Genomic DNA, 144,179 nt, shown 5'->3' with positions numbered 1-144,179 from the left:
TGAGGATGGCCTGGTGAACTGCCATCAACTCTGAAACCTGACTACTACGGGGACCGATTTTGTACCCAGTGGAGGGCTTCGGAGCATAATTCACCCAGGCATTCCCAATGCCAGCCACCAGTTCCTTTTCCCTGTTGTCGACATGGTAGGAGCACCCACCCACATAAACTGTGGGCATTACCTCGCACTTGTCCTCTTCATAGACTTTGTGCAGGGAATTCAGGTATGCTTCCATGTTGTCCTGGGTTTTAAGACTTTCATCCTCAAGACAGATATCTCTGGCCCATCATGAAAGTCAGCCAGGCCTTGCAACCTTGCACGAGGGGACTCTTCTTGTTTTGGCCATATCTGACCTCCACAGGAAAACCTTGCAAGGACATAATCCAGGAAGCAATTCTCGAATTACTCACATTTCCTGCCCAGATTCTGTCACTTTGGAGATATTGCAAAGGCTGGTGTGGAGTCTCCACTATGATGTTTTCCCCCTGGATGAATGAGCGGTAATTTTTCAATGCACACACCGTTGCCAGTAGTGCCTTCTCACAATCGTTGAATTATTCCTTAACAGAGGATACAGTCTTGCTTGCATATGCAATGACTTTATTGACCTTGTCATGCTTTTGATATAATACTGCAGTCAAGCTGGTATTTGAGAACCCTGTCGGCAAGAAGAACTCCTTGTTTTTGACAGGGTAAGCTAGACAAGGTGCTTGTGAGAGCCTTCTTTTGCGTTGCTTTACTGCCTCGGCTTGTTCTGGACCCCACTCCCACTTGACCCCCACCTTCAACAGATGGATCAGGGGTCTGGTGATCTCTACGTAATCCTCAATGAACTTCCTACTGTAATTAGTCAGTCCAAGGAGGCTCCTTAGCTCACACAGAGTTGTGAGGTCTTTCAATTTTAGGAGTGCTTTCACTTTCTTCTCCTATACACAGAGGCTCTGAGGTGTTATTTCATGCCCCAGGAAAATTGACACGAGTTCTGCACCACTGTGCCTTTTGGAAGGATAGTTTTGCGCCGGCAGCCCTCAACTGTATCAGAACATAATGGATTTCCACTATATGTTCCTCCACAGTCAAGCTTTTTAGCAGGACATCATCCACATAGGCTAGGTACCCATTTCACCCAAGTCAGGCAGGCCTTATATAGCAAGATTTTGAATTTGTTGCCAGAGTTGATGTATCCAAAGGGAGTCCAGATCCAGGTGTGCTGCTGCCCCCGAAGGTAAAGGCCAGCTTGTATTGGTCCTCCCTACTGACGGGCATGGTCCATTACCCATTGGTCAGGTCAATGGCAGTGTATAATTTTGCCCCCTGGATATGGCCTAGCCGCTGGTCAAGGTAGGGGAGAGGCCATCGGAACATGTGGACACGTTTATTCAGCTCCTTCAGGTCAGCACAGAGTCTCCACTGGCCGTTTGGTTTCAAAATCCCAAGCACCGGATTATTGAAGGTACTGTGGACTGGACGAATTATACCACGGGACTCAAGGTTTTTGATGATTTCCGTCAGGGACTCTATGGATGCGAGAGGCAAGCGGTATTGCTTTCAAACACTGAAGTCATTCCAGGGTCCTTGGGAATTATTGTAGTGTGGATTCCAGTTTGACCACAGTCATACGAGTCCAAAGCAAAGAGATCTTGAAAATCTAAGAACACTTGTTTCAACTTTTGCTTTTTTTATTTTTATTGATTTATTTTTTATTTATTTATTGTGCGGTAGCCAGAAATGGACTTTTAACACATTTAGACAAGACAATGCAAAAAATAAAACAGATTTAAAAAAATCATCAATCACTATACAAGCTGAAAAACATAAAAAGCAAAACATATAATATTGAGAGTCAAACAATTCAGTCTATTATTAACTCTATAACCTTTAGAACTCTTCCTACCTCAACCGAAAGAGCCATCTCATTACCAGAAGACAATCTCGCCCAAAAATCATCAGAACTAAGACTAGACTCATTGTGAACAAATCTATTGAAGTATCTAGCCCTAATACTCCAAGTCCCAAGGCAATTGGATAATAGATGTTTAACAGTCTTGACTTTGTTGCTAAGACACTTGTCACAAATTGGAGGAGACCCCCTTCCTTGTCTCTAGTAGCTAGAATTTCTCGAGTAGGAAGTAGGCTTAAACGAAATCTCAGAAAAGAAGATCTAACCCAAGGGCTAGGAGACTTCTTTAGATAGGCCGGCACAAATGAAAGTTGTTTATCCAACATTGTCAGAGAGGTTGATCTTTTAGCTTTTCGCATACTATCAATCGTGCCTATCCAGTCACTCAAATTCAATTTTTCTTTCACCTTTAGTGGGTTCTGAAGAAGCAATTCAACATCACAGTCACAGCCAGACAATATTTCCAGACATTTCTGCCCAAATCTGTGCAGGAAACCATTATTCCCCAATTGCAATTCTATAACTGTTTCCTCAAAGAGGGAGTTCTTTGGAGGATCTAAGATTAATCTTTAAAGAGCCAACCACTTCCATTCCAGCATGATATGAGTGATAAAAGACCAAGTTCATATCGCAAGCAAACAATAGGTGCACAGTCTGGCAGAGCCAAGGTACGTTTCCATATCCTTGCTTCTATTATATCCCAGTCTATCTCCATAGCTACACAGTTGTGGTCCAAACCATATAGAATTATGGGAACTACCTTTCCTATGTAGAATATTAGGAGGGGAAGAATAGAGAATTTGCTAAAGTTGGGGTAGATTTTTTTCGTCTGTGCACCTAATTTCACTAGCTTTAGATCAATAGCTAACAGTAGGCTAGTCTTTGTTGGAAAAGATCTTAATGTGGCTCTCAGATAAGTTCATTCAGAAACAATCTCTACTGGAGACTGATCCAAATGCCAAGCAAAATTCTTCACTATTTTATTTGGTCTCTTGAATAATGGATCTTGGATTTTGTGGGGTTAATGTTTAAATTATTGATCCTTGCATAAGATTCTGATGCAGACAACAGACGTTGCAGCCCCACTTAGGAGTAGTACAGGAGGCTAACCAATTTACTTTTGCATTGCCAATAGTTGGAGATATTAAACCAATATCCTGCAGCCAATTAGCCAGATCTGCCATAAAAAGAATGAAGAGCAGTGGGGCTATTAAACAGCCTTGTCGTACCCCTCTAGCTATCCTGATTGGATTTGAGAGAAAGCCCGATCTACCAAGTCTGACACGCATATAGTTGTTGGAATGAAATTCTCTCAGAATGGAAAGTAAACCCGGGGGGATACCCCAGGCATCAAGTTTTTCCCACAGTAGGTTCCTACCAACTGTGTCAAACGGCTGGGAGAGGTCGATCCAGGCTCCAAACAAGGCAGGGCCTCCCTTAGTAAATGACTTTGCAGCAAGGCAATTCAAAGCAAGCCCATTCAATGAAGTAGATAGGCCCTTTCTAAAACCTGATTGCTGCTTTGGGATAATTCCCTTTCTTTGTACCCATGACTCTAATTCTCCTAGGATGATGCCCGATAAGATTTTACTATCGGCATCTAACAGGGAGATTGGGCGATAGTTTGGTGGTGGTAACCTATCGCCCTTCTTATAGATCGGAATAACTATAGATTGTTTCCAAGAGTCTGGGATTCTCTTCTGGGTAATGATATTATCAAAGAGTTGGTTTAAGACCTTAGCCCAGGTAGAAGGGTCCAATTTTAGAATTGAATTGCTCAAACCGTTGGGGCCAGACGCTCTTGATGCTGAGGATTTCTTGATTAACAATTCAAGATCTAAAGCGCTGAATTCAAGAGACCAGCTGGACAATAATTCCACAGCTGGGCAAAAAGGAACCTCTGAGTCATAGAACTTGGCAAAGTGGTCGATCCACACCCACTCCTGGATAACAGAATCCTGTTTCTGGTAATGAGTTACCTCATTCAATCCCACCAATGACCAGAAGTTTCGAGAATTCCTAAGAGATAGAGCATGGAGCATTCTCTCAGCATCATGCTGGAGCACCAGGTGCCTGTGGGCACGGAGCCAATTCCTATGGATGTTTTTTAGTTTTTTTACTTCATCCCCATAGGCTTTGGCGCCTAGACCAGATCTTTTTAACTTTGATCTCTGACGCCTCAAGTCATTCTTTTGGGCTATAATTTGAACGTTAAAAGAGTGTTTATTGATCTTATGGGATTTCTGCAAGGAATGCTCAAACGGGGCCAAGTCAGACAAGAAGTTCAAAAAGATACCGGGAGTACAGGACTCAGACAGTTGCTGGGCAGAAAATGGCTCACCCTATTTCTCAGCTCCTTATTTAATAGTTTTCCCCCATTGGTAAACTTTCTAATCGCACTACCTGCAGTATTAATAGAGAGCTCTTGAACATAGTGCGGGGCCACTAGGTCACAGTCATAGGACATAGCCACCTTCAGCATAGCATGGTTATCTATATTACCATCCTCCACAACCAAACTACAGCAACTCTCAAATATATTTCTTGAGGAAAAGAGGTAGTCAATCGTAGAGAAAGAAGTACCTCTGTGCCAGGATGGGGCATTCGGGATGTCCACCCGCATGTTCCCATTCAACATGTGGAGATTCCAATCCCGCATAAAATCTACCCACATTTTGCCATTGCTGGACTTCTGTTTGAAATTTCCCGACCTAGGGTCCAGAGTGGAAATGCATTGAGAATTAAAATCCTTGGCAATAAGAATATCATCTACCGGAAATCGCAAGGAGCATTCAACTAAACCATCAGATAGTTCATGCAAGAAATCACACAATGGGAGAACACCTGGGTTCCAGTACAAATTTACTACTATCCAACGTGAGAATTCTGTAGCACTTCTTCTTGACATTCTCACCATAAGGATGCCCTGAGTAACACTTGAAATAATAGAGGATGTTTTAAAGACTTCATTACTAGAAGCCACCAAGAGATCCCCCCCCCCCTTGGTCTACCTACCCCTGAACCCAAAGCCAACTGGTGATGAATAGAATAGCCATCTATGCCCACAACACAAGTTAACCAGGTTTCTTGGAAAAGAATTAGATCAAATGTTTTAAAAATGTCTGATTTTCTAGGTTCCTCAGAGAAGACGGCATAACCTCTCGTATTCTACGATAATACATTAACCCAAATGTTCAATAGAGCTTTGGTTGAGACATACCCATCGTAAGAAATACTTGTGAGATTACTTCGGGGAGCATATCCCACACATTCAATTTTTAACTGTGGCCCCAACCTTATTTGTTGCTCCGCAAACAGGCTCTTGATTAACTAACTGGCGAGAATAAACAGAAACTGGTGCTGGGCAAGTCAGGGAAATCTTCAAGCCCCTCTGGTCCCATGCCACAGCCTCTCCCATAATCAAATCTAGACCAAGTCTTGACTTTAATACTAATTCCGCCGTATTCGTGTCAAGACCAAGCGGGAAGCTCACTGCCTCAATATCTGCTGATGAAAAGTACTTCAAAGCTGGAATTGAGTTCATTTCCCGTAGAATTGCAGAACGATTTAATGGCGAGTCATTTCGTATGGATGTCGATTGTCTTGACAAGAAAACTCTCAGATCTAAAATCTGCTTCTGCGGATTAGCTTTCCTCTGATGACCCAATTGGATGTTTCCATTACCAATCGGGGCTCCTACACCATTAGTAGCTCCAATTCCAGTTTCTAGAAGTAATCCTTTCTGTTGCTCTTGTGGGAAACCATCAGACCTAAGCAGAGTGAATCCATCAGTCAGGCAATTGTTTACTGCAACAGTCTTTACTAGTGGATTGTCAATACTAGAAATCGTGCCCTTACTTTGGGGATCTAAAGCCGCTCTCTCTGATTTTTTCAAAAAAATAGGAGAAATTTTCACTGTTTTGTCAGTAAAAAAATAGGTGCAATCGTCTTTGGTTGCTCAATAGGTTCCGTTTGACTTCCCACAGTTAAGTTGCCTCCCGGCACTTCAATTTCAGCCATTACCGGGTCTTTTTGGATTTTCAATTTTGGGATTTTCTTCCCCTTTTTAAAGTCTAAGGGCTTCGCAACCTTTTCCTTTTGAGATTCTTCAAGGATCTTTAAACCATCCTTTAATTTTTAGCAGATGTTGGTTGGTTTCTGAAGCAATCTGCTTTTTTTCCGTTTGCGCTGTTTGTTCAGTGAAGAGGGGGATCTCAATTGCTACTATCGCCCTTCTTTTTCTTTTTCTTTTAGACTTTCCATTCAGTTTCGTTCTCCGGGGAGCTGCCATGTCTAAATCTGATGATGAGATGTCAATTGGGAGCCCCAAATCCGGGTCCTTAGGTAAGAGCTCATTATCCGCCATCAAGGCTAATCGCAAAAATTCCTCCATCACAGATTCTGAGAGAGGAGTATCATTTAGCGTAGCCACGGGTAGAGTATGAGCAGGAGATCCTAATGGACTGTCCTGAGACTGAAGTTCATGACAATCTACTTTTTCTAGTAGAATCACTGACACCTTTTTTAGGTCTCCACATAATTCAGTCAAGTGGTCCATTTTACTGGACTGCTCCTTGACTTCTTTGTGAGGTTCACTCAGGAGCCCTCCCATTGAGTCATTAATTACTGGTTTTAGCATCACCAAGGTTATTTCATTTAATTCCAAATCTTTCATGATCTCCAGTAGGATGCCCATATGCTGGTGAACCTCTGTTTTCAGATTTTCAAAGACCTTAACTCAAGAAGATAATACAAAATTCAGGGCCGTTATAGTTGGAGGCACAAGTTCCTGGGGAGTATACTGGGCTTGGTCAAGGGGCCTCTCTTGTTCAGACAATGAATTTTCTGGATCATATGAGTTCCCTTTGCCCCTCTCTTCGCCTGCTCTCAATGCAGTACTAGGATTGGGGGCTGAGACCACTGCTTCCAGCTCCAACAAATCATCGTCTCTGGGCTTGGAATGAGCCAAAGGATCCTCTGGTTGAGCTAAGCCCCCCCGGGAGCTGACACAGCAACTGTAATATCATTCACAGATAGCTCACTCGAGGCTACTAGATGGTTTGAAATCACATTCTTCATGGTTGTAGTCCTCAGGGTAAAATCGAGATTACCTTGAAACAGGCCACAAATAGGATGATTTAAAGGCGTGGACTAAGCCCCATTCTGCCTCATCTGTGGAGGAATATCTCAAAATCCCGACCCTGTTGGTGACTGATTATCTGATGGATAGACACTGGGGGGGAGATGCCCCCTCCTGATTTATAGGGTTTGAACAACGATGCTCTGTCCCTACCCTTCTCTTTACGTTGAGGCTTCTTGCCTAATTCCATTTAACATTGACCCATCGGCTTCAGAGGGTAAAACCGCACTGCGAAGGTCATACATTATTCACTTTTAAAATATTTTTGAATTAAACCACAGGTCACACCTCCTTTTGCTTAGGTCAAAGGGTCAAAGGCCCAGAGCCCAACAGTTCCCAAGTCAAACAGACACAGACAAAAAGGAGAAGGATAACCAGTGTGCTTTACACACTATCAGTTTCTTTCTGCATGGCAGTATCTCGGGTCATAGGCTCTATATGCCCACAGTCCCAGAGGCTGGCTCAAGGGCAATAGCAAAACAGCATCAGTGCCTTTTAAAACAGTGCCAGCACTGTGCCAAATCAGGAGCTAATAAGCTAATGAATTAAAAGAACAGGCGTGCGCAGTACAGAGGGCACATAGGGCAGTACACCGGGCGTCCAATGGGCCTCACCCCCACACACCCCCCACACAACTTATCAACCAAAACCCACTGTAGCTGACTTTGCCGTCAGAGTCAGGGGATCCACAGGGACCCAGAGACAGGGAACAGGAAGTACCAAACCAGCCCGTGGGTAGTGAATTAAAAGGAGCCTCTACCTCTGCTGTATACGCTCCACTGCTCCACTGCTCCTCTATAGGCACAGACACTGTAGTGCGTGGCACGGCACGGCCCGGCGCAGGCACAGGCTCTAAGGACCAAGCTCAGCACGGCACATAGCACTCTGACGACGGCGCCGGCACTGGCACTGGCTGTCTCCGACTCCGGAGTGCCAGCTAGTCTGCAGGAAGCCTTTCAACTTTTGCTCCGGAGTCTCACAGGCATCAGCTAGGTTGACTCGCTCTTCAACCATTTGCCTGAAGACTGGAAAGACTTCCAGGTTTGCTATCTCAGTGGCCTCCTCTAGCTGGGTGGAGAGGTCCCTGGTTAGAGTATTGACCGGGACAGAGGGTTTCAGGTAGTAGAGGCTGTCATTGTGGACCTGGAAGATCACCTCATCCTGCCTGATGTCACATGTCACCTCTTCCTCACCATAAGGACAGGAAGAATACACCAGGGAATTCCCCCCTTGCCGGGTGAAGATCATGTCCGGTGGTAAGTCATTGGGGTCATTACAAGGTTGGCGGTTAGGGGTTAACAGTGCCGGTAAAGGTGCCGGAGCCGTCAACCCCTTACCACCGCATTACAAGGTCCTTTAGCGGGTCCCGCTAAGGGCGCCTGATTTTACCAGGCGCCCTTAGCGGGACCCGCTAAAGGACCAGCATGCTAACAACGGGCCCATTATTAATGGGCCCGTTGTTAGCATGGTCCCCATACCCATTGAGCCCTATGCGGGCTCGAATCGGAATGGGGATGTGTTCCCTGAATTGGAAATACTGGGTCCTCCAAGGTTGGAATGGCCCAGTATTTCCCCATTCAGGGGACCCTGACCCAGTATGCGGTATAGGGGTAGCCATGACGCAAATAGCGGCACGGCTACCTCCAATCTTGTAATGACCCCCATTGTCACTATCATTGTCAAAACAGTCATTGGGGATTGGTCCTATCAGTTCATTTCCTAGATCCATGGAAAAATGCTGGTCATCAACCGCCATTCCAATAATGATGCCTGCGCCCAGAGAGATACTCCTAAGGTCGCTGTTATCCATCAATGTTGGAATGGTGTTGTGTTCTATATTGACTAATGGGGTTGGGTTTAACCCCAACCCCTGCTGTTGGAGATGGGCATTGAGGTGTACATTTGCATCAGGATTTAGCAGTTTCTGTCCTCTTTTAATTTTTAATTCAAGTGGGAATAGTCTGGTCCATCCTGGGATGGTGACCTCCTCTCCAATTTGAACTTCAACTGCATACAGCAGAAATTGGGCTGACCGAAATGCTTTTTCTGAATCATCAAAGCCCATGGGACTGCCCGCTAGTCGGGACCAGGCTTTGTAATTTATCAGGTCCAAATTAATGATAAAACGAATGAGAATGTCACTGCCTAAATAAAATTCATCAGGGACATCTCAAACAACCCAACAATTATTTTCTATGCTTTTGTTACCTGAAGAAATGTTGAGCATACAACTGCTAGGCAGGAGATGTTTGGAATTGGGAGTTTCCAGCTCCCATTTCCCACTTATCGATCAATTTAAATGTGGGAATGGTTGGATCTTTTGGGAGCTTTCGGGAACATGGCTTCACTGATGAAGCTCTTACCGTTGTTCACGCACACTCGGCCGAGAACAGATTCCGTCCCCCTCATTTAACTGAATAGGGAGGAACAACTGTTCCCTAATTTTCTGAATATCAGCTAAACTTTGAGCTGGTTTCTCATCACTTTTTACTATAGAATTGGGATTTTCAGATTGTGAATTGGTATAGAATTTCAAAGTATTTCCTTCCAGTGTGGGATACCGCTTAAAACTGGAAGGAAGGTTGATTTTCAAGAATGGAGGAGTTCCCATCACCATTGTGTTGTCCTACAGCAATTACTGTCACGTCAGGTATTCGATTGTTCTGGAAATGAAACTCAATATGATAAGGTTTTTGTTCAACCATGTGGCATGTGACATTTAAACTAACATGGTTGACACTCTGTATCAATTATCCTGTGTTGGAGTTTTGGAATCTGAAAGAAAAATTTGACATTCTGATATTTGGGGAGTTTTGGCTCCCCTTTTTCTGATTCTGGGCTGCCCTCCCTCCACCCTTTTTGGAGGCAGTCACCAGAATTGATTCGGGAAGTTTGGGAATCCTCTTTTAATGCTTTATTCCCTGAATGCTCATTCTGGGGTTCCAGGATGTGCGATTCTGAATCAGTCCCCACATCCACCCAGCCTTCATTTAGATCTCTTGGGACCAATTTTTCTTTGGGAGGAGTTCCTCTGAATCCTCTAAGGATTCTTCCCCTTCAAACTGGAGGACAATAAATTCCTCCCCAAAATGGGCCGTTTTGCTGGCTTTATGTCTCCTACCCATCCTCTGTTCCCTGGGTTGCAGATTTTCGGGGGCAAGAGATTTTTAATCTGGTTCCTGGGTGTCCAGGGGCTTTTCACGAGTGAGCAAGGAAGCTTCCTCTAGGGCTTTACACCCGCCTTACCACCGTGCCTCCTCCTCTGGAACCGGTTGGTTGTCAGGGTTCTCTCCCCGTTATTATTCTGGGATGCCAGACCCTTGGTTTGGGGTGTTCTGAGCTGCCATGTTCATCTGAGGGTTCTGTTGAGCCCTCAACATGCGATCCAGATCCTAGGTAAGGTTCTGGACCTGGCGCTCCAGTTGGGACACCAATTCTGGCTGGTACGGGGGTCTCTGTTCAAATCTAGGTAGATCACGGGAAGGATAACTATCCCTTCTCCCGTAGGACCCTGGATATTATGAATTTTGGTAACCATCCACCCTTGGCCTCTCCTCTCCCAGATAGGGTTGTCTGGGCTCCTGAAAGCGGGGAAAGAAAGAGGAGTTGTCCTGCAGGTTGGGGTTTTGTTGGTTCCAGGCATAGAAACTTAACGCAGCATTTGGGGGATTACTGCCCTCCTGGGGGGTGTTAGGATGGAAGTTTCCCGGGGCAGTACTTACCTGATTGGATCCCCTTATTGGGCTGGGGGAGTGCAGACATACCCCAACATTGATTGGTTGCCCTTGTATCTGGGATTTATATAATTGGGGGAATTAGGGGTCCCACTGGAGGGATTACCTCCCTGAGCGCCACCTGTTTATGATTGGCATGAAGGCCTTCTGGGTCTCTGATTTTGCTGATTTTGTGTAGGTACATTTTTAGGCTGCCCATCTCTAGGTCTAAAATGGGGGCAACCTTCACCTCCACTACTTTAGCAGCAGCAGAGGTGTTGGCTGGCTTGAGGTTTTTGGTCTGATTTTTGTTTTCTGAGTGGTTTTTGGACTTCATAAATGCGGGTCGCATGCTCTATGACCCAGTCCAGGGATCTTTTATCGTGGAAGTCCCTCACCAGCTGGGTCATAATACATTTTGGGAGTGCATGAAAGAAGGTAGTTATAAACTCCCTGCTATCCGTGCGCACCCTCCCAGTGGTTTGTGCAAAGGCACTTTTTAGCTCCTGCAGAAATTCTCGTGGGTCCTGATCTTCCCCACACTGCAGATTGAAGGCTGCTTTGCGAGCCTTTGGGGTTTTCTGTGGGCAGATTTTTTTTTCAAGATGGCAGCCTGTAGGTTGAACATCTTGAATGGTTCTGGTCCTCCAGTCCAGCAAAGAAGGTGGAGTACTCTGGAGAGAACGTCCATTTAACATACTCTATTCAGTTCTGGTTGTCTTTCAGGTGGAAAGTGTCCATCATCTGCTCATAGAGTTCCAAGAGTTCCCAGACAGAATATTTTGCGTTTTTGTGGTATGGTGTTATGAAACTCCTAATGGCCTTAATCTGCCCAATGGGGTCTTTTGTCATAACTCTCTTGAGTTTATTTGCCTTCTTTGGCTTAATCACCGAGTCCACTCACCCTCAGGCTCAGAGGCGCTGCTACTTGAGGTCCCCTCATGATCACCTAGTCGCTTCCTGATTCTTTGAGCTTGGGAGAGGCTTGCAGAACGGTGGGTCCTAGTTTCTACTCCCCTGTGGCACACAGGAGAGTAGTCTTCTGACTCCTTCCTGCTTCCAGGTTTGACAGAGGATCCCCTCCACTGCCCTGATTGGGTGGAGGTCTTCAGGATGCTCTTATGGGGCCTCTTTTCCTGCTGTTATTGAGCAAATTGAACCAATGGTCCCTTTGGAGGTAATGCTCCTGCAGGTCTGATTCCCTGACTCTCATAGGAGGTTTCCTGGTCAGAGACATCAGCCTTTATATTTATGTACCTGCATAGGAACGCCCTTCTATCAATTCCTGGGGGGGGCACTGACCTGTCAGCTCAATTATGCTTGGCCTATTAAATTCTGATGGCCTCATGGTTTGCAGCTCATGTGAACCAGTAGCCATGAAGTCAGCAGTGCGCAGAGGATTAAATGGGTGCAAGTCCCTTAGTATAGAGGTCATCATACTATGATCAGGGGTTGCCCTATCCCTCTCTACCTGTTCGGGGTCCCTCCAGTTTGTATTAGATTTAGAATACTCCTTCTCCTACCTCACTAGTTTTTCTTTCTCAGCCCCTATCTCTTGATATAGGCAAAGATCTGAGCCTTTTGTCCGGCTACGAGGGTTTTACTAGTCTTTATGACCCGCTCTTGCGCTGCCACTTGTTTGTGGAGCCCATCATTCTCTTCACAGAGGGCCTCGTTATCTCTTTGTGCTGCCTGTATATTTTGTACACCCTAAGACAAATTTTGTTGCAGGAGACTCACCTCCTGAGTTTGTGCATTTTTGGTTTGGGTATTCTCTTCCAGAGCACATTCTATCCATCTGGCGTGCTCCAGTAGATTCCCATATTCTGTTTGGAGTTCATTTTGATTCTGGAGGCCTAACTCACTTCCCTGTAACTCTGTTTTTAAATTGCTTACTTCCTGACATAGGGCAACTTTCTCCTGATTTAGGGTGCCTCTCTTTCAGCCCGGTCATCTCTTTGTTTTTTGATGGTATGTAATTTTTGGCGCTCTTGATCATATTCTGCTTGGGAGTGGAGTTCTTTAATAATGTTTTTGCAATTCTCCTCTTCCAATCTTTTGACCTGATTTTGTGCCATGGTTATTTGTCGTGAGCAGCTCCTGTTATACGTTAATTGTTGAGTCAGTTTCAGTTGACTCTCTTTTAGAGAGTCAACCTTTTTCTGACACTCTATTCGTACTGCTTCTAGTTGGGCCTCTATGTCTACATTATTCTGCTGTTGGAGAGCCAAGTCCTCTTTTCATTTTATGATGTAATTTCCAGATTCTACCTCCAATTCTTGTCTCTTTTGTAATTTTTGTTCTGCTAATTTCAGCTCTGTCTGTATCTGAGCTAAAGGTTTGGATTGATTTTGCGCAAGGGTTGTATTTTCCTCATGCTTTTCTCGCATCACTCCCATGTGGAGATACATGTAGGCCACAATTCTGGCAATTTTTATTTGCTCCTCTTTAATTTTTGGGGTCATATATAACTCACTCAAGGCTTGATGTAATCCAGGATCATGGCGGTGACCTGTTGTGTTATTTCTTCTAGCCAGACTTTTTCATCTTGATCTGTCATTCACCTCTGACAAGTAAGTTGTGCTCTACTGAAACAGTCATTTTGAAAATGTTCTTTCTTTATTGATTTATTTATTTATGTAAGGATAACCTGTGTTCTGCTGCTTTCAGTCTATTTTACGGTTGATTTAGTTTTACTTTTAGACACAGGCCTGGTACTTAGAGTATTTGTTTTGGGGAGGCAATTGTACAGTGTCACCCAGTATTCCAACCACACAAAGTATCACTACCTTGCAGGTTAGTCTGCTTTGCTAGACTGCCACAAGTGGCAACCAAACTCAAAATCCCGGCTACAAGCCCCCAAGTTTGTTAAGGATTTCAAACAGGCGACACACACCTTGGTCTCAGCCTATTATGTAGCGCACAACTGAGATGCCTTTCTCCTTATTTTATGCAAATTCAATTTGAGTTGGTATACAACTTGTATCGCACCCCCTTTTTCAAATACCCCCAGTCACCATGGACCAGGAACCAGGCCGGTTGGTGAAAATTCAATATTTTATTTATTTTTAAAATCAAATGAAATCATACAGTTTTTAATATAGGTCAGCAATCACCAATGGGGTGATAATTGCAATGAAATGTAAGCAATGCACTTAATTAACCTTCTCCTAGAACATGTACAAAGCACAAGAGAATAGGAGCACTTTTTGAATTCGGATAGATAGCATCCAAGTTAAGGTTTCCCCCTGCAATTTTCCCTCAACCCACAATTAATCAAATTCTAAGAGGTGATTTTAAACCCTTTTCAATAGCATGAAATGACACTCGGAAATGGCAAATAAATAATTAATATGTGGTTAAAACTTTGAAGTAAATCTGATTTCTCACTAAGGCAACAATGCACAAACACTAGCAATCACAAGGCAATGGATCAACAAGAAGCACACAATTCTAAAATGAGTGGAAGTTAAAACATGCTGCAGACAAATGACACGTTGGAAACTTTGCAATTTACCCAATTCCCGTTTAAAATGTCAAAATCGGTTTCTTTAAAAAACGGGTGAAATACTCTGATTTGGAGTGCGGTCTTTGGGCTGGGGAAAGATATATATCAAAGGGACGAAACAAAAGTGAAAGGAGGTCTCTAGCTCTAAAAAAAACTTGGTGAGATATGCAAGACAGAAAAAGGGTTCATTTGAGTAAAATGAAGACGTGAAATAGGAAAGAAAATCAATTGAGACAAGAACAGGTTTACTTTAAAGTAGACTATTCAGACTACACCGCCAAAGAGGGACACATTAAGACCCAAGGTTGATTTGCAACTTCAACCGTATCACCCCAGCATACAACCCTAAGCCGAAACAAGTCTGATCAATTAATGAACAATTAATTTTTATATTGCAAATGTTGAATTGTTTAAAGATGTTTATTTGGCTGTAGTAAATATTCATAATGTTGGTTTATATATAAGTTTTTGTTATTCGATGGGTACAACATGCTCTATTGTCCCCTGTGCTTCTGGGTTTTGGTGATGATACCTGCTGTCTGGAAACCTTTACAATGTCCATGGACTCAAGAGCTACTACATTGGAGGTGAGTGTGATTTTTAGGTGGTATCATTAAAAATAACTATAAGGAACTTGTAGGAAATTAGGGTGCACTGGTAGAAACCTATGAAATTCAGTGTCAAAACTTTGTTAAAGAGACATTATGGTTAAGGTGCACTAATAAAAACCCATGAAGTACAATGAAACAACTTAGTTAAAGGGATGTTATAGTTACAAGTAAAATCTAAAAACCCAAGCAATTCAGCAGTTATTGTAGGCTAGCCAACCATAACTTGTGCCGCCACCACTGTGCACTGTTAATACTAACACCTAGGATATCAAAGATGACATCACAAATGGCATCATTGATGACATCTCTGATGACATCACATATCTGGATCTAGTTTTTGTTTGGTGACAGTGCACATTTTTATATTCTAAAGGTGCTGTATATGTAGATGTTAACCTTGTCATATGATTTTAAGGTACTTGCTTAGGGTTTCGCCTGAGCTCATGTTACACACATATAGGACTTTGAGCAGGCCCCAAACAGACAATTCATTTATATACATGATCATGAACTGTAATATTATTGTCATCTTCTGGTCATGGTGTTTCTTTCCTCCTTACTAGAGTTTGTATGTCCCTCAGATGTGTATGCGTTGATGCTCTTCATATGTATTCTTTGTATTAACATGTGTGTAGTAATTCTTGTATTATTATTTGTTAATTTGAAGTTTAACATTGGTCAAGATTGTGATAGACTTGGATTTATGATTCTACTGTCCAATGTTAGTAGTTTAAAAATGCTGCACTTCAATGGTCCATACTGCAGCCGTTACCTAAGTGTATGTATTATTACACTGCTGTATTTGCAGCAAAGCTTCATACAAGCTGATACAAGGAGTAGTTTATGAGAGGTCTCCTGATCACCCTTGATATATTATTGGTAACTCTCTAAACAGACCCTACTTATAGGGACTTTTTATTAAAATTCACTTGATATGTAATGTCATCAGTGATGTCATCATTGATGTCATTTGTGATGTCATCTTTGATGTCCTCGTTGTTAGCAGTACACAGTGGTGGCACAAGTTATGGTCGCATAGCTTACCATAACTGGTGAATTTTTTGGGTTTTCTGCTTTTACTTGTAACCATAATGTCCGTTTAAAAATGTGTTTTCAATGAATTTCATATGTTTTTATTAGTGCAATTTAATCATAAAGTCCCTTTAACAACGTTTATACATATATATGCCTCCCTGATGACGTGTATTGGCACAGAAACCGGTCGGAGGAGTACACCAGTGGCCTGGAAGGTCATTCAGAGAATTGGAGTGCGCACCTTTCCTTGTTTTTCCATTTTTCGCAGGACCTTGAGGGGTGGAATCCTCAGGGCCTGACAGGGTGCCGCACCAGGGTTATATATGCCCGGCTTTGGAGTGCCTCACTTGAGGCTACACTCCCCCCCTTTCTCCACTGTGGGATTTGGCGTGAGCGTTTTCTCTGCTGACCAGATGACTACATCTACCAGTAGCCCTTGCAGCAGATTTTTATCACCTGCACCTGCGGTGAGCTGCAAGTCCACCCAGCCTCCCTGATGACGTGTATTGGCACAGAAACAGGTCGGAGGAGTACACCAGTGGCCTGGAAGGTCATGCAGAGAATTGGAGTGCGCACCTTTCCTTGTTTTTCCATATATATATATATATATATATATATATATATATATATATATATATATATATATATATATATATATATATATATATTACATGGCCACGGTAGTGGCCATGTAGTTATGGTTAAGTTGCTGTTTCCATAATAGCAAGAGCACTTTTTGGGCGGCTTATAACTTCACTCTCCCTGGACGGAAACTCACCAAACTTTGCAAAAAAAGTGATTGGGTCACTCTGAATTTTTTTGCAAAGTTTGGTGAGGATTCGTCCAGGGTGGGGGAAAGTTATAGGGGGGGGGTCCCAAAACTTTTTTTTTTCCCATAGACTGAATGGGAAAAAACTTTGCGCACGGCTACAGCCCGAACCGCTGGACGGATTTACACCAAATTTGCAGCAGGAGTGGCGGCCTGGTCCCAAAAGCGTGCTTTTGTAAATTTGGTGTAAATCTGTCCAGTAGTTTTTTTTAAAATTACCAAAATGTAAGGCAAAAAAATTAGTGATATCTGCGTTCGCTTCGCGGACTGACTTCCCTGTTCGCTCCGCGGACATCACCCCGATTGGCCCATGGGCTTGTGTAATGTCCGCGGACATGCGACGTGTTCGCTGATTGGACGGCGAGGGGCGTGGAGCGCGTCAGATTTTCTGTGGCGCCCGCCATCTTGTATTCGCAGTCTACCGCGTACAGCGCAGTGAAACATGGATAAAAAATTGTATTTATTGCCTTGTGTTGGTGTGTAAGAGTGTTTGGGGAGGGTGGGGGGAGTATGAGATAGGTTCAATGCTTTGTTTTTTTATGTGCTAGACCTTTTTGTTGCGTACGATTTGTCCGCGGCGAACACGGCTGTTCTGACATTTTGTAAATAAACTAAATGGTGGGGTGTTTAGAGGACGGAGTATGTGTCATTTTTGTTCGCAAGGAAGGTAAAAATGAGCTATGAACACTCGCAGTGTACTTAATTGTTCGTAAATACACAAACTGGGGGTGTCCTCTGGACGCTGTCCGTATTGTAATCTGTCTAGTTGAATGTGTTCTAAGAACACTCGCAGTGTCCCGAAATGGTTGGAATTACACAAAATGGGGGTGTTCTGAGAGCGTTGTTTGTATTGTTCGTTGTCAGGGTGGAAGTGTTTTAAGAGCACTCCTTTTGTTCGCTAATAGTACAATTTTCTAGGGGCGTCAACCGACTTTTTGTCCACTAAAGAAACGATAAATCCGGCTGGTGTGCGTCGACATTATGTGATAATCCTATGACTGGCGCTATTGACCTGGCTGACTTGCTTTTGCGACACTAAATCATATCTCCCGCCACCAAGCCTGATATTATCAAAGCATTCATATTCCCCGCCTTTCTCCGTGACATTACAGGGTGCGTAATGAAACGCGCCCAGTCGTCTCCAGTACTACGCGACTTTACACAGAACCCGGAAGACAACACACATTATGTCACAACACAGCGCGCCACAATTCAGAATATGAAACTGTGATTTAAAAGCAAAGAGCAAGATTGTAAATGTTGTAAAGTACATTTATTTGACATCAAATGTTTAGAGAATATTCAGCAATTTGCATTTGTCTTTGTTGTTGATCCGCAAAAGTTCATGTTGAGACACGCGATGTTCCTTTGCGGTACAGAGAGTGTTAGATCAGGTTACAACTCAGTGCGCCACAATTCGGAATATGAAACTGTGGTTTAAAAGTAAACAGCAGGATTGTACAGTTGGTAAAGTACATTTATTTCACATGAAATGTTTAGTGAATATTCAGCGATTTGCTATTGTCTCTGCTGTCAATCCGCAAAAGTTTCTTTGGAGCCACGCGTTGTTCCTTTGCGGTAGATAGGCTGTTGGTTTATGATAAAAGCAGTAAATGGTCTCTCTGATAATCGGAAGGTTGCTCCAACAACAAGCCATTAGACCACAGTATTGGTTGGTATGTTGTTTGTAGCCGCTAGTACTGCGTAAGGGCATATTGGTCCTTGGCGATTGTCCCATAAAATGGTGAGGGTCATGAAGTTGCATATTTGGACTTGCACCTGGCAGTTGAAGACCCCATCCGCTGGAGTCTGTAAATCGTGGCATAGACAAAACGGGGCCACGTACCTGTTTTAAAAAACATAAATTAGTCTCACCAGCCGATCTTCATTAAAAATCATCATTTTATTTATTAGGGCGTGAAACTATTTGCTATCGAAGATAGTGCAACAGAGTATGTTAATAATAAAATAATAATATTTTCCCATTCATATAGCGCTAAGAACTGTGAGGTATCTAAGCAGTGCTTATTATTAACCATGGTGTGTGGTGCTCATTTATCGATCTAGGAAGGATGAAAGGCTGAGTTTGGCCTTGCCGGGATTCGAACTTGTGTTAGCAAGCTGTGCACGGATGTCAAAGCGAGCGCTGTCCTGGCTGTGCCACTTGACAGGCTACAGTGAAGTGGCACAGCGAGTAGAGCGCATGACCGCCTACAGACCGGTTAAATTATTCATGTGAACCCACTCTGTGTCGTCTGCCTTTTTCAGAGCCCTCTAAACGACAGGGGATCAATTCGGCGGTGATAGTGCGCGGTAGAAAACATTATGCCACTTTCAACGAACAAGTTCAACTTCAGCGGTCTTTAATGCTACGCTATTGTAATTATATTTGGTATAAAGTAATGTAAAGGGTTACTTACAGTACAATTGCAATTTCCATTGTCTACGAGTGGTGCAGTCACAAAATACGACTCCGCGTGTGCCAACGATCTTTCGCATAGTGATATAATATGTAAAAGTGGTTTTGTTTCAGACATTTCATCTTTATCTTCTCTTACGTTTTAGCAACACTCCTTCAAGAGAAGTCTTTCATCACAATCTCTGTCTGTCAAGGTCAAAACACAATACAACCTTATAGTCCGCTTCGTGAGCCTCTCCGGGGCCCGAGAAAAAAATGGAAGCAGCTGACCTTCACTGTGAACGAGCATACATTCTTACTTTGCAACATTCTGTGTAAAGCCATCTGTAGAAGTTGGTTTTTGCACGCCATGTTTGTATATTGTTTGCGTGATATTAAAAAAAGTTTGTTTAAAGGACGTTATGGTTCTAAGTACAGCCGAAAGACCCCTGAAAATAGCAAGTTATGGTAAGCTATGAAAAATAACTCGCGCCAACACCATGCACTGCTAAGACTAACACCCAGGACATCAAAGATGACATCGCAAATGTCATTGATGAAATCACTGATGACATCACATGTGTATGTACTTTTCATGGAATTTGTGTACTAGGGATTTTCATTATAATGTTCCGAAAAAAGTGTCAAGGATATTGCAATAAATATCATACCGTTATTAGTGCTTTGAACGATGCATTTATATCAATAAATAGCATTGTATTATGGGATTCTATGTAGTATACTGAGCTGCTGATGGAGAAAGATAGCATTGTGTGCAGAGTACAAGATAAAAGTATAATATTTGTAATGTTAATATGTAGAATAATGAAATAATAATTGTCCTGAAATGTTCGAAAATTCACAAAATGGGGTGTTCTGAGGACGTTATTCGTATTGTGTGATTGCTTAGCTGTATGCAATGAGGGAATGGTACAGAGAGTAAAGTGGACGCCGTCCGCGGACACCGCGGCTGTTCGTGGACAGGGCGTGGTAAATACGGGTTTTTCCAGGAAATCCAACATGGAAAGAAGACTGTACGGATCAGCCAATCAGATGTCGAGGTTGTGGATTTGTGTTGAAAGAGACCCTGTGTGGTGAAGATGGCAGAAGTGGAGAAAGTCAGGGTGTTGGTGCTCGGAGATATGTTTGTGCATGGTTTACAGCAGTACGCTGAATGCAGGCATGTTGCAAAGAACTTTGATGTCAAAGGAGTGGAGGTGGTGTGGACCACTGTGCCTGATTGCAATGTACAGGGAATTGTACAAGTTTGTGCGGATATGGCCACGATGAACAGTCCGCATGTGGTATTTTTGCACTATGGTGCTTTCCATTTGGGCAACGTCAGTGCCCCTACTTTGTTGGCTGATTTGGAACGCTTGGTTCAAGCCGTAGTGAAGATCCTTCCAAATGCGAAAGTAATTTTTTCTGGATTACTACCTAGGGCAATATGGGACAATAGTTCAGTTTTTTGTCCTCAGCAAAACATTGCTAGGTGTGTCATCAACCGAGGCAGGTGTGCATTCATGCTTAGAGCTGGTATGTTCTTCTGTAACAATGAGAATATTGATGCCAGTAATGCTGTTAATTTTAAAGAAGATGGCATTTGTTTATCTTTTACCGGAAATGCCTTTTTATTTTGGAATGTAAGGGTTGCTTTGAAGAAGGTTATGTGAAGATTTTAGGAGTAAAGTAAGAAAAAAAACAAGAAAAAAAATATAAAATAGCAGGTGTCTGTCAAGCATCTGTAAAAAAAAAAAAAACGTCTATTTAAATTTACATTCACCACGCTCAGATTTTCGATGTGTCCGCGGACATGGCGGTAGTCCGCAGACATGAAAATCACTACGAGGGGGTTAGTATGTTCTATGTTACATGTCAGGGATATTATGGTTAAGTTGTCCTACTAAAAACCTATGAAATTCAGTGAAAAAACTTTGTTAAAGGGACGTTATGGTTCCAAGTAAAACCGAAAAACCCTTGAAATTCGCCAGTTATGGTAACATAAGCAACCATAACTCGCGCCACCGTGCACTGCTAACACTAACACCTAGGACATCAAAGATGACATCACAAATGTCATTGATGACATAACTGATGACATCACATGGCTGGCTCTCCCTTTTTATCCTTTACTGACATATCGAAGCCACATAGTTTTCTACAGTAACAGTCAGGAAGTAAAAATTGAAAAGGTACTATATTTGTAGACTTGGGGTCCTGTCACATCATATATGAAACATGTACATAGCGGAAGATACAGGCTTGAAAGAGAGCAATCCTTTCTGTGCATGAAGATATTATGGTTATCATCACTTTGTCATAATTTTATTTTTATTACTCTACCTTCCCTCTATATGCTCATATTTGTATACATTATACTCACTCGCCATAGAGTGAATGGGAAAAAAATGTTGCTCGCGTCTACAGCCCATACCGCTGGACGGATTTCCACCAAATTTGGACCAGGAGCAGCGGCTTGATCCCGAAAGCGTGCTTTTGCAAATTTGGTGAAAATTCGTCTAGTAGTTTTGTTTTAAAATGACCAAAAAGTAGGTAAAAAAAAATTAGTGATATCTGTGTTCGGTTTGCGGATACACTTCCCTGTTCGCTCCGCGGAAAGTGTCCTGATTGGCCAATCGTCTTGCGTGATGTTCGCGGACATGCAAAGTGTTCGCTGATTGGACGGCGTGGAGCGTGAAGCACGTCAGATTTTGCGGTAGCGCCCGCCATATTGGATTCGCGGACGTCCACGGACAGAGCGGTGAAACTTTGTTCAAAATGTGTATTTTGTAGAGTGTGTTGGTGTGTAGGAGTGCTTGGGGAGCGTGGGAGTGTGTGAGATAGGATGAAAGTTGTGTTTTTTATGTGTTAGACGTTCTTTTTGTGTTCGATTTGTTTGCGGACATCACGGGTGTTCTGAAATTTTCTAAATAAACTGACTAGGGGGTGTTCTAAGGAGTCAAAATGTTTCCGTTTTGTTCGCAAGCAAAGTGAAACTGTTCTAAGAACACTTGCGGTGTCCGGGGAGTGTTCGCAGGTGGTGTCCTGAGGACGCTGTCCGTATTGTTCTCTGTCAAGTTGAGTCTGTCCTAAGAACACTTGCGGTGTCCTGAAATGTTCGCAAATAAACAAAATGGGGGTGTTCTGAAGACGCTTCTAAGAACACTCGCGGTGTCTGGGGAGTGTTCGTAGGGGGTGTCCTGAGGACGCTGTCCGTATTGTTCTTTGTCAAGTTGAATGTGTCCTAAGAACACTCGCGGTGTCCTGAAATGTTCGCAAATAAACAAGATGGTGGTGTTCTGAAGACGCTTCTAAGAACACTCCCGGTGTCCGGGGAGTGTTCGTAGGGGGTGTCCAGAGGACGCTGTCCGTATTGTTCTTTGTCAAGTTGAATGTGTCCTAAGAACACTCGCGGTGTCCTGAAATGTTCGCAAATAAACAAGATGGGGGTGTTCTGAAGACGTTTTTGAGAACACTCCCGGTGTCCTGGAATGTTCGTAGGGGGTGTCCTGAGGACGCTGTCCATATTGTTCTCTGTCAAGTTGAATGTGTCCTAAGAACACTTGCAGTGTCCTGAATTGTTCGCAAATAAACAAGATGGGGGTGTTCTGAAGACGTTTTTGAGAACACTCCCGGTGTCCTGGAATGTTCATAGGGGGTGTCCTTAGGACGCTGTCCGCATTGTTCGTTGTTAAGTTGAAAGTGTTCTAAGAACTATCGCGTTGTTCTGAAATGTTTGTAGGAGGTGTCCTGAAAACGGTGTCCGTATTGTTCGCTGGCAAGTTCAAAGTGTTCTAAGAACACTCACATTGTTCGCGGACATTAAAAGTTTCCCATAGATCATAGTTGAAATGTTTGACTCTATGGATGTGATATGCTGCGGTGGTTGTTGCCAGGGCATAGAGTCTTGCACCCAAGACTCTATGCCCTGGCAACAACTACCGCAGCATATCACATTCATATTTGTTTATAACTTTGGGTGAAAAACAAATGTATAAGGAACAAAGGTATTAGATATTATGGATATGATGTGCTGCTATGGTTGTCCTTATTATTGTATACTTACTGTTTGGTCTAGTAATGGGAGTCCATGTTTTTCTTCTTCATTTCTGTGATAAAAGAAAATAGCATGTTAGTATTAGTATTTTGTAATGACTTATTACATTGTATAAGCAATATACTTTTATTTTTTTTCGACCCTCATATTTAGTAGAGTACAAATCAGAGTACTGCGCAATTTGCTCAGTTTCTGTATTTGTTGCTAAAATCATTGGGTCTGTGGGAGAAAAAAAAATCCATGTTGGATTTAAAAAAAAAACCCTTTTTCTGTTATGCTACAGCTTATTTGTTTGTTTGTTTTCAGTGTTCACTTGTTGTTTCTGGCTAATGCTTTATACTTTGCTTTGTTGTATTTTTTTTGGAACAGTAACAGATTCTTCATTTGTTTTGATATTATAAAATTTTGGAGCAGTTAGATACCAATTGGCGTATTCTAACTGTCTATTTTTTTAATATATTGTAGTGGTTTTCATTTACCTATTTGGATATTGTTAAATTTTGGGACGGTTAGATACCAATTGGCGTATTCTAACTGTGTATTTTTTGGCCTAATTTAGTGGTATTCATTTATCTGATTAGTTGTTGTAGAATCTTTGAGCTGTTAGATAGCTTTTGGAGTATTCTAACAGTTTATATTATTTTAACACACATTTATAATTTTGGGACAGTTAGATACCAATTGGCGTATTCTAACTGTGTATTTTTTGGTCTAATTTAGTGGTATTCATTTATCTGATTAGTTGTTGTAGAATCTTTGAGCAGTTATATAGCTTTTGGAATATTCTAACACTTTATATTTTTGTAACACAAATTTACTTAAAAGTTTAAATACAGTTTATTTGTCAAATTTTGGTTTTAAGAACATCAAATAAGCGTTTGTAAGATTTGCTGGTAATCTCTGCTTTAGAGTAATGGTACTATCATTACATTCAAACCATCCACATTTCTTTTTTATGTATGCAGTGTAGTGCCCTGAATTGGTTGTGGCTCCTGCGTGGTAGATTATACCTATTGTTGTGAAGGTTTTCTTACCAAGTGATATTTGACCATGTGTGAATCCAGTCAGCTTGCAGTTGTTTTTGGTACCATCTGCATTGTAACGTAGAAGTATTAGTATTACGTATTTAATATGTGTTTGTATTACTAACGTGGAGCGATTATCTGAATTGCAGGTAGAGCATAATCTACCATGGTTTGCATTTTGTACAAGTTGCTGAAATGGAATGGATTCACAATTTGGTATTGATATATGTATGAAGCGTTCATTGGGGATTTCTTCTTGTGTCACATTGTTGCAGAGAGTGCATGTATGTTTCCACATGTATGAAATCTGAAAGATTTCATTTATAGGTATGTTTTTGTTTTCCAGTACTTGTAGAAAGTACATTAGAAATTCTTGTGGATCTTCCTGTGAGTTTATAGTGAATTTCACCATTCCAGCACAGTAGTCCAATTGTCGTCTTATTCCAAAAACACTATATGTGTTGTCAGGATTGTTTGCTGCATTTCTGTGAAGTACTAACATTTGCAAACACAATGGGTTTGTACTGTGTGAGTAAATGTTGTCAACAATTGGTGGTAATTGAAATAGAATATTCATTGCTACATTTGCATAGCAACTTACACCAACTATATTTGAGAATTTAAATGGTCCAGGTAGTTCTGTATCTAACTGCTTTTTTTGGAGTTTGTCTTCCTTCTTTAAAGAAGTACCTGGTTTACTTTCTCTAATTGATTCTTTTTTGTTTGTGGTACTTAATGAAGTATTAGTTTCTTTTACTCTCTTTGGAGGATTTCCAGTGATGTCCTGTTGCATTTCAGTTTGATTTAGTTTTCTTTTACAACGTTTTAGTTTTTGTGGAACAGAATATGTGTTTAGATGGGGAGTGTATAGTGAGCAAAGTCTATTATATTCTAAAATGCAAGGAATATCAGCGTTTACTTTACTTGCATCAAAGCTGATTAGAAATAGACCGTCAAGTGTACGTAAGCGTGATAGTGCTACGTAGCTCATGCCTTCTTTAAAGACTGTGTTACCAATATCTATCATTGCTTTGTTTAGGGTAAGACCTTGTGATTTATGAATTGTGACTCCGTATGCAAGAGTTAGAGAAAATTGTTCTCTGCGTACATACATATCTTTGAAGAGAAGGAATCTAGCTGTTGAGCGTTCTATCCGTTTTACTTCTGAAAGTTTGTCAAAGAGTATATTGACAAACTGAATTTTGTTGTCACGTGGGTATGTTTGAAAGCCAACAACTGTACCCAGTGCTCCACTAACTAGTCCTTGGTCCACGTCAAGGTTACGTTTAAGCATTACTCTGCAATTTAAGGATAATTTTAACATCTTTTCTAAGCCTGCTGTGTTTGAGATTGATTTTTCTAAATTATTTAGTCTTGTTGTGGCTTGGTCACACATGGGTAGTGTCATACCATGTACATCTAGTTTGTCTGTGGCGCTAATTTCCATTATTGGTTGCATTTCTTTACTTAGCATGATTTCATTGAATTTGAAACAGCTTGCAAGAGTTGGCATTAAGGCCATACAATTGACATTTGTGTGGGCTAATTGTTCCATAACATCTGTAGCACATGCATTATCGCCATAAAGTGTATTAATGTGCCGGGTTTTCAATGTTGCTTCTGCTTCTTTAGAAAGTATACCAACTCTCAAACTTTTTAAAATGTTGGCATAAGTGAGATCTGCAGATTGGCGCATGTTTTCTGTTAATTCTCTGTATTGGAAATGTTGCTAAAGGTTGACATTTCCAATGCTGCCAACAGTTTTACGGCAGAGTTTGTGCCCTAATGTTTTAAAAATAGGTTCACCTTTTACTGGTGTTAATTGAAGCAGATCTCCAAAAACAATAATGTGTTTTCCTGCAAAGAGCTCTTCATAGTCTGTTTTGAGTACTTCTTGTAATCTGAGGTGAATCAAAGCTAACATCAGGTTGGAGACCATGCTCACTTCATCTATTAGTAGCATTTTCATTTGTTTCAATACTCTGCGTAATTCCATTGCAGCTTCTGCAGAAAGTTTGTAATAGTCTAATTTGTTCTGGTGTTCTACTGCTAATAGTAGTAATCGGTGTAATGTAACACCACCTATGTTGTAGGCAGCTAAACCTGTGGGGGCAGTGACAACAGCTGACAGTTTGTTGTTTGTCAATTGTTGAAGGAACTTACTAATGATTTTGATTAGGAATGTTTTGCCAGAACCAGCTTCACCACTGACGTACAGTAGTATAGGTTTATAATTATGGCAGGAACATTCTTTATTTTCATGTTTTACACCATGTGCAATTTGTTTTGTTACTTCTTGAAAAATGCTACTTTGCTCATTGTTTAGTTTTGATTGTAGTATAGTTAAGTCTTCCTTATCTTCATACTGACTCATGGTGTTTTCTACTTCTATCATAGCTAATTCTGCCTCATTTGTTATTAGTGGTTCTCCCAGTGGTTCTTGGCTTCCTGTTACAGAAGGTTGACTACTGTCAGGAGTATCCTTATCTAGTTGAGCTTGGAGTTCTTCTTCATGTTGCTGTTCATTGTGCAACATTGTTTTGTATTGTGTAAAGTTTACATCAGTTATAGTGCTTTCATTTTCTTTGAAAGCATCCTCATATGAGTCATAGTTATCTAGTAATTGTTCTTCTTTTCTCCATGGTTTGAAGAGTTGTAGCAGGGACATGTAATATACTTCTTTATGTTGAGGAGTCTTCAATGACAATTTGATATGATTAATTAAATTTGGTTTAGTGAGTTTAACTAAGCTGCCTTCACAGTCTGTCACTCTATATTTACCTTTTTTTTCATTGGGTTTCATATTATTTTTGTATGTGTAATTTTGGGCTATTTGGTATAGACACATGTTTTCCAAAGTATTACTTCTGTTTGGGTAGTATGTGTCCAATTAATTGTTTTTTAAAATGTCTTGGCTGTTGGGATCATGTTTGGCTATTGTTTCTATATCTTCATATGATTTTAGAACTCTTTTTCTAGATTTAGCTGGACCAAGACTTAGCCATACTATATTTTCAGATTTACCATACAATGAAGTACCAGTTAAACGATCAGCTGCTTCATAAGATCCACATTCTCTATGGGTGAGCATTTTTATGCCCAAGCTGTATAATTTCTGAGATACTGTTTTATCTGATGACAGGTCATTCCAGAGGTCTTGGAGCTCTGTCTTTTCTGCTTTAGTTAAGTATGCTGTGACATATCGTGCAACTGCAGTAGAATTGTCTGCAATGTACTGCACATCTATGTTTGCATTCCATAAGTGGGCAATGATTGCATTATAATCATTGATATATTTTTCTTCTTCTTTTCTTTTTATGTAATATATATTTTTAGGTGACTTTCCTTTAACAGTATGTCTAACTGAAGACATGAGGTTGTTTACTTGACCTGTATTTGTAACTGGTCTAGGGAAACCAAATCAGCATTTGGTGTAGTATTTGCCTTTGTTTTTGTATTTGCGACAACAATATTTTCCACCTTTGTGTCTTTGAAATTGTAAAATTTGTGCACAAAGATCACTATTTGTGGCTTCTGATGGAATTTGACAAGTGACATATTTTTCAATAAACTGTAAAACAGTGGCATCACTGTCTAGACCAAATTTAGGAGCATCTTTAATTCATAAAAGCATGTGGATATGTGGTGCTCCTCTGGCTTGGTATTCTTTTCTCCAAAAGAAGTGTTGCACTTCTCCAAGGGGAGGAACAGTTTTATTACAAATAAAATGTAGCATAGCAATGAAGCGATGGTGAACATATCTTGAAACATTAACAGGATCCAACGAACAAAGTTCTCCAGGTGTTAGAATATCTATGTTTGTTTTGTTTTTATTTGATATGCGTAGGAAATCATGTAAATCTTCCCATGCATATTCTGCACAACTTAATGTAACAAACCAAGTGAGTGGGCCAAGGTTTCTGATCATACAACGTACATCTCCATGACGTCGAAACCAGTACTCTTTAGTACCACGCATATTTGCTAATAGATTTGTAATATTTGACTGTAAAATCTCATCCTTTTGTTGCACTTTCTCTAATAATTGTGTAGCTGTCATATTTTGAAAGTGTGATCCTGATTTTAATATGTGTGCAACTCCTTAACATAAAGTTGCTAGTTCACTTTCAAAGAGTAGGTGGAATATGTATTCCACATTTTGTCTAAATCTGGGATCTTCAGAATACATCCGTAATGAGCGGTATTCTGAAGCTGATATTTGAATAGGTCTATCATCATATCTTCCTCCTTTGCCTGTTGGAAAGAGTAGAGGAAAAGCAAGTGCTTCTATACTTTTTTCCCATATACTGATTGGCGATCCTTTTATTTGACGCATTTGGTAAGTTTCCAGTACATCTTGTACGGTGTCATTACAGTGCAAGGGATGAATTGTATACTGGTCTAAAGTATTTGATATTGTAGCAGGATCTAGTAGCTCAAATTGACCAGCTTCTTGTGTTTCTTGAATTATTTCAGTTGTATCTTTCAAGTTTTCTTCAATATTAATTTCTTTGTAATATTCATTATTCTCTTTAAGATATTGGAAGGCTTGTCTAACTTTATATAAATCTACCAGCTGTTGCCATATTTTTTTGTCTTTTGTAGGTACTCCATTTACTAATATAATTAAAGATTGGTGCATTGGACGTTGTACTCCTAGAGTATGTACATTTTCTTTTAGATTTAATGGTAAATAAACTACTTTTCCACAAATGCCTTTTACCAATTCAGAGGGAGGTAATTTTGCTGTTTTTGGTTGAAGGCGTATTATTGCTTGAAATGGGTGTACTGTTTGAGTTATGATGCTCTCATATAAATTAAGTTGTTGTAGAGGTTTTGGTACTGGGTATAATTCCAAATTATTTGTGATAGAACATGAAGGAGTTTGGTTGTTGTCAAGTTTTGTAGTGCAATAACTGCAAAGTATTAAGGGCTCAGTTATTTCATATTTGTTTTCTGCTAGAAGGTAGAGAGCTAATTCAAACCATTTAGAATCTTCATTGTCTTCTATTTTGTATGATAGGTCCACAGTTTTTGTGTTACTTTTATAAAAAATTCTACGGCAACATACACATACATGGTTTGGTACTTCAGCTGATGTACTTTTAAATTTTAGTATTTCTTTTTTGTATGTGTTTAGCAAAAGGTTGCCATGTGTTGAATTGTTGCTTCATTGGTTCAAAGCTACTTCATTCTGTAAATGGATTTCACTTCCAAAATATTTTTTCGGGATATAGTGAATTTCTTCAAGTAGGTCTTTTGCTGTACCATGTAGACGGATGTTATTTAACTTTGCTAGTGTTAAAGCAGGACTTTTAGCATAGTACAGTTTATAGACTAGATTTCTTATAGTTGAATGATGTGTTGATATCCTTTTGATATCATGGAAAGTGGTTTTACAAGTAGGTCCTGTATTGCAGGCCAATGAATGTCCTTGTAGTCCTGTGTACTTGCGCACTGGACAGGTATCTATATTTTGCAGTAATTTAATATTGATTTTGTCTTTGCTTTTTACATATTTATTGAGGAATTGGTGTAAAGATTTAAAACATTGTTTGGGAATGTTACACATTGACGTGCATGGCCATTTGTACACTAGACGTTCTGGTTCAGTTGAATGGAGGGGTAATTCTAAGTTTTCAGGGCATATTTTTGTAAGGAGTACTTCTTGTTCCATTATGGTATTATTCACTTTTTCATAACCTCGACCACTGCTATTTATGGCAATTGTATTTGTTTGCTTTTGTTTGTACGCTTCTTCATTAAAATATGGTTCTATGCTCGTAGTGTGATTCCATTCACCTCCGCAGATACTTAAGAAGTTCTTTCTGTTGACATTTCGCTTATTGAGAAGTCTTTTTTGTAATTTAGTTATTAGTTTTGTTAGAGGTTTCATTTTGTTTAACAGTAAAATAAATACATTTCTTTTGAGAAGAATTGCACTGTCCATCAATGCTTCTAAGATTAATTTCCTACGATACGTTTTAAGCTTTGAACCTGATTTCTCTCCTGTTTTTATAAGATTTTGAAGGACTTTGTGACGGTATATTTTGGCTAAAATACTTTTCTTGGTATGCTTACTTTGCACAATATTAAAATTTGAAGAAGTAGTTTTATCTGTACTGATAGGTGATTTTCTGTTAATTGTTTTTTGGTTTGTTTTACATTTTGATAGAGGAAGCGAAGTTGTTGTACTTGAAACTTTTTGTGTTTCACTAAATGATTGTATTAGCTGTTTTGTGTCAACTTTTTTTACAAATTCTGCTAGAGATGGATGCTTATGTTGGACACCTTTATTTTCATTTGCTCTAATTTTGCGTTGCTTTCTACAGAGTTGTCTTTTGGTAGGCATTCTTTAGGGTCTGTTGAAAAAAATAAAGAAGATATGGGTTGGGGTGTTCTGGAATGTATGTGTGCTGTGTGCATGAGTGTTTGAGTAAGATGATAAAGATGTATGTAATGGTGTGTGATTGTGCATTGGGAACTAAAACTAGGGTAGGTATTCTTGAATTTATGTGTCACTAAAATGGGGTTCAGATGACAAAAAAAAAGTAAGCTAGTGGTGTGGAAAAGTACAAATAGTAAATGTAATGTATACAATTAAAACAGTTGTTTGTTCTATAAGATGAAAATTGTAGTGGTTGAGTCGGCTAATTTGTGTGTCCAAAAATAGAAATTTGTGGGCCATTCTGGTTGTAAATCGCTGTTTACGACATGGAAATCTTTGGACAAAATGGTACAAAATCTCTATTTTAAGAAACCAAAATAGCTGGTATTAATGTTATAGTACATGTGATTAATAATATAAATAATATGGTGATATTTTACTTACTTTTTTAAAAAAAGTAACAGGTAACTTCTTAGTTTTTCTTTCTTATTCGAATTCGGCTGCTTCTTTTCAGGAAACCGGTGTTCACTGCAACTGTGAAAGCTTCAAATTAGTAACTTTGTTTGTATATAGCACTGTTATTAATTTAGATATTGATTTTTTTAATTGAAATCCTCAGTGCCTTCTGTAAAACTATTAAACTAATTTATTTACATAAGATACATTGCATCAGTTCAGTGTATATGATATGTTCTTAATGAACAAATTGTATTGAATGACTAACTGTAGCAAAAATAAAATATCTTTACTATTTCTTGTGAAATTTATAATATATTAGTGAATACCACTATTTCTGTAAGTAAACTGTTCTAGGTAATAGCGCCTCAATGTCATGTCTAATTTAAAGTAATCAAGTAAATAAATCAATAAAAACAAAAAATATGAAATTGTATAAGTATTTTTATAAAGGTTTAAACATAGATTGTGTTTGCATGCAATTTTGTTTGAATATATGTAGTCTATATATTTAATTTAAAAAATGTTAGTTTAACATGATTTGAGTGTGTGTGTTTAAAGAAAGTAAAAAGTATAAAGGTGTATAAGTGGTAGTTGATTTTAGGAAATTGAAAAAAGTACAGTAAATTCATTTAACAGATTTTACAAGGTAAAAGTCTGTTTGAAAATGTGTTCATCTACCATAGCTCTGAAGTCACACGCTTTTGGCGGGTGTCACACGCCTTGTAAAGGGCAGACTCACCCGCCAAGCCTCCTGCACGCCCATTCATTCCAATGGGCGTCTCACCCGCTAAAAACAAAATCGGGTGATTTCACCCACCTGTAAAACAAAAATGGTTGAGAGCTATGTCATGTACTATACAGAAAATGTGCATACCTGAAGTTTGTGCTCATGCATATGGATATGCGTGGAGCTGCAAGTAGAAATCTTGAAGACTTGTACAGTATTTGTGGTAGATGCTGCTTGCCAATGATATGACACTTGTACTCAGAGAGATTCAGAGTACATTTGCAGTGCTGATCTATGATGATGCAGTTAGATGTAGAGGTCTTGAATGTGATTGGTGCATGGTCATGTGATTTTTGAGGTACATCCAATGAGGGAATGGCAGAGAGAGTGTAGTGAAAATGGTAGAAGGGCTGTTCATGTTACGATATGTCCGCGGACATGGCGGTAGTTCCAGGACATCGGGAGTTACATCCGGGGATTTTTGGGTTCAGAAGTCATGCAAATAAGAATAAGCACTGAAGGGGATTGGTCAGGAAAGTTTGGTGGGTGTGTTGTGCCAGGAGAGATTTTTTGAGATACTCTTTTTGCTGAGAGAACAAAAGATAGCTATGGCTGTGTGTTTCAGAAAACAGATTGTTTGGATTTTAGGAGATTCGTGTATACATTGGTTGAAGGTGCATGCAGAAAGCTGTGGAGTATCTGTAGATCTTGGATTCCCACATGTGGAAGTACACTGGCATGGAGTACGTGGAATGAAGTGGTTGGACTTGCTACCTCTCTGTGCTACTTTGGAGACAGAGCAACATCCAGACATAATTGTAATTCATTGTGGAGGGAACAGTTTAGGGCATGTGACTGGAATTTTTTTGCAATTTGCTATGAAAGAAGGACTGAGGAAGTTTATGGACATGTTTCCTAATTCGCAAGTGATATTTTCACGGATTGCGCAGAGACAAATGTGGCTTCGTTCTTCTTCATTTGGTCCACAAATGGAAAAAGCAAGGCGCAATGTTAATAAGGCTGTTTGTGGCTTTGTAAGAGATTTTGGCATGTCTTCTTTTCACAATGAAAATATTATGTTTTGTAGTGCATACATTTTTCGCAGAGATGGAGTCCATCTTACTTATGCTGGCAATCAGATTTTTCTGAGAAATGTACAAAATGCATTGCAACCTTTTTTGGAATTACAACAACGATTTTGAAGTAGATGTTAAGCATTTACAATTTTTGACTTACAAACACCACCCAAAGGCTCTTTTCAGAGCCACCACTTCTTTCCAGAGAAAATTACAATGTTTGTGATGGAGTAGTAACCCAATTTTTTAATGTTCGCGAACTGTTCGCGGACTTCTAAAAAATACAAAGAGCCCTGCTTCATTTATTTTCACTTCTATTTTTTAACTGGGAAAGGCGGCTCTGAAAAGAGCCTTATTTTTTTTGATTTTTGTAATTTTGTATTTTTTTTGGTTTTTCAGATACGACACAGTAGGAGAGGAGGGTAAAGGAGGGTAAAGGGGGGGTCACCAACCACAGGGATAAGAAAGGGCGAGCTGAGAGAGGAAGATGTAGAGTAGGTTTTATTTGGGTAGTGAGCACGTCTTCTCGTGCTCTGAGACGATAGTCTCAAAAGCACTCCGAAGTCGCTCCCCCTGCAGAGTACTGTGTCACAGTACATACATACAACTGTGACCCTCGAAAGGTAAGGGTCATCAACATTCTGTATGGCCTGTGAGACAGCTTGAGAAAGATGCTGTCCCACAGAGGTGGTCCTTGTGGTGACAGGATCAGAAACAGAGGATGAAGTAGAGGAAATCAACCTGCTACGTTCTTCGCAAGATACATCCCTGCAAATAGCCCCAGAGTGAAATGGCCTCAGGTGTCGCTTCATAGTAGTGGTCCCAAAGCTGTAGTTACCGTGCTTCCCGCAACTGAGTATCATTTTGCACTCATTGCAGGTAACATGGTTCGCACGAGCCTTAGGACCATTCCCATGAATGGTAAATAACCGCCACACCCAAGACTCACGCCTAGTGCGGGTAGTAGGGATATCCTCTACCCCATTCTCATCATCCTCTTCTTCCTCCTCCGCATCCTCACTCCTGTTCCCCTCTTCAGGCCCTTGGGGAGGTGGTGGTGGAGGGGTGGTGGTGGTGCTGAAGCAGGTGCAGCACCAAGTGGCAGTTCAGCAGCCAAGGATGCCATGTCGATGATGGTGTAGTCTGCAGGTGGCAGCAAAAATCACTGTGTTCTGAAGAATAGCCAGAAACACAATGGGAATAAGCTCTTGGGCGTGGTCTTTTATAGGGGTGCTTGTGCGCGGTCCGCGGACATGCGCACTGTGCTCAGACAGATCGAACACAAAAAAAGGATCGGAAAGTTTCAAAAGGTATATAGAAAGTCAAGATTGCTATGTGGGACTTGTGGCATGGTGAGATTTTATTGAAAAATATTATGGATTAACTGAAAATGTACTTTTAAATTGTTCGGGGACATGAACAGTGTCCGCATTTCAGGACACACGATGAGCGTGGGCGCGGTCATATGATCTGTTTGCGAACTAGTCTGCGAAGGAAGCGCCTGTCCGCAGGACACCAAGTGCACGGAGATTGGTTAGCTCATGCGCATTGATGTCCTACGGACACTGTTCGGGTTCTGAAGTAATTAAAAGTGCGTCACACGTGAAACAAATATTTCAGGACACCGCGTGTGTTCTTAGAACAGTTTAAACTTGGTAGCGAACAGTAAGGACAGATATAGTGTTCTTCAGGACACGTGTAATTTAGTTTATGTAGGAACATTTCAGGACACAAATTGTGTTCTTAGAACACTTTCAATTGGGTAGCGAACACTACGAACAGTTGTACTGTTGTTCAGGACACATCATTTTCGTGTATTTAGGAACATTTCAGGACAGCAATTGTGTTCTTAGGACAGTTTTAAGTTGATAGCGAACATTACGGACAGATATAGTGTTCTTTAGAACACTTTAATGTTTGTTTCTTTACGAACATTTCAGGACACTACGAGTGTTCTTAGAACATTTTCAACTTGCATGAGAACATTACGGACAGATGTAGTGTCCTCAGGACAGTTACATTTTCGTTTCTTTACGAACATTTCCGAACAACCGCGGTGTCCGTGGACACCTAAATTGGTTTTATTACAAGGAACTGAAAGTAATTACAACACAATATAAGAAAAGTAACTTTATTTCATATATATATACAATTATGACTGGGAAGGTGGGGCAGAAACGGAAACAAAAACAGGAGAATTAGGGATTTCTAGATAACTGGGATCAGGTGAAGAAGGGAAGGAAATGTCATTGAAACGCTTTGGTCCATATACAGGATTTGGGGTTAACTGCATGGGATAGGGTGAGGGGGGACAAGTGCAGGTTGGACAATGGTGTGCTGTTGGGGGCTTCACATAATTTTCCACAAAGTTTTTCAAATCCATAAAATTTTGCATAAGGTTGTCCATTTTTTGATGAATCTGCTGTAGAGTGATATCCTCTGATTGTTGTTGTGAGATGCTTGGAATTTTTGTAGGGTCTGTAATAAAAAAAAATGTATATGTTAAATGTATACAAAATAATATTTATTAATTGGTTTATATAGTAAAGTGTGTACCATTAAGTGGACTATTTTCTAACATTTCCTCTCGTGGGAAATGCTCCTCTAGCCAGTCGAGAGTAGTACACATTTCTGTGAGAAAACAAAAAAGTAATATGTTTTTTTTTTCTAATATAGAAAGTTTATAAATATATGAGTAAAAAGAAGTGCACTTACTATGTCTGGTGAGATATGTAATCAGTAGTGTATACGTCTGGTCTTGCTGTTGGTTGTGGAGCGTCTGTGAGGTAATTATGGTGGAAGCCACTTTAACTTCTTTTGGTATATTCCTTTTTAAAACATATTGTATTTACATGAATGGTTAGTGTGTTACATATATGGGTAACATTTTTTAAGTATTACTACCCATACTTTGTATGTGTGCTGCTTTGTGAATTTGTTAAATGTTCCTATGTTATGATATAAGTATTACACATACCTCCCCAGAGTTTTTAGGTGGTGGTACTGTTCTCCGAACATGTCCGCGAACATTAAATAAGTTCGCGGACATCAAGTTCATAAGAAGAGATCTAGTCAGTTCCATATGACATGTATATAAAGTCAAAGTCATTATTGTTAAGTTGTGCTACTAAAAAACTATGAAATTCAGTGAAAAAACTTTGTTAAAGGGACGTTATGGTTAAGTTGCGCTACTAAAAACCTATGAAATTCAGTGAAAAAACTTTGTTAAAGGGACGTTATGGTTAAGTTGCGCTACTAAAAACCTATGAAATTCAGTGAAAAAAACGTTGTTAAAGGGACGTTATGGTTAAGTTGCGCTACTAAAAACCTATGAAATTCAATGAAAAAACTTTGTTAAAGGGACGTTATGGTTCCAAGTAAAACCGAAAAACCCTTGAAATTCGCCAGTTATGGTAAGCTAAGCAACCATAACTCGTGCCACCACCGTGCACTGCTAAGACTAACACCCAGGACATCAAAGATGACATCACAAATGGTCCTAGATATGGATCTGGTTATGGTCCAGAACCTATGATTCATGGTCCCCCTCTCACTGAGACAACACTCTCCTGTGCCTAGAGGACCAATTCGAGCTGGCTGTCCTTTAGGCATCTCAATCTTCTGCCACATGCTCGTATTTGCTGCCACTGATCTTAAACAACCATAGCTTTTTGTTGTCTCGCTCTGTGGATGGCTCTCTCCTAATGACCTCCTCACTTGCTGTTTCTCCTCATATCCTCCAACTCTCTCTACCAGCACCTTCTAATGTCTCCCCTCTCCCTTTTTTCAAGTTTTATGTTTTCCCACTCCTCCACCTCCTGCAATCTCTACTGCCTCCTCCCTCCCTCTCCCTCTCTTGGTTTTTCTCCTTATGCTCCTCCAACTCTTGCACCTCCAACTGCCCCAGTCCACCTTTCATGGTGATTGTACTCCAAACTACTGCTCACTGTTTTGCCCTATGTGCCTTTTATACTGACGCATCCCTTTCCCTGAGACAGACTTGAGGTGAGGCTCTGCAGCTGAGGGTACTTAAATTTCCAATGCAGGTATTGGTTATTTCTCCTAGGCGTCCCACACCCAGGTTTATATACTCTGACTTGTCCACTTTCTCTCTCAATGCAGGTCTAATCTATACAAGTCTGATCGGGCATCCTCTATGCAACAGATTCACTCATGTGTGTTTTTACACATATGCTGAGCTCAATGTCCGGAGCCAGGAAGAACCATGTGGGGTCTGCCATCCTCTGATCCTTCACAGCAGGAGTAGTGAATATGTTGCTATTGGATTCTGAGTGATGTTACAATGGACCAAATACCATGAGTCCTTGTTTACCAGGACCACAGATGTCAATTCATGAAGCTGAGTCGAATGGTTTAAAGGGGCAGTAGTGGCCACACACGTCATGTTGCTGTCACCAGTCCCAAGCCCCAAGCCCCATATCACATATCAGGTATTGGGGCATGGACGGCTAAAACTCCCCAAGAAACCCTAAGAGCTAAACCGAGGCCATCACCACAAACCCTAGAAACCATATTGACCATATTAACTTCCATGAACTGATGTGGTTCACGGCACACACACAGAATGCACTGGTCCACACGTCACAGCACATTACCATAATGCTTAAATGTCCCGTAACAGATATTGACCAGTTACACACAAAAATCATATCCACTGTTCCCTCATCTCAACTGCCTAATATATGTACTAAAACCTCCCAGAAGCTCACACCACACACACAGAGCACATTTACTTATGATCTACATGCAAAAGCTATGCAGTTGTCCCTGCTTCCTCTGCTCCTTCTAAATAAACCTATTCCATTTTCCATGAGGTCCCAAAGCCCCAAGAGATCATGACAGTGCCAGGAGTGTTCCTTGTAAAACCCAAGAACATGACATAACATAGCAGAATGCTTAGGGGCACTGTATTATCATTTCACAAAGGATGCAGAACATTGTGAAAGATTGATAACTTTCATATTCGTCTGTGTAACATGACATATCTAAAGTGTGTCAGTATAAAGGAAGACAACATATTGAAATAATGTTTGCTTTCAAGGAATAGGCCACATAAAGGAAAACATAATCAATGTGTACCATCTGGAGTGTTAGCTTTTCATACAAATTAGCTCCCATGGTTCCTTCCATCTGTAATATTAATTGGCCTGGTTATGAAAGAACACATACAAGACATACTTTTGGAAAAGTGATACACTCGAGGCTTTTTTGTTAGTTTGCCCTAACGATAATCAATACATAGAAAATGCTGCTTCATTTTATTATAACAAGCTCACAGGAGGTGGCCTGGTAATTACACATTATTCTGGGATGAATTGCTTACACCTACTTCAAAATTCCCTCTGGTAATGTTTCTGTTGGCCTGTTTTTGTAAAGTAGGCTGAAATCGCAAAGAAGCAGCCAGTGGACATACAAAATACAGCACATGAAGAGTCACAGTTGCTTCTTCTGCAGTAGATGAAAGTTGTTCCCAAAGACCATGAAGATTGCTGATTTAAAAAATATATACATATATATAATTGGGGACATACTATTTTTTTATTTTCCTTTTTTTTATAGCGCAAAAGACAAGAACCCATGGGCATGGGGCGCTAAACAATACAAACATACATAAAACAGAAGACAAAAGAGGCAACCAGGGGATAAAACTGTTTGGTAACTAGATCAAGAAATTAACAGGACAATGCTGTCTTCAGGCCCTTCTTGAAAACAGAAAAAGATGAGCATGCTCTGAGATTGAGAGGAAGCTCATTCCAGAGATTTATGGCTGCATGAGGGAATGACCCTCTTGTCACACAGGAACATTTGGAACATTGTGTCACCAAAAGGGAGGTGGTGTTAGAACGCAAACTCCTGTGTGAAGGCAGCCAATGGAGATGTTGGGCTAGATATTTTGGGCCCAAGCCATAGAGGCATCAGTGAGATATACAATGCACATGGTACAGGATGTGTCTATTCATTGGTAACCAATGCAAATCCCTTCTGGCTAGGGAGACATGATCTTCCCTACCCCTTGAAGGGGGTGTTATGGCACAATGTATTAGCATTGCAGTAAACCATCAACTACAACCACAACCAGGGGCAACACTGAGGGCTAATGGCCTGGTGGCCCGAGTTAACAATCCGATCGAAACCAACGTGGGCCCTGGGCTGTTATCCCCTGTTGTTGCCTGTGGAAAGAGTGCATAATGCTATTAACACCCTGGGTTACCAAAGCTGTAACCCAGGGTGCTAAAAAAAGGATGATCATTCACTGAACGGGACGTCATATGCATCCTGCTCAATGAATGAAAATACTTTGCTAAAATGGCCACCATGGTTGTGGAAGACAGAGCTCCATAAAGCAACCTTGCTCCATTACCATGATGGCCTGTGAAAGCAAGCGGCAGTGAAGCTGCTGCGGGCAGTGGTGTGTGCAGCCACCGCAACAAACAGGTAAGTGGGGCAGGGGAGGGGGAATAAGGAATCATTTTTTTTAAAAAGGGCCGTGGGGGAAGATGGTGCTGGGGGAGGCACAAAAAACTCAGGGTTGTTAATTATTTGCTATATACACCTTGTATGGGGAAATAATCCTTCCTGTTATATCTACATTATGTTATCACACAAAACAGGAACAGTGGCAAGGTCATTGTTTTACAAAGGATTCGATTGTTTGTTTGGTTGTTTTATTGATTTATAAAGTGCACCACACCCTGAAGTATGTGGGCCCATTGCAAGGCAGCTTAGATGCATAAATTACATACATATAATCATTATAAATGGACATTGATACAAGGTCATTAGTACAAAGTGGCATAAGCATATACAGATACTATACAATGTCAGGCATATAAGGAGACGTGTACTACCGTATGGAAGCAGGAGCAATAGCCAATGGAAGTAGCTTGGGTCCTCTGTGAGCTGGGATCACTCTGTGGTGCAGAGTCATTTGACGCTAACCCTTTTAGTGTTAGGGAAGCTATTGCTTTGAGAACTGTTATTGTGTTCCCTGATCCTCATCCTCACTGAAGAACACCCTATCCCTATGTGATGTTCTAACCCCAGATTGTGAAGGGGTACCGCCTGTCTAACAGACTAAGGCAATAGGTAAACCTACCCTAGTACTACAATGAGAACCATGTTTTGCTCAAATCAATCTGGGAGCCTGTCCCATAACTGAAGAGGTGGTGGAGCAGTTCACATGGAGGTATTCGGTAAATTGTATACTGCCATGTCATTTATTAACCCTCCGTGAAGTGTACTCTACCACCCTTAAAAAGGGGTTAATTAAAAAAAGAAAAAAAGAAGAGAGTGGCAACACTTTCTACTTTAAGAAAGTCCTTTGTATCTAATATGTGGACGACCTTGGTACGTGAATAATACGTGGACTGCTTTTTTGTTTTCGTCTGGTATTTTCCGCAATGTCTGTTATTATGTATTGGCGGTAATTTACAATGAATATGAATAACACTGAAACCAATCTGGTGTAATATAGACACTGGTCATTCATAGTTGTTGTTCTCAAGCATGTATCTCACGTGACTTGTAGATATGTGCATAGTCTCTGGACGACCGGTTTCGATTATCTGTTTTTTCAGTCATCTTCATCAGGACTGATTTCTTTGTTACTTATACCATTAGTCATCCATCCGTCAAGTACGGAGGGGCACCCAGCCCAACCTAGGGAGTAAAGTCAAAGAATGACCTGATTTTAGACGGGTTTAAAAAAATATATATTGTAAGGAATGCATTTCTGATGTAGGCACAATTGCTAAACTTAATCTGTTTTTCAATGACATTTATATGTATGTCCCCCCTCCCTCCCACAGGTGCCTTGCAAACACCACATTCCAGAAAAGCTTCCAGCCTACTACAGGCCTCCCAGAATGGTCTTCACTCTTTTGGAACGACCTTTGCTTATTTTAACCAAGTGAGTCAGTTACCTTATGTGCGCCTTGTCCATGTCAATGCACGATAGTGTTCGGAGTTGGCACGTATCTGTCTCCGTCTGGTTGGTTAAGGGTCCAATTTTATCCACACGGAACTGTGGGGGATCAATAATAAATCTGCATTAGTTTCCGACAACAAATCAAAACGTGTCTGTTTAGCAGATGTTGCTAACTCTGAGGCCTCTTAAATATGTGTGAATATTGTGTTTTATTTAATCTTGTCTTACAATGCCAAAAACACACCTGTGTCAAAACGCATTTTCCGTGTTGGATTTGACTGCATTTTGTTGGAGTTTTCAGACAGTGTGTCAAATGGTGTCTGTTTGGCAGAAGTTATGTGGTAAAATGTTACTTAAATGTGCGAGTATTGTATTTCTTATCTAAAACCATAACATCCCTGTGTCAGGGCACATTTTCGTGTTTGATTCGGGTGCGTTTTGCTAGGGTTAAGAACTACTCCGCTCGCTCCGTTGTTGAGGAACAACGCGAAGCAGAATGTTCGTTCCCCGGGTTGTTTTTATTATATGGGCGCATTCATTCTCTAGGCCCCCAATTCTTTTCCCAATGTTACAAGAGGAGTGGCGGTGTCCGCTGGGTTTATTTAAATAAGCCCGGCGGATTCTTACCTGATCTGCGTCTGTAGTAGTGCATGCAATGCAGTGAGACTCCACCAAGGAATCTCACGCTGCAAACCTTTCGAAGGGGTTACTAGGGCAACTACCCATTCCTTTTATACACAGGCGGCCATCTTTGTGTGTTTTTTTAAAAATTATATTTGCTGTAGAGTCTGACATAATTTCCACATGTTTTTTTCACAAATCATTGAATATAATTACTGTGCGAGATATTTTTCACGATGTCATTTGCAAGATCATCTAGATGATACACTTTAAAACAAATAATTTTAATTCATTACGCTGCATTTAGCTGCGGATGTGATCTTAGAATCCGTGCCGCCCTTGCAGTGACATTTAGTATAGTTGTATTTGCTGTGGAGTCTACTGTGTTTTCCACTCGTTTTTTTTTACCACAAATGATTGGATATAATTACTGTGCGAGATATGTTTTACTGGGTCATCTAGGTGACCAAACATTTAAACACAATAAGTTGTATTCTTTAAACTGCATTTTTCTACGGATGTAATGGTACAATCCATGCTGCCCTCTCGCTGAGATATAGTACAGTAATATTATATCTCATGCAATACAGTATCATTGGTTGTATTCTACCCTCCTGTGCTCATCGTATTCTTGAGCTCAGGTGGGTGGAGTTCCTTAATTCCCCAGTGCCTAGCGGATTCGTTTTTTGAGTTGATTGATCATGGCCACCAGGTGCGAGCCTGCTCCTTACCCGAATGCAATTGGCAGAATGGATAGGGTTGAGCTGGCCATCATGGTGTTAGTGATCTGGGTCTGGACTTCCTAGTCAGAAGTAATTACAGAGAGTTTGTATCAGAGTGTTTATTTCATTAGGGCCAGTTCATTCCACTGGATTTCCTCGTTCAGACCATTTTTTACAGTATCCAAACGGAAAATCCAGTATTGGTCCCTTTTTAACAGTAAGTTGCGGTAGTTGCCCCCTCTGCGGGGCAAAGCGATTTTCTCAAGAATCGTCCACTCAAATTGTTCTGCTGTGTGTTTTTGCAGTTTTTTTAAATGAGCTGCCAAAGGTGCATTTATTTTTTGGGTCCTGATACAGGACTTGTGTTCGATCAACCTCTTCTTGACAGGTCTACAGGTCATCCCCATATATTTCAGATTACATGGACTTGTAATTAGGTAGATGACTCCCCTACTGTTACAGTTGCTGAATGTTCCTTGCTGCCAGCGGGTCTTCCATCCTATGTCAACCCTGTTGCTTCTGGTTGTCTGTGCACACATCATACAGCTCCCACATGGGGCATGGCCGCTGGGTGCATTAGCACCCCAGATGGTATACGGAGGCAGTTGGTCAGTTAGTTCTTTTAAAGTCTGCACCAGTCTGTCACAGATGTTCTGTCTCTGTTTAATGTTTTAATAGTGAAGGAAGGCTGAGTTAGTACACTTTTGCCTGTGTTTAGAATCAGCCATCATTTCTTGATTTCTCTCTTGAGGTTATTGAATCATGCTGAGTAGGTCAGCACTGCTATAATATTATCCAATGGTGTTTTCTTCCCATGTTGTTGTAGTGTAATGTCGCAAGGGATGTTTCTCGCTCGTTTGCATGTATAGTTTACTATCTTCCTTGGATAGCCTCTGGACAATAGTTGGTTTTTGAGTGAAGATGCCTGTGTATTGAAATCCGAGGTATTCATGCAAGTTGGTCTATATGGAAGGAATTGCCTGAACAGCAAATTATCCTGGAGTGCCTGTGGGTGGTAGCTGGTATAAGTAAATAAGTCGTTGTGGTCGGTATTCTTCTTGGAAACTTTCAAGGTCAACATCCCTTCTTGGACTGTGAGATGGAGGTCCAGGAAGTGTGTCCTTTTTTGTCATAATCTATTGCAAATTTGAGATAAGGACTGCATCCATTAATCTATTGATGGAACGCTTCTAGATCTCTATTGGTGTCTTCGAATATAATAAATATATCATCGATATATCTCCGCCAAACCTTTATCTGATCATGATGGGGATTTGTGGCGGGATATATGTTCTCTGTTTCAAAATGCTCTACATAAAGGTTTGCAAACGAGGGGGCAAATGTGGCACCGATTGCCATACCAGATATTTGCTGCTAATGACCATCTTCGCATACTAAGAAATTCTTCTTAATTGCTATCTCTGCCAATTCCGTGATGAAAGCTGCATGTCCTCCTGATAGATTTTTATCTTCCTCCTGGCGTCTGCACACCATCTCAATGGTTTCTTGTTGTGGGATGCTACTATAAAGGGCCTCCACGTCCATGGTGACTAGCCATTGTGTTTTAGCATTGAAATTCAAGGACTTCACGAGGATCAGCATTGCTATGGGTCCTTTACCAAAGACTTAATCTTCGGTACATCGTCTCTCAGGAATACATCCACGTATTGTGATAGTGGTTCTAGAATGGATTGTATCCCTGATACTATTGGTCTGCCTGGTATCGGCCTGTAGGTTCTGGGGAACGCGGGCTGAGAGCAGAGGTTTCAGCCCACGATCCGCAAAACTTGATTGTCTGCACCCCCCGCCCCGGGTGCTAAGGATCAGTATTGTACTTTGCCACTTAATTATCTGCAATGGAGCAGCAAACATTCAATGTTTCTAATAAAAATGACACTGATGTTAACTGCTCAGTTGCCCAGCTGCTGATATACCCACGAGAAGCTAATGGCTCTGAAGAAGCTAATGGCTCTGCAGCCTTCTGGGCTACTGATGACTGTCTGCTGTATTCTCTGGATTTCCTCTGTCAATGCCTCAACACTAACATCCTTGACTGAGGAGGGTCTGCAGATGCCAGATGACAGGAAGAAAAAAAGATGGGTGGTGTATGAAATTGGGCCTGTATTTGGGAAAAAGTGTGTAATTGGAAGGTTCTGTGTGCCATCAATCAGGTGGCGAGCTTAGGCTTGCATTTGAGATATATTCAACAGAGCCTGTTTCAGGGGAGTATCGAATGTGTGAAGATGTGGGGCAACCAATGGGAAAGTCCTGTTTTTTTAATGGCGGAAATTGGGCTCTCCCCATGCGTGGTCAAAGAAATGTCGGATTTACGCTCTGTTCCTCGGGGCAACAGCAGCAGAACACAGGAACATTTTGTAGCAGCTGTTGATGCTGGCTATCCATCTCTCAAAAATGTATGCCAGCATTGCACCACTTTAAATCAGCTTCTACTCAAAACAGATCATAACGTATGTCCCCCGCTCAGGCTTTTTGAGTCCATAGAAAGTAATTAGGCTGGTCTTGAATAATTAGATACCAGTATTGCCCCTGTGAAACACATTATCATGCTGCTAGTGCCCAATAAAAGTCTGCATAATCAATATATGCCTGCTCCAACAACCTGTCAAGTTAGTGCCTAGAGCCTAAATATAATCCTGCAATCTGTCTCAGTATATGGCACTGTTGCCCCAAGTTGTACATTATGCAGCTATTGGTGGCCACAATCTGCACCTTTGCCCCAAACACATACACACCCACATGCATACATACATATATACACACAAACACACATTCATGCAAAGACACATGCACAAAAGAAATTGCCCCACATGTCTTAATAAGTCCAAGATTTATACACCCCCAGAAGAATGTTCATGATAAACTCATCTGCTTGTGGTCATCATTTGACAAAAGTGTGCATCATGTACACAATCAATGCACATCAATCATCTGTACTACTTTAGGAGAGCTGAGAGCTTTGAGAGAAAAGAGCTATGCCTCTATTGTTTGCCATGCCTGCTAACAGGGGCTGACCTACACCAAAAAATCCAGGCTTGTGGATAGACTACCGCTCCAAACAGTGGCTTTGTCAATTGCTAGTACATAGTGCATGGCCATCTGAAATTTACCATAATCCCATGTAAGACTAAGTAACGCTACAGTTGGAGTGCCTTTGAGGTGTCAGTTGGCAGTCAGAATGGAGGTCTTAGGGAACTGAATAGAAACTGCGGGCCATACATTTGTGCCATTGCATAGTGCGACCTAACTTAGCCCCAAACCATACAATATGGTAACATGAGGGATAAAAGCTGGGGAAAGAATGCTTTTTCAAGGATATATACAAAAGAAGTGACAAACTGTGCAGACCCTCCAGTTTATAGCAATTTTACGATTCCGCAAAATGCAGCGAAAACGGCCGTTTTGCGCAAAATGCAGTGAAAACAGCAAATTCTGCAAAACAGCACCTTTAAAACAAAAAATAATGTTCAAAAATTAATCTGCAAAAATTACTGTTTTAAAAAGAAATACTCAGGGTGCCAGGTTCTCAACTTTTTTTTTTTCCACAAGAAATGAAATGTGCCAACACATCTCATCACTTGCGCCCAAAAAAAGAGCAGCCGATCCACAAGGGACACATGAATGGGCCATTTTATTTCCTCCTTGATCAAATAAAGTGGCGTTTTTGCCAATTTAAAATTGCATCACTTATTTCCAAGCAAAATGCACTTTTAAATGTGTGAAAAAAAACCTACGCGCACGGGATGTGGGGATGCCACTGCATTACAGGGTCTTTCCTGAACCTATCATGCATTTCTTTTAAGGTATGAACCGCTGCTGTGTTGCTTGCATTTCTGTTCCTCAAACAGGATAAAAATGCATTTTTTGGGTCGCATTTTACAGTGGCAGGCCCCTGAAGGGCCTGTCGCTGTGAAAGGCGCTGGGAGCTTGCAGATCACTGTCAGGAGAGCGATTCTATTAAAGGTACTACCCATTTTGATGACAAAAATCGATCGAATGGTACAATTTGACCTATTTCATCCAGTACTATTCGATCGATTTTTATAAATACCGAACATGTGTTGCGGGGGTGTCACCCGCTCCCCAAGTTCAGTATTATTTGGATTAGGGGGTTGCAGGGGTGTTCCCCACTTACTCAAAAATTGGAGGCGGGGACAGAAGAGAAAATAACAAAAAAGGGACCATGCGGAGTGAGATCCGACCCGCGTTAGAGGGACCGATCTGACAACGCAGGGTTGCAGGAGAAGCGGCAGTGACCAAGCAGTTAAGTAGGAGAGGGGGTGGTGGTGAAAGATACATTTTGGGTTGTTTGGCTGCAAATCGATTCGCAGCAAAATGGACTACGGTCAATTCCGACGCAAATAATTCCACTTTGGTCAAACAACCCAGAACACCATTCAAGGCAGCTGGCCAGCGCACAATTCGCGCTACAGCTCAAGCCTGTGGCAATGCGCCGGTCACCTATGAGAATAAGGTGACCTGCTCATTTCCAAAAATGGTTTGTCTGAAAATAGCATATCCTCGGCTCTATTTTTAAATGCCCCATTTTTTGAGGATCTGGGTAAAAACCTACATTTAAAAAATAAAATAAATGGTTACACTATGAGAGGGAAAGGAGAGAGAAGGAGAGTGATGGGTGAGATGTGAAGTTATGGGCAAGAAAGCAGAGGGAGAGCAGTGGGTCAGAGGAGGAAGCAGTGCACAAGAGAGCAGAGGAAGCAGTGATGCGGTGGGCCCGAAATCTGAGAACGAGCAGAGGTACAGAAAGTAGAGGGAGCGTGTGGTCAGCGAGCCAGAAAGCAGAGAGGAAGCGGTTGGCTGGAAAGAGGCAGTGAGTTGCAGATTGGGAAAAAAGGATGAGGGAAGAGTGTGATAGAATGGGAGAAAGGATGCAAGATGGAGAAGCAGCACAAAATGAAGGACTGTATATTGCGGGAGGAATTGAGTGTAAGGTGTGAGTTGGAAACATGATTTGGAGTGTGGCAGGGGATGGCCAGTGCAAATTGTGACTTGACTGTGTGACATAGCCCGTGAGTATTTGTATGACAGAGTGAGAGGTTCAGGAATGCAAGTTGTGATGGGGAGTTGGTGAGATGTGTGTTGGTGAGAGAGGTGTGTGCGTGTTTGGGGGATTGGAGAAAATAGAAGGGGAATATGTTAATATATTTAAATAGGCATGCACATTAAACCATAAATGTAGCCAAATCAAACACTGTTCTGCCAAGCCAGAGACATCTGGGACTCTTCCTATTAAATTAATACAAAAGATACATAATAATGATAGTCCGGCTCTCTTGTAGCCTTGCACTCTGCCTATTTCCTGCAATGTGGCAATCTTACACCCTCCAGTTAATACAAAATGTCCCGCAAAAATGCTGCAATAAATAAAGTTTTGTGCCGCAAAATTTGCCATTTCATGCTGCATAATTTGCCATTTCATGCCGCAAAATCCTGGAAGTTCTGACTGTGATGCTTCCAAAGTGAAAAAGTTTGCCTCAATAATTAGGTGGTTTGCTAGACAAGACATAACAATAACCATCTCAAAATCTTTCTTCCTCCTGCCCTAACTGACAACACATCTCAACACAACTGCAGTACCAAATCAGCACAAATTCCACAGTAGAATGTTCACCAACGAAGACGTGCGTCTATGCTAAATTTCCCTATTCATCACATTAACTACTGAGCACAGATATGCCAATTCATCTCTCCAAACTCCTTTAACACCACTCTGACAGTGTACATTAACCAATGTTCCAGGCAAGTCACAAAATGTTTAAAACGTACACACCACAGAATGCCCTACATTTTCAGATATGTATATATCAACATTGCTACAAATCAACCTCAGCCTGCCCCCCCTACTGATACACCAGGCCACTACCCCACCTCTCGCAGATCATAAAACACCAAGGGCCTATGAAAACAGCAGAAGGTGGATCTTGTTTTTAGAGAACTTACAGTTGAGGTATTTGAAGGCAGAGTTGGCTAAGCATGTGTGTGTCAATGATAGTGTTTTGTAGATGATTCTGTTTTTAACCGGAAGCCAGTGGACAGTTTGTCATGTGGTGGTGATGTGGTTGACTTTAGGTATATTCAGAGCTGCTCTTAGCATGTTATTTTGTAGTGCTTGAAGTTTGTTCAAGTTGCGCAGACTGGTTGGGTTGTAGATGGTGTTGCAGTAATCAAGCTTGGATAAGATATGTGCTCTGGCAAGGATGATGCAGCTGTTGGGTGAGAGGAACGATCTGCTGGCGGTTATACAATTGGCAATGTACGCTACTGAGGTGGCAGTGGCGTTAATTGGTTTGGTAAGGCTGAAGTTGGAGTCTAGATAGATTCCCAGTGTTATGACCGATTTGGCAACTTGAATGATCTTGTTATCGATGGTGAAGGATTGGAACTGGCAGGGATAATTTTTTTAGTAGGCTTTGTGCACCAATCAGGAGGAGTTGCGTTTTGTCGTCATTCAAGCATAGACCATGAAAGGCCATCCAAGCTTGAATGAATTGGTTGAATTTTGTTCAGGAGTGTGGATTCTGCGTTGTAGTCGCCTGAGAGAGGGATGGGTTGATAATTGGTGGGAATGTTAGGGTCAAGAGTCAGTTCCTTTAAGAGAGGGAGGACCCAAGCATCTTTAAGGTTGGTTGGTACTGTGCTGCTTTCAAATGAGGAGTTGATGAAAGTCATAATGAAGGGTGCGAGATCAGCTGCCATTTCTTTGATGAAGGTGGGGGGGCAGGAATCTGCCTGCCATCTGGAAGGTTTAAGACTTTCAATGATTTTAGTGGCGTCTAGTATAGAGACTTGTGAGAATTGGGAGGGGGTAGCCAGGTTTGGTGCATTGTTACAGTGGTTGAAGTGTAGGTTTTCAAGGATCAGACTACGCTTTTTTAGTTCAATTTTACTTTCGAGGAGGGTGATTTTGTCCAGAAGTGCTTTTTGGACATTAGTACACCAGTGCAATGATCATCTGGAGATAAAGGTGTTTCTAGTTCCAGGAGAATGGAAAAGAGTTCTTTGGTCCCTGATTTGGCATTACTAATTCTCTTGGTGTAGGTATCACGTTTTGTTGGGTGGATGGCATTTTTGTAATTGTTAGACGCTAAAGCGAATTTCTCTCTGTTAGCGTTAAACCGTTTATTTTTCCAAGATCCCTCAGCTGCCCTCTTGGTGTTACGGAGCTTTTTGAGGCTGATGGAGTACCAAGAGTTGAGGTGGGCTGCTTGTTTCGCTTTCTGCATTTTTAGCAGGGCTACTTTGTCTAGAGCCACAGTGAAGGTGTGGTTGTACAGGTCTACCAACGTTTCAGTGTTCATGTTGGAGTAGTTCTGTACATTGGTGATGGGCGAGAGTAGCAGAAGCATCTTGTCTCTGGTGATGTGCTGTTTCTTTGTTGTTAGGGCCGAAGGGGTTCCAATAGGGGCATGGTGGAGGTGGCAGGTGCATCCTGACTGTTAAACGTGATCACATGGTGGTCTGACCAGGCACATGGTAGATTGGATAGGATGCTTAGGTCGCAGTTGAGATCAGCGACCCAGTCAAGGCTTCTCCCTTTGTTGTGTGTGGGGCTGGTCATTCGGTTTAGGAAGCCTAGTTCTGAAATAGTGTTAGCTAGCGCCAGAGCACTGCCATCTTTGGGGTTGTTTAGGCTCAAGTTAAGGTGGCCTAATAGATTGATCTTGGGACCGGGTTTGGCGTTGTTGGAAAAAAAAAGTTCCTTACTCATTTGATTTGTATATGTAGCAGTGAGATCTGGCAGGTAACTGGATGGTGTGGGGGTCTTTTACTGAAAGCCTACGAAAGGCACTGCTAACAAAATCAACGTTTTACAACAGTAATTGTGGTGCCACTGTTCAGATGCCTTTTCTCATCTGCATTTTTTCCTGCTATTGATAGCTGTGGAAGGTGAGCAGGTCCCTTGAATAATTGCCCACAAGGGGAGGGCTAGTCTGCATCCATTTAACTACTGCCCATTAGCAGGGCATTACTTTAAAAAAAGACACGTGTGAAAACTGCCTCGCAGGAGCGGCTTGGACTTTTTCTGCCAGACACAGGGCCGCCCTGACAAGGCAGCAGCTAGGAAAAATGTCCCAGCCCACTCTTAGAAGTATTGCTTTAAATGGACCGGTCCTTGCCGGTCCTGAGTACCTGCATTTCTTTTATTTCAAGGACATAGTACCAGCACTTCTCAGCAGGTAGTCAGTGCATTTTATTGGAGGAGAACCAGCACTTCTTAAAAGGAAGGACAACTGAGTACCTGCACTTCTGCTTTTCCATTCCAAGCACTGCTTAGATGTCCTGGTTTCCAGCACTGTGGAGCCCTGTAAGAGGGAAATCTGCCTTTTCTCCCCCCGCGGTCGGTATGTTACTGGTCTGATTCACTAAGGACACATACAAGGAAAAACAGTGTTACATATCTGGAAGAACATCGGATTCATGAACTAATGTATATCCTAGCGACCAAAAGGCCTAAAGTGACCCACTGCACTTATACCAATCTAAAGAAACACAACGAATTTGCCTGAAATCAACCCCCAAAAAAGCAAAACAGCATGGAAAATTATGAGACACATAAAAACATTATAGTGAAGTCTAGAAAAAAAGAAAGAGTGCTCCACTGGCTTTGTATCAAGGGTCCCCTCATTGCCCAAGCACAAGGGCATGGCATTCTTACACATGCACACACACACATCCTTGACTGCACATCCAGGTGTAAACAATTGTCACCAAGCAAACCCTCTAATAGGTCAGTGAATGTTGGGCTGGTGCAAACTACTTTGTAGCCCTCTGTAAACATACATCAGGTCTTCCAATATGTCTAGTCTCTATGCCCCAGGGGCGCCGAGTATGCTGGTGCTCCAGGGTCTGCCCCCCACCCTTGGAAAGGCCGTCTGCATACCCAGATAGGCTCTCTGCATCAGGGACGTCATTTGGAGGTTGCCAAGGGTATTAGTTGCTACCCCTCTGCTTCTTCTAGACCTGTCCTTGCTACCCCTGGGCCACTGAACAAAGAGGCAGTGCCAAGAGCATATATCTGTGTTGCACCTATCAAAACAGCTGAATGTGCCACAGCTTTTCTCACCTGGAATCTAGATCTCCTAAGCTGGAGAAATAACAGGGATGCAGGAAAAGCCATGAAGCTGCCATCACTAACAGGCTGGAAGTCCATTAATGCTGAATATATGGTAGGGTTCAGAGTTGGGGCTGTCTGTGCAGCTCATACCCACTTCTATAGCAACAGGAAGGGTACAGGGCTAGGTCTATCTAGCTGGGAAAATTTAAGAGCAGCATGCAGTGCTGAGTGATAGCACAGCATGAACACAAATCTCATCAGTGTTTCTCGTTGTATGCTTTGCACATCCAGTGAGTCACTGGGCCTGTGATGACTGGGGTGTGCCCCAGTGGCTTCTGCCACCAATCCTGCCTGGGCACTGTGTGACCTGGCCCAGATCTGGCAGACCTGCTTCACAGGCACACTGTAGATAGACACACAGTGAGATAATTCATTTGCATCAAGTTGCCCTCTGCCTTTGAAGTAAACCATCTGTTGCGTTCTCAAGCAAAAATATATATATATATATGGAATGATTGCTCAGTAGCAATGCACTTGCTTTGGGAACATGACGGTGCATTGCAACATGGATTTAGTTCCTGTTCCAGTGCTTAGAAGCAGGAGGCGGCTGTCATTAAGCAAGGTATAAAGGACCAAAGAAAATAATGAAAACAGACTTTTCTACGGGTGATGTTAGGGGGCTGTTGCTGCTTACATTTCAATTTTTTTTTTTTTTTAAACTGCAATTACTGTGACCTGCGACACACCCTTGCCCTCTATCTCTGATCTAACAGAAAAACGGTGGGTTACTTACCAAATAAGCAAAACAGAAAGGTGATGGCTGGAAGGTTTCAAATCATTCATAACCACTGGCACAGCTCTGCGAAGCCCTCCAGATCATCGTGTTTTGTCTGCCAAGCCGCTACAGTAGCGGAAAGACCATATGCAAATCATGCTTGGTCCCACCCCAAAAGGGGTAGTCCAGCCCTTACTGCTATGTCACATCCCTCTGTACGAGAACACAAGCATCCCCAGACATGTTCCATCCTCATTGGGCGTCATGATTGAGGAGTAGCCTAAGTTTGTCCGTCCAGCAGACTTTTCTATGTCGTGAAGCTGGTGCTGCTGTCTACATTGTAAAATAAAAAAACGCATGCAATTGCTGTGACCTGCAACACTTCCTTCCCCTCTATTTCCCATTTAACAAAAGAAAACTTGGGATTACTTACCAAATAAGCAAAACAGAAAGATTGTTTGTTTGTTTGTTTGTTTGTTTGTTTATTTGTTATAGCGCGGAACCAAACCCGCAAGGGTAGCTGGGCGCAAAGCAGTACAAGGTTACTTGAGGACTTAGTTACAGGAAGCATACAATTTATACAGTACACAATTAGAGCAAAGGTAAGTATACAAAGAGCAGAAAAAAAAGCAGATCAGTTTAGTTGATCAGATGTCATTCATCTGGTTACGGATGTCCTATGTCATACAGATATCATTACAAATGTCTAGTATCTATATGGTGGGAGGTCAAACTAAATGTCATTGGCGCGAATCCAGGTGAGGACTTTCCGCCTGAAGCCGAAGTAAGGTTGGTCCATTCTAAGATCCAGAGGGAGTTTGTTCCAGATTTGCGCAGCTATGACTGGGAAACTAGAGCCGCCAGCTGTGCTCTTTTTGAATCTAGGCATCACTAAGGTGAAGGCGTTGGTCAATCTGGTAGGACGGTTTGAGGTTCTCTTGTGGATTCTGTTTGCCAGGTAGGGAGGGGCTATGTTGTTAAGACATTTGGATGTAAGGGAGAGTATTTTGAGGGCGATCCTGTCTTTAATTTTTAGCCAGTGGATATTTTTCCTAATGGCGGAGATTTGAACTCTGTTGGGAATATTTAAAGCTACTCTGATAGCGTTATTTTGGAGAGTTTGTAGTTTGTCAAGGATATACTTGTTAGAGCCTGCATAGAGGGCATTGCAGTAATCTAGCTTGGATATGATGAGGGCATTGGCTAATGTAATGCAGCTAGTTTCAGTTAGAAATGGTCTGCATGCTCGGATTAATTTGCAAGTATATGCAGTGGAAGATGCTAGAGAATTCGTTTGTTTTTTGAAGGTAAGCGCTGAGTCAAGATAAACCCCGAGGGTTTTGACGGCAGGCATCACTTTAATGACGTTATTGTCGATGTTGAATGAGGCATAGTTGGGGTCAAGTTTTTTGATGGTCAATGCTGAGCCAAGGATCAGTAGCTCAGTCTTGTCGTCGTTCAGGCAGAGGCCGTGTGATGCCATCCAAGCCTGAATGAGGAGATATATCTTATTTACTAAGGCCGTGTCTTCCAAGAAGTTACCCGAAAAGGGGATTAGAATCTGAGTGTCATCTGCATAGTTAGTGTAGACAACACCGAGTCTGTCCAACTTGTCAAACAAGGGCTTAGTAAAGATGTTATACATCGTCGGAGAAACACATGATCCTTGGGGAACACCGCATGAAACTTGTATGAGATCAGCAGCTGCTAAGGGGGAGAAGACTCTCATTGTCCGGTTTGCAAGGAAGGATTGTACCCAGGTTATGGCATCACTTGAGAAATGTGCGGCCGAGCTTAGATGATTGCATAAAACTGCATGATCTACCAAGTCGAAGGCCGCAGATAGGTCAAGGAGGAGTAGCATAGCTGATTTACCATTGTCCTTCAACTCGTCAATTTGGGTTTTGAGGTCAATCAGGGCTGTTTCAGTACCATGAAGAGGGCGGAAGCCAGATTGCCGTGAGCCTAGTAAATTGTTGGTTTCTAGGTAGTCCTGAATTTGCAGGTATGCTACTCTGTCGATGATTTTAAGTAGGAATGGGACAGTGGTGATGGGTCTATAGTTAGTTGGTATTGCAGGGTCGAGAGTTTGTTTTTTTAGCAAGGGAAGTACCCAGGATTGTTTGAGGTTATTGGGTACTAGATTAGACTTAAAGGATGCATTAATAAGTTTTGAAATGAAGGGTACTAGGTCTCGTGCTGCATCTTTTATGATTTGGGCCGGGCAGTTGTCTCCTTTGCAATTGGAGGGCTTTAGAGATAGTATGATTTTTTCTGTCTCTAGCATAGATACTTTTCTAAAGCTAAATGGGTGAGGGGTGTTGGCTTGGTTAAGGAGGAGCTGAGGTTGCAGTATAGACTCTGTTTGCGAAGGCAAGGAGGCTTTGTTGTTAGCAATTTTAGTTTGGAGCAGGCTAATTTTACCCGCCAGGGCATTTTGTATATTGGTGCACCAAGGCTTATTTTTAGGAATGTTGTCAGGTGGGGTTATGGGTGATTCCATTTTGCGGAGGATGGAGAATAGCTCCTTAGTGTCTGATTGGCTTTGGAGATTCTGTCATTGAAGGTGTTTCTTTTGGTGTTTATGATTTCCTTTTTATACTGTTTGGTAATGGTGGCTAATTTCGTTTTGTTCTCCTCAGTGGGTGAGTGTTGCCAGATAGACTGCAACTTTCTTTTTTGGGTTCTAAGGTCTTTCAGGTGTGGCGTGAACCAGTTATTAAGGTGACAAAGTTGTTTACTTTTGCCTAGCTTAGTGGGGGCAATCAAGTCAAGTGCCTTGATCATTGTACTGTTGTAGGCTTCCACCAGCGACGAGGGGTCTGTGATATTGTCTAAGTTATTGAGAGTAGGGATATGGAGTAGGAGTAGTTCTGCTGTGATGTCTTTTTTACTTCTTGTAGGGAGTGGCGGGGCCATGAATATGGGTTTAGGTCGGATAAGGTCTAGTGAGGCGTTGAATGCAATTAAGTAGTGGTCAGTCCAGGATTGAGGTATTATATTAGTAATGGTAATGTTACAGTTCCGATCAGCAACCCAGTCTAGGGTTCTACCTTTGGTATGAGTAGGGGAGGATACTTTTTGAGTTAGGGCGTAGTCATTCAGAAGTGAGGCGACAGATAGGGCATGTTTGTCGTTACCATCATTAAAGCCCAAGTTAAAGTCTCCCAGTAGTAGTATTTGAGCGTGGTCTTTAGTGTTGTTAGTTACGATACTGGTTAGGTCATCTTCAAAGGTTCCTAATGGTCCAGGTGGTCTGTAGATGACATGCAAGGTGAGAGTCCGGTTACAAGAGAGGTGCATTTTGGCAGTAAGGAGTTCACGAGATGGGAGTATCAGGGTAGTAGCTAATTTAAAAGGTAAGGTAGATTTGTGAATGATAACTAGGCCGCCACCTTTAGAGTTGGGTCTATCCACTCTTAGTAGTTGGTAGCCGTCAGGTATAGCTAGCATGATGGCAGGTTCGGCCGCCTCATGGAGCCAGGTTTCGGTTATGACTAATAGGTCTGAATTTTCATTAGTTAGGGTGTCTGAGATCTCAGTAGCATGGGCTACTATGGATCTTGCATTAATCAGAGATCCAGTTATTGATAAGGTACTGTTTGGTTGAGTCAAGGGAGGTTGTTTATTTTTGGTATAGGCATCTCTTTGTGACAGTGGCTGGTCGGTAGTTATGGGAACGGGATGTAGAGTGGTAGATTTGGGATTTTGTGAACGTTTATTTGCTGGATCAATGTAACCTCTGTGATTGTGGTAGGAGGATGGTTCATGAAGACAGGATAGTCTTGCCCTCAGTCTCATGTTTCTATCCTTGGCTGGGTATGAGGCCGTGGAAGCATGTGCCATGAAGGTAAGGAGGCTCAGGGCAGAGTGTAAAAGTTGGTAACGGGTGATTTTCATTATGATTATAGGCAGGGAGGGCCGAACACAGATTAGGGCATAAGTCGGGCAGGTCTAGATACCACCATATGGCATAACACAGATTAAGGCACGGATCAGGCAAGGTCTAAGTGCGACCATAGGGCATAACACAAATTAAGACACAAATCAGGCAAAGGTCTAAATACGACCCTAGGGTATAGCATAGATTAAGGTACAAATCAGGGCAAGGCTCTAAATATGACCAAAGGGCATAACACTGATTAAGGCACAGCTCAGGCAAGGTCTAAGTGCGACCATAGGGCATAACACTGATTAAGGCACAGCTCAGGCAAGGTCTAAGTGCGACCATAGGGCATAACACAGATTAAGGCACAAGTCAGGCAAGGTCTTAATGCGACCATAGGGCATAACACAGATTAAGGCACAAGTCAGGCGAGGTCTAAATGTGACCATAGGGCATAACACAGATTAAGGCACAAGTCAGGCAGTATACTACAAATGTCATCATTAGGTTAGTGGGGCTGAGATGCGATACGAGTGACTCAAAGAAAGTATAATGCGTGGCTAGCTGGGTGTAGGAGACACTTACCCAGATGATTGAGGCAATGTGGTAGGAATCGGGCAACGTTTCTGGCCCCTGGCTCCTCCGGCGCACGCCGGCTCAGGACAGACACAAGCCTTTGTGCCTAAGCCTTCGTGCTGTGAGCCGGCGTGCGCCTTGCCGGCGCTTGATTGGTGCACAAATGTGCGCTGTAGCCCAATCCGAACAGCGGATGGTGCCAGAAGGGGAGTTAGGTAGGGAAATACTTTTAGGTGCGGTGGGCGGCCATCTTGGAAGGTGGTTGGCCTCGTGGTGCCTTATGGTGTCGTGGGGCGAACCAAGGGGTGAAGAGGGCAATGGGCAAAATAAAGGACACAAATGCCGGCGCTTTCACTCTGGAGGCTTCGTGTTAAGCAAACTAGGAATTTGCTCGATTTTCAGGCGCCGCTGGTAGCCGTTGCAGCATCTGCTACAAAGTAGCCTGCAGGCTTACCTTGCAGCCGCGGGTGATGCCGTGGATGGTGCACTGCTCCGGCAGTGTGGGAGGAGCACCTGCTCCTTGCTGGGGACGCACGTCTTCTGTAGGGCTCAGGACAGACACGAGCCTTTGTGCCTAAGCCTTCGTGCTGTGAGCCGGTGTGCTCCTTGCCGGCACTTGATTGTTGCACAAATGTGCGCTGTTGCCCAATCCGAACAGCGGATGGTGCCAGAAGGGGAGTTAGGTAGGGAAATCCTTTTAGATGCGGTGGGCGGACATCTTGGAAGGTGGTTGGCCTCGTGGTGCCTTATGGTGTTGTGGGGCGAACCAAGGGGTGAAGAGGGCAATGGGCAAAATAAAGGACACAAATGCCGGCGCTTTCACTCTGGAGGCTTCGTGTTAGGCAAACTAGGAATTTGCTCGTTTTTCAGGCGCCGCTGGTAGCCGTTGTAGCATCTGCTACAAAGTAGCCTGCAGGCTTACCTTGCAGCCGCGGGTGATGCCGTGGATGGTGCACTGCTCCGGCAGTGTGGGAGGAGCACCTGCTCCTTGCTGGGGACAGATTATGGCTGGAAGGTTTTAAATAATTTATAACCAATGGCACAGCTCTGGGCAACCATCCTGATCATCGTTTTTCAGGTTGGACTTGTGTTGGTCAGTTTGTTTTTCCAGTCTGTGGCCAGACACTAGGCAGGCACTGGATGTCTGTGCTTTGGGGTGTGGGCCTCTTCGAGATACTCTGTTCACAGTTTAGCCCAAGTAATGCACAATGGTCCAGGTCGTTGTGTTGGACGTCTGCTTGCATTCACAGTAATTTGGTAATATGGGCCTATGCACACTGATGTTAACGCTACTTGTAGGAAATGTATATCATATTACAGTGATACTTTTCTTAATGTACCGAGGAACACTGCTTTGTGATGCCACTTCCTGTCGGTCAAGGATCGTGTGATGTCACTTCTGCTAGATATATATATAGGCCCTATACCTTCAATGGGACTTTTATTTTTTGTTTGTGCACCAGCGTTCCCATCCCCCCAGAAGTCGGTGCCTCTGCAATGCCCTACAGATGGGCCACCCTGCATGCTGCTTCCTAAGCTACTACTTCTGATTATCAACAGCAATGACGTGATGTCACGTTGGCAGAATGCATATAACAAGGAGCCACTAAATATAGCTGCTGCGAGTTCGAGACTAAAGTGTTGACGCATGACGAACAAAGACATGAAGCACTGCCCCACTGTTATACCTTTAGCAATGCTCACCCTCGCATTTTTCAATTTACCATATACCTTTACCCACTCGATTAACGGCATACATATTTCACAACAGCCTTCTACCATCATCCCAGAACAACAATGTAACCAATACATGGGCGCAACACTTTTTGTGGATACACCCAACACATTTCAGGATGCCCTTCGAGCAGAACGTGCCCACATTCGTGCACTGCCATGCGAGTAAAAAAAAAGAGACACCTAATTACACTCAACACAATCACTGTGTGTGTGCCTTAATGGCAAATATATAGGAAACAAACACAGGGCACTAAATCGAGAAAAAGACCTGGCCGTAATGAACACACCACGGGCCTGTGTGTGCATGTGTCCAAGGGTGAAGCACAGTGAACAGTGATGATGCATGAAACAGCAGCATTACCCTTCACGAGTTTGGCATGATTGGTGGCATGTAAATGAGAGCCGGGTGGCATCATGTCACCAGGCTGCAAAAGGCCCTACGCCTGCAGAGAATTAAAAGGCATAGGTGCCACTGATGAATCAGACTGATTTCAGAGTAAAAAGTCTACACTAAACCATTTTCTAACACCAAAACACACATCTTTCTTGTAATATCAATGACACTACCCATTCTAGAAAATGTCCTTTGTGCATCTGACCATGATACAAAATCAGTCCTGTTCATACAGGTGGGTGTTCTGCAGATGGGGAGCTGGTGCAAGTGGATCTAGGTGTCACGGCTCCAAAGTCCAGGTGCAGGAGTGGCGCGAACCAACTTCCCCCACTGCGGTCTGGGTACCTGCAAGACAAAGCTTACACAGGCCGCCGAGACCCCAGCAGGGAAAGAGGGTTAGGATCTCGTTGGTTGGATGGGTCTCGAACAGAGGGTAATCGGAGTGAGGGTTAGGAGAGGGTAAGTGGACAGGCAAGGGAACATATGGGAAAAAACAACAGCAACATATGCACTATCGTCCCAACATACACACAGTGTTTTACAATAGCTTTTGATGCAAAAGGCACTTAGCTCTGTGGTTGAGTGCTGGCCTCCTGCCTGCGCACTCTCAGGTCCGGAGCTCGGAGCAGTTCCAATGCTGCAAGAGAGTTTTGGTATTAGTGACCTGTGTTAACTCACATAGGCATAATACATCACACATACAGTGCTGGCACATGCACATTACACGCTCACAGAGCTTTATAGTACCCAATTATAGCTAGTGGTTCAGAACATGTGGCTCAAGTTCGCAGCACGTGGCTTAAAGGGAATAAGATTCATCGTGCCACCAAAGTTTTGCCGCACATGGCCTTATATAAAGCACTACATGCTGCCAAAGTTTGCCGCACGTGGCTGTTTGCCGCACGTGGCCGAAAACAAGTTAGTAAATAAATGCTGCACGCGTTAATAGTAATGGGTCTTGGTAGCCAAAATCGGCACTGGTTAAATGCATGCTAGGGAGCGCTGATTGGCACTTAGCTTTTGCCCCTTGCAGGGGACGTAATATGGCTGGGCGGTACCCCCTGTGCGAGCCCCTCAACGGACTGGATATTCCAATGCTCCTCTGCTTGTTTCGCACTCTCCCCCCGCATTGTGCTTCTAATTCCCATGTGGGGGTTGGTCGCTCGTTCGCAATGGTTTTGCTGCACTTATCTGTTGTAAGCGAGGGGCCGGAATGCTGGTTCCATGGGGTGTGGCCCCTCGAGTGATCCCCATCGGCAGGAGCTCTGCAGGATGCGTCCGTTCCGGTCGGGAGCTTAAGCACAAGCCCCGTGCCTTTGTTCTGCGCGCATGCGTGTGCGCAAGCCCCTCCCAACCTGGGAGTGGAAAAGTATTTCCTGGCCCATAGGCCGTTGGGAGTTGTGGTCTGGCGAGCCTTCTGCCTGCAAAAGGGACAGAGAAGCCTCCTGTAAGGCTGGAGGCTGTTCCTTTGGGTGTGTTTTGTTTTGTATCTGGTTCCTCTGCGCACTGGGCCTCTCACTAAGCCCTTATTCCCCCTTACGACTCCCTGTACCCTGACAGTACTCCCCCCCGCACGGAAGGGCTCGGGCTTGGGTTTCTCAGGATGATTTTTGTGGAATTGTCTTACCAATCTAGGAGCATGCACATTGTGTGTAGGCTCCCAGGAACATTCCTCAGGCCCATACCCAACCCAGTCTATCAAATAGTGCAGCCCATCTGGGCGACGCTGTGCATTCAGAATTCCCTGGACCTCATATTCGGGATGCCCTTGAACTATAATGGGCGGTGGTTTTTCAGTACGAATGGATGGCCGGGCTGGTTTCAATAAGGACACATGAAAAGTGGGATGAATTTTCATTTGTGGGGGTAATGCCAGCCTCACCGCCACCGGGTTGATTACATCTGAAATAGTACAAGGAACTAAAAACCTTAGTTGTAATTTATGAGGTCCAGACAATTTAATATTTCGGGTTGACAACCAGACCCTGTCTCCCTGTTGGTACTGGTAACTTACACTTCTTCTTTTGTCTGCATAATGCTTATATGATGTCTTTGCGGTGCCCAGATTTGCCTGAATATCCTTCCAGACCTGCTGCGCATAAACCTGACGGCCCAATAGAGTGGGTAGGTTTGTAGAATGATCACCAGATCTGGTGGGCAATACTCGAGGATGGTATCCATACGCACCAAAGAAGGGCGTATTCTTGGTGGAACTATGCACGGTGTTGTTGTATACTATTTCTGCCAACCAGACATATTGGGCCCATGACACTTCGGTATTGGCTGCGTAACAGCGTAGGTACTGTTCCAGACCTTGATTCACCCATTTGGTTTGGCCATCCGTTTCCGGGTGATAGCCGGATGTTAGGCTGACCTCCATCCCGATTAATTGACAAAATGCTCGCCAAAATCGGGAAGTGAATTGAGGGCCTTTGTCCGTGATAACACGTGTGGGCAGACCGTGTAGGCGAACCACATGATGTAGAAATAAGTCCGCTAGCTCACATGCGGTGGGAACTCCAATACACGGAATGAAGTGACTCATCTTGGTGAGGGAGTCTACAACCACCAGGATAGAGGTTTACTTTTGTACTGGTGGAAAATCCACAATCAAGTCCATTGTGATTGTATGCCATGGAGCCGGTGGAGTTGGCAACGGTTGGAGTAAGCCAACTGTTTTCTGGTGACTAGCTTTTTGTCTGCTGCAAGTGTTGCATTCTGTCACATAAACCCGCACATCACGAAGTAACGTAGGCCAACAAAAGTGTCTGGTTACGTTCTGCTGGGTTTTAGCAACACCGGGATGTCCGGCTAATGTAGTGTCATGACACCAATGTATCACTTCCTTTCTGAGTGCTGACGTAGGTAAATAAAAGGCCTTGGCGTAATATGGGACACCGTCTACCAATGTATGTTGCTGGCCTCTTGAGCACCATTTCTGTAACTCCTGAGCAGACATGGCCTTCAACACGTCGTCAAAGATGTTAGGTCTACCCACTAGCCCGACTATCCGGGTGGGCGGAATTATTGGACAAGCCTCACCTAAGCTTTTGACCTCTGGCTCCAGATATCGAGACAGGATATCGGCCTTCATATTGTTTGCTCCTGGGTGATATGTAATTAGGAAGTCAAAGCTTGAGAAAAACATTGCCCAGCGTAATTGGCGGGGGCTCAGTGTTTTTGCGGTTTTAATGAATTGTAGGTTCCTATGGTCATGACAGTGACCGTATGGCGGGCTCCCAACAAGTAATGTCGCCATTCGTCGAACGCTGCCTTTACTGCCAATAATTCTCAGTCGGCTATGGTGTAATTAATCTCAGCCGGTAACAGTTTTCTGGAGTACTATGCCACAGGGTGTAGTAACCCCGTCTTGGGGTCTCGTTGAGATAAGACTGCTCCTAAGGCATAGCTTGATGCATCGGTTTCAACTAGGAACGGCTGGCTGAGGTCAGGATGGTGTAGTACTGGAGCGGATGTAAAAGCTGACTTCAACCGCTGAAAACTTTGTTCAGCGGCTTTATCCCATACAAACGTCTTTCCTTTCCTAAGCAACGTTGTAATGGGCGTCACCAGTTGAGAGAAGTTCTTAATAAATCGCCGGTAAAAATTGGCTAACCCTAAAAATGATTGTGCTTCCTTCAAGGATGTAGGAGCCGCCCAGTCGACCACTGCTCGTACCTTTTTCTGGTCCATCTGCACCCCAGATGGAGTCAGGAACTATCCCAGGAACTCTACGGTGGTACAGTGAAAATCGCATTTTTCAAGTTTAGCATATAGGTGGTGTTCCCGAAGCCGCTGGAATACAGCCCTAACGTGTTTAACGTGTTCCTGCATGCTGGTGGAATATATCAAGATATCATCGATATAAACCACAGCGAAGACATCCAGATACTCCCGTAACACTTCATCCAGGAAGTGTTGAAATGCTGCTGGAGCATTACAAAACCCGAAAGGCATCACCTGGTACTCGTACAGGCCGAATTTGGTCCTGAATGCGGTCTTCCATTCATCTGCAGCCCGCACTCGCACCTGGTGATAAGCCCCCTGAAGATCCAATTTTGTGTATACTTTTGCGTTCCGAACTTGATCCAGTAATACTGGAATTAGTGACAAGGGGTACCGATTTTTAATCGTAATACGATTGATTCCTCTATGATCGATACATTTTCTCAAGTCACCTGTTTTCTTGGGGACGAAGAACAACTGCGATGAGACAGGTGAGTTGGAATGTCGAATAAAACCGCTTTTCAAATTGGTATCGATATATTCTTTCAGGTGTTCTGTTTCTGCCTCCGTTAGGGCATACACCCGACTGCAAGGTAGTACTGCCCTGGGTTCTAAGTCTATACGGCAATCAAAAGGCCGGTGAGCTGGCAGAGTCTCAGCCGATTTTTTACTGAATATATCTTTGAACCCTTGGTATTCTGGCAGTAAGTTACTGGGATCTGATGCCTCTATAGTGGCAATAGTGGGCTCCTGAGCTGAGGGCAAAGACTGGACCACAGTAGCGCAATGTGAACGGCAGTATGGAGAGGACATGGATATCGTACCCTTGGACCAATCCACCAGGGGGTTATGTTTTGTAAACCAAGGCAGCCCCAGGATAACACCAAACTGTGGTGCTGCTATCAGATCAAATTGGATGGTCTCACTGTGATTTTGTTGGCTACAAAGTGTCAAGGGTTGAGTGCAGTGTGTTATGGGACCAGAACTCAAAGCATTCCCATCTACCGCCCTTACTGGTTCCGGTGCCCTTTTCCTACACAAGGGCACTCCCAACTTAGCCGCATATGAAACGTCCATAAAGTTACCCGTGACACCAGTGTCTAGGAGTAAATCCACCTTAACTTCACGCCCCCGGAATTGCAAGACTCCTGACAGAGTGATGTGGGGGGCATAATTCACAAAACCTGAGACTGGGGTAACTTCTTTCTCGATGCTCGGCTCTAGTACCCCTACAACCACCGAGCCGAGGCATTTCCCTGCGTTTTAGGTTTCGTAGGGCAATCTTTGACAAAATGTCCTGTAGTCCCACAGTACAAACATAGGCCCTCCGTACGCCGTCGTTCCTTCTCGTCTTTAGTGAGTGGACCCCGGACTGACCCAATTTGCATCGGCTCATCCCCGCCTGATTTCTCCGGGGCCCGAGTCAAATGGGTATGGTCAAGCCTGGCTACTGGACGAGAGTCCCCCCGTTTCCTATCTCCCCGTCGTTCCGCTTGACAATGATCTAGACGCAATGCTAAGTCTATCATTGCTGGACAGTCTCGGGGTTGGGGGTCGAACTGTGCTATCATGTCCTTTAGGTCGTCACGAAGACCCTGATAAAAGAGTGACATCGTTTTATCTCGGGGCCACTCTGTCTCCGCCACCAGTCTGTTGAATTGAGTCACATATGTGACTAACTCCTTATTGCCTTGACGTAAGGTAAGTAACTCCCTATCTTTGCACATAGAGGCAGCTTAACGATTAAAGATCTTGCCAAACTCGTTTTGGAATTCAACCCAGCTATACAGAACTGCGTCATCCCTTTGCACTAAAGGATTCGCCCAAGCCGCTGCATCTCCTGTAAGGTAGGAGATCACAAAGGCTGTCCTAGCCTGGGTTGAACGAAATGCTGAGGGTTTGGTAAGGAAATGAAGCTGGCATTGAGTCAGGAAGGTTTGGTATTTCTGTGGATCACCGGAGTATCTTTCTGGGGGAGCTAATGGGACTATGGACTCTGGGGTAACACTTACATGGACAGGAGTGGGCGCAGTAGCACCACCCGGAAGGCTTGTGGTTTAGGCTGCTAAAGGCCAGGGTAGCATACTCCTGTCTAGTGGCAGTGAGCTCAGCTTGTAGGTCCTGCAGGACCATGGTTAATTCCTCCATAGTCTAGCTGGGTCGTGTCACTCAGGCACCTGTCACACTTGGGATTGTGCTTCTGTCACGGCTCCAAAGTCCAAATGCAGGAGTGGCGCGAACCAACTACCCCCACTGCGGTCTGGGTACCTGCAAGACAAAGCATACACGGGCCACCGAGACCCCAGCAGGGAAAGAGGGTTAGGATCTCGTTGGTTGTATGGGTCTCGAACAGAGGGTAACCGGAGTGAGGGTTAGGAGAGGGTAGGTGGACAGGCAAGAGAGCATATGGGAAAAAACAACAGTAACATATGCACTATCGTCCCAACATACACACAGTGTTTTACAATAGCTTTTGATGCAAAAGGCACTTAGCTCTGTGGTTGAGTGCTGGCCTCCTGCCTGCGCACTCTCAGGTCTGGAGCTCGGAGCAGTTCCAATGCTGCAAGAGAGTTTTGGTATTAGTGACCTGTGTTAACTCACATAGGCATAATACATCACACACACATACAGTGCTGGCACATGCACATTACACGCTCACAGAGCTTTATAGTACCCAACTATAGCGAGTGGTTCAGAACATGTGGCTCAAGTTCGCAGCACGTGGCTTAAAGGGAATAAGATTCATCGTGCCGCCAAAGTTTTGCCGCACGTGGCCTTATATAAAGCACTATGTGCTGCCAAAGTTTGCCGCACATGGCTGTGGTCAGAAATGCTCTCCGTGCTGCCAAAGTTTGCTGCACGTGGCCGAAAACACGTTAGTAAATAAACGCTGCACGAGTTAATAGTAATGGGTCTTGGTAGCCAAAATTGGCACTGGTTAAATGCATGCTAGGGAGCGCTAATTGGCACTTAGCTTTTGCCCCTTGCAGGGGACGTAATATGGCTGGGCGGTGCCCCTTTCGCTAGCCCCTCAACGGACTGGATATTCCAATGCTCCTCTGCTTGTTTCGCACTCTCCCCCCGCAGCTGTGCTTCCAATTCCCATGTGGGGGTTGGTCGCTCGTTCGCAATGGTTTTGCTGCACTTATCTGTTGTAAGTGAGGGGCCGGAATGCTGGTTCCATGGGGCATGGCCACTCACGTGATCCCCATCGGCAGGAGCTCTGCAGGATGCGTCCGTTCCGGTCGGGAGCTTAAGCACAAGCCCAGTGCCTTTGTTCTGCGCGAATGCGCATGCGCGAGCCCCTCCCAACCTGGGAGTGGAAAAGTAGTTCCCGGCCCGGAGGCCGCTGGGAGTTGTGGTCCGGCGAGCCTTCTGCCTGCAAAAGGGACAGAGAAGCCCCTTGTAAGGCTGGAGGCTGTTCCTTTGGGTTTGTTTTGTTTTGTATCTGGTTCCTCTGCGCCCTGGGCCTCTCACTAAGCCCTGACTCCCCCTTACGACTTCCTGTACCATGACAGTAGGTCACCTAACTTTAGACCCGCCCACCTGGTGCCTTCCTGTTTGCCACTCTTTTTCCTACTTAAGCAGCCCTGTAGCCTCTTTTCCTTTGCAGATGGGGAGCAGGTGTAATTGGATCTAGGTCACCTAGCCTAAGCACCCGCCACCTTCTTAGCCCTGCCTCTTCCTTTCTGCTCTTACCACTTAGATCAAGGGCGTCTCTCGCCCGGGTGTCCGAAACAAAGGAGAGACGAAGAAAAGGGCAATTCCTATTTGACCTATTTGAACCTGGAGGACCATGGGCCCGAACCCCTGCTCATACAGCAGGTAAGCATGCACCAACATGTGTTTTCTCCTTATGTCCCCACCGGCCACCTCCACCATCATCAGGCAATGCCAACGTCAACCTCTCAGGTGCTGAAGTGAGGACAGGTGCTTGGTGGTGAAGTTAGTTGTGCATTTGTAAAAGTTTTATTCTCGCACCACAGCATGTGTGTGCCTGCCCCTCCTCCCATTGTCGCGGTTGTTTCCTTGTTTGGTGCCATCCCCCCTCCTTTTATCCCACTGCACTCCCATTGTTTGGCAGGCCCTTTAAATCGGCCACCCAAGTCACCCCCTTTTGTGGCTGCCCCCTCGCTCCAGGACCAGAGGCTAAGGACAGCTCCCTTGGTGTCTGCCAGTGTCTGCTGTGGTATCACGTAGCATGCAGCCGTCGACCTGCTGTGACTGATCAGGTAAGTGGGATTTGAGTGTGTTGTATTGTGCTGTGCTCAAAAGTAGTCATTTGTCCCCCCTTTTGCGAAAGTCAAATCTGTTTGTGTTGTATTTTGGTGTGCTCAAAAAACATAGATTTGTTACCCCCTTTTGGGAAAATCGAATCTGTGTGTGCTGTATTGCGCTGTGCTCAAAATACTTAGCCAACAACTTGGCCGTGTGCGTTCTGTCCCCGCATCCTGTTCCGTTCCCCCTACTGTGCTTCTCTTCATTCTGCTCGCATCTCAGCCCTTCCCTCTTCAATCTATTTTGTTCTATTTTGACACTTTCGCGTGTTCCACTGTTTTTCTGGAATTATATTGCATTGCCTGCATTCTTCTTCTAGGTTTGTGTTGTGGTCTGTGCCTTCTTGACTATATTGTTGATTGTATTGACTTGGTTTTTGCTCTCTGCTGTTATTGATATTGTGTCGCTATGCACAGTTTGTGGCATTGCATTGCAATTGCCTGCATTCTTCACTTCTAGGTTCCCTGCTGACCTCTGTGTTTTGCTTTTGGTCCTGTATTGCATCAGCTTTCTTTACTTCCAGGTTCCCTGTTGTAATTTGTGCTTTGCCTGGTTCTTTACTACATCTGCATTCTCTACTTCTAGGGTCCCCGTCGTCACCCCCTGATGTTTCTCTGTCCACCCTGTTTCATCTCTCCTCTGCCACCCCTCTAGCACTCTCTTCTCCCTCTCTGACTAACCTGTCTTCTCTTCCTTCCTCCTCTGCCCATCCTCGGGCACCTCCAACACTTCCGCAGAGTGTACCTCTGGCATGTACCCCTCCCAAGAAGTCCTTCAAATGTGACAACCTGCTCTACGTCGCTACTCCCAACTCTTGTTCAGCTGTCAAAAATTCCTCTGACATCTGAGTGGGCTGACCTCTCCTCCTCGCTCCTTGCCTCTCCCTCCCAATTTCTCCTCCTCAGAGACTTGAGCATCCACCCTGATGCTACCATCCCTTCTTCAGAACTCTTTTGCAACCTCTGTGATTCTCTCTCTCTCTCTATTCTTCCCTCTTCCCTACTCACTCTGCAGGGCACACCCTAGATATTCTGATCTCCTCAGACCTCCCCTTCTCTAATCCTTTCACCACTCTTCTCTCTTGGAGTGATCACTTTCTCCTTTCTTCCCACCTCTCTCGCTATTCCCCAAAGGTCAAGCTGACTCCAGCACTGCCACCTACCTTCTCGGTCATCCAACCCATGAAGTGTGTGTCAGTTGAGGCTTTTGCTGCTACTTTCCCCCCTCCTCCTCCACCTTTGGCTGTATCACACCCTGACAAAGGCCTCTCTAACCTTCATCTCTCTATCTCTAACACTATGGATGTCCTTGCCCCTGTCATGAGGATCTGCTTGAAGCCCAAATCCAAGTGCAACTCTTGGTATGATTCTGACATAGCCGCCCTTAACCACAAGTGTAGGGTGGCAGAGAGGAAGAGGAGGGCCTTGGGCGTATCCCCTGACAAACTGGCCTGATGCCTGCTCCAAAGGCAGTACATACTCTCTGTCCTCTCTAAGAAGAGAGCCTACATCCAAGCCTGCATCTCTGCAGCATCTAACAACTCAGCCATTATTTTCCAAATCTGTAAGGAGCTTGCCAATCCTGCCGCAGTCTCTACCTCTCCTGTTCCCCCCCAGGCCTACTGAATGGTCTTGGCCTCTCATTTCACTACTAAAACTCAGGAAATCCTGTCCACCCTCTCTACATCCTCTTCCTCCTCCTCTACCACTCTTGGCCCATCTGAGGCCGCCTCTCCTCCTCCTTTCTCCTCCTTTCCCCTGGTCACCCCTGACAATGTTTGTAGACAAGTCAGATCTTTGAATGTCTCATCAAAGCAGGTTCTCACCTACTCATCCAGAACTATCAAGGACCACATAGACACCATTGTTCCAGCCTTGGTCAATTTCTGCAATTACTCCTTTGCCACTGGAAGTTTTCCATCCCCTCCGTAAGCACCCCCTTGTGCACCCCCTTCTAAAGAATCCCTCGGCCGATCCTTCCTCTCCGGCTAACATTGCCTGATCTCAATCACTCCTTTCCTGGGCAAACTCTTGAAAAAGCTGGCCATTTCCCAGATTATTCTACATACTGAATCAGTTGGTTGTATCCATGACCACCAGTCTGTCTTCAAAGCTGCCAGAAGCACAGAAACTGCTCTCCTGAACACCTGTGAAGACATGCTCTCCAATCTTGACTCGAATCTCCCTTCTATCCTCATTCTCCTTGATCTAACCTCTGCTTTTGATATGGTCAACCATCCCATCCTGCTCAATCGTCTCTGGGACAACCTTGGTATTACTGATCAAGCCCTGGCCTGGTTGAGCTCCTTTCTCACCGACATACCCTCTCAGGACCAACTGGTGTCTTTCCTCTCTTCTATCTCTCTCTCTACTCGTGGTGTTCCCCAGGGGTCTAACCTCTCTCCCTTGCTCTTCAACCACTAACTGGCACCTCTTGCCCACCACATCGGTACTTTCTGCTTCAATTTTCAATGTTATGTGACACTCAGCTCTCTTTCAGGCACCCCTCAGCCACCTCTGCTTCTTCTCTCATACCAGAATGTCTGGCCACAATTCAAGAATGGTGTGCCGCCAATGATCTCTGCCTTAATGCCAGTAAGACTGAGATCCTCCTCATTGGGAAACCCACTTCCTCCTTTCCTCTCTCTCTCTGACCATCCACACTGAGCCCTCTTCCTGCTCCTTCCTGTGAGGCTAAAACATTGGTGTCATCTTTGATTCCACCCTCTCCTTCTATCCTCACATCTCTGATGTCATTAAGAAGTCAAACTATCAGCTGCACCGCCTCAGAGGCATTCTTCCTTTTCTCACTTTCCCCCAGAAGCTCACTCTCTTAAGAGTGTTGGTCCTCTCTAGACTGGACTATTCCAACAGCATCTTTCTAAATCTTCCTGCCTCTACACTTCAACCTTTACATCTTATGCAGAACAGGACTGCAAGACTTGCCCTTGGCCTCAAGCCCATGGACCATATCTCTCCAGCTCTGAAATCTCTTCACTGGATCCCTGTTGCTGCAAGAATCAACTTCATGACCCTCTGCATTGTCCACAAGGCTTTCTGAGGCCTGGTACCGCTATAACTCCAACTTTCTCTTCCAAAACATCTTCCTTCTTGAGCTCTCTGCTCATCTACCTCCAACTCTCTGAGGGTCAGACACTTCTCCAAGCAGAGTGTTCGGGACAGATCTATCTGCTCAGCTGGGGCTTCTCTCGGGAACAACCTCCCTGCCTCTCTCAAACTTGAGCAGAACCACCTCTGGTTCCGGAAGCAACTTAAGACCTTCCTTTTCGCTTCCTCTTTCTCTCTTCCTCTCCCCTGCTGATGCGCCTGACTTCTGTACAAACTGATAACCTGGTCACCCTCTGAACTCGGGCCTAGGCTCCTGAATGTCCAGTTACAACCTCTGGGGTTCCCCAGCACTTAAAGGTCTGTATCTGCAACCCTATAGTCCCTTATCTTTGCACTTATGAGCCACACGCTGGATGCACTTGTGAGTTCACTTCACTTCCCCTTCCCCTCCCCCCTGGCACTTCACCCTTCCCTCTTCCCTGCACTTGCACAGTTTGAATGACACAACGTCTAGTAAGATAGTTATTTTGTCCTCCCTTGTTTCCCCCTCCTTGTCTTGTTATGCCTAGAAACACTTGTGTACAGGCGTGTTATAAACGGAACATCATTTCATATCATACCCATCCAAGGATATTGGACCTCATTACAGGTCAGGCAGTACCCCTGCTGGGGATACCGGTGGGTTGCAACCAGTCCCGTGAAGAATTGCTGGTGCCTGGCTCTCCGGTAACACCGGGGTATTACAAACCTGGCGGCCACAAAGTCAGGTGCAGGTAGTTCTGTTAATCCCCATTCCCATGGAGACCTATAGTACAATAGGACTCCATGGTAGTGGGGATCACGGAAGCACCAGCACCGTTGATAAAGGTGCCGGTGATTCCATGCTGGCTTGCCTACCATGGCCGCTGTGTTGGGAAGGGTCGGCCCTGTCGGGCACAGCAGCTCCGGTAGGCAAACCCGTAATGTGCCGGTCCAGAAACAACGCTGCCGGTAAGCATACCGGCACCATGGTTTCAGGACCGGCACACTTGTAATGAGGCTCATTGTCTTATATCCCCCTAAATTCACATCATTCACAAGACCGCTGTCGGAGAGGCAGACGATGGAAAGTGTGAGCGGATCATGCTAAAACACAATATTGTGGGGACAATGCAGCACACATTCACAATGCGAAACACCTAACAATTCCTAAATATGCGAAGTACATTCCTAGGACTAGCGAGAAGGTGCACTACTTAAAACGCACTCATAAGTCTCCTAACATCCCCAGCACTTGAGCCAATGAGGATGACACCATTAGGCAAGGACCACAATGTCTACCATCAAGAGGCAAGCCAGCACAGTGAGCAGCAAATGTCTGCATGCATTATGTGATGGGCCCGAAATCCTATGAGGCCTACACAGAAAAGACAAGTGAGAGTGAACATGCAAGTTGCAGTCCTGACCATCAAATCAAGTAAGAATGTCAGTCACCTGAACTATGATGATCAGTAAATACTAAAAATAGTAATGAAATAGTCTCTTCGAAGGTCATGTGCACCCCTCATGAACGATTGCCAGACACCTGCAAATGTCCTTGCAAACCAGTGGGTAAACTTTCTGATGGGCTGTACCTGACTCTTGCTCACCAAACACAGGCCTAAGCTGTTTCACAATATGAACATTTTATTTCTCAGCCATATAAGTGAAAACAAACCCAATCCATGAAAAGGCAGGTTGGTTGCGGTTCACTAGCTAGAGTCCTTGTGGTCTGGTGTGGGCACTGTCATAGACACTATCTGATAACTCTTCATCACACTTTGATCGGTACAGCCACTGAGCCTGATCAAATGACCTCACTGACCTCTTTAAAGCCAGTAGAAACCGAGTAATTTGGTTGCCCCAGCCCACAGCTATGGCCAGTCACCATGGGTGCAGTTTCTGGGGCAGGGCGGTTGTCACATTTAAACATCTTTGTAGTCATTCTTACGTTCCCAAAGTGCTCTTTGAATTATGCAAAGCAGTCAGGTGCTACTTCTAACCTTCCCCTTTTCATAGGTGATTTATTTACAGAATGTGTGTAAATTACTCACTGGGGCTCATTTTAAAAGCTGTATAGAGGTAAAATAGGTGTAAAAATTAGATGCAAAAGGCTTACACCAGTCTTTATACTGTTGTTAAATTCTCCAGGGTATTTTAAACATCTTTTGCAGGCTAATGAAAGACAGGAGGGGCAATGCCTTTTCTTGACCTTATTCCTGCTGTGCCAGGAAAACCATCTAATTTAATGCCCTCATGAGATTTTCATGCAGGCATAAAACTAATGGATTCATGTGGAATCAGCCTGCATTTAGCACATGCTGAAACCTAGTGGATTCCATAGGAATCCATTATTCATTTTCTTGTTTGTGCCCGCTTTCAATTTTATTTTACATCTGGTATTAACTCTTTCTTATTGCGCTGCTGTTTGTAAAAGTGGAAAATTGCTTTGAGGGGACACAGCAGCATGTAAGCGCAAACATTGGCAGCCCCCTGATTGCAATGAACACTTTTAACAAAGAGAGCCGATATAATAAAATTCTTTATATACTGGGCCTCATCACGACTTGGGCGGTAATGGTAACGCTATTAGCGCGGGCGGTTTTAGCCCTACCGCCGAACTCCCCGGCGCTAATAGCGCCGGATCACGAGTTTGGCGGTAATGTCAATCCCCATTCACCATTGAGCCCATTCAGGAATGTCCCATTCCCCATTGGGCTCAATGGGGACATTTCGTGCTAATACCGCCAGCTCAGAGCTGGGGAGAAATCCGCTGAAGTCCTGCTTTGGCGGACCCTTAAATCCGGCGGTAATAGCGCTACCGCCGGATTTAAGGGTTACCGCCAAAGTCGTGATGAGGCCCACTGACTGAGAGAACATTTTATTTAAAGTCAGTGCTTTATTTACAAACTGAGCTAGAGAGATTTATTTACAATATGCATACTTGATGTAAGCAAGACCCCCATAAGATATGATATGATAGGTTATTTATAACGTGCTTAATACCCAGAGGTTTCTAAGCGTGGATCCAGGGATCGAACCTGTGGTGCTCCGTGTTGTCTTGCTTCAAAGGCGATCATGTTGCCCCTGAGCTATCCTCCCGAGACACGCTGAGTGACCAACAATAACTGTTTGTAGGATACCAAGATTTATTTTTGGGTATGTATCCCCCTTCGTTTAGGCAACGGCCATCGCTCATTCAGCCATCTCCCCCCACCTTCAATTTTGCATGTACAGCATTTATTTCCTTTGTTACCCCAGAGAACCAATTGGACATTGCATGGCCTTTTACCCAATTGTCCTGAAAAGTAATGCTGTAAAATGTACCATCTGAATGCATTACTTTAAAAATGTTTCCGGGGGAGAACCCAGCCAAACCTCGCTACATTACTTAGGGTTTCCTCCCTAGGCTTGGTCACTCATGCAGGAGATGTAAATGTAGCTCCACTAACAGATGTTCACTTTACACCAGTGACAAATATAATAGCAGGAGCCACCTGCCAGTAAGGCATCAAAGCTTCCTTTGCCACTAGGATACACAAAATAAGGATGCTAACCACACACAGTGGCATCTGCTATGTTTGGGCATAAAGGGTCAGGGGCCTCCCACCTTGTTTCTATGCTAGCTGAATGATGTGCATTGTTGTGAAAAATGAACTTGCATCTTTCCTGTAGAGCAAAATATGGAGTGCCCTGTGACAGCATGAACATCATGTGCATTGCTCATGAGTGATGGCAAAGGCTGGCCTGTGGTCTGTGGCATGTGCTTCTTTGAGGAGCCCCTAGAAAGGGCTCACAGGGGGGGCACCCTCTAGATGTGCAACGGACAGATTTTAATCTTAATTAGAATCTAGTTCTGGCATGGTAATAACACAGTCATGATGATGAGATTGTCCAAATCTGCTCTTCTTGCTTTTAACGTGCTGCTACCTATGTTGACTTATGATTAATGTTTTAGTTCTTGTGCCTCCTCTGCTGCAGCAGAACGCTACTTTACAAAGCCAGCATACAGCCGCGGTACCTTGGGCCTGCCCTGGCACCAGCTTCTTTTAGGTAAAAGTAATGTGAATGTTTCTGAATCAGGCAGACTCATGCAGCAATGTGTGCAGCTGTGAGCAGCTGGCACACGTGCTAAGGCCACTCACTACAACAGTGCCAGGCAACTAAGCCAGAGGGAAAGAGGCACTGACAGGCAATAGACTCAGGCAGAAGAGAGATGGGCCACCAGCAGCCCCAGTCCAGCGAACATCAGCTCATCATAGAGTTGAATTGAACTTGTCCCAAACTCCAAATGCTATCAAGCACTGCCTGTGCCGAGCATCCCTCCCACAGAGGGAAAAACTGTGAAAAATGGTTTGAAGCTTCTCATGAGACCCTGTTCTTTTCTGCAGTTCTGAAATATGATTTTCTTTGTTTTCATTTATCCTCTGTTTCTCCGAGGGTTGTCCTATAACCATGGCTTAATATTTCTCACAGTTATAGTAAAAGCTGAGCTCATAAAGCAAGACAGTTAGGAAACATTGCTGCAGTTATTAAACCCTAACTGGCAAGGTAGATTGGACCATGAGAGTGACGCTGATGGATCATGGAACAAAGTCCTGAAATGGGTGTGCAGAAGGCAGAGCAGGGAAAACATTGAAAAGGGTGAATGGGGATGGTGGGAGGTGTCTCATTAATGGGGAAAAAGGGGATATATACAGAAATAGAGTATGCACCTCGCTATTGGGTAAGATCTCTCCAGAGAGAGGAAAAGGACAGATTCAGAATGAATACAGAAAACTAGGATTGTTTCCAATAATAGGCCAGGAAGTGCATTGGCCTAGCATCTAAATTCACTCAGATATTTCATGCCTCTAGAGAGAGGCTAAAGTATACATGATCAAGTAAATTGAACAACCACAATGCAAGGTCTCCCGAGAGAGACCCGAAGCACACTACTGGCCAACCCCTTTCCTGAACCTTTCAAATGGTGGGGTGTTCAGTGAGACATCCTCTGCAATTCCCATAAGTGCATCCATTCTTAAATAAGGATGCTGTTGATATTGAAGTTGAGCTCTGTGTTAATTTCCCAAATCCAATGTTCTGTGAAACAGCTCCGAATCCATCAAATCTGGCAGACAGGGAGTTCTGTTTCTTTGTTAAATCATTTGCTCCTTTCCAGTCGTATTGTGCCTCGTCACTATATGAGGTGAATAACTATGTATTAAAAAAAATTAATATCTGGGAGCCCCTCTACTGAGAACGAACACGTCCAAGTAACTTGTTCTCTGGGAAGATGCCCACTCAGTAGAGTCAACAACCACGTTTTAGCTCACTGTACCTTTCACAGAGGAGAAATATATCATGTCTCACATTCAGTGGCATGCCTTGTGGCATAGATGGTGGCAGATCCACACTCTCTCTGTATCCTCATCCAACACTGAGCTGGCTGCACCGAGTAACGGTTTATGCAACATGCTCTGTCATCAAAGCTTCTCTGTCTGTATTGGATTGTGTTTCTGGAAGTCTACAAAGAAAACATTACTATGGGCAACAATGCATTGCTAATCCATTAGCAAGACACTCGTCAGTTTGATTACTAAGCCAATCTTCATTCTATACACTTATCTTCTTTCCCAATCTGTATTATCAACCCTTTTATCACTCTCCGTCTGAATACAGATCGGTACACTTATCAGCATTTGGAAGTGAGGATCATGTCCCATAGTCTTCTGCGACAGCACTCCAGAGCCTCAGCTAACCATATTATGCCAGTTACGGTGTGTGAGTTCCAAGACATGTATTCATCCAAAGATATCACATGAACCAATCCCGCAACACCAGTGTTACAAAGTAGAGTAAGAAATACATTTTTGCAGTATACTACAACAACAGGAATGACTACCAGTAGAATCAAAAGGGTGTTATTCCCCAGAGGGTTTCCCTGGGACTTTTGTCTTCCTTTTCAGCAATACCAGAGAGATAAGGGTTTCAGGGCAGCACTCACTGTATGTATGTAGTTGTAGCCTTTGCTGCAACTGGCAAGGTTAGTCCTATCAAGTTTGTGTCTTGTAATAATAACAAAATATCCATTTGCATATCAGTCTGGTCCAACATGGGCCGTCCAGCACCAAAATGCTAGGCAATTCTCCTCTGAACAAGAGTACCAACAGCAAACCCAGGGATGTGTTTCATCCTAGTTGGAGCTCATTAGTGTGGTGGAGCTATGCCTCGCTAAACACAGTGAGCAGGGGGTCCATGTCTAAATTACCCTGGGTATTTTAGGGTGAAACCCCAAGTTCCTAAAAATTCGAAAAAAGGGTCTGGACGCCCTCCATCAAGAGCAGACATGGCCAAATAGCCTATTCTCTGTGAAGGTGCAACTTGTGAGGGTCTACAGCCACGTTTGAGCTCACTGTACCTTTTACACAAGGAGAAATAGCCATTTGCAGTCTGGTCCCACCCACTTGGGCAGTCCAGCACCAAAATGCTAGGCAATTCTCCTCAGAACAAGAGTGCCAACAGCAACTCCAGACAACTGTGTATACCTGTTCTGTTGCACTGAGCTCATCCTGTACTCCAGGTGTAAGGTGCTGTGTCCCTGGGATAACCACTTGAGCTAATTCTCTCTTGGAGTGGGAGCCTGTGACATTTCCCTGGAACATCCATCATGAGAGATGTGAAGTTCTGTGCCTATGTGCTAGTTCCAGAGGTCTATACTGTTTGACAGGTTTTCTGCCACTATATTGAATTTATTTTTCATGTAGCACTTTCTGCTGGTCTCCTCTTGCTTCTAAGCATTGCAATACTATGGGCCTCATTACGACTGAGGCGGAACGGGTTAATGGGCTCCGCTAAAGAAGGCAGACCCGTTAAACCCGTTCCGCCTCATTACAAGCTCCCCTAAATTGTGTACAGCGCCTGTCTGAAGAAATCACTAAGGTATCATTATAGACAAAGGCTATAAATTAATAGGCATTTTCAGAATTGACCGCTTGCTGCGCTCTTATTGATTCTATCCACCTGATAATGTCTTACACCTCGGAGTACGTAAGCATTCTTGAAGTATAACTGAAATGCGAATCAACTTAGCAATAGAAAATATATAAGGATAAACAAGTTTAATCTAAAGAATAGAAAGTGACATATATAATATTGAATATTGACATAGGTCTGGAAATATTAATAAGTATGTGGCAACATTACAAACACGATTCGTGATGAAGCTGGTTTTTAATACACGTTCCTGTATGTTTGTCTAGATACTCTGGCTAATACAAAGCATTCCTTGTGAAAAATACGACATCTCATTCCAGTTGTCTTCATCGTGTCTTGATGAAAGCCTTATTTGGACCACGAACTGTCCAGGGTACAACAGCCGACATCTATCATCCTGCGGTCGTACATACCTAAGGCTGGAAACAGAGTCATCCCTGTCGACACATTTCCCATAGGGGCTTCCTTGATAAACCAGAGATAAATGTCTATTATTGGAAGTCACCTTATTTTACTAACACCACTTTAAATTAAAAATGGTTTTTAGTGAATTTTGACAATTGCCAACAGATGCATTTGAATGTTTCATATTTTGTTGTCATATGTTTTATACACTGTCTGTATAAGTACTGGACCCGTGGTGGGCCCTGTGGTTTTAGCATATATCAGAAAAATAAAATTGAATATATATATTTTTTTCTAAATACCAGTCTTCGCCCATATCTTGTGATATATGCTCTCACATAAGATTTTGATGCACAGTTGCCTCATGTCAGTTTAAATATCCAGCCCAGATGTGTGACATCAATAGGTAGCTTGTTGTGGGTCCCGCCTTTTTGTTCTTGCATTATTGACCACATCCCACAAGCCCCTAACAAACAAAGTGGTCTCTCCTGGCTCATATAGCATTTCCCTTATGGAAACCATCATGTGCATAAAAGTGAAAGGCATGCACCATACAGGCAGGCTTGAAAAAACACAGACCCATTTTACATTTCACTACAAATCCCAGAGTCCCTGTTGTCACAAAATGAGTGACTAGAGTCTGCATGCTTCATCATCATGCTGTACAATCTGTCAACCCAATGTGTTATAGCGCACAGACACACAGACGCTACTAGGTCCCGTTGGAGACTATAGCTCACTGGCAACACCTTTTGTTACATCAATGACACATTAAACGTATGTCCCTATTCCTTGTCACAGGTATCACATATTGAGATCTCAACCTTATTTCATCCTCCATTGGGCAAGGAAGATTAGTCCAGGATATCAAAAAGTGGACCACTCAGAAAAGATGTGACATACATGCAGCCTTGTTAGGGGTATCACAGTTCATGCATTATGGGGTATCCTGAGATGTGTCTGTCATACATGCAAGACATATTTGATTGGACATGTAGCACTATCAGACAGATCAACTACAGAACCGCTTGAGGCCACAGGCAGTGCTCAAAAGGCACAGGTGATGGGCATTGCACAAATACTTGAAAACGAAATGAATGCACACTTGCTATAACTGCCAACCAGTAACCAAAACACACGAATTGAGTGCAGAACAACCACACCCACTACACAGGAACAATATACCCCAGGGAAATTGTGCTAGCTATGTTTGGGCACCACCAGCAGTATGCCTCGTTGTTCCCAAAAGCAGCACCATCACCCATTATCGATCCGGCCATTACCACATATTTGGTACCTGGGTACGCTGTTCGGAATGCTAGACAGTGAGGTATTTCGGAGGTATGACTTCTCTACATCCATTATCTTAGACATGCTACAGGACAAGCAGGCAGGCCTTGATCCAACCACAGCCTGCTCACATACTTGACACTGTTAGCTGCCTGCATTGTTTCACTAATGGCTCCTTTTAGAGAATGCATGGCATAATGGTTGGTATATAATAAGTCTCTCATGCTGCATACACCATGTGGTCCAAAGGATCATATCGCAGAGTCAATAGTACATTGACATGCCACATATTAAGGGTCAAATGTGACACATAGCATCTGAGTTCTTAAAATGTAGATTGTCTTGTATGTTGTTTGATTTATACTGCACAGACCTTGCACAATGGTCACCACCGGATATGGAATGTGTATATCACAACTTGCACTGATGGCGTTCCATCAATTTGAAGAAATTATATAATGCCAGTGTGATAGATTGCCATCTGTGAAGGCTGTAGAAGCCCTGGATTTTTTTTTATTCATTTATAAAATGAGGTAGGTAATTCCATTTTAGAAGAGGTGATCTGATAACCAGAACTCCCCATTCCTAAGCCCCATACCTAGGGGTGTACTGAAATTCGGCTTCAAAGTTGTATTCGGCTGAATTCCGGCCAAAAATGAGGTATTTGAAGCTGAAGTTACACCCCTACCTTAAATAGCAAGACTACACATCCCAGAATGCAAAATTCCCTTCCCGAAGTTCAGTTCCTTTTTTAGGAATGTTTATTGTTGCCAATGTTTGTTACTATAATCAGAGATTGAGCGCAACAATGATACCCGACATCTTGTGGCCTGTCTCCAAACCACGTTCCTGAGACATTTGTTGTTAAAGGCCGGGCTGATGCGGTACTTAAATTGTCCACGCCCACCTTTCGAGGACATACTGCCACTCCCCACCCACACCCCTGTCCTGTGCCAGGGAGGGGTTCTTCCTATTGGCAGCTTTCCCCATCTAAGAGCACAACGAGAGGCTGGGCTGGTGTTGCAAGTGTCGGAACCCTGCATCCAGTACCTTCGCCAGCCAAGCTATAGTTCTAGCATTTGACGCACACATAGGTGACACTGCAGAATACTGGACGTAGATCTGATTGATTGATTGATATTTTATTTCTATCGCGCTCGTACACAAGTGTTTCAGAGCGCGACAAGGCAAGGGAGGGGAACAGGGGAGAACAAAACAGCGATCTTACTAGACCCAGTGACATTGAGAATGCGCAAGTGCATGGGAGAGGACGCGCAAGGCCCTGGTAGCAAGTCCCATTCCCTCATTAGTCAAATGTGATGGATGGAAAGTAATCATAACCACTCCTAATTCCTCTGTGAGCTTCTATTGCAGTGTTTAGTCTGCCTGCCCCAGAACAGAAGCGGGAGGGAGTGGGGGTTCAGTCCTTGTACCACTCCAGATGCCACTGCGCAGCTGGACCTTCAACTTGCCACTGGTTGCGAAGCACTGCAATAAATTAGTGTCATTAGCTGCATTGGAGGTCAATAACGCTTGCTCAGTACAGGGAGGCTCCACAGAGCTGTTCCTTGTGTCTACCAGTGTCAGCATAATAAAGGGCAGAGACTGCCCTTCTGGGACTCAAACCTGTGAACCCGGGCACCCCGAGATCACTGAGCCGAGTGCTTATCTTGCTGCTTTTTTCGGAAGGAGTCCCCTCTGTTCACCTCTTGTGCAGCCCCTTTGATCCCCATCCCTGCCACATTCATCTCAGGCCATTTCCCTGTGATCCTGCTGTGTGGAACCGGTTTCTTTAACCACTTAACGTCGGGAGTGGGTGGGGCATACAATGAGTTCCAGGGAACTCAGGATGAACTTGCATTCCACATGATGGTGGTGCCATAAGAGTGTGGATTGGTGGGGGAGTGGAGGGGGCGATTAAACTGTGCAATAGCAATGTGCATCAACCTTTCCTGGAGGTCACCAACCAGGTCTAGGCACACCCATTTACCGAGCCAGTCCCTTCCCCACCCCACAAATGCAGCAGCCAGTGGTGAGCCAGGTCTACCCATGCCCCTCCACTCCACAGGGGCGCAGGGGATTGGCACGAAATGGGCAAAGTGCAGCACTTTAAAATTATTTGATTTAATTGTATAAAACAGTTTTTACAAAAAGAAGAGAACATATGTATTCTCAGTTCATTAAACCAAGTCCATATTTTATCCAAGGTGTATAAGGCAGGAAAAAAGGCAGAAGGACTTTCCGGGGGATTTGCGACAGGTCTTCTCAAGTGAACACAGAATGAGACCGGGGCTTCTTCATGCGGATCGCTCGTCCGTGGAAACACCCATCTAATCGCGTGCATTTTCAGTTTTTCGATCCAAACCGATCATTCCGAAGAATCCCACTACTGCTATCACTCAGGAGGTCTTTTCTCCACTCATTAAGCGGGCCCACCAGCGCTTTGTATTACAGCATTGGCCGGGGGCTCCGGGATGGGGGAGTGCAGGGAGAAGAAGGAAGGAGTACGTATAGTAACCAACCCTCACCTTCTCCATATCTGTGGCAGTTTGGAGACACAGGAGGTAAGAGGTCAGCGAGGTGGTTATCCATCCCCTGCAGTCGTCACTACTAACAATAAAATGCGAATGAAAAGCGCTGTGTCACACTGCAAATACATCAACAGGCTCAACTATTACTTCTCTTGTGGACTAGACTAGAGTTCAAGCTTACGTCTGGGCAGTGGAGGTGTCCATTGGTGTGTGGTGCTTTGTATTTATATCCCTCTTGCCACTTCCCCTGTGGGTCTTCTTGTCACTATTGTACACTATTGTAGCCCTGTCCAAAGTGCGAGCGTGCTGCTTTCTCCTTGCCCCGCATGTGCGGCACCTGCACAGAGAGATCCGCAGAACGCCTAGGCTGGTGACCTCTCCCCTTCTCTATAAACACTCTCATTGCAAGAGACTCTTTGGTGGAGAGCCTCTAAATATTCATGACCTGCCTCTGAAAGCTGCTCATTAGACGAGGAAAGATAAATATACAAACTCACACGCATCTTCAAAGACCCATTCCCCTACAAGCCCTGTGTTGCATCACGCTCCTCACCCGCCAGCAGCAAACACGGCTGTTTACAAACAACAGGTCCACTTTCATCTTTTTGTGTGTCATTTTTAAGTTCTGACAAACGGCTCCAGATTGAAAGTGCTTGCTGCTAATATTCTCCAGGCATGCAGTGAGCAGATGCAGCACGTGTTGCAATGCAAGCTTCCCTCACACACAAACAACAGATGCAACACAAAAGACAGGGGTGCAAACTTCCCTCACACACAGAAAAGGTACATCCCAATGAGCAGCAGCAGAAACGTCCCCAAAGGGTTGAGGCTACGACTGTGCAAGTGTCCATCACGTAAAGAGCACATAGAGTGCAGTTAGTTTAAGTGCAAGCTTCTCTCACATAAAAAATAAATAAATAGAGGAACAGCTCACACCACAACAGCTTAAGTTTCCCCCAACCAAAGCACACTAGGCACAGAACACTATTTCGTAAAGTGGGCTTCACCTTTTACATGATGGAGCCGGGATTGATTTGGAAAGCCTGGGAAATTACTTTATTAAGTTGTTGCTTTGCTATTAGCAGTGTCTAATCCAATAGGCAAGTGTTTAAGTAATTGGAGTTGTGATGGAACGCTTTCAACTGAAAACTCCCACACAGCCCCAGTTGCCTACTGAATTTCTTATTAGGCAACGAAAGGAAGCAATAATAAAACTCCCCTTCTAAAGCTTAGTTACAGCTATGATCTATTTATAAGCACTATGCATCTCCTTCACTGAAGTTCTTTAAAAACAAGCATTGGCAAAGCCAACAGTTTTGGCTTGTTATGCATATCTTGACAAAGTCTACTATTCGGCACTAATCGGCTCCGGCCAACTACTTTGGTCAACTAGTCGGTATTCAGACGAAAAGCATATTGTACAACTGTACCCTGCTGAATCAGCATCCTAATCTGCAGTTCCTGCTCTCAAATGGCATAGAACAGGTTCTGATAGCTCCAATGGCAGCTGCAGTGCTAGACAAGGCATTAAAGCACCAGGGCTGCATTTAAGATATGCACCAAAATCACATAACTATGAGTTACTATTCTGGTGGCAGTTGTGAACTTTAAATATAATCCATACCTGAGTTTAAGGTATGTTGGCTATTATCCCTCATAATGATTGCAGCCACACCAAATTGATATGACACATGTGCCAGCCCTGTGAGCTCAGCCCAACTGTGGCAGAGTTATGTGTGTTCTGGTCAGACAGCCTTACCCTGGAAAGTGACAGGTGTGATGAATCCTCAGATATCATAATTTCTCCCCTAGGGGGAGCTCCTTCCAAAGAGTTCAGGGGGGTGATGCTTATACACGATGGTCCCCCTGAAGTAGGACTCAGCGGGTGATCTCAATGGGAGAGAATCCACTATGGGATTAGTGACAATCCGGGGAATACATGGTATTCCCATAGCCCACCCAACGGTAATCAGCCTTCCTCTCTAAACCCGTACAACACCATCCCTAGTGTTCCTATCTGTTGCCTTAAAATCATTAAGGCACCTTCACAGAGAGATCCGCAGAATCACTAGGAGTCTTCAAGATCAGTACGGAAATGAGGAAGAATCCAACTGACTCACTATGAGTCCTCAAGATCAGTATTGAGAGGAAGACTAATCCAACTGACTCACTAGTAGTCATTAAGATCAGTACTGAGATGAGGAGGTGCAGAAGCATAGAGAGGACCTCTTTGAATCATATTGAGCAGTTTAGTCTTTGTGGACTTCCTTTTGACCAGGACATGAATGAAATAGAAGAAAGAAAATGAAAACTCAGTGAGAGATCCTCCCTGGAGGAGCCCGAGAGCTGCGGAGCCAGCGCTCATGGGCCGAGCAGAGCAACCACCGATGGGATGCTTACCCCTCAGCAGAAATGCTTCAGAGATCTTTACTGTGGTCGGGCCATGCCTGCAGCAGGAAACCGAAGCGCAAGTGGAGAGAGAGAGCTGGGGAGCCTGGTTTGCCTGGGATGCGACTCAGGAAAGCAGGAATCCTCTGCAGATCTCAAATGCAGGAAGAAGTCTCCGAATGGGGACAAGAGACTTAGAAGCAGCCAGCAGAGTCGGGTGAGCAACCTTAGAAGTGCTGGGAAACCAGAAGGCTTGCTGGGAACCCTGAGAGACTATACTGCAGTGGGATGAACTGGGATATCCGACCCAGCCCTTTAAGACGAGGTAGCAACACTGAGATGTATGGGGATGCAGAATATACTCAAACATCAATAATCAAACTGCCTCAGGAAGCTGGCAAAAGGCATCTGTTTTAATATCAATTATCTTAAACAGGGAGCTACAATGAACATCAATGGACTCGCTCGATCTTCTCACTCAATGCATTTCCTAAAAAATGTAGTTCATATACTAAAAACTCATCACCATTGACGTCTATCTATGTGGCAAACTACAAAAACCTACTCGGGAAAGTGATTGGTTTGCAGGGAACATCTAGGTATATACGTTCCATGCTTGTCAGGGAAGGTGATTGGGTCTCTAACATCAGGTGGGGCATCTAAGGCCTCCTCTAGTATAGGTTTCTACCAACATCATCAAATACACGACGTCCCATTGGTTATATAAACCATAGGGCTCTTTATTATGTGGCCCTCTATAATTGGTTGGCACCCTTGCACCCCTCTGTAATATTCCACACATGTAAGCAGCACGAAGACGGGATTCCAGGTGCTGGTGGGCTGGTCATATCCATAGCTTCCACCAATTAGCCTGTCATCTATCATCACTCTTGCAGCCTGTTGGTGAATTGAGGGTTTGAAATTGGCCTTGGAAATGTTCTTTGCTCTGGAGAATATGAGGGAGTATAGGCATACTCTGTCTCTTGGTTTCAATACAGCTCATCATAGTATCTATTTTCATCCATCCACGTCACAGCAGACCATGTTTTAGAGTCTTGCTGCATTTGAAATACTATTAAATGATGAACCTCTGACATCTTCAATGTTCTCGCTCCTCACCTAAAACAGGAGTTTTGTTCTTTTCACATGTTCTGTAACTTCTGCATGGCACTCAGGCTCCAGGTGACCTTGACTTCTCAGTGCTGGCCCAGCCAAGCCTTTCTTCAATTCACAACCATGGTCAGGTTTTCCATTTCTAACTGCGACACACTGAAAAAGCCTTTCTGTTTCCTGGGTCCAGCTCTGCTAAAGTACGTTGTGGAATCATCATAGTCCATACATTCCTATAGGTATACATTGGCGCATTGCCCCAATCTATTCACTACATAGCTAGCCTTTAAGAATACTTTGTCTACTTGCGTTATGGCTTCTGTACAATTGTAAAATGACTTGATATCTTGTTCATTATATTCGTAGAATGAACTTCTTCATCTCGAGCCCGAAATGTTGCTCATTTTTAACACCTCCACTTTAGAGCCTATAGAATATTTATGTTCTCTCGTCCCTGCATCTATTCCAGATGTGTCAGCTCTGCTTCTTCATGACATCACCAATCTTCTCTTTTGCTCATTTTTCACACTTCCTCTGGGATTCCATTCAAATGGCCATCATATTGTCGTGAATACATGTATGGTTTCCTCAATGGGAACCTCACTTCCAAGATTCTCTTCGGAATAGGTATTTTCACTGGTACTGCGTGTGTCTCACACTCTGGCTCCCAAAATGTAGGCAGCCCTGGGGAGAAGCTTTTGGGTGTGGGTGCTTGGCTCCATCTCTACAGGTAATGTACTAGAGGGTAGTTCCCTACTCTGTCAAGGACTGGGAAATCACTGAAACAGAAAACAAAAAGGTGTCCTGACAGGTTCACTAAACATACATATAAATTCTATTCATAGTAGTCTCCTCAATGCCAAGAGTATGGCACAAACTATCTGAAATAGTTCCTAGGTATGGTTTTTATAATTGTATGTTTCCACCTAACTCTTCATTGGGATAAGTCATTCAAATCCACCATTTCATACTTCTGTTTAAAATTTATACAAAAGTAGCTTTTTATTATTTTTTTGTTATTGCTCACAAGCAAGGTCTATAAGTTACCAAGCACAATTGGCTAAAACTAAATTCCAAAGCAAGCACAATCTATACAAAAATGGAACAGATGGGTATTCATGTTAATGTACACAATTTTTCATATAGAACAAAATACAATTATTTATACACATTTGAAAAGAACCTTTGAAAAAAGAAAAAACTTTTTCTCTAAACAGTCAACACAATGTGCATATTGGAAATGATAGGTCCCCTCTCGGTGGTTGAAACCATATGTAGCTGAATTTTAGATTTTCAGTTCAGTTGGGGGCATTTCCAATTTGCTAGCTGAACTCAATGTCTACTAGCTGAACTCGGGGTCTACGTGTGACACCAGGATGGATCTAAAGGGTGTCGTACTCATACAAGTATGAATCCAAAAGTACAAGTAATCTACGTTTCGGCGGAGTAGGCATTCCCGCCTTCCTCAGGACCAGTAGAAGTCATGACCCCTGAGGAACAGAAAAAATAATAACAGGGAAAAAAAGAGAAAAGACATAATCCCACTCAGAATCTCGGAATCACAATCTAAATACCACAAAATAACGTGAATCCCGTGACTCTGTGGGCATGCAACTACAAGTCCCAAAAAGCATTGGGCTCATAAATCTGTGAATGTGAAAGCAGAGAGATGAGAAAGAAAGAAACCAATCCCTTTATATATGGAGCCTGTGGGGAACAGTTGCCTTTTGTGCAGAAACCAGGTTAAAATGAATAAAACCAATCTAAAACCATTAGTGATGTGTCATAAACCTAACACATAGCATGCAGAGAGCAAAACCACTAAGCCACGAAGTGTGGTTAATCAAGACCATGAGTTACAGCCAGGCAGCAGTAGGGTACAAGGCTGATTTCCAAAATACAGCACCCTATGTGTGTCTGCACTGATGAGAAATATCACACCAAGGAGTGTTAAGCGCCAGATGTATGCACTCACATGTATGGGGCTCAAGATCGAAATCGCCACTTATTGTACAGTCAGTACAGTGTATAGCACGACAATCCGTCACGCATATACACAGACGTTTCTAATCCAAAAACAGAATCAAAAAGTGGAATCAGTGTATAAGGATCGGCATTAACATAGTAGTAAAAAAATAGTAAGATGCAACTTAGCAACAATAGGTCATTGGATGTACCTTTAAGTAGCAGAAGAAACTTTGCAGGATGGACTGCAGCCTTCTGGAGTTGTATTAGTCAATCTACAAGAGGTGGCATGGTCCTAAGCATATCCGTATTGGATCATAAACAATACTGAGACTGGGGCATATGTAACCTGCGTTGCTTACCTGTGTGCTAGAGCCACAGTATACAGGTTGTTGTTCTCTCACAGGACTGTGGACGTGTGAGTCGGCGAGTCATGCGAGCGTAGTCATGGAAACCTACAGCCATTCGAGACCCGGCAGGGGTAAACCCTAATCTTGTAACAGCGCCATGGGAGCTGTGTGGTGGGAGGTGGAAAGACACCCAAGCTAGTTCTCGACTCGGAGAAGCACGAATACAGGAATGCATTTATTCAGTGCCAAAGGAAATAAAGCAAGCAGCTTGCAAGGGTGTACATATGAGCACCGGTGAGTGTAGAGATGCATCACTTTGATGCACAGAGTTGTAGGGATATCATGCAGTGGCGCCTCAGTGTAAGTCACCACCAGTGTGTACACGTGCCTTCACTAGTGCCTACTGCAGGTAATCCCTCTATGCATGCGTCGCTGTTCTGAACTTAATCCCACACATGGAGGCATTACTGTACCCACCTAAAAGTAGACTCCTCATTTAAGCCTTTGGTTTTATTCAAAGAGTCAAGTCTGTAAATCCATCTTGCCTCCTTGTATAGCCTGGTTTTTTGTATATTCATGCTGTTTTTTACAACATCGATCACCCACCATTTGATGTCATCTGGAGAATGTTGCATTTCCGAAAAGTGTGATACCATCGGGGCTGCATGATTGCGGCGTCTTATTCTTGAACGGTGTTCACCAATCCTTATGGAGATGGCGCGAGTGGTCTGGCCTACATACCTAAGGCTACAGGGGCACTCTATACAATAAATCACATTGCATGTTTTGCAATTGGACATAAATCTTATGTCCCATTGTTTTGTGCCAATCTGGAATTTTGTAGTTTTGCTTGTGAATTTGCATGCCCTGCAGTTTCCGCAGGGGAAATGTCCCACAATGGGGCGTAACGCTCGTTGGCTGATGTTAGTCCTCTGTTCAGGTTTAGCATGAACCAATTGGTCACGAAAGTTCTTAGATCTTTTAAAGGCGAACAGGGGCCTTCCTAGATTAGGCAGACAGGTGGAAATCATAGGCCAGTATTTCATTAAGGCCTTTTTTACTGCAAAGGATTCCGTACTGTAGGTAGTGACACAAGCAACCCTCTCTTGTGTTGAGATTTTAATTTTCGGTGTCAATAAGCTCTCTCTTGTTGTAAACCTGGCACTTTTAAGGGCTTTCGTCACACGTTTTTTAGGGTATCCACGTTCTCTCAATTCTCCAGATAGTTTGTCCGCATGTTTATAGTAGTCTGAGACTGTAGTACAGATCCGTCGGAGCCTAAGGAACTGACTGTATGGCAAATTTTCCTTCAGTGCCGTCAGATGAAAACTAGAAAAGTGTAATGTGGTGTTGCGATCTGTGTCTTTTTTATAGAGAGAGCAAGATAAATGGCCCATATTGGCAGTAATTCGTAGATCCAAAAAATTAATTGCATGATGATCATGCACCATAGTGAAAGTGATGGTATCGTGTAGCCCATTGAGATATGTTAAAAACTCTCCAAGTAGTTCAGTGGTACCTTCCCAGATGAAGATGATGTCATCTATGTATCTATACCATTTAGAGACATGCGAGATGAAGGGGTTATTGTCGCTAAGTACAAATCTGTCTTCGGAATTAGCCATAAATAGTATCGCCAAACTCGGGGCGAATGCTGCCCCCATCGCTGTGCCTCCAATTTGAAGGTAAAATTGGTCTGCATACTTAAAGAAATTCTTCGGTAAGGCAATGGCCATAAGTTATACAATGAATGCTGCTGGCACCCTTTGTTGGGTGGCATTATGAATGAGTTGCTGGTGTATGATGTCTATTGCTTCCTCCTGTGGTATATTGGTATACAGTGCCTGTATATCCATTGTCACTAGTAACTCCTTCTCATTGTCAAAACCTATCCCTTCAAAGAGGTTAATGGTTGCAGTAGTGTCTTTGAGATATGCTCTAGTCTTCTGGCTAATCGGTTGTAGAAATAGATCAACAAATTTGCATGGTGGTTCCAAGAGGGAGCCACAACCTGACACAATTGGTCTCCCTGGTGGTCTAGAGGGGTGCTTGTGTATTTTAGGGAGGGCATAGAAAGAGGGGGTCCTTTTTTCTGAATTGTTAAGGTATCGAATTGTTTTTGGGATATCCACCCTCTTTCTGCTCCAAGTTGTGTGGATTCTCGGATGAGCTCCTGAATATTTGCTGATGGATCCTTCCGTAGTGGTTGGTAACTCTGTCTATTTAAGAACACTCCCCTTTGCTCTTACCTTAGAAAATCATTTTCATAACTAAACACCTTTCCCAGATACACAAGTGGTTGACATTACATACACACATCATATATCACATAAGGTAGTCTCTATTCCAACTCTGATGTTTATAAGCACTTGGATTAAGAAATGGCAACTTATTTTCGTTTTAGTGGGTTTTGCAACATTGGTTTTTCATCAAAAATTACACAAATGTACATCCCCCTTCTACACATATTCCAGTACTTTACTAGGTCTCTAGCATAAACCCAGTGTCTATAATATCAATAAATAGCGGGGTGTGGTCCTAGAACATGGTACAGAGTTGAATCAAGTCTTGAATTGTGGGTACATTTCTTAGATAACGGTTCTCCAAATTGCACATTTTTGTGAGCTTAATACAATATTTTAGAAGCATTTAACTTAAACATATATTTGCTGCAATATGATTCCACAAAAGTGTCTGAGTCAGAAACTTGGGAGTACCACATGTCTCTCCTCTCCCAGGCAGGGCTCTGTTTACAGTCCACACTGAAAATCAACATACCCCATTCAATTGCAGGAGTCTACTGTGTCGGCTGAGCTCAGCAGGCAGGGGGCCACTCTGCATTTGGTTAGCATAAACCTGTGATTTCCTGGGCTGTTGTGTGGGTCTCTGAGGTGAGAAGGTTTCCCAGCCTCTTGGCCTGTTAATGCAATCAGATTTTCTCTGGGAACAGCAGGTGGTTAAGAGTTTTAATTAACCAGCGTGCCTTTGAAGTTTCCAGCTGTCTCAGGAGGCTGATTAGCTTCTGAAGCAGCAAGTCTCCTGTCAGAGTTTAGACCGCTAGCGCCGGTTTGTGGACAAAGCTGGTACTGCACCCATTTTTGGGATCTGTCTTGAATTAATGCATTTCAATAGAGTGGTATTTTGCTTGATAGTTTAGGATCCTTGCTTAACATTGTTTTGATGGCATCCTTACAGTAGAGTGGTGATGTGGAACCCCCCACAAGAAGGTTGTAGAGTGGTCTTGTGCCCATGATTTTAGCAACTTTTTGACATCAATAAAAACAGATTTTGAACAGAACCATCTTTCTTTGCACTGGTGGGTGGCAGATTAGGTGACCATTTTGGTGTGCCCAAACTGCGCAGTTCTCCTGGATTCTGGCATCAATGTGGGCGGCAACAACTCATCCCTACATCTACCCAGTCTATTGATTTAGTTTGTTCTGGGATAGAATAATGGGTGGCGACAGCTCATCCCCACATCTACCCAGTCTATTGATTCAACATGGGCCAAAACCCTTGACAACCTGCAGTAGGCACTAGTGAAGGCACGTGTACACACTGGTGGTGAGTTACACTGAGGCACCACTGCATGATATCCCTACAACTCTGTGCATCAAAGTGATGCATCTCTACACTCACCGGTCCTCATATGTACACCCTTGCAAGCTGCTTGCTTTATTTCCTTTGGCACTGAATAAATGCATTCCTGTAGTCGTGCTTCTCCGAGTCGAGAACCAGCTTGGGTGTCTTTCCACCTCCCACCACACAGCTCCCATGGCGCTGTTGTGAGATTAGGGTTTACCCCTGCCGGGTCTCGAATGGCAGTAGGTTTCCATGACTACGCTCGCATGACTCGCCGACTCACACGTCCACAGTCCTGTGAGAGAACAACAACCTGTATACTGTGGCTCTAGCAAACAGGTAAGAAATGCAGGTTACATATGCCCCAGTCTCAGTATTGTTTATGATCCAATACGGATATGCTTAGGACCATGCCACCTCTTGTAGATTGACTAATACAACTCCAGAAGGCTGCAGTCCATCCTGCAAAGTTTCTTCTGCTACTTAAAGGTACAGCCAATGACCTATTGTTGCTAAATTGCATCTTACTATTTTTTTACTACTATGTTAATGCCGATCCTTATACACTGATTCCACTTTTTGATTCTGTTTTTGGATTAGAAACGTCTGTGTATATGCGTGACGGATTGTCGTGCTATACACTGTACTGACTGTACAATAAGTGGCGATTTCGATCTTGAGCCCCATACATGTGAGTGCATACATCTGGCGCTTAACACTCCTTGGTGTGATATTTCTCATCAGTGCAGACACACATAGGGTGCTGTATTTTGGAAATCAGCCTTGTACCCTACTGCTGTCTGGCTGTAACTCATGGTCTTGATTAACCACACCTCGTGGCCTAGTGGTTTTGCTCTCTGCATGCTATGTAAATGTGTTAGGTTTATGACACATCACTAATGGTTTTACATTGGTTTTATTCATCTGAACCTGGTTTCTGCACAAAAGGCAACTGTTCCCCACAGGCTCCATATACAGAGGGATTGGTTTCTTTCTTTCTCACCTCTCTGCTTTCACAGATATATGAGCCCAATGCCTTGGGGGACTTGTAGTTGCATGCCCACAGAGTCACGGTGTTAGGCGGAAACCTGTGCAGTTCCCTCTGGGACCACTGCAAAAGATTTAGGACTACAGGTGTTTGGCAGTAAACCCACTTGGTAGCAGTCTGTACCACACAGATTCACTTGGTAGCTGTGGCTGAGCAGTCAGACCTCCCTCAAGAAGAGTTAGACAGTATGTGGAGTATACAAAATAGGGCAATCTACACAGTGGAACAAGCAAACACGGAACAAGGCTTCTGTGTAAAGATATAAAGGTATTTATTTATAACAACACATCTATAGAAAACACTCTGGCACTAATACGGCAAACAACTTCAATCACAATTACTATACGAAGAAAAAGATCAATCCCCCTAATAATAGTTCGACAAGTCTAGGTTCATCGGCATCACTTATTTGCAGACAGAGGTGTATGTTTTAACCTAGATGGCACTCTAGTATTCGTTAGGACGGGAGAGAAAAAATAAGGCAGGTTATGAAATCAACTCGGTACCAATACTTTACGGACAAATGCAAGGCAAGTAAGGCAGGGTCTACTGCAGATCACAAAGTTCAGAGGCCAGGCCCACTCGGCGAGAGGCAAGGCGATATGTCCCAGAAAGTGTCTCAGTGAAAATGCGCTTCGAGTGTTTAGCGCAAATTGTTATGGAAAGATTGGACCAGTTCAGAACAACACGTTAAAGAAAGCTTCTAGGCGACCCAAGGGAAAGGCGAGGATTAAGACACCTCACTCTATCCGGCAGAAAGGGAAGCCGGCGGACACGGTACCTTGTTTGTGGAGAGACAGCTCCGGCGGAGGCAGTTGTTCCTGGTGGTGGATGCATGTCGGGTCTTTGCCAAGAGTAGAGATGATCTTGTCGTCGAAGAAAAGTGAAGTCCGGTGCACCACCAGGGAAGAAACCAGCCGCGAAGTGCTCCGTCACAAGGCACCACCTTTTGGTCACGGTACAGGGGTAGTGGCTATCTGGTTGCCGCTGTGCTCTGCACGGGCAATTCGACCACTGCGTCCTGGGCGAAGAAAAAGCAAAGGTGACTGGTTGTTCCCACCAGCCAGGGGAAGAGACTCTCCGGCAGGGAGATCTCCTCTGTCATCGGGAAGTGGTGAGTCGGTTCAGCAGGGCTCCACCAGAGGTGTCGTCGTTGCAGGTCGGCTCAGCTCTTACCCTCGTCTGATTCTTAGGTCCTGTGGCGACTTCTAAAGATCCAGTCCCAAAAGCCCTGCTTTTATGCAGAAAACCCCCATTCATTCAGCCTAGCTGTCAACCAAAACACGCTAAGTGGTGAGCGGGGAGACTCACCACTTGGGCCAATCACACCAGAGTGCGACTGGAGTTGGCAAGGCAACTCAGTCCAGGATGCCTAAACCCCCTCCCATACCCCTGTGGTAACCCAGACAGAATGGCACCACTTTGGAGGGTCTCTGTACAGAAGCCCGCCAAAAGTGGAACAAAGGGCTCAACCTTTGGTTTAGGAGTCACAGAGACGAACACAGACGCTGTTTTAAAAACCGAGTTCTGGCAGAAAATACCATCCAATAAACCTATTTAAGATAAGTAAACCGGTGGTATGTTAGAGATTAACGAGAAAAAGTATTAATCTCCAACAATGGGAAGAATCCCATAGGGTTATATTCGGGGTTGAATGTAACAAGTAGTTTCCACTGCCACCAGCCAAAACTCGACAGGGGGGAATGGAACAGTGCCCCCTCGAATAACAGACCCAGGAGTAATCGAATTACCCCCACTAGTACGTCCACAAAAGGATGGTTTGTACTAGTTCTGTTAGTAAATTTAGGTCTAATAAAGCCAATGGTGACTTTACATGCCCGGGGAGACAGTAGTCAGTCCCCGGGTATGGAGTCTATGATGGAGGTCCGCTAGGACACCCCAGTGTTACGGCACGTAGGGTGCCGTGTAACACACATAGAAAAACATATGAGACCCTATGGAGTAAAAGACCCCATAGCCCATAGAACACATTGACATTTTAAGGAATTACACACATTCATGTCCAAGAGTGGGAAAAAAAGAGTCTCACTCTTGGCAAGATGGAAAAAAACAAACTCCAGAAATCCAGAAAAGCTGCTGGGGGACTCATTAGGTTAGGAAATTCAGCCTAAACAGAGAATTCTCCCTAACACTCACCCCCCTCAGACTAAGGGACAGGAGGATTTAATCCACTCCTGGATGAATCTCATACCTCTAGTCGATGACATACATCCTAGAGAGACCATCAGCATTTTGGTGGTGACACCCTGACCTGTGCTCAATGGTGAAATCAAACCCTTGCAGGCAGATCGACCATCTCAATAGTTTTGGGTTTTCCCCTTTCATTTGCATTAACCATCTCAAGGGTTGGTGGTCAGTCTGAATGACGAAAGTAGAACCATACAAGTATGGCCTAAACTTCTTCAGAGCCCACACGATAGCAAAGCACTCTCTTTCGATTGTTGCCCACCTTGTTTCAGGATCCTTCAGCTTGCGGCTGATAAAGCAAACGGGGTGCTCTCTACCTTTCCCATCCAGTTGACTGAGTATGGCACCTATTCCTACATTTGAAGCATCTGTCTGCACAATGAAGTGTTGGCGGTAATCAGGAGCTCTGAGTACTAGGGCTTGGCAAAGAGCATTTTTCAGGTTTTCAAAAGCCTGATTGCACTCCTCGTTCCATCTAACCTTTTTAGGAAATTTGGGGGAGGAGAAGACATTCAGTGGAGAAGCTATGGTCCCATAGTTCTCAATGAAATTCCTGTAATACCCAGTGAGGCCTAGGAAGGCTCTCACTTGGGTTTGAGTAGTAGGTGTTGTCCAATTTTGCACAGCTTCAATCTTACTGAGCAAAGGCCTTATTTCTCCACCTCCTACCTCATGTCCAAGATAGACAGAAGTCCTCCATCCCATTCAGAACCTGGTTTACCATCCGTTGAAATGTAGCAGGTGCATTCTTCAGTTCGAAAGGCATTACCTTAAACTGGTATAAGCCAACGGGGGTAGAAAATGCAGTTTTCTCCTTGGCATGGTCTGTCAGGGCTATTTGCCAATAGCCTGACGTCAAGTCAAATGTGCTGAGGAACTTGGCTGCGCCAAGTTGGTCCACCAACTCATCTGTTCTTGGCAAAGGGTGGGCATCAGTCTTGGTGACTGCATTAAGAGCTCTATAATCCACGCAGAATCTAAGCTCTTTAGATCCGGCCTTTGGTACTAACACAACTGGGCTAGACCATGGACTAGTAGAGGGCTCTATTACCTCGAGATCGAGCATCTTGCTGACCTCACCTTTGATGTGGGTTTGTACGTTCTCTGACATTCGGTATCCTCTGCTTTTGACTGGCAGACAGTCACCAGTGAGTATGTCATGCTGGCCCTAAGGGGTCAAGCCTGGTGAAAGCGAGAACAGAGAGGCAAACTGATTCAACATAGATTTGCACTCTTCTTGCTGCTCGGGTGTCAGATTGGAGGAGAGATTTACTCCTTCAATTCTTTCGTCTAAAGGTAAGCCTCTGAGGAGATCCGGAAGAGCTTCACTCTCTTCTTCTTCCTCGGATGATGCTAGAAGCAACGCTCCTACATCCGGTCTTGAGACATACGCTTTGAGTCGGTTGGTGTGGAAGACTGTCGGAGCCTCCTTGGGATTGCCCATAGTCCACCAGATAGTTGACCTCTCCGAGTTTACCCACAACTCTGAAGGGTCCCATCCATTTGTCTTGCAAGGCCCTCTGCCTTGTTGGGATCATAACGAGAACGAGCTGGTCTTGAGCGAACTCAACCATGTTAGCCTTTTGATCGTGCCAGTGCTTGACCAATGCTTGTCAAGCTTTCAAGTTATTGCTTGCTTCCCTCATCATGTGCGACATTCTCCTCTGGAGACCTATCTCGTAGTCAGTCACTCTGACTGGCTTGGGGGAAGGAGCACTCTCCAGCCCCTCCTTAATCAGGGCCAATGGACCTCTGATGGGATGACCATAGAGAAGTTCGAAGGGAGAGTAACCTACTCCCTCCTGAGGGACTTCTCTATAAGCAAATAGAAGACATGGCAGTAGAAGGTCCCACTTACGCTTAAGGGGTTCCTCTAAAGCACCTATCATGCTCTTCATGGTTCGGTTGAACCGTTCTACCAACCCATTTGTTTGTGGGTGGTAAGCTGTTGAGAACTTGTAAGTAACTCCACAGGTTTTCCACATGGCTTTCATGTAGTGGGACATAAAGTTTGACCCCCTGTCAGAGATTACTTCCTTAGGAAACCCGACCCTGGTAAAAATACCAGGGAGGGCCTTAGCCACAGCCGGAGCTGTAACAGTCCTCATAGGAATTGCCTCAGGATACCTAGTAGCATGGTCTACTACAACAAGTATAAACCTGTTGCCTGAGGAGGTTGGAGGATCAAGGGGACCAACGATGTCAATCCCTACTCTCTCAAACGGGACTCCCACAACTGGGAGAGGCACTAACGGTGCCACATTCTTGGAGCCAACCTTACCAGAAGTCTGGCAGGTATGGCAGTTCCTGCAGTGTTTTTCTACTTCGGCCCCCATCTTTGGCCAATAGAAGTAGAGGGAGAGCCTTTCCTTAGTCTTCTTGAAACTCAAGTGACCAGCCAAAGGAATCTCGTGGGCTAACTGCAAGAACTGTGGTTTGTTCTCTTGGGGTACTACAAACCACTTGTAGTCTCCAGGTGCAGACTCGGTCGGTTCACTGTAGAAAAGGCCATCTTCCCAGTGCAACCTGTATTTCCAAGGCTCTTGCCCTTCAGCCTGAGCTTCGGCCTGGTGGTGAAGACCTTCCAGAGTTGGACATTCTCTCTGTCCCTTACTGAAGTCTGCCCTGCTGGGTCCACCTTCTGCCAGTAATGACTGCAGCTCAGGATGGTCAACAGGATCCAGATTTCCAATGAGTTCCTGGCCTTCCATTAGCTCTTCTTCAGAGTCTAATTCTACCACACAGGGTTGTACCTCCCTCTCAGCCTCGGCTGGAGGTGGAGTTACGGGTGTAATTTTGGACAACCGCGGGGAAGTCCTGGTTGGCTACACTGAAATGCTGGTGGCTGGTTTCGGGGTAGAAGTCTTAGGTTTCCCTTTCGCTTCTGATTTCTTTGAGACAGCTGCCGACAATTCCAGTGGAGCAGGAGTGATCTCTTTCTTCATCATCTCCTGTAGAGTACCACGCATGGTCCTCTCTCTTGCGGGTCTGGTTAGCTCCTGTAACCGTTTACTAGGAGGTCTGGGAGTATGCGATACAACTCCGAGAGTTTTCAAATCGTTACCCAACAGTACGCGTCCTGGTACCTCACTCTGTATGCTGACAGGTATCTTTACAGTCATGTCGTTACACTGGATGAGAACTGGTAATTGGGGAAGCATCTGCACAGGCCCTCCAGCTAACTTGGTGAGGCGTTTGGGTGCCTTAGCAACATCCTCAGCCTGAAAAAATGATTTATCCACCACAGTAATGCTGGCCCCAGTGTCCCTAATGGCAGGAGTCTCCTGAACTTTCACCTGGACACTGTCCTTATAATACTCTTTAGTATTATCGGGGATAGAATTATAGACATCTAAATTCTGTTGTTCCCACAACCCCAGAGATACTAAAGAAATGCTGGCTGAGACTCCAATGGGTTCGTCAGCCAGCAGTAGAAAGCTTCCACTTGCCATTTGGACTTCCTCCTCTGGAGCGAAGGCTAAGGAGACAAGCTGGACCCCTGAAGGTTTACCCTTACATCTGGGATCTCCTTTCACGTGGTCAGCCAAGCCACAAACAAAGCATTTACCGAATGCTTTCTGGAATGGTGGCTTGTTCTGGCCTCCTTCTGGTTTGGCACCAGAAGACACACTATTCTGCTGCGGTTTGCCTTGTGGCTTACCCTTCTGGTTTTGTTTGGGGCCCTCTTCGGAATTTGAGTTATTCGAATTCTCTTTTGAGTCTTTTTTAGGCTGTTTTCCCTCATCCTTTTTCTGAGTTGCCCCAGAATCCTTGTGAGTAGCCCTGTTGGCAACCCACAAGTCAGCAGCCTTCGCCAGCTTCCGGGAATCTAATTCCTTCGAATCAGCCAAGTGCTGTCTGAGCTCAGGAGAACAGGCATCATAAATCGACTCCAACATAAAAAGATTCTTCATACCCTCATAAGTGTTCACTTTGTAACCCTTAATCCATCCCTCTAAGTTTTTCAACCCTTCACTCACCCAGGTAGCCCAAGGGGTACCATCATGCTTTTTGAGGGTTCTAAACCTCTTAAGATTCTGGGAAGGGGTCTTCCCGAATCTAGCTATCAAAGCTAGTTTCACACTTTCGTAATCCGTCTTATCCGCCTCCCCCAACTCCATTACCACATCAGTCGCAACAGGGGGGAGCCTAGAGAACAACCAGGGAAGCAAATCATTCCCGGTGATGTCCTGGAGCCCATGATTGTACTCAAACAGTTTTAACCAATCTAACACATCCAATCTCGGTTCATACAAACCCACTAATTCCTTCGGCATCCAGGGTCTTTTGGGACTGGAGCTCCTAGAGGAACCAGAGGAGAGAGAAGCATTTTCTATAGACAACTTTTTCATCTCTAACTCGTGATTAAGTTCTATTTCCCTGAGCCTCAACACAGCTTGCTTCTGCTCAGCCTGGGCATTCATCCGTCTGAACTCGAGCTCTTGGTTTCTTTCAGATTGAGCCAAGAACCGCTTGTATTCTAATTCGAGCTTCATTTTTTCAAGTTCAAAATAAGCAGGGTTACATGTGGGACCTGGTATGGGCCCCGTAGGTACAGCTGGTAAGGCAGGTAGAGGAGCAGGGGAGACAGTTTCGTTAGCCTCTCCTTCCTCTTCAGCCTCTTCATCACTATCATCAGAATTATGATTTAGATCAACACCATCACTGTTATCTATATCTGCTGGAGAAGTTGGTTCCTCTGAACCAGTACCCAGACCTTGGTTTTCCAGCAATCTCGCTATCAGTTCTAACTTCTTGCCTCTTACAGAAAGATTCTCTTGCCTACAGAGAGCTCGTAAACTCTCAATATTTTCACCTGACAAAGACTCTTGACTGTAAGTTTCCATAGTAGACATGTTTTTGAAAGTTGCTTTTTAGTGCTACGCTTTGTGGTTAGTTATCCTAAAGTGTCGAAAAGCACTCTAAACTGTATACTCGATACAAATCCCACCGCTGTACACCAGTGTTAGGCGGAAACATGTGCAGTTCCCTCTGGGACCACTGCAAAAGATTTAGGACTACAGGTGTTTTGCAGTAAACCCACTTGGTAGCAGTCTGTACCACACAGATTCACTTGGTAGCTGTGGCTGAGCAGTCAGACCTCCCTCAAGAAGAGTTAGACAGTATGTGGAGTATACAAAATAGGGCAATCTACACAGTAGAACAAGCAAACACGGAACAAGGCTTCGTGTAAAGATATAAAGGTATTTATTTATAACAACACATCTATAGAAAACACTCTGGTACTAATACGGCAAACAACTTCAATCACAATTACTATACGAAGAAAAAGATCAATCCCCCTAACAATAGTTCGACAAGTCTAGGTTCACCGGCATCACTTATTTGCAGACAGAGGTGTATGCTTTAACCTAGATGGCACTCTAGTATTCGTTAGGACGGGAGAGAAAAAATTAGGCAGGTTATGAAATCAACTCGGTACCAATACTTTACGGACCAATACTTTACGGCAAGGCAAGTAAGGCAGGGTCTACTGCAGATCACAAAGTTCAGAGGCCAGGCCCACTCGGCGAGAGGCAAGGCGATATGTCCCAGAAAGTGTCTCAGTGGAAATGCACTTCGAGTCTTTATCGCAAATTGTTATGGAAAGATTGGACCAGTTCAGAACAACACGTTAAAGAAAGCTTGGAGGCGACCCAAGGGAAAGGAGAGGATTAAGACACCTCACTCTATCCGGCAGAAAGGGAAGCCAGGCGGACACGGTACCTTGTTTGTGAAGAGACAGCTCCGGCGGGGGCAGTTGTTCCTGGTGGTGGATGCACGTCGGGTCTTTGCCAAGAGTAGAGAGGATCTCGTCGTCGAAGAAAAGTGAAGTCTGGTGCACCACCAGGGAAGAGACCAGCCGCGGAGTGCTCCATCACAAGGCACCACCTTTTGGTCACGGTACAGGGGTAGTGGCTATCCGGTTGCCGCTGTGCTCTGCACGGGCAATTCGACCACTGCGTCCTGGGCGAAGAAAAAGCAAAGGTGACTGGTTGTTCCCACCAGCAGGGGAAGAGACTCTCCGGCAGGGAGATTTCCTCTGTCGTCGGGAAGTGGTGAGTCGGTTCAGCAGGGCTCCACCGGAGGTGTCGTTGTTTTAGGTCGTCTCAGCTTTTACCCTCGTCGGATTCTTAGGTGCTGTGGCGACTTCTAAAGATCCAGTCCCAAAAGCCCTGCTTTTATGCAGAAAACCCCCATTCATTCAGCCTAGCTGTCAATCAAAACACGCTAAGTGGTGAGCGGGGAGGCTCACCACTTGGGCCAATCACACCAGAGTGCGACTGGAGTTGGCAAGGCAACTCAGTCCAGGGTGCCTAAACCCCCTCCCAAACCCCTGTTGTAACCCAGACAGAATGGCACCACTTTGGAGGGTCTCTGTACAGAAGCCCGCCAAAAGTGGAACAAAGGGCTCAACCTTTGGTTTAGGAGTCACAGAGACGAACACAGACGCCATTTTAAAAACTGAGTTCTGGCAGAAAATACCATCCGATAAACTTATTTAAGATAAGTAAACCGGTGGTATGTTAGAGATTAACGAGAAAAAGTATTAATCTCCAACAATGGGAAGAATCCCATAGGGTTATATTCGGGGTCGAATATAACAAGTAGTTTCCACTGCCACCAGCCAAAACTCGACAGGGGGGAATGGGACAGTGCCCCCTCGAATAACAGACCCAGGAGTAATCGAATTACCCCCACTAGTACGTCCACAATAGGATGGTTTGTACTAGGTCTGTTAGTAAATTTAGGTCTAGTAAAGCCAATGGTGACTTTACATGCCCGGGGAGACAGTAGTCAGTCCCCGGGTATGGAGTCTATGATGGAGGTCCGCTAGGACACCCCAGTGTTACGGCACGTAGGGTGCCGTGTAACACACATAGAAAAACATATGAGACCCTATGGAGTAAAGACCCCATAGCCAATAGAACACATTGACATTTTAAGGAATTACACACATTCATGTCCAAGAGTGGGAAAAAAAGAGTCTCACTCTTGGCAGGATGGAAAAAAAACAAACTCCAGAAATCCAGAAAAGCTGCTGGGGGACTCATTAGGTTAGGAAATTCAGCCTAAACAGAGAATTCTCCCTAACACTCACCCCCCTCAGACTAAGGGACAGGAGGATTTAATCCACTCCTGGATGAATCTCATACCTCTAGTCGATGACATACATCCTAGAGAGACCATCAGCATTTTGGTGGTGACACCCTGACCTGTGCTCAATGGTGAAATCAAACCCTTGCAGGCAGATCGACCATCTCAATAGTTTTGGGTTTTTCCCTTTCATTTGCATTAACCATCTCAAGGGTTGGTGGTCAGTCTGAATGACGAAAGTAGAACCATACAAGTACGGCCTAAACTTCTTCAGAGCCCACACGATAGCAAAGCACTCTCTTTCGATTGTTGCCCACCTTGTTTCAGGATCCTTCAGCTTGCGGCTGATAAAGCAAACGGGGTGCTCTCTACCTTTCGCATCCAGTTGACTGAGTATGGCACCTATTCCTACATTTGAAGCATCTGTCTGCACAATGAAGTGTTGGCGGTAATCAGGAGCTCTGAGTACTAGGGCTTGGCAAAGAGCCTTTTTCAGGTTTTCAAAAGCCTGATTGCACTCCTCGTTCCATCTAACCTTTTTAGGAAATTTGGGGGAGGAGAAGACATTCAGTGGAGAAGCTATGGTCCCATAGTTCTCAATGAAATTCCTGTAATACCCAGTGAGGCCTAGGAAGGCTCTCACTTGGGTTTGAGTAGTAGGTGTTGTCCAATTTTGCACAGCTTCAATCTTACTGAGCAAAGGCCTTATTTCTCCACCTCCTACCTCATGTCCAAGATAGACAGAAGTCCTCCATCCCATTCAGAACCTGGTTTACCATCCGTTGAAATGTAGCAGGTGCATTCTTCAGTCCGAAAGGCATTACCTTAAACTGGTATAAGCCAACGGGGGTAGAAAATGCAGTTTTCTCCTTGGCATGGTCTGTCAGGGCTATTTGCCAATAGCCTGACGTCAAGTCAAATGTGCTGAGGAACTTGGCTGTGCCAAGTTTGTCCACCAACTCATCTGTTCTTGGCAAAGGGTGGGCATCAGTCTTGGTGACTGCATTAAGAGCTCTATAATCCACGCAGAATCTAAGCTCTTTAGATCCAGCCTTTGGTACTAACACAACTGGGCTAGACCATGGACTAGTAGAGGGCTCTATTACCTCGAGATCGAGCATCTTGCTGACCTCACCTTTGATGTGGGTTTGTACGTTCTCTGACATTCGGTATCCTCTGCTTTTGACTGGCAGACAGTCACCAGTGAGTATGTCATGCTGGCCCTAAGGGGTCAAGCCTGGTGAAAGCGAGAACAGAGAGGCAAACTGATTCAACATAGATTTGCACTCTTCTTGCTGCTCGGGTGTCAGATTGGAGGAGAGATTTACTCCTTTAATTCTTTCGTCTAAAGGTAAGCCTCTGAGGAGATCTGGAAGAGCTTCACTCTCTTCTTCTTCCTCGGATGATGCTAGAAGCAACGCTCCTACATCCGGTCTTGAGACATACGCTTTGAGTCGGTTGGTGTGGAAGACTGTCGGAGCCTCCTTGGGATTGCCCATAGTCCACCAGATAGTTGACCTCTCCGAGTTTACCCACAACTCTGAAGGGTCCCATCCATTTGTCTTGCAAGGCCCTCTGCCTTGTTGGGATCATAACGAGAACGAGCTGGTCTTGAGCGAACTCAACCATGTTAGCCTTTTGATTGTGCCAGTGCTTGACCAATGCTTGTCAAGCTTTCAAGTTATTGCTTGCTTCCGTCATCATGTGCGACATTCTCCTCCGGAGACCTATCTCGTAGTCAGTCACTCTGACTGGCTTGGGGGAAGGAGCACTCTCCAGCCCCTCCTTAATCAGGGCCAATGGACCTCTGATGGGATGACCATAGAGAAGTTCGAAGGGAGAGTAACCTACTCCCTCCTGAGGGACTTCTCTATAAGCAAATAGAAGGCATGGCAGTAGAAGGTCCCACTTACGCTTAAGGGGTTCCTCTAAAGCACCTATCATGCACTTCATGGTTCGGTTGAACCGTTCTACCAACCCATTTGTTTGTGGGTGGTAAGCTGTTGAGAACTTGTAAGTAAATCCACAGGTTTTCCACATGGCTTTCATGTAGTGGGACATAAAGTTTGACCCCCTGTCAGAGATTACTTCCTTAGGAAACCCGACCCTGGTAAAAATACCAGGGAGGGCCTTAGCCACAGCCGGAGCTGTAACAGTCCTCATAGGAATTGCCTCAGGATACCTAGTAGCATGGTCTACTACAACAAGTATAAACCTGTTGCCTGAGGAGGTTGGAGGATCAAGGGGACCAACAATGTCAATCCCTACTCTCTCAAACGGGACTCCCACAACTGGGAGAGGCACTAACGGTGCCACATTCTTGGAGCCAACCTTACCAGAAGTCTGGCAGGTATGGCAGTTCCTGCAGTGTTTTTCTACTTCGGCCCCCATCTTTGGCCAATAGAAGTAGAGGGAGAGCCTTTCCTTAGTCTTCTTGAAACTTAAGTGACCAGCCAAAGGAATCTCGTGGGCTAACTGCAAGAACTGTGGTTTGTTCTCTTGGGGTACTACAAACCACTTGTAGTCTCCAGGTGCAGACTCGGTCGGTTCACTGTAGAAAAGGCCATCTTCCCAGTGCAACCTGTATTTCCAAGGCTCTTGCCCTTCAGCCTGAGCTTCGGCCTGGTGGTGAAGACCTTCCAGAGTTGGACATTCTCTCTGTCCCTTACTGAAGTCTGCCCTGCTGGGTCCACCTTCTGCCAGTAACGACTGCAGCTCAGGATGGTCAACAGGATCCAGATTTCCAATGAGTTCCTGGCCTTCCATTAGCTCTTCTTCAGAGTCTAATTCTACCACACAGGGTTGTACCTCCCTCTCAGCCTTGGCTGGAGGTGCAGTTACGGGTGTAATTTTGGACAACCGCGGGGAAGTCCTGGTTGGCTGCACTGAAATGCTGGTGGCTGGTTTCGGGGTAGAAGTCTTAGGTTTCCCTTTCGCTTCTGATTTCTTTGAGACAGCTGCCGACAATTCCAGTGGAGCAGGAGTGATCTCTTTCTTCATCATCTCCTGTAGAGTACCACGCATGGTCCTCTCTCTTGCGGGTCTGGTTAGCTCCTGTAACCGTTTACTAGGAGGTCTGGGAGTATGCGATACAACTCCGAGTGTTTTCAAATCTTTACCCAACAGTACGCGTCCTGGTACCTCACTCTGTATGCTGACAGGTATCTTTACAGTCATGTCGTTACACTGGATGAGAACTGGTAATTGGGGAAGCATCTGCACAGGCCCTCCAGCTAACTTGGTGAGGCGTTTGGGTGCCTTAGCAACATCCTCAGCCTGAAAAAACGATTTATCCACCACAGTAATGCTGGCCCCAGTGTCCCTAATGGCAGGAGTCTCCTGACCTTTCACCTGGACACTGTCCTTATAATACTCTTTAGTATTATCGGGGATAGAATTATAGACATCTAAATTCTGTTGTTCCCACAACCCCAGAGATACTAAAGAAACGCTGGCTGAGACTCCAATGGGTTCGTCAGCCAGCAGTAGAAAGCTTCCACTTGCCATTTGGACTTCCTCCTCTGGAGCGAAGGCTAAGGAGACAAGCTTGACCCCTGAAGGTTTACCCTTACATCTGGGATCTCCTTTCACGTGGTCAGCCAAGCCACAAACAAAGCATTTACCGAATGCTTTCTGGAATGGTGGCTTGTTCTGGCCTCCTTCCGGTTTGGCACCAGAAGACACACTATTCTGCTGCGGTTTGCCTTGTGGCTTACCCTTCTGGTTTTGTTTGGGGCCCTCTTTGGAATTTGAGTTATTCGAATTCTCTTTTGAGTCTTTTTTAGGCTGTTTTCCCTCATCCTTTTTCTGAGATGCCCCAGAATCCTTGTGAGTAGCCCTGGTGGCAACCCACAAGTCAGCAGCCTTCGCCAGCTTCCGGGAATCTAATTCCTTCGAATCAGCCAAGTGCTGTCTGAGCTCAGGAGAACAGGCATCATAAATCGACTCCAACATAAAAAGATTCTTCATACCCTCATAAGTGTTCACTTTGTAACCCTTAATCCATCCCTCTAAGTTTTTCAACCCTTCACTCACCCAGGTAGCCCAAGGGGTACCATCATGCTTTTTGAGGGTTCTAAACCTCTTAAGATTCTGGGAAGGGGTCTTCCCGAATCTAGCTATCAAAGCTAGTTTCACACTTTCGTAATCCGTCTTATCCGCCTCCCCCAACTCCATTACCACATCAGTCGCAACAGGGGGGAGCCTAGAGAACAACCAGGGAAGCAAATCATTCCCGGTGATGTCCTGGAGCCCATGATTGTACTCAAACAGTTTTAACCAATCTAACACATCCAATCTCGGTTCATACAAACCCACTAATTCCTTCGGCATCCAGGGTCTTTTGGGACTGGAGCTCCTAGAGGAACCAGAGGAGAGAGAAGCATTTTCTATAGACAACTTTTTCATCTCTAACTCGTGATTAAGTTCTATTTCCCTGAGTCTCAACACAGCTTGCTTCTGCTCAGCCTGGGCATTCATCCGTCTGAACTCGAGCTCTTGGTTTCTTTCAGATTGAGCCAAGAACCGCTTGTATTCTAATTTGAGCTTCATTTTTTCAAGTTCAAAATAAGCAGGGTTACATGTAGGACCTGGTATGGGCCCCGTAGGTACAGCTGGTAAGGCAGGTAGAGGAGCAGGGAAGACAGTTTTGTTAGCCTCTCCTTCCTCTTCAGCCTCTTCATCACTATCATCAGAATTATGATTTAGATCAACACCATCACTGTTATCTATATCTGCTGGAGAAGTTGGTTCCTCTGAACCAGTACCCAGACTTTGGTTTTCCAGCAATGTCGCTATCAGTTCTAACTTCTTGCCTCTTACAGAAAGATTCTCTTGCCTACAGAGAGCTCGTAAACTCTCAGTATTTTCACCTGACAAAGACTCTTGACTGTAAACTTCCATAGTAGACATGTTTTTGAAAGTTGCTTTTTAGTGCTACGCTTTGTGGTTAGTTATCCTAAAGTGTCGAAAAGCACTCTAAACTGTATACTCGATACAAATCCCACCGCTGTACACCAGTGTTAGGCGGAAACCTGTGCAGTTCCCTCTGGGACCACTGCAAAAGATTTAGGACTACAGGTGTTTTGCAGTAAACCCACTTGGTAGCAGTCTGTACCACACAGATTCACTTGGTAGCTGTGGCTGAGCAGTCAGACCTCCCTCAAGAAGAGTTAGACAGTATGTGGAGTATACAAAATAGGGCAATCTACACAGTAGAACAAGCAAACACGGAACAAGGCTTCGTGTAAAGATATAAAGGTATTTATTTATAACAACACATCTATCGAAAACACTCTGGCACTAATACGGCAAACAACTTCAATCACAATTACTATACGAAGAAAAAGATCAATCCCCCTAACAATAGTTCGACAAGTCTAGGTTCACCGGCATCACTTATTTGCAGACAGAGGTGTATGCTTTAACCTAGATGGCACTCTAGTATTCGTTAGGACGGGAGAGAAAAAATAAGGCAGGTTATGAAATCAACTCGGTACCAATACTTTACGGACCAATACTTTACGGCAAGGCAAGTAAGGCAGGGTCTACTGCAGATCACAAAGTTCAGAGGCCAGGCCCACTCGGCGAGAGGCAAGGCGATATGTCCCAGAAAGTGTCTCAGTGGAAATGCACTTCGAGTCTTTATCGCAAATTGTTATGGAACGATTGGACCAGTTCAGAACAACACGTTAAAGAAAGCTTGGAGGCGACCCAAGGGAAAGGAGAGGATTAAGACACCTCACTCTATCCGGCAGAAAGAGAAGCCAGGCGGACACGGTACCTTGTTTGTGAAGAGACAGCTCCGGCGGGGGCAGTTGTTCCTGGTGGTGGATGCACGTCGGGTCTTTGCCAAGAGTAGAGAGGATCTCGTCGTCAAAGAAAAGTGAAGTCTGGTGCACCACCAGGGAAGAGACCAGCCGCGGAGTGCTCCATCACAAGGCACCACCTTTTGGTCGCGGTACAGGGGTAGTGGCTATCCGGTTGCCGCTGTGCTCTGCACGGGCAATTCGACCACTGCGTCCTGGGCGAAGAAAAAGCAAAGGTGACTGGTTGTTCCCACCAGCAGGGGAAGAGACTCTCCGGCAGGGAGATCTCCTCTGTCGTCGGGAAGTGGTGAGTCGGTTCAGCAGGGCTCCACCGGAGGTGTCGTTGTTTCAGGTCGTCTCAGCTTTTACCCTCGTCAGATTCTTAGGTGCTGTGGCGACTTCTAAAGATCCAGTCCCAAAAGCCCTGCTTTTATGCAGAAAACCCCCATTCATTCAGCCTAGCTGTCAATCAAAACACGCTAAGTGGTGAGCGGGGAGGCTCACCACTTGGGCCAATCACACCAGAGTGCGACTGGAGTTGGCAAGGCAACTCAGTCCAGGGTGCCTAAACCCCCTCCCAAACCCCTGTTGTAACCCAGACAGAATGGCACCACTTTGGAGGGTCTCTGTACAGAAGCCCGCCAAAAGTGGAACAAAGGGCTCAACCTTTGGTTTAGGAGTCACAGAGACGAACACAGACGCCATTTTAAAAACTGAGTTCTGGCAGAAAATACCATCCGATAAACTTATTTAAGATAAGTAAACTGGTGGTATGTTAGAGATTAACGAGAAAAAGTATTAATCTCCAACAATGGGAAGAATCCCATAGGGTTATATTCAGGGTCGAATATAACAAGTAGTTTCCACTGCCACCAGCCAAAACTCGACAGGGGGGGACGGGACAGTGCCCCCTCGAATAACAGACCCAGGAGTAATCGAATTACCCCCACTAGTACGTCCACAATAGGATGGTTTGTACTAGGTCTGTTAGTAAATTTAGGTCTAGTAAAGCCAATGGTGACTTTACATGCCCGGGGAGACAGTAGTCAGTCCCCGGGTATGGAGTCTATGATGGAGGTCCACTAGGACGCCCCAGTGTTACGGCACATAGGGTGCGGTGTAACACACATAGAAAAACATATGAGACCCTACGGAGTAAAGACCCCATAGCCCATAGAACACATTGACATTTTAAGGAATTACACACATTCATGTCCAAGAGTGGGAAAAGAAGAGTCTCACTCTTGGCAGGATGGAAAAAAAACAAACTCCAGAAAACCAGCAAAGCTGCTGGGGGACACACTAGGTTAGGAAATTCAGCCTAAACAGAGAATTCTCCCTAACACACGGGATTCACGTTATTTTGTGGCATTTAGATTGTGATTCCGAGATTCTGAGTGGGATTATGTCTTTTCTCTTTTTTTCCATGTTATTATTTTTTCTGTTCCTCAGGGGTCATGACTTCTACTGGTCCTGAGGAAGGCGGGATTACCTACTCCGCCGAAACGTATATTACTTGTACTTTTGGATTCATACTTGTACGAGTACGACACCCTTTAGATCCATCCTGGTGTCACACGTAGGCCCCGAGTTCAGCTAGTAGACCTTGAGTTCAGCTAGCAAATTGGAAATGCCCCCAACTGAACTGAAAATCTAAAATTCAGCTACATATGGTTTCAACCACCGAGAGGGGCCTAATCATTTCCAATATGCACATTGTGTTGACTGTTTAGAGAAAAAGTTTTTTTCTTTTTTCAAATGTTCTTTTCAAATGTGTATAAATAATTGTATTTTGTTCTATATGAAAAATTGTGTACATTAACATGGATACCCATCTGTTCCATTTTTGTATAGATTGTGCTTGCTTTGGAATTTATTTTTAGTAGCCAATTGTGCTTGGTAACTTATAGACCTTGCTTGTGAGCAATAACAAAAAAATAATAAAAAGCTACTTTTGTATACATTCTTAAACAGAAGTATGAAATGGTGAATTTGAATGTCTTATCCCAATGAAGACTTAGGTGGACACATAAATTTATAAAAACCATACCTAGGAACTATTTCAGATAGTTTGTGCCATACTCTTGGCATTGAGGAGACTACTATAAATAGAATTTATATGTATGTTTAGTGAACCTGTCAGGACACCTTTTTGTTTTCTGTTCCATCTCTACAGGGACATGGGTCGGGGATCCGCATCCAATAAGGAGTGTCATCCAGAACCATCTTTCTCATGGCAGTCCCCAGGGACGTGGAAGTCCAGGGCTGCCCAGAACAAGATAACAAGATTCCAAAGTGTTCTGGGACCCAAGAACACAAACTAAAAGGGTCAGGGACAAAAGAGTAAGACGTCAAAGGGGTCTGCAACACAAGAGAAAGATACCAAAGAGGTATGGGTCCCAAGAGAAGAAAGTCAATAATACAGGGCTCTGGGACCCGACAATAAGAATACCTGGCAGGATAGCGAACCTGGTATAAAGCCAAAGGGGTCTGTTACCAGAAAGCAAGATACCAAAGGGGCCTGGTCATTGCCAAGAGCAGAAAACCACTACTACAGGGGTCTGGAACACGACAATAAGAATACCTGGCAGGATAGTTGACCAGGAACAATGCCAAAGGGGTCTGGGACCCAAGTGAGAAAAGTCAAGAAAACAGGGAACTGGGACCAGACAACAAGAATAACTGGCAGGATAGTGAACCGGGTACAAACTGCTAAAGAACAGGAAAAGTCCAGAAGAAATTGGGATCCACAGCCAATAACAAACCACACACAAAACCTTTGTAAAGGTCAGAGTGCCTGGCATGAAAGTGAACCATGTAGCTTATGAACACTGAACATTGTGGAATAAACCAGGAGAAGTGAGACATACCCCCTAGTGTTTGTGAACAGTATAAAAGGAATCAAGAGGAGGGGGGGTCCTTCTCTTGACATTGTAAAGGAATAGGGGTAACGAGACATAGCGACTAGTGTTTGTGAACATTATAAAAGGAATGGAGGGGGGGGGTCCTTCTGTTAACATTGTAATGACACAGGACTTTTTGTTCAATGTGCTTAGACCAGGGGAAGGGATCTGCCCCCTAGTGTTTGGGGACATTGTAAAAGGAATTAAGAGGAGGGGGTCCTTCTCTTGACAGTATAAAGATACAAGACTCTTTTGTTTCATATGCCTCATTTGAACTTCAAACCAAGGACCCTTTTTGGGACTTTTTATTTCCATCCCTTAAGAAGAACATATAATAATGAATCACCCAGAAATGAAATTATTCACACTTGATAGGTGGATGTAACGCCTATCAATCCCTAATATAAGGCTAGAGCTTAAAATTGATGTGTCCTTCAGGAGAAGCTCTCTCTCCTTCCTTATATTCAGTTTGATACCTTAAGAAGCCATTTTCTCTGGAACAGACACCATAATCTAAATAACAAAAGAAGGTTTGAAGTGATCCACAGAATTCTACGGGTTATCCTCATTGTAATGTATGTAACAAACAATATTCTGTACGCAACCAGGCTTTTCAGAGGGGACTACAACGCATGTCTCAATCATAGACAACTTTCCGAGACTTCACTATGCATGTTGACTGACATAAAAGAGTGGGCTACTTTCATGCCAGTGGGATGTGACCATGGTCCTCTGCGCCATCCCAAGAAACCATGACTTCTGCTTAAATCCAGTGTGACTAGTGGGGCTGTACTATTAGGAGACATCGGCCTGACATGTGACTGCACCACTTACTTGCAAGACATATATTGTAAGCAGTCAGGATGGCAACCTCTGGAAATACCCCCAGCTTATCCCTTGTTCTTCATGTATTGCATTGCCACATTTGTAGTGGCCTGGCTTTCAGCTGTATGGCCTCAACATCCTTTTTCAGTGTCATGTCCCTGATGTGCAGCATCATACACATGGTACTCGTGCTGGTGGATCAATGTCTGCTGGATTTAGAGACAGCAGTCCTATGGCGGAATCTCAGAATGTTGCTGCAAAGCATGAGGGGGCCATCGTCTTCCCAGCATGACATTCTGCAGGTTACCTCCAATATTGTCCCTCTCTTGGGTCAGTGGAAGGATGTCATCAGAGTCCTTGTTGACCACATGGCTTCCTATTGTGGTGTCCCAGACTTTATCCAGCAACTCAGGGTGTTGCAGGGTCAGATCTGGCAAAGATCTAATTGACCCATTAAGGACTATGGACTCTTTAACATCCACAGCTGTATGTGAAATGAGAAAAAGGGCATGTTAAGAACTGCGGGCCAGATTATGAGTATGGCAGTAATTACGTGATTTTTCTGTGGAATTACTATCAAACCTGTTTCCTGTTACCGCTACTAGGACTGGTGGATTACGAGTGGTGGTAAGGCGGTGTTGCTCCTTATGTTTGGGTTAATCTGTCTCCCTGGTAATAGTTGCAGATTCACTGTTCGAGTTAATTCTGCCATGGCAAATCAGCTAATTGTTTGAGGTAAAATGGAGGATCGACCTCCTTTTACAGGGCCTCATTACGACCCTGGCGGAAATCGAAAAACGATGGCGGAAATGCAATACCGCCATCGAATAGCGCTCGGTGCGACTATGACCCGTCACCGCAAAGTACGATGCCATTAGCGACACTGTAGTGAACGCCAACGCTAACTGCACCAAGTACGCGCGCGCGCGCCATGCCAAACCGTAAATTCCACCATGGCGCAAGGGTACGCGAATTCCGACCCTAGCGGACATGTACCTAACGCCATCAAGCACGGCGGAAAGTACCATTCCGCCATGGTGAGAAGTACGGCATCGCGAATCAACCGTAAACGGCCCCACTGAGTGCCTGTACACCGCTCCCTGGCCACATAGTACAACTCCCCGTAGGTGCAACGAAGTCACAATGCAACCAGTGAAATGTACAAGTCACCCATGCATGCCAACGAACAAAAGAATCTCAAGAGGGGCCAATGGGAGCTGCAGGGCACAGATGGCACGAATACAGAAGCCATTCCAATGGACATGACCTCAGTCCCCCACCAAGAAACGCACGCAAACACAGGCACCTGTGACCAGCAATATTCCGAAAATCACATCATTCCACCAGTCCACCTGGCTGACCGGCATCTGTTACACAAAACCTAATCCCCCGCCCCTGAGCATGACATCATTCAAACAGTCATATTGGCAGCCCTCATCCCTGACCTCACTGGGCTTCGTAGGCAAACGCGCCCAGCACAGTACCACGCAACTATACTCCGAAGCTGGAACCCAATGCAGATCTCCTCACAATACATCGCACCCCAAATAGGAATATGCCACATCACTTGCAAAGAAGAACGCTACACGGCCCATATCAGAATAGAAATTTAATGCACAACAAATTCACCAAGCCCATACAGCCATTAGGCCATGAACTCCAAAACACATTTCACCATTGTGGGCTGCATCCGCAAGAAATGACCAGCTACTTCTTGTGTGACGCCCTGTTCCTTCATGGTACACAGGGGCTACATTCTCGTACGAAAAGGCAACATGGAAGCGCCTAGAACCGCAGGGCCGTCCCAATAGGGAGGCACTAGTCCAGCTGAAAGGCCGAAATGTTGCTCCGAGCCACTAGTACTGCGTAAGGGCATGTGGCCCATTGGCGATCGTCCCATAAGATCGTAATGCTGCTCCACTGATTAACACGAAGCAGCAGGTGTCGGGAGTAAAAGCCATCTGCAGGAGTGGCATACAGATGGCAGTGGCAAAAGGGGAGGAGATACCTGTCAACCAAAAGAAAAGAAAAAGAATAGAATGGCCATCAGAACTACATTCGAACAACTCACTTCAATGATCACACTAAATCCACAGCCATATGCATGCTAGCCCACTCCAAAGGATCATCACCACCCCAAAACCACTTGCGACTCATAACTATCTATATCGAGGTGAAAACACCATCACAAACAAGTGTACCTGTGCATGCGTCTGTGAAAACAGAATCCATCAGATGGGATTGGTAACGTGCATGGACACAAGTGTCTGAAGGCGCGTCGAGACAGGGAGGGCTCAACAAGGCCAGATAGACGATGGTCCCACTATGGCAGCCCTGCATCACATAACGCAGGGGAGGCGGACAGATTCCAAGAAGCCCTGTACATGGCAAACACTGTATCAAATCATCTGTCCATGCATCCATTCATCATTCCCTCATCCCGTAATGATAACGCCTGTTTCCATACTCACATAACATGTGAGAATTCCATTGAGTCTGTGCGTTATGCAGCCTGCAAAATCCACTGTGCCCCAGCCTGTAATTCCAGTGTTGTGAAGTAACATGTATTTGGGAACGTCCGGCCTCATCGTCCACTTCGCTATTGCGCATCCCAAACTATTCATATCAATCATTGCATCCTCGCCATGGCCCCTGTCCCAAGGACATTGAACAATAGAACGTTATATTTGCAGTCAGACCGTGGGCATCTCCTCGCCGCTAGCTGAAGACCGAAAGCGCCGCCCTTCGAATTCCTCATTTGCAACATCACGTCGAAAAGGCATCTGTGGCCGCTTGAAATCACAAATTAATCCATCTAGTGCGGCTGTGTGTGAAAATGGCAACTGCCTTCACTCACAAATGGGACGCCCCGCCCGTCGTTGAAACTCGGTACAGTGATGCATGAGGGTCCACCGTTACTCGAGTACTACGTTCCACTGACCCTTCACAAGTCTGTTCGCGACTGCAAAGATTGTATGTGAAAAGATGGGACCATAGCCGAATGAACATATCAACCAATGTTACACGGCCATCGGGTACAAATACATGATTGTAATAGCAAGATGACATTCCTCGAATTGCAGCGTTGTGTGCGGGACGTGCTCGGCCAAAGGGGAGAGCAGCTTGCACAGGTGGAATGAATCACCACAGGTGGAGGCCATACAGCCTGAAAACACATAAATTGCACACCCAGTCTCCTCCCACAACCACACCCACTCCGAAATGCTACCGGCAGGACTCGCGATGTTGGCCCTGGGGGACCTGATAGCACTGCAAGTACTCCAACTCCAAGAAGAAGACGAACACCAACTACAACCGGCCGCACGGAGGAGACGCAGGAGGAGGAGGAGGGCAAGGCAGGGCCAGCAAGGGCCGCCAGCACAGCCACTACCACCACGCAGGCAGCCCGCAATCCCACGCCTCCGAGCACATCCGTTCAACCTCACTGATGAGCAGATCCACACCCTCTACCGTTTGGACCGGGACACCATAGCCGCCATTGTGGACATGACACAGGCTGACCTTGTCAGCATGATAGATAGCCCAACCGCCATCCCACCCCTACTGAAGGTGGTGTCTGTACTCCACTTCCTGGCCACAGGCACCTACCAGCACACAGTCGGACAGTTGCATGGCATTTCTCAGCCACTGTTCTCACGGACACTATTGCAAGTGCTCGATGCCCTCCTGCAGCACGCAGACGACTACATCTCTCTACCACGCTCGGAGCAGGAAATTACCAACACAAAAGTGGGATTCCATGCACTTGCCGGCATACCGGGTTGCCTTGGTGCCATCGACTGCACCCATGTGGAATTGGTCGTCCCACATGCCATGGAGGCCCAGTACCGCAACCGAAAACAATTTCATTCTCTGAATGTACAAATGGTGTGTGACTCCAACAGGATCATTACACATTGTTGTGCCCGATTCCCTGGATCAACCCATGATTCTATGGTCTTGAGGAACTCAACAATACCACGCTACATGGAGCGACACGCAGGGTACAGATCCTGGCTACTCGGTGAGTCTCATTTCATGCATGATGATGTGGGGTATGTGATGCGGCAATGACCTGGCAGGAAGGGGGGGGGGGTGCGTACGTAGCAATGGCATTCCACATAATTCGTTTATCGTCCACATACAGGTGATGCCGGATATCCACTGAAGAGATGGCTCCTCACACCAGTCCGGAACCCACGGGACCAGCATGAGGAGGACTACAACCATGCCCACTCACGTACCCGTGTAGTCATTGAACAGGCATTCGGCCTACTGAAGACACGTTTCCGGTGCCTCAGCAGGTCTGGCGGGGCACTCCTGTACCGCCATGAGAAGGTTGCAAAGATGGTGATGGCATGTGTCATGCTACACAACATGTGCGTACGTAGAAATGTGCCCATGCCCCCTGACGCAGAACTGCAAGCACCTGAAGATGGTCATGATTAGGGTGGGGATGTGGCAGCACCTCAAGGAGTCCGCGAGGCACAGGAGGGCCGTGACATTCGTCAGCATCTCATTGATGCATGCTTCTAGCACTCACGCCTGGTGGCTGATACATGGACACGGGACTCGTGGCACTGTGTGTGTCTGGTACATGCACAATATGGACTGTACGCCTATGATGGCCTAGTACACAAAGATCATTGTCCACACATCTCATTGGTTGATCGTGCATTGTTTATGGCATATGTGATATCATGTTGAACACCCTATCGACCCGCCACCCAAGTGAGCCCAACACCCCCCCTCCACCCTCCTACCTCCCCCCCGAACACCAGTGTCCAAAGATGCTCATTGTCAGTGGGCAGTCGCTATTGCAAGCCCCCTCTGTGGGTATCAGGGGCACCCCTGCCTGTGGAGCGCAGGTTCCTCCCAGATCTACGTTGGGGGCTGCCCTGGACGGAACTTGCAACGGATGATGTCTCTGCCTGCTCACGTCCATGCATGTCCCTAAGGGTTTGTGAGAGCTCAGTGAGCACACGGCGCACTGCGGCAAGTTCGGCACATACGTCTTTGGACGTCGCATGCAGTTCCCCCCTCAGGCTCTCGGTGCTTCTCTCCATTTGGACTCTCAGGCTCTCGGTGCTACTCTCCATTTGTACTCTCAGGCACTCGGTGCTACTCTCCATTTGTGCCCTTAGTGTCTCTGTACTTCTCTCCATTTCTGCCCTAAGTGTCTCAGTTGATGTTTCTATGTCTGCCTTAGTGCCCCCACATTCATCGGCATGGTCCTTGAGGAGCGTGGCCAGTTGCTGCTGTTGCACGATTGACTGGTCGAGGGACTGTTGCCTCTGCTGGGCCATGGCCATTTGCGGTGGTGTCACAGAGTGGCTGTTCGCCTCATGTTGCCCTGCCACAGGGCTTGTGGGGGATGGCCAGTCGTCGTCTTGTGGGTGCCCCTGCGTGGTATCCTCATGGTGTACGGGATGGAACAGACAGGGGGATTGGGACAGGTCATGGATGGATCTGACTTCGACATCCCCGTCTTCTGTGTCGGAGCATGCTGCCATTAATGGGGTGTCACCTATGGTGCTGCTGCCACCAGAGGCAGTGCCTTCTGTGGCATCCATTGGGGGGACCTGTGGTGCTGCTGTTGTGGGCATGCTGGCTGCTGGGGTGCCTGTTGATGTTCCCTCCTCTGTGCTGCCACTTGATTTGTGCTGCTGCCGTGTCTTGATGCGTGCAGCTGAGGTGGAGGGTCTTTGGCCGTCGGTCTTGGCCCTCTTTGCAGGTGTGCTGGTAGGGGTGTCCTGAAGCTCGTCGTTTGGATCGGACCCTGTGGTGGAGTAAAGGAGGGCGAGCGTTATTAATGGGTCTGTGGGAATTGGAATGGCAATGTATCACATGCATTGGGGTGGTACCTGAGGGTGATTTGGGTCGGGGCCTTGGAGGTGCTTTCATTTGTGTGTGGAGTGAGGGTGCAGTTGTTTGGCACCCTGCAGTTAGGGTGTGCCTGCTGCACGTGTAGTGGGTGTTTTTGGGGTTTTTAATTATTTATGTATTTATTGTGAGTTTTAAAGTGCGCTATCAGGCCAATGTGTGTGGACGTTCTCCTGGCCATGTGTTGCTGTTGTGCTATGTGGACACATGTGATTCACATGATTGGACATTGTGGATTTGGCATGGTTTTATTTGGGCCACCTACCTGATTCTCCGGATGTCTGCACTCCTTTCTCCATCCCTCCGACTCCCTCTATGCTCTCCATTCCAATGGTGGAGGCACAGATTTCTTCCCAGGGGGTCAACTTGATGGGTGATTCCGATCCTCCCCCGGTGGCTGTGGCAATGTTGCGGTTGGCAGAAAGTATGCTACGGACGCGTATCCGCAGGTCGTCCCATCGCTTTCTGCATTGCTGTGGGTTGCGGGGTGCGGTCCCCACCGCACTTACCCGCTGTGCCACCAGGGCCCATATGGCCTTCTTGTTCGTAAGTGCCGTCCTGGTCATTTGCGTGGAGAAGACGGCGGCGGCATTCTCCTGGAGGGTCTCTGTAAGCGCGGTGAGTTCCTCACGGGAGAAGTTGACCTGCCGCTTGCGGTCGCACGCTTTCTTCGCTACTTTTCCCATTTTTCTTGGTTTCACTAGGGTGGATGACGGGTTGGGATGTGTCTCAGGGTAGTGTTTTTAGTGGTTGTGTGGATTTTGTGGTTTTATAGGTGTACGGCGTGTTGTTTCCCGTTCCGGGCCCATGTTTTTACTTCCGTTTCCGTATATTTACGGTCACCGTACTTTCCGGTTGGCGCTCACTGCGGTGTCCGCTATGATGGGTGGCGGTATTGCACCTAGGGCGCCGTACGGCGGCGGTGTGGGCCGTTTTGGGGTCATTTCCGCCATCGCGGACTTTGCACTTCCGCCATGCCGTGGTGCTCGTGCCCGATGGGTCGGAATGGGCCGCACTTTGCTCCATCGTGCAATGGCGGAAACGCTATTTACGCTGTGGCGGTCCGGTCAGTCACTTTCCGCCAGGGTCTTAATGAGGGCCACAGTCTGAATCATCCACTTCTCCAATCTTAGATTTCAACAATGCAGTTAAATTGCAGTGGTCATGTTACCGCCAAAAAAGTTGTGAAAACAGAATTAAATGTACTGCCTTGCTGAACTCAGAATGACACTCATTGTTATGTTGTGGTGACAAATGTTCCTCGTATGTGGCAATTATGTCACTATGTGCCTGACCACTGTCAAGTCCAAAAGCAAGTTACAGTATTCCATGTTGGAAGGGACTACTATCTATCCGTACCCTCAGGGAATGGAGTGAAGAGACATTTTGGTAATAGGATTACTGGTTTAGAATGTACACATTGTTAACTCAGAGGACATGTGAGCAGGTGCCAGTTAATCTAGGTCACATGGCGTAAACCCCACCCACCTGTCAATCACTGCTAATCTGCTGGTGCCTTCTTGTTTTGCTGCAGTTTTTCCTTACTTAAGCACCCCTCCAGTCTATTTTCCTTTGCAGTTGATGAGCATGTGCAAGTGGATCTAGGTCACCTAACCTCAGACCTAGCCACCTGTCAATCACTGCTAATCTGTTGGCGCCTTCTGGTTTTGCTATCAATTTTCCTTACTTAAGCAGCCCTCCAGCCTCTTTTCCTTTGCAGTTGGTGAGCCGGTGCAAGTGGATCTAGGTCATGTGGCCTAAGCCCCACCCTGCTGTCAATCACTGCTAATCTATTGGTGGCTTCTTGTTTTGCCACCCTTTTTCCAGGTTTACACAGCCTCTAGCCTCTTTCAATTTGTAGTTCGTGAGCAGGTGCACTTGGATCTAGGTCAGATGGTCTGAGCCCCACCCAACTGTCAATCACTGCTAATCGTTGGTGCCTCCTTTTTTGCCACCTTTTTTCCCTATTTAAGCAGCCCTCCAGCCTCTTTTCCCTTGCAGTTAGTGAGCAGGTACAAGTGGATCTCGGTCATGTGGCTTAAGCCCCACCTACCTGTCAATCACTGCTAACCTTTTGGTGCCTTCTTTTTTGGCCACACTTTTTCCAGGCTTAAGCAGCCTATAGCCTTTTTTGCTATGTAGTTCATGAGCAGGTGCAAGTGGATCTGGGTCACATGGCCTGAGCCCCACCCAACTGTCAATCACTGCTAATCAGTTGGTGCCTCCTTTTGTGCCACCCTTTTTCCCTACTTTAGCAGCCCCCCCAGCCTCTTTTCCTTTGCAGTTGGTGAGCAGGTGCAAGTGAATCTAGGTAACATGGCCTAAGGCCCACCCACCTTTTTAGCCCTGCCTCTTCCTTTCTGCTCCTAACTCTTAGATCAAGGGCCTCTCTCGCCGGGGCATCTGAAGTGAAGGGCGACGAAGAAGAAGGTAATTCCTGTTTGGACCTGTTTGGACCGAGAGGATCAAGGTCCAGGACCTTTGACCTTTTAACATTAGGTACGCTCTCTTGAATATATGTTTCATTCCCCTCTCCCAACAGCCTTTTCCTACCATCACCACTCAGCGCCAACCACGCCGCTCACCAGAAAAATCATGGACAGTGCCTCACAGCAACTTCACCTATGCCACCATACACCCAATCACCACTCCATCATCCACCATTACACGAAAATGAATGCTACCCAATGTCTGTTCAGCAATCAACCACGAAGCTCACATTGCTGATCTCATTGCCACACGTGGCATGGATGCCATCTTCATTACTGAGACCTGGATGACATCCACCTCCACCCACATCCTAGATGTCCAACAGCTAAAGAATTCTACAACGAGACGGTCCAAACAAGATCAGTGGAGGCCTCGCCATCATTCACAAGGCCTCATGACCATGCACCCAACTGAACGTCACCAGAATTGCCATATCGAAAACCTATCCTGCCAATTCCTGCTCTCCCCAACAGACACAATCACTTTTCATCACATCTACAGACAACCCAAGCCCACCACCTCCTTCATCGAAGACTTCACGGACTTAGTCACCACCATGTCTCTCACGCATGCCAACATCTTCCTTGGTGGCTTAAACATCGCAGGCAACCCAGCAACCAAGTAAATGAAGAAAGCTCTCCACTTCCTACTTGACACATTGAACCTCACACAGCACATGAAAGAACCAACTCACACGAAAGGTAATATCCTTGACCTCATCATCACCACACTTCCCACCCTTCATCACAGCTCTCCTATTCCGTTTGACTGGTCAGATCATCTTACAATCCCCTTTGAGATTAGTCACACCACACCTCTGAAGCAAACCCATTGTAAACCAAGCAATCAAGCTGTCAGATCCTTCAAGAAATTCCCAGTGGATGCTCTCACAGAAGAGCTTACCAAACTCCACCTCACATGTACGAATGTACCTCTGATGAAGCAGGATTGTAACTTTCTTCTCCAAGAACTCAATACCACCCTCACAAACAACATCAACCACCATTCCCCAGTAAATCAGTGCACCCTGAAGCCTACACCTTCAGCACCCTGCTACATTGAAGAACCTCAACAAACAAACCATCAGAAAACAAGAAAAGAATTTGAGAAAATCCTCTGGTGTATCCAACCTCGCCCCACTCAAGGAACTCTGTGCTAAATGCAGGTGACTGATCAACACTACCAAGGCTAATTGAACATCACATGAATTTACTAGGTGCAGGGGAAGGCCAAAGAACTGGGAACCCTATTTGTATTTTGTAGGCAAAGGAGAAGGCCAAAGCCCTCCAGAATCTGATGTGCATTTTTCAGGCGAAGGATAAACCAAAACACTGAGAACCCAATGTGCATTTTGTAGTTAGAAAAGAAGGCAATGTACTGAGTGCCCCACATTCATTTTCTAGTTATAGGGGAAGGCCAATACACAGTGAACCCCACATGCATTTACTGCGGGCAGGAAAAAGGCCAAAGTACTCTGAACCACATTTATATTTTGGAAGCAAAGAAGGTAAAACTGAGGACCTGATAAGCATTTTCTAAGTGAAGTAGAAGGCTAAAGGCCCGACAACCCCATGTGCATTTTGTAGGCAGATGAGAAGGAAAAGCACTGAGACACCCATGTACATTTAAAAGACATATGAGAGGGCCAAGTACTCTAGTTTCATTTACTAGCTATAGTGGAAGGCCAATGCACAGACAATCCTGTGTGCATTTATTGAAGGACAGTGTGAATTAAATCAGCCTGTCTGAATCTACTGATGGACACAAATTCGTAGGGAACAGGGTAATAGTCAGGTGAGGAATGTACCTGTTGGCCATTTTTTTCACCTGCTGCAGCAGCAGCTCTATGCTTCGGAACCGCCCAGAAGGTATGTGGGTCTCTGTGCATGACCCACCTGTCAATCGATAGCTGCAGATATATTGCCTCGCAAAAAAACAGTCTCAAAAGAACTGGTGCATTGAAGCAGAAATATAATTGTGCATGCAGCACCTGCATATATATATCACAGTACAGGGAATGGAATTGAGTAAGTGAGAGAGTAGGAAGAGTACGCGGTGAGGAAGAGGTTCAACATTCACCAACCAAAGTGTAAAAAGGGTGAAGAAATAACATCAGTTCAGCAGATAATAGTGCAACCCATAGATGAGGAAAAAGTAGTGATTTCTGAAGACCATGACAAAATTGATGCTTGATCACCCGATTCAAGATCGAGACTCAAATCCCTCTACTTTGATGATACTAACGATAGTGTGGGGGACCAAGAAACATAAGACGTTGCAGGCACTGACAAACCCATGCAATTGTCATCTACAATCACTGTAAACTGGAGGAAAGGTTCAGAAACCCCTCTTGCATCTTGCACCAGCATACAGTCTTTTCCACAAACGATCAGACAAGCACATGCTAGTGGTATTATATTTTTGCAGGCAGTAGCACCTATAGCACTGGAGTCTCAATCAAGAGCATCCAGACAGCATCCAATGCAAAGCACAACAATCAGACCAAAAGAACTATACGGGTTCAGAGCCCGTCTCTGGCCTACCTCAAAATCAGGAGTGTGGAGTTAATTTACATCAAAAAAGCATGAAGTTGATCTTGTCAACTGCCATATATGCAAGAAATGTCTTTTGCGCGGGAAGCCGGGACCGATTCTGGGCACCTCTTCCTTGTGGGCTCATGTGAGACACCATCATTTGCATACTTGTCAAATGGAAAGGAGGACCTGTAGCCATGCACCACAACTCAATTGCAGGAATTGCCCACATTTGTATAACCGTCTTGCAACACTACAGTAGAGAATCTCGCTGGTTTACACATTTTCACAAGCTCTGTTGGAATACCATGGGGCACATTACGAGTATGGTGGTAAGTGGTAAAAGTGGTGGTAAATCGGTTACCATCACTTTTACCTCTATGCTGAATTCTGCCTACTAGAAAATTGGCATTAAATCCGTCGGCAGAATTACTGCCAGAAACAAAAAAAGTTTGTTCTGCTGTATTGCAGTGGAATTACCACAAAACAATCGGTGGTAAGTCAGCCAAAAACACAGTGCAGTTACCTTCACCAAAATGGCTGAGGTGCATTCAAACAAGTGATGGAAATAAAGGCACAGGTCCCCCAGATCCACTCAGGAGGAGTATATAAGGCCCACACACCTCGTTAGGTTATGTTATCAAATGTATAGAGCGCGCATTTGCCAGAGGGATCATGGCACTAATTATCCAACAAAAGTAGGCAGGGCAGCCAGACAGCAAAAATAAAAGAGTTTTTAGGGAACACCTAAACATGAGGTGATTCCCTAAAATTCTGACATCTTGTGGCAATGGTTCGACAGTTTAGCGGCTGCTAATGGAAAATGCATGGCTACCAGTTCCTCTTCTCTTATTTTATATTTATAAAGCGCTCACACAGCCCGCAGGCATCGAGGCGCTGGTACAGGAATTGTTTGTTTTTCTTAATTGCGTATTTTTTTTTGTTTGGTTGTCTTAGTTACGTATTTATAACGCGCTTAAACACACAGAGGTTTCTAAGCGCGGACCCGAGGATCAAACCTGTTGTTGCTTCGTGTCGTCTTGCTTCCAAGACGCGCACGCTGCCGCTGAGCTATCCTCCCGGGACAATTCCAGCCAATTTGTAGCAACGAATCATAAGACAATAGCCTTCCTGAGAATGAGGAACCTGGGTAGCAACATAAAGCTGGAATTTAGCCCAAAGGTATTGTGAGATACCTGATGGTATTCTCCCACCTACTCCCCCAGGATCTTCCATTCAGGTGGCCAGGGAAGGGCCATCGCTTTTGGATCCCGACCGTGGGGGTGGACAAGCGAGGGAGAATCACCTGAATGGAGGGTTATGGGGGATCGGGAGGAGAATAGCCGAGGGGCAGACATGGTATTCCCCCATTCCCAATGATACACCCACCCACTCTCCCTTAGTCTTAATGGAGTATTTCCAATCACACCCCATGCCCCTCCCCATTTCCAATAAATACTGGGACGAGGAAGAGGTGACTGGTAGCAATGTGGATTACCCATAGAAACAACATAGGGATGCAAAGTGAGGCTTACCATCTACCACCTTTGAACTGTCCCACTAATAGAGTCAGGCAAGGTCAGGCTCATTTCCCTAACTGTGCACACCTGACTCCAATTGACCAGCATTTTATAACAGCAGTATAAAATAGGTGATTCTCCCAGAACCAGAACCAGAAAACTAGCTGGGGATGTTGACTAGGATGTTGACTAGACCAGAGGAGCCAAGGAGCAGGGAGCTGCAGGAAGAGATACATGTAGCATCCGGAGGGGAATGGCATGCATAGACGTTGTGTTGGCCCAATGTTCGTGAATGGCTGCAGCGTGGCTAGGAAGTCGTGTGTCTAGGGAGCCGGACCGAGGCAGCCTGTATTCTGCTGTGAGACCGTACCATTCCATGAATGTCCAAATGACTTGCGATGCAGACCTCAGAATCAGCCACTACTGTGCCTGATACCCTGGTGCCACATGTGATTTCATTTTTACGACTGTTGCTTTTACGAATACATTCTGCTAAAAAAAAGTTATTGAAATGTTTATTTTTGGAGGGTTTCCCCCTAATCCCCCCACACCTATTTTTAACTATTCCCGATGCCCCAACCCCTTATCTGCCAACCCCCCAAATGTTTAATGACTTTTTCTGTAAAAGTGTAGATGTAAACAAGGAAATCATAAAAATGACTGTCGATGAAACAACGGTATACTGCCATGATACTGAGGACCAGCACCCTACCAGTGAACATGGACACACACAGGGGGCAGGTTACCTGGCTTGTGGGTAAGTAGTAGTAGTCAATCTGACTAAGATATATCACTATGATTCACATTGGGAACGGAATGAGGAGTAATGTGACACAACTACAAGTCCCATGATGCATCGCTAATAAAGCACTGAACAGGCGATGAGCCATGACTGATTTAGCCCAGTATACATACAGAACTCAGGTGACTCCACAGCACATCCTGGCATGCAAGGTAGCAGAACACAATCAAGGCACCTGTCAAAGCCATTCCATGACAAAGCATGGTCATCGGGCAGTACATGGCCTACCACCATTTCTATAACGACAACTGCATGGGTGACATCAGTGCAAAGGCAAATACACAATGAATGATGCTGCATGCACTGTGAATGGCTGCAAGTGCACTCTATGGGTCAATGCCCATCCACAGCAATGGATGCAATGTGCGTCATCCTCATGCACAGATGAGCGCACATGGGCCAACATCACATCAGGCCCATATGCATGTTCCCCAACACACAAACCGCCATGTTTCACATTAATGTTTTCAACTGGATATCAACTGGATATCCCTGCCCCTTAAGATGAGTAGCAATTACCCTGGAGTTGGATGGGGATGCAGATTTGTATTCCTACATCAATAATCGAAACAACTCAGGTAGTTGGCAAAGGGAAGACTGTTTTAATATCAATTATCCAAAAGAGGGAGCCTAACGAGCATCAGCGAAAATCATTCGATCCTCTTACTCAAACATTCTTTGTAAAAACCGAGATCTTATACACAAAACTCATCACCAATGACGTTAACCTATGTATGAACCAACATCATCCTATGTGGCAAACTACAGAAATCTATGAGTGTGGGTGATTGGCTCTGAGTGAACATCTAAGTATACGATCCATACTGGTCTAAATAATTGTGAATATGTGATTGGTTACTTAACATCAGGAGGGGCAACTAAGCCCTCCCCTAAAAATGACCATTATGAACGTCACTAAATACACAACATCCCATTGGTTTACACAACTATATGACCCTTAAATACACAGTCCACTAAAATTGTTTGGCACTCTAACCTTTGTCAGTACTTTTCCACCTACGTCTAGCAGCCTGCAGGCTGGCCATCCAGGTGCTGGTGAGCTCGCCTTAACCATTGCTTCCCACCAATTAGCATATCAATCCATCATCACTTCAGTGGTCTACTGTCAATTAGGCTTTGAAGCTCGGCCTTGAGAGTGTTCTTAGCTCTGCGAATTTTAGGGAGTGAAAAGCACAGTCTGCCCTTGTGCATTGGTGTGACCATCTTCTTTCGTCCAATTTCATGTTTCCATGTGCCTAGAGACAATGCAATTGAGCGTTTAGGTGCAGTTAATACTATTGTTTAATAGATCTCTGATGTCTTCTTTGTTATGTTCATGCCATCTGAACAGGAGTTTTGTTCTTTCACAAGATTTGTATTCAATGTCAGTTAACTCCAATTTGATAAGATCTTGGCTTCTTTGGCTCACCCAGCCTTGTCTGCTGAGATTCACTTTGTAATTAATTTGTTTTTTTAACTGTGACACACACTAGAAATGAAGCCTTCTTGCTACTCTCCAGCACTGCTATAATGCGTAGTGGAAGCATCCATCCTTTACTTGTCCATAGGTATATATGTTTATGCTGGCGCCTGCCGCAATCTATTCACTGTAAACTAGCCTCAAGATTACTTTGTCTGCTTGCGTTTCTCTTGCATCTGTACATGTGTAAAATGATTCAATGTCGTCATCTGTTTCTGTGGCATAAGCTTCTTCACCTTGATCCCAAGATGTCAATTATCCTTGATACTTTCTTGTTGCCTTATAGAATATCTGAATTTTCTGGTCTCTGCATATCTTCTAGGTACGTCATCTCAGCTCTGCGTGACATATACTGATGATGGTTAGTTACGCTATCATTCTTCTAAACCGTTTCTTTGCTCTATTTCTTCAGGGATTTCATTCAAATGGCCATCATATTTTCTTGTATGCAGGTATGGTTTTCTCAATGGGAACCTTGCCTCCAGGATTCTCTTTGATATCAGTATTTTCACTGGTACCGCACAGAGTCCATACTCTGCCCTTTGTTGGTTCAACTGTTCTGTGTATGTCACATACTCTGGTTTCCAACATACAGGTAAAAATGGGGGGAACGGTGGAGGTGGGGGTACTTGGCTCCTCCTTTACACTGTTGTAGATGATGCAGGCTATCCGCAGTTACCCTGGCTGAAGACATCTCTGAGAAACCCTGGTACACCACAGGTGGCAGCCTATAATGGGGCCTAGAGGAGAGTCAGGATACATTGAGCACACCTTCAGATTGCTGAAAGCCCGATTCAGGTGCCCCTCACCCACCACACATGTAGTGTCCTCATGTACAGCCCTGAGAAAGTTGGTAAAATCATAGTCATATGTGCTGTGTTGCCCAACATGCTCATACGAAGGAACATACAAAGGATTCTAGATGGGGACCATTCCACCCTGGCTCAGATGAGGAAGACCTTGCAGGTGAATACAGGGCACCTCAGGATATACACTGGGAGGTGAGAGAAGGACGAATGGTCTGCCAGATCCTCGTTGACAATTTATTTTGACTTCGCACATATGTACCTTGACATCAGTGAAGATTCACTGAATGCACATGTATTGCCACCATGGAATACATGCTGTACAAATAATCATGACTAAACAGTGATTCGTTTTTTTATTAATTAACACGGATTCCCAACTCCATCACCCACCCCACAACCTGATCCCCAACTCCATCCCCCACCCCACACCCTGATCCCCACATTCATCACACACCCCACACCATGATCCCGAACTCCATCACCCTACCCACACCATGATACCCAACTCCCTCAGCCACCCCACACCATCAGACTGTCTCATGTGCTGCATACTAGTGCTTCCTTTTGTCCTCTTTTTGCAAGGCAGGGGAGCACGGGATATGCAGTGCTGTGAGCACCTGGGTGGCATGCTGGCCAATGACCCTTCATTAGGGTTAGCAGACACTGAACTGCCTGGTTCACTGACCCAGAGGTGTTCCATTGTCACTTTGATTCCCCTGGGCATGGTCTCATGTGAGGCTGAGATCTTTTCTGCTAGCTCCATCACCCTCTGGCTGATGAGGCTGTTGCTTGCATTGCTATGCACTGTACCCTGCCGCAGTCGGTCAATGGATCTGGACACTCGCCTTGAGGCCCCCTGGATGACATCATGCATGGAGTTTCCTCTTTCCATGTCCTGGAGGCATGCTGCCTCAAAGAGGGACAGAGGGCTGGAGGTGAACAGGGAAGTCGTAGGTGTGCAGTCCACAAGACTGGGGGAGTGTGGGACTTTGGGTGGGAGTTTGGTGGGACCTGGGGGAGGACTGTGGGGGCTTTATAGGGAGAATAATGGTGCCAATCCTGGGGGATAGGAATTGGAGGTTAGGAGATAAAGTGGAAAATTGAAATTTGTTTAGAACCATGTGTCTACATATTTCAGACGGTAGTGTAACCCTTAATGCAAGTAGCCTCGTATCCACTATCCAACAGAGGTTAAAAGTAACGCACCTTGCTGGCTTTAGTCAGTTGAGTTACATTTGTTTGTTCCAAATTGTATGTAACTTTTCACTTTGTGTTTTGCACTGCACTTGTCACCTTGCTCTAGAAGTATGTACTGTTCAACAGATTGTATGTGTTTTTATCTGAATGGTGTATGTTTATTAATAAAATGTAATGTTTTATAATGAAGATGGTGTAATGCAAACAGTTCTTTATTTGTTGTATGAACTGTAGGTTTTTGGTCCAATGTATGAAGAGACAACACGAAGGCAGTGTGGTTCTGTAGTCAATGAGTGTCTATAGAATTTCTTTTTGTGAGACAAATCAGATTGCCGTAAAATTTCCCCACGTCTCTGTTTGGTTTGTTGATCAGTCACTATGGGATTCCACCAGAGTTCCTGGCCTCCTGATTGGTCAGCACGTTTCCCGGAGGTGCCAATATCATGCGTTCACTCTTTTATTAACAGATGTCCACATTTGTATGATCACTCATGCACACCATCCACAGTGCTCACCCACTTCATCACCATTCTTCTTAATATTACAGTCTTCCTTCATACAAGCTGTAGAAACCTGACATACACTACATCTGGCAATCACACTTTTTCTGTCACTTATGCACACTTTCACAAACCAATAACCACACTATCATCATCTCCCCTTCAAGGTTGTTTCCTCATTCAAGCTTCTTTCACCATCCCCTGTCACAACCCATCATGTCTTAGTCTCACTTTTGCTATCACTTATTTATATTCATTTTTACTGCCTCCATCAGTTTTTCCACATTTCATTCATTACTCAAACACATGCACCCCATCTCCCAGACACCCTAAACATACCAGTCATAGATATTTTTGACAACAAATAATTGCATTCGTACCAACTCTTATACCCTATCTTGCCATAACTCAAACACTAACAGATACATATTATTTAAAAAAGTAAATTGCATAGAGAGGACCACTAATGTTTGCACATCTGGCTTCTGGCTCCCCTGTAGGGCCGGCTCGAGGCATGGGCAGTCTGTGCGGCTGACCCTGCCCAGCGGCCATAGGGGCCCGCAGGCACCAGCTGCCTACTTCCAGCATATAAAAGAATATCATTTTAAAAAAGCGGCTGTCCTACCTCCATGTCCGAGGCTCAGCTCCTTTTTGTTTTTCCTGGTGAGGCAACTTCTCTCAACCTCCTGATGCAATGCTCTTGAGACAAATATCCTCCCCACCCCCCGCCCAGTGGTCCACTAGACAATGCAGGCATAGTAAGCACTGCTTATCACTTTCTTTCTTAAAACAGAGCATTTAAAGTTGGTGTGATCTACAAGTAATGGCCTATTTAAGAGACTACTGTTTTGGATAAGTCGTTCTTAACGTTTCTGTGTTAAGAACTGCAAAGGACCATTTCTTTTGCCTTATTTTAACACACCAAAAAGCACTTATTTTAGGTAGAATGCAACATTTTCCTCCCATTATATATGGAGCATGCCTTTGTCAAACATTGAAACACAAACAGGTAACCTTTTCACTCATTACCTTTTCTTATGAGTCTTTAAGTCTTGAAAGTACATGTTCAAAATCCACAGGCCATTTCTTTCCATTCAAGTTGGGGGGAATAATGCCACAATGTTTTTTGCCAAGCATATTTCTATAATAATTTATACCGTACCCTTAGGGGCTGTAACTGTAACCTCTACAGTCCCCTTCCTCCTTGCACGACCCATCGACCCACAGCCCATGCTGCACTTATTCAGAGCAATTGCTGCCCTGACTGCACTTCCCACCTCCCTCTCCCTGGCACTTTCCCCTCTACCTTCCCCCTGCACTTTGTGCTGTCGCACTGGCACAATCTGAATGATGCATGGCCTAGTAACATCGTTTGACTTGTCCTCCGTCTGTCTTCCCTACCCTGTCTTGCCGCACCTTGAAACACTTGTGTATAGGCACGTTATAAATGACATATCATATCATATATTTGTGTGAGTACTTTACTATGGTTTGTGTAGTTTTCAAGTTACCTTTATAAAACAGAGCATTGTTGAAAGCCGAATGTGGGGTTGAGAGTGGAAAGGATGAGAGGGCAAGAGAGTCATGAATATTGGCAAGGATTTGACAAGAGAGGTTGTCATCATGGAGACTGGAGGGGTTATTTCCTCTGGTTCTGGCCGTATGCTGATTTTCAGGACACAAGTCGATACATGAGGGTGGACAGCATCCACCCACTTTTTTAAGAGGGTGTACGCAACCCCTGTTTTTGAGGCCAGCATTAAAAGAAAGGATTTCTTGCTCAAGTGTTCAGCTAAGAGGGTTTCACCGCAGGTTGTCATTTTTCCAGTGCAGCCGCTTACCCACAAGACTACATAAAAGTGTCATTAAAACACATGTCTCATGTTTCATCTTTCATGTTTAGATGTTGTTTTCCTTGGAATATTTCATTATACATTGTTGGGCTGAAACAGTGGGCACCTTTTATACTTTGCAAGCATAGTTATTTCAATTCTCCTTTCTCAGATTATTTTCCAGATTGATGATTTCTTTTGGAAAGGCCAATGCTTATTGATCTTGTGCATTTTCTTATAAGGGGTTGGTCAATTGAACTAAATTTGTATATTTCACTTTAAGATATGTTCAATTACTTTGACTATATTCTTAGGTGCCAGTTTTTTTTATTTTTGCTACGGGGCAGAGATCCCTACATTAGTGATGCAAAACAACACATTTTGGGGGTCATTCCGAGCAGGGCGCAAAGGGATACCGGGCACCGTTAAGGACATCAGTGCTGGTAAACCCTTTGCGCCCTACTAGAAGGTCCCTTTGCGGCCCCGTCCTTAACGCCTGCTTTTACCAGGCGTTATGGATGGGATCCGCAAAGGGACTTCAGAGCTAATAACGGTACCGTAATTTACGGTACCGTTATTAGCACCCTGCCCATTCCCATTGAGCCCTATGGGGGCTCAAATGGGAATGGGGATTGACATTTTTAGTGGGGACTTACCGGTCCCACAAAGCTCGGACTAGACTGGTAGGTCCGTATTGAACGAGGGCAGACACGGTACCGGTAATGGTGCTAGTCATGGTGCTAATAGCGCCATGACTAGCTCCAACCTCGGAATGAGGCACTTTGTCTCAGGAATGGGAAAAAGCCATATGATTTACAGGACTGTCTAAACAGATAACAACTCAGCAACAGTCACCTAACATGCTAAATTGCGTTTGCAGCATTCTGCTATAGTCCCCTGCTGCTCTTGCATCCCCAAAGCAGATTTTACCTGCGACCCACTCCAAACAAGAGCCAGGTGGTCCATTAATGAGGCACCCCTCCCATTTTGAAGTGAGCAGGCCTTGCTAATTTTGCAGGATGCATAATAACACATCACCAAGCTGGAACCCAGCAGGAGAGGAGATAGAAAAACTTACAAGAACCAGTGATGTACATGGGCATGGCATGGAGAACGAGGTGCAACTAAGCCCTCTGCTCCCATGTACTCAGCACCTATGCATATATTATTTACACCCCACCCCCAGGCCCGCCCTTTTTTTAGGACTTGAACCCTGTTGATTTTGTTTTCATTTGAAGACCGGAAAAATTACTTACTTCCTTGCTTCAAGACCTCCCAGGTAAATAGGGTCTATCACACTATAAGGCAATTCTGCAGTAGATGCAACCTGTCCCGACTGCCTTAGGGCCAATCCCTGCCCTGACATGGCATTCTGTGAAACTGCTTGGAGTTTATTTCTTTTGACAGACAAAATAATCCTTATCTGTAGCTTCTGAAGTAAAGCATCTTTCTAGTTTGACAATATGACCAAATATATACACAATTAAAACAGTAGGGTAAAGACTGCAGAAACAGCAATTAACTTCAGTTAGCAAAACACAAACACCATGCTTCTGCAATGCCTTCATAGTCAGATGCTGTTTTCAAACAAAAGTTTCAAAACATACTTTTTCCAAACAATATTTCTAGCAATTTCATCTGGGAAGAGATGCGTGCAAGTTCCTGAAATGCAGATTGGTCTCAAATCCCAGCTTCTCCACTTATCCACTATACCTCATTTGCCAAAACTATAAGTCTATATAAGGTATTCAGCTCACATTGTCTGCTACTTTAAAAAAAGCCTCACTGCTGATATTGTCGCATAGGTAAATATTAATAGTGACAATTTATATACTACACATCACAGTTAATTTGTTTCCTGCGTTACTCATGGCAATGTGTTTTTAATTTAACTTCCCATTATACCTTTCTGTAATATCACTGATATCACAATTTATATAAATAAGGGGGCCCAACACACCTTCTGCCGCCAAGGGACTCGCAAATCCTAACGCTGGCCCTTGACCCTGCATGCAATTTTGAATATGTACATGGCGGAGTGGAATACTAAAGAGTAAAATGGGGCAAATTCCCATTTGCTTGCTAGTTTTCCTCTCCGACTTGCGCAGGAATAAATGCCACCTCTGAAATCTTCCTAGCCTTCAGCAGGTGCTAAATCCAAGGCGCATTCCAGAGGAAGCCATTTGTTTCACACCGAAATACACTGACAAGATGGAGGAGGAATGCACAGCACAATGGAGATCTTATGCCTGCTCCAGGCCTCGCCTTCATCGTGTCACTGCTGCAAAATGGGGCAGGGAGATCACTCGGCTCTTTTAAAAATGAGGTTGCAAGTACCCCTCATTTACACGTGTTGCATTCCTTAGACATACCTCTGCCATCATTGGTGCAAACTTTAGACTCCACTTTCAAACGCAGTCCTACACCACGTCTGCACTTGCCATTACACACCCACATTGTCCAGCATTCAAGCATTCTGCCACTATTGTCCATTCACACTGTCGCCAACCGTTATTCATACTCTCCCCTTCCTTTTTCATATCTCCCCCTATGGCTTATGTCTATGCTCAACATCAACCCTACATACCACTTGTATGTTACTCTCACAATTGTATATGCACATGCTCACCAGTACGTATGCCCACTTTTGGCATTTTCTGTATGCACACTAAGCATCTTACATGCATACATTTGCCATCCCTCATAAACTTTTTTGATAACATCCTTCCAACACACTTCCATCTTCATTGTACATACTCTCAACGAACGCCTACACAATGTTACTGTCAAAAATGCATACACTGCATAGTTGCCAAACCTACAGATTTAGGCGGTAGGATAACGCTTTTTAAGCAGTCCTACCGCCTACCGATTTTTTTACACCAAATACCGATTTTTTGGTACATTTTTTTTTCCACGCCAGCTCGGGGGAGTCTTTCAAGGGCTCCCCCGAGCTGGCATACCGGGAGAATGCACGGCATGCCAGCTTTTAATGTCAAAGGCACCCGCGCCGGTGGGCTAAAGCGTTCCACCGCCGCGGGTGCCTTTGACATTAACAGCCTGCATGCCACGCCTTCTCCCGCTACGCCAGCTCGGGGAAGTCCTTGAAAGACTCCCCCGAGCTGGCGTGGTGGGGGGCTAATGGCGCCTTTTGCCAAAGGCACCCGCGGCGGAGGAACGGTTTAGCCCACCGGCGCGGGTGCCTTTGACATTAAAAGCCGGCATGTTGTGCATTCTCCCGGTTTCCAGCTCGGGGGAGCCCTTGAAAGACTCCCCCAAGCTGGCATGGAAAAAAAAATGTAAAAAAAATCGGTATTTGGTGTAAAAAAAATCGGTAGGCGGTAGGACTGCTTAAAAAGCGTTATCCTACCGCCTAAATCGGGAGGGTTGGCAAATATGAGAATGTTGGCATGTATGACACTCCATCACTTATCAGTACCTGTTGTGAGATGCAAAGTGTTGTAGGACGGACCCTTTCCGCGGGAGACTCTAGCAGGGGGAAAAAGGTTGGGGCCGGAGAAAGAGAAAGAAATGCCCGTAGTAATGAAATAAAGTTCCAAATCCAAGCAGTTTGTGGCTCCGTGTAGTTTTATTAAGGGCCGCCTAGAAACGCCTACAGTACCCTTGTCATCAAGCATCTGCACTTACCATCATCCATCTTTTCTTTCATCAACTCTCATTCAGCTTCTCAATATCCCTTGGTGTGCTCTAACATCACTCGCACAATTTCACATTTAAACACTTCTGAATACTCAGTTACATGGGCACAATTGATCATAACCATCTATGGCCGGATGTTGGTGAAGGCTGTGCACTCCGTTTGTATACGCGTCTGCACTTGAAAGAACCACAGACACGGAACCACGTCTACCTTCTTTTATTTTCATAAATCAACTGCCACATCTCCCCTTCGTTCCCTCCTCTTCCCTTTCCCTCCCACAGTCTTTGGCTCTGATTCCCTTAAAGGGGACGAGCACCTTTAGCCCGTAAAACTGTTTTGTGCTACTGATCCAAGGCAAAAGTACCTTTGAAAGATAGTGTCAATAGTGCAATTTCCATTACGCTTTGGCACAGCTTTTTCGAGAAACAAGCACATCTCATGACCACACCATTTTTGTGCAGCACTTTTATTTTGAAGGGATGCATGCTGCACCAAACATAATGGACCTCATTCCGAGTATGGAGGTAATCATGGCGCTATTTGCGCCATGACTACCTCCCATAGCGGTACCGAGTCCGCCCTGGTTCAATGGGGACTTACCGGTCTCTTCCGACCTTTGCAGGACTGGTAAATCCCCATTGAAAAAGCCATTCCCCATTCCCATTTGAGCCCCTATAGGGCTCAATGGGAAGGGGGAAGGCGCTAATAACGGTACCGCAAATTGCGGTACCGTTATTGGCTCTGAATTCCCTTAACGGGTCCTGTCCTTAACGTCTGGTAAAACCAGGCGTTAAGGAAGGGACCCGCTAAGGGAACTCGGAATAGGGTGCAAAGGGATTACCGGCACTGGTGTCCTTAACAGTGCCCGGTATCCCTTTGCGGCCAACTCGTAATGAGGCCCAATGACACACAAAAGTTACATGCAATGGAGAATGCAAGAATTGAACCCTTGTTGTAAGTACAAAGCTGGACGTTTAACGTTGTCTGCACTACTGTTCGGTCACAATGTTGCTTGGCGTCTAGCTCACATCCCACATGCGCCCTCTGAGGCTGCAATGGGAGGTACAAAACGTACTGTTACAAATCTCTCTGAGGGCAGATACAGCGCTCACGTAGACCACTGGCGTAACAGGGGCCCCCGCAGCCCCCGCGGTGCGGGGGCCCCGTCAGCACATATCCTAGGAGGGGGCCCCTCTGGAGAAAAAAGAATTGTATTTTTTTCCCCAAAAAATTTTCTACATTTTTTTTTTCACATTTTTTTTCTTTTTGTATTCAGTCTTCATTCATAAAGAAATAATTTCTGTAACAGAAATAATTTCTTTATGAAGGCAAAGTGACTACAAAAAGAACATTTATTTTGAAGTCTGAGGGCTCCACCCTCCCCATGGCACGGAAGACGCTAGGCTCGAGGCCCCCATGTCATAGGGTGGGGGGAGCCCTATGACTTCAAAAAGAAATTGTTTATTTTTGAAGTCACTCTGCCTTCACAAAGAAATTATTTCCGTTATGATTTGGTCCTTAACGGAAATCATTTCGGGCCTAATTACGGGTTTGGCGGTAACCGTGCCGGTGCTACCGGCAGGTTGCCGCTGGACCCGTAATGATTTACTGGTGCCCAACTTCCCAGTAACACCAGGGGATTACAACCCCGGTGGTCCGGGAAGTCAGGCGCCGGCAAATGGTAAGTCCCAATTCCCATCGAGTCCTATTGGACTCGATGGGAATGGGGACCACGAAAGCACCGGCACCGTTAACAACGGTGCCGGTGCTTCCATGAAAACTCTGCTGGTGGGTGCCATTCTGCCCGGCAGGTCTGACCTGCCGGGTGGGAAAGCAACCTCCCGCAGAGCTGTAATATGCCTGTCCGGAAAACAACAGTGCCGGTAAGTTTACCGGCACCGTTGTTTCCAGATGGTCATATTTCTAATGAGGCCCAATATCCTTTTGAAGTATTAGGGCTGCCCTTAACTCCATGATGTGTGCGTGTGTGAGTGTATGGTGAACGGGTGCACACTTAAAAGTATAGGTGGCTGCCTCTGTGAGTGTATGGTGAAAGGGTGCACACTTAAATGTATGGGTGGGTACCTGGGTGTGTGTGCCTGTATGGTGAAAGGGTGCACACTTAAATGTACGGATGGCTGCCTGGGTGTGAATGTATGGTGAAAGGGTGCACACTTAAATGTATGGATGGCTACCTGGGTGTGCCGGTATGGTGAAATAATGCACACTTAAATGTATGGATGGCTGGGTGTGCGTGTGTGTGGTGATTGGTGTGTGTGTTTGCGTTCAGGGGCGCAACAAAACCTACATTTCGGAGGGGCTAACCATTCAAATTTTGGGAGAGGCGCTAACTTCATAGGCGGTGGGGGAGGGGCAAACTTATTTGTTTGGGGGCATCTTTACTCATTTTAATGAGATTATTCTAGTGTATCTTCAATGTTACAAGCAGTTAACTCTCTCCTTTAAGGTTGAAAGTACCCACTTATGGACTGCTGTGAGAATGAGTGGTCTCCTATTCTCTATCTACCCTTCCAATCACTCCCCTGGCATGCAAGTATTAAACGCACATCACGATTTCAATTGCATAAAACATTTGGTATTTGAAAGCAAGTACTAACAGTGAAATGCTTTATGTTAGTATTAGCTGGGCTCTTCTAAACAGGGAACCCCAGGTGCCATTTAACATCTGTACCCTGTTCTGTCTGGCAACTGCTCTAAAGGTCAGCCAGGTCGAATCAACAAACATAGCCCAAAGTTTCAGGGGAGTTCTGAATCCCAGTCAACTCAATGGTTTTGCACCAATACTTGTGTTTAATGTTTTGTTTGTTCATTACTCCTAACCCTATTGTTCCTCGTCCCAGTGGTGTGTATGAGAAAGTACTTGTGTATAAGGCACTCTGCCTCATACACAAGTACTGGGATGAGGTTGAGGTACATGGAGGTAATGCCTGACTTAGCTTCCTGTACTCTTCATTACTCCTAGTCCCACTCTTCCTCATCCCAGTACTTACCTATGAGGCAAAGAGCCTCATACGTAAGCTCTGGGACAAGGAAGAGTGACATAGAGGTAATTCTGGGCCAAGGAGCTGATTTTGGAGGTTGGGGTAGGGGTGGAAGAAAGAGCGGATGTGTGGAGGGGCAGGATTGTGCAAGAATTAATAATGCTGTCCATGTCCAGGTTAAGCAGGCATGATATTTGGTATTAGTGGCTAGAGAGGCATGTTGGTGCAGCCAGTCTAGTCATTCCTCAGTTTGGTATGACTTTTTTTTAACTGGGAATTTCTGATAAAGCAGTCCTGCTAAGTGAATTACCTGGCTAGACTGCCATTTGGGTGCTGCCAGTCTAGCCGTTTCTTACTGCAGCATTGTATATTTTTCTGGGCATCTGTGATCAAATGATATGATATAAGTCATTTATAACGCAACAGTACACAAGTGTTTCTAGGTGCGACAAGAAAAGGGAGGGAAGATAGAGGGAGGACAAGACAAATGATCTTACTAAGCCTTGTGTCTTTCAGATCATGCAAGTGCGAGAACAAGAGGTGCAAGGGGAAAGGGAGGAGGGAAGTGCAAGGGAGAGGGGAGGGAAAAACAGGGCAGCAATGCTCGGAGTAAGTGCAGCCAGGGCAGTGTGGCTCTGGGTATTGCAAGGCGAACAAGGGACTGTAGGGTTACAGTTACAGCCCCTAAGTGCTTGGTAGGCCCAGAGGCAGTGCAAGGGTGACTGATCAAGAAAGAGTCTGGACTCAGTGAGACTCTAAGGGTAGCCAAGCAACCAGTCAGTACAGCGGACAGGTAGTTCAGGTAGGCCAGCAGGGGAGGGAGAGAGAGAAAGCAGAGGAGAAGAGGAAGGTTTTGAGCTGCTTCCGGAACTTCATGTGGTCCAGCTCAACTTTGAGAAGGGCAGGGAGGCTATTCCAGAGGGAGGCACCTACAGAGGAGAGAGATCTACCCCCACTCTCTGCCTAGAGAAGTGTCTAACCCTTAGAGAGTTGTAGGTAGCTGAGTGAAAGGCTTGAGAAGGAAGATATTTTGGAAGAGAGCGTTGGATGTAGTGCGGACCCCAGGCCCAGAAAGCCTTGTGGACAATGCAAAGGGTGTTGAACTTGATCCTTGCAGCAACTGGGAGCCAGTGGAGAGATTTCAGGGCTGGAGAGATACGATCCCTGGGTTTGAGGCCAAGGATAAGTCTTGCATTCCTGTTCTGGATTAGTTGCAGAGGGTGGAGAGTAGGGGAAGGCAGATTGAGAAAGAGGCTGTTTGCACTAGGCCAGCCTAGAGAGAACCAGGGCGCTCTGGAGACCATGAGCTTCTGGGGGAAAGTGAGAAAGGGAAGAGTTCCTTTGAGGAGGAGCAGCTGGTAGTGGGACTTCTCGGCGACGTCCGAGATGTAAGCAGAGAAAGAGAAAGAGAGAGTGGATTCAAAGATGACAGCAATGTTGTTTGCCTCACAGGAAGGGCCCAAGGCGGGCAGCCAGAGAGAGAGGGAAATCAGGGGCAGGAGTCCAAATGAGAAGGATCGCCATCTTACTGACATTAAGGCAGAGATCGTTGGAGGCACACCAATCCTGAATTGTGGATAGACAGTCAGGAACGAGCAAGAGAGTAGAGGAGTCTGAGGGGAGCCTGAAGGAAAGCAGAGTGTCAGCCGCATAACACTGAAAGTTAGAGGAGAAGGTAGAGTTCAGGTGGGCCAAAGGGGCCAAGTAGAGGTTGAAAAACCATGGCGAGAGGATGGAGCGGAGAGAAAGGGACGAAGTTGGTCCTGGGAGTGGCTGTCCAAGAGGAAGGAGGTGAGCCACTCAAGGGCCTGATCCGTGATGTCCAGGTTCTCATGGAGTCGATTGATCAGTATTGATCAGGATGGCGTGGTTGACCGAGTCGAAAGCAGAGGAAAGATCAAGGAGGATAAGGTCAGAAGGAATGCTGGAATCAAGGTTAGAGAGCAGATCGTTACAGGTGTTCAGGAGAGCAGTTTCTGTGCCTGTGGAAGCTCTGAAGCCAGACTGAAGGTCATGGAGACAACCAACAGATTCTGTGTGGAGAGTAAGCTTGGAGATGACCAGCTTTTCCAACAGTTTGGCCAGGAAAGGGGTGATGGAGATTGGGCGATAGTTTGCCGGGCAGGCAGGATCAGCAGATGGCTTCTTGAGGAGTGGGTGCATAAGGGAGTGGTTAAGGGGAGAGGGGAACATTACAGTGGCAAAATAGTGATTACAGAAATCAGCCAAGGCTAGAACGAGGGTGTCAATATGGTCCTTGATGGTTTTGGAGGAGCAGGGGAGCACCTGTTTGGATGACACTTTCATAGATCAGACTTTTCTAAAAACCTCTCTCAGGTGTTGTCAGAGAGAAAGAGGAGAAAGGAGGAAGAGAGGTAGAGATGGCCAAAGGGGGGCCGAGAGAGGAAGAGGGAGAGGAAGAGGAGAGGAAGGACAGGAGTTTTAGCAGAGAAGTGAGATGACAGAGGTCATGGGAGGGAACCAGATAGGTAAAGACCGCAACAGGATTGATCAGTTCCTTGCAGATTTTAAAGAGTTTGGCCATGTTGTTAGAGGCCACAGGCTTGCAATTTTTCTCAGAAAGTGTGCTGTATACTGCATTAAAACACATATTTATATCTTTCTCCTAGTACAGTGTGTGGCATATCCCTTCAGCAGCACGTTTGTGCGTATTTCGCAAGCGTGATAATCTATGCCGCCCCAGAGTTTGGCGCGGTCAGTGATTTGTTGCTCAGTTGGGGGGGGGGGCCTCAGCATGGCTCGCAGGGGGGCCCCCACATTTTGTGTTACGCCACTGACGCAGACCCGGCTTGTTCCCTCACCGCATGTTACAACAAGGATCAGCTCGCAATCAGGGCCTAGCGCTCTTGCAGGCCTCCTCCACCCCCATACCCACGTTGCACTAGTGCCAGAGGAAAATCAGGCTCTTAGTGTATAGGGTTGATTTTCATCGAGCTCTTGTGTATTGGGGTGGAGGGGAAGCAGTGGGTCTGCAGGAGGGCTGAATTTGATTGGGCCGTTGCGCAACAAGGGATGGCGAGAGCAGGGGGCCTGCAGGGTGTTGCATCTGCCCTCGGACGGGGCCATTGCACTCATACACTATCATTATCATCTGGGCTTTACTCCATTCACCTACACATGTATTTCTTTCATGAGTGGTTATTTTTGGTGCAGAGTTTAGCAAGGACATTACTTTAAATATATACATAATGTTATGAGGCATAAGCACTTCTGGCAAATGCGAATGTTGTTATTACAAAGACAGTTATCAAACACTAGCCAATCATGGGGTATTTAAGGGATAGCAGTTTTAGAAATATAAAACTCGCAGTTTACAATTTGAAGGCAGCATACATTGAATGCTAGGACTGTGCCAATGGGTCGGATAGATTTAGGAACTAACTGTATTTGCCAGGGTGTGTGCCAGGGTTCTGAAAGTTCTACTAATGACATCAGTGGAACCTTGACCCAATTGTATCTTCACTGGTCTCTCTATTAGGCTCGTATACCCCTTCCGGTCTAACCACACACAATGGGCCTCATTATGAGTGTTGCGGTAAGGCAACAACAGCGCCGGTAGTGCTACCGGCGCCTTTGTTACCTCACCGCAACATTCCGAGTTCTGCTCGCTGGGCCGCTCTGTACACCTGGTCAGACCAGACGTGCAGAGCAGCACCCGCTAGCAGAACAGGACAGTATCAACGGTCCCGTTATTAACAGGGCCGTTGTTACCATCTCCCCATTCCCATTGAGCCCTATGGGGGCTCAAACGGGAATGGGGACGTACCGGGTCTGGGTACCGCAAATGGGAATTACCAGGCCTGCAAAGCTCAGAATGGCCCGGTAATTCCCATTTTTCGAGACCCGCACCCGAGTATAGGGATAGCCATGCCGGTAACAACGGCATGGCTACCACCAAACTTGTAATGAGGCCCAATGTATCCCCATGCGTCTGGACAGGTTTTTGTCCCAGAAGCATGCATTTTCCAACAAAAGGGACACATTACATTAAAATAATGTTTTCCTTCTACTCCCGTACAAATTCAAAAAGCCAGTCATGGTCTCCTCCATAGTTGGCCAAGGAAGGGACATGCCCCCTCTACACACTCAGGGCAAAGTCTTTTAATACCCAGAGAAATGTAATACAAAGTATCCCTACAATTTCAGGAGCTATAACAGACGTAGTGTGTCAAAACAGTAGCATATACCCTAATTACTCACTGCAAAATGCAATCACAGCACCCTAGTTATTAGTTGTAATTGTAGCCCTTTCAGTGTCTTTTGTCTCCTGTCAATCGTTCGTGAGTTCTGCCTCTGATTCATCTCATTAAAGCATGTAAAGGAATCGATATGCTGCTATTAGTTGAATCGTGTGTATACATTATTATATACCTAGCGTGACACTCAGATCAAAGCGAGCGTCTGTTTTGCTTTAGCTAATAAAGTGAATGCTTGCTGCTTTCATTGTAGTACAGTCTAGCTTGATGACAAGATCATAAGCCAAAAAGTTCGCCCATATCAAGTTGCCTTAACCAAAGTAAGAACCTATGCTTACAGCAGTACCAGGTACTTTATAATAATCATTTTTAATTGTTGGCTTGTAGTTGGCTCTTAAAGTGTTGCCTATAAGCTGAAACTGTTGTAATGGGAAGTGAAGATAGGAGAGAGGGACACACAGCCTCTGGGTGTTGTTTGGGTATCTACCCACCATGGCCATGCTAGTCCATATCTCCATTCCCACCCACTATCTGTCCCTCCACACCCAAAACACTCACCCCTAGGATCACTTTGAGTCTAGCTTTGTGCTTTCTGAGTAGCCTTCTCAAAGGCAATGGCTTGAATATATCTAGAGGCCTGCTAACCCAGCTACTGCTATCATAAAACTGTCTTAATGGGCAAAAACGTGCGAATCGCAGTGGAATAGCGAAAATCGCAGTGCAATTGCGAAAATCGCACGAAAAGCAGCGCACGTCGGTTCATGGAAGGCCGTGCGCGAGAAAACCAGCGGATGTGCGATAAAAAAGTGCGCGGCGCACGTTGGCGCACAGGCCATCTAACAGCGTGCGCCAGGTCACAGCGAAAATCGCACAGGCCACAGCGAAATTCGCACATAGCGTGGCGCACGCAACAAAAGTAGGCGGAACACGGGCGTAACACTCGGAATGGGGAACAACTTGCCAAAATGTGGGCGTCACGGGGGAAGTACAGGGCACAAGTGCGCGGAACGCCCACACGCTCGCCTACAACACGTATTCATGGAATAGAATAGGGCAAAAAAGCGCACGCTCAAACCAGCGCACAGGCACAAACACGACCGCCACAAGAAAGCAGGCGGTAGCGTCTCTGCGGCTGTAAGAAATGTGCGCCAAAAGGTGCGCCAACAAATAGCACCTATATACTGCCATGATGAATGTCCCATACTGTGGCCCTCCAGGAAAAATGACGTGCAAAGGGGTACCCACAAACACGGACACCCGCTGACAAAAAATACGTGTGCGTGTATACCGGGGTGCGCGGGAAGTCTAACACGCGATTTCAGCAGGGTACGTGCATCACAGGGGTTCGCGTGAAGTTATTCACGCGATCGGGCCTGGGGGAGCGGGCTACGTGTATTTCAGGGGTTCGCGTGAAGTTTCACACGCGATCGGGTCTGGGGGAGCGGGCTACGTGTATTACAGGGGTTCGCGTGAAGTTCCTCACGCGATCGGGCCTGGGGGAGCGTGCTACGTGTATTTCAGGGGTTCGCGTGAAGTTTCACACGCGATCGGGCCTGGGGGAGCGGGCTACGTGTATTACAGGGGTTCGCGTGAAGTTCCTCACGCGATCGGGCCTGGGGTAGCGGGCTACGTGTATTACAGGGGTTCGCGTGAAGTTCCTCACGCGATCGGGCCTGGGGGAGCGGGCTACGTGTATTCCAGGGGTGCGCGTGAAGTTCCACACGCGAATAGCCTGGGCGCGTGTATTTCAGGGGTGCGCGGGAAGTTCCACACGCGAATAGCCTGGGGGCGCGTGTATTCCAGGGGTTCGCGTGAAGTTCCACACGCGAATAGCCTGGGCGCGTGTATTTCAGGGGTGCGCGGGAAGTTCCACACGCGAATAGCCTGGGCGCGTGTATTTCAGGGGTGCGCGGGAAGTTCCACACGCGAATAGCCTGGGCGCGTGTATTTCAGGGGTGCGCGGGAAGTTCCACACGCGAATAGCCTGGGGGCGCGTGTATTTCAGGGGTGCGCGGGAAGTTCCACACGCGAATAGCCTGGGCGCGTGTATTTCAGGGGTGCGCGGGAAGTTCCACACGCGAATAGCCTGGGCGCGTGTATTTCAGGGGTGCGCGGGAAGTTCCACACGCGAATAGCCTGGGCGCGTGTATTTCAGGGGTGCGCGGGAAGTTCCACACGCGAATAGCCTGGGGGCGCGTGTATTTCAGGGGTGCGCGGGAAGTTCCACACGCGAATAGCCTGGGCGCGTGTATTTCAGGGGTGCGCGGGAAGTTCCACACGCGAATAGCCTGGGCGCGTGTATTTCAGGGGTGCGCGGGAAGTTCCACACGCGAATAGCCTGGGGGCGCGTGTATTTCAGGGGTGCGTGGGAAGTTCCACACGCGAATAGCCTGGGCGCGTGTATTTCAGGGGTGCGCGGGAAGTTCCACACGCGAATAGCCTGGGCGCGTGTATTTCAGGGGTGCGCGGGAAGTTCCACACGCGAATAGCCTGGGCGCGTGTATTTCAGGGGTGCGCGGGAAGTTCCACATGTGATTTGACAGTGTGGGTCCTCCCAGGTGTACCCTGTACACCCTCCACGGCCTCTGCAGGCAGCCCACACCACAGGGGACTACCCTGCATCCCTGGTCATGTCCCGCAGGCAGCCCACCCACCATGGGCATGCCCCCCAGCAAAGGCACAAGTCTCCTTGAACTAATGAACACCAACTCATGTCCCCTTGCACCCCCACCCCCCAGCACTGTGGGGCACCTGCCAGCAGGCCCCCACCCATGTCCAACTAATGTCCCCCACAACCCCCACCCCCCAGCACTGCGGGGCACCTGCCAGCAGGCCCCCACCCATGTCCAACTCATGTCTCCCACCACCCCCACCCCCCAGCCACCAGGGTCACCCTCCACCAGGCCCCCACTCATGTCTCCCACCACCCCCACCCCCCAGCCACCAGGGGCACCCTCCACCAGGCCCCCACTCATGTCTCCCATCACCCCCACACCCCAGCAGTGCAGGGTCACCCTCCACCAGGCCCCCACTCATGTCTCCCACCACCCCCACCCCCCAGCCACCAGGGGCACCCTCCACCAGGCCCCCACTCATGTCTCCCACCACCCCCACACCCCAGCAGTGCAGGGTCACCCTCCACCAGGCCCCCACTCATGTCTCCCACCACCCCCACCCCCCAGCCACCAGGGGCACCCTCCACCAGGCCCCCACTCATGTCTCCCACCACCCCCACACCCCAGCAGTGCAGGGTCACCCTCCACCAGGCCCCCACTCATGTCTCCCACCACCCCCACCCCCCAGCCACCAGGGTCACCCTCCACCAGGCCCCCACTCATGTCTCCCACCACCCCCACACCCCAGCCACCAGGGGCACCCTCCACCAGGCCCCCACTCATGTCACCCACCACCCCCACACCCCAGCAGTGCAGGGTCACCCTCCACCAGGCCCCCACTCATGTCTCCCACCACCCCCACCCCCCAGCCACCAGGGGCACCCTCCACCAGGCCCCCACTCATGTCACCCACCACCCCCACACCCCAGCCACCAGGGGCACCCTCCACCAGGCCCCCACTCATGTCACCCACCACCCCCACCCCCAGCCACCAGGGGCAGCCTCCACCAGGCCCCCACTCATGTCACCCACTACCCCCAACCCCCAGCCACCAGGGGCACCCTCCACCAGGCCCCCACTCATGTCTCCCACCACCCCCAAACCCCAGCAGTGCAGGGTCACCCTCCACCAGGCCCCCACTCATGTCACCCACCACCCCCACCCCCCAGCCACCAGGGGCACCCTCCACCAGGCCCCCACTCATGTCACCCACCACCCCCACCCCCCATCCACCAGGGGCACCCTCCACCAGGCCCCCACTCATGTCTCCCACCACCCCCAAACCCCAGCAGTGCAGGGTCACCCTCCACCAGGCCCCCACTCATGTCTCCCACCACCCCCACCCCCCAGCCACCAGGGGCACCCTCCACCAGGCCCCCACTCATGTCTCCCACCACCCCCACACCCCAGCAGTGCAGGGTCACCCTCCACCAGGCCCCCACT

This window comes from Ambystoma mexicanum, chromosome 10, assembly GCF_040938575.1.
Source record: "Ambystoma mexicanum isolate Mex_15411 chromosome 10, UKY_AmexF1_1, whole genome shotgun sequence".
NCBI classification, from domain to species: Eukaryota; Metazoa; Chordata; class Amphibia; order Caudata; family Ambystomatidae; genus Ambystoma; species Ambystoma mexicanum.
Note: the sequence above shows the minus strand (reverse complement) of the source record.